Raw genomic sequence first — 142,830 nt, forward strand, 5'->3', positions numbered from 1 at the left:
CAGAATCACCATTTCTGTAGCCTGGTTGATTCACTACAAACTACTAGATAGAAACATTTTCTTTCTTTTTTGTGACATTTCTCAAAATTCACATGATATTTCAATGGAAACGTAGCTTGTAGAACTGTTCTAATATTTTGATTTTGTCATTAAAACTAAATTGCCTTCAAGAATCTTATAGTATCACAGATTACATCAAGTATAGCAATTGAGATTCAGCCCTTTGCTTTATTTACCAACCATACTTTATTTCTGACTTCTCTTCATTAGCAATAATTTTTAGATGCATTTTCTGAATGGAAAGCTCCATTTTAGAGGGACAACGGTTCTACTTTAGCTTAAATTTAAAATCAAGAACACAAGACAATTCAACTAAAAACTTATTTTATGCTATAAATGTCATTTTTTTACATCTGGAAACTGAGAACGCTGAATGAAAACGTTGGACTGTCGACACATTAAAGCTCAGTGCTTAAGAGTCAATCAAATACACACATAAAACTAGAATTAGGCAAAATATGCAATGAGTCAGGCATTAGATACACTGCAAGTACACAAATAAATTCCTGTATTTGCAAGGATTTATTTGTTCATCAGGTTTAACTCTACAATCTGAAAAATCTCCCAATATTTTAAATCTTAACCATCCAAATAACCTGCATTGTTCTCTAATAGTTCTCCTGATGTTATTATTTTTTGCTGTTGTTGCATTTTAAAACCTAAAGTTGACTGAATCACCATTGCAGGTAAAACAGTGAGAGGATTTCACCCTGGGTTCATCAGAAGTTTTGCAAAAATAAGATGGTTTATATTCAAGATCACATTTGAGAAGAAACAGTTCATTTCCTTCAAACAGAGATGAACTTCCTATTGTGAAACTCCGGCGTTATGTGCGTGAGCAGGGGATACCCGTACGCTCTAACACCTGAGTGTCCTCACCTTCCTGTTTCTTTGTCTGCTTCATCTTTTCTGCTCAATGGCAGCAGCCTCCGTCAGACAACTGAAGGCTCCCCTGTTGTTCCTCAGAGCTGAATTTCATAAAAGAGGAGGAAAATAAAAGACTGGGTTAGTAAGAAAATTCGAAAACATCTCCAGGTAGCTACCGGAGGCTGAGCTTCATGTAAAGTTTTCTGCAAAAATTCACTTTGACGCAAAGAAACAGAAACTTTACATTAATTAATCTAGAATTTGCTTTCTACTGCTACCAAAACAACAAAAGAATCCCTTTAATGCCGCTTCTCCCCCTGAACACAGCATCATCACACTGAAACACGGTGGTGGCAGTTTAATGATGTGGGAATGCTTTATTTTTCCAGCAGGGATTTGAAGAAATATGGAGCTGAATCCAGAATACTAAGAAGCTTCAAAAGACAGAAAAAGAGCTCGAGATACGATGGACGGCTTAGATCAGGGGTACCCAAATTGCGGTCCGGGGGCCATTTCTGGCCCTGCGAAGGATTTTCAGTGGCCTCTTTGACTCTGAAATTTTAGCAAATCTGACCTACTGGCACAGTTAATGTAGCTGGACACTTCTTCATCTTTTAGGACAACAATAACTAAGAAATATTAGGTGTAAAATAAAAATTCCCATTTTTAAAAGTTTTTGCGTTGATCTTAATTCAGAGTAAATAGAACCATAAACATTGACCTGTTTTTGCTCACAACCTCAACAAGAAAACAATCAACGCTAAAAACATATAAACTGTGGGTTTATCTTATAATAGACACATATCGCAACAATTTACCGATTTGTTTTATACAAAAATAATTTTACTCTTTTATTAAGTAGATAAAATGAAAATGGGACATGTTCTTCTTAAACCTTTTGAACATGTAATCATACATGTGACTTTAAATTACTTTTAAAAACTTTTGAAAAATACCAGAGAACAAACCGCACCAAAAGAGCAAAAACTAGTTTATAGGTGTAATTTCTGTTTTATTTGGAGTTCACACCGAGTCTGTGTGTAAAACCCCCACAACATGATACCTCCACCACCATACTTCACACTGTACTGAGGAATTAATCTCCTATAATTTGCAGGGAGAGAGGTTTCAGCATTTTGGTTAAAAAAATGAAAGAATAAAAATACAAATTTAAAGAAACTGTCAGTTTAAGTTACAGAGAAAAGATCTGTGACTTTTTTCTCAGTAAAAATATTTTAATTCTTCCAAGAATGAGAACAGAAACCAAACCTGTTTTAAATGTCAGTCTATATCCTAAAACTCCACCATCACAGGCTCAAACTTGTTCATATTGACAATATTTCTGCTTTTTGAGGAGCTAAAAGTTACAAATGAAGCTCAAGATGTCTGTTAAAGTTAGATATAAATGATCCACCCTGATTCTAGTTGATCTGCTGCTGTTGTGTGTTTGTGTCGCTGAGTTAACCCTTCATGCAGACGTTTAACTCTGCAGCTTTCTAAACCGCAGGCCTGCAAAGTTTCACCTGCAGTCCATAGTTTGGTCTTTGTTCTGTTTGCTGGATGTGATCAGTTTACTGTGCATCCAGCCTGCAGACAGCGGCAACAATTACAGAATTACTAAACACAATTAATAAAAAAATATCACAAAGAACACATTTAATTAAGAAAAACTACATTAACCTTTAATTAGTTGTTACAAAGCAACTATTGCAAAATGTTTGATATGCAGGAAATATCTTCAGGTATTTAATTCCATCAATTTGAAGTAAAATGCCAAAAACATAAAACTTTTTTACCAGCTATAAAGTGAAGTTAGTTTATAATGACTATAAATAAGGCAGTTCATTAATCAGGACTTAGTAGAAGAAAGTTACTGCTGAGAGAAAGTCATAAGAAGTCAAGATTTCAGGATACAGAAAACATCAGGATGAAGATTCTCTGCATGAAAAACTTTCTGCAAGCTGGAACATGGTGGTGGCAGCATCATGGTGTGGAAGACGATGGAGCTAAACCTTATTAAAAGGCTGCAGGAAACTTGAGCTCCCACCAGGACAACTGCCAGTTCAGATCAAGGCAGTCGTGTCTTAGAATGGCCTACTCAAAGTCCTGACCTAAATCCAAGAATTAAAATCTGATCTCCACAGACGTTCCGAATCCAATCTGACTGAACTTGTTGTAGTTCTGCAAAGAAGAGGAGATCTGCAGGATTTAACACGTCTATTTTCATGTAATGCAGAAACATAAATGCTAATAAATAAGTTTTGAGTCTCGGCTCGTTTACTATAAGGCTCCTTCTGTGAAGCGCCGACCCTCCTGTGGTTTAATTTCCTGGTTGCAGCTGATGCATCTTGCAACAGGTTGTTTTCTACTCTAAACAGTGACAGCAGCAGTGATGTGATCACAGAACTGCATCTGTTCAATGTTCCAGGTAATTATCTCACTTTATGTGCAGACAGAAAGACGGGCCAGAATCAGAACCGGTTCTGCACAGGACAAATCCTTTAACGCCACCCACAGTGGTTCTGCCTTTTCTCTGAAATGATTCGCTGCAGCAGAAAGGTGGTGATATCGCCTGCTTTTCATTCTATCTTTCCATCATATTATGAGTCACAAACGTTCCTGGTGAAGCTGAACGTCACAACATGAGAGAAAATACTGAAAAATTAAGACAATTATGGAACCATTTAGCATTTTCCTTATAAAAATTCTCATTTCTTATTTTCTTCTTCCTTTATTTTTACACAATGCAAGGCATGAACCTGATCTACTGCAGGTGCATATCAGTGAGTTATATTGGTTATTTCCAATCATTTTGATGCAGATCTCCATTTCAGTAATCAGTTTGGAGTGTGAGAGGAAACTAGAGAAAGAAACCATGCTAACCATGAAAATATGCACTGTGTAGAAGATATTACTAATTCAATTAAACAAGTTATTTATCACACAATATTTGATACACTTCAAATTATTTTTCACCACAAGTTTTTCTTCCACTCAACTTTCCATGGGTATCCTTGCATATAAGATGAACATTACGCTCATCAGAAATCAGTTTCTCCTCATTGTGGAAGATATCAGTGATTATCTGCTGAATTACAATCAAATGTGTCACATTATGAATCAGTTTAACTTTTTCAATAAGCTGCGATGTGGGTAGATAATCGCTGGAGATGAGTCGAGTGAAATTAGCTTTTTCATTTAGACTTAAAACAAGACAAAACTAACTAGTAGCTTTTCAGCAACTTACTTTCTACCTTGATTGAGATTTGGGATCCTGCACAAACAGGTTGTGCAAAAAGCATTTTTATATTTTATGAAGCTTAATTATGTTGTGAAATGTAGAAAAAAATGTTTTTTTTGTTTTTGGAGCATTAATGTCCAGGGTCAGAAATGTTCACAATACACTTCAAAACATCTGTTGTTGATACCAGAGGAAAACAGATTTTTATCCAACTTCATTACACTGCAAAAACTAATGTTACCATGTATTTTTATCAATAAGTCCCGAATATAGATTTTAAAAAAAGTACCAGTTTCATTGGCTGATTTTTTTGGGGGAAAAATTTTAAATCAAGGTGTAATTTGTATCAACAATTAAAACATGCTCCTCTATCTGGCTGAAAAGCTACTTGCAAGTCAGTTTTGTCTTATTTTGAGTAAAATGTGATATTTGTACTAGAAACTAAAAAATACTTAAGATTTAATGTTTTGGCAGTGTAGGTGAATTTTTCACTGGATTGTCAGGAGCAAGACTTTCCTGCAAAAAAATGTTGAAACTCTTTTCCAAATACGACATATTTTCTTCTTGCTTTTACTGTATTTTCTTTAACTGCATAACTTAATGTGATTAGCTAAAACTTATGCATTATTAATTTTGGATCTATCAGGTGCATATGATGGATAAGCTTGATTTAAGTAAATAATTCCTTAATCCTGATGAAAATTTACTATTTATACATGTTATTGACTTAGATCAAGCTCCTATTTGTTGCTGAAAAGTAACTTTTCTGTAAGTTTTCTCTTATTTCAAGTGTACTAAGATATTTGCAGTAGAAATTAGACCAAAGGTTTTTGCAGTGTAGGTTTTTCCTGTCTAAACAGTGTGTAAGTTCAGTACCAAATTGTGCATCACTATTGCCTTAAACTCCAAAATAAAAGATAGATGTAGATGTAGAAAGATGTAGAAAATCTTTCTGCATTCAGAAAGATTTTAGTTATGGAAAAAAATATCTTGCAATAAATAACAGTAGCACTTTTTATTTATATTCAATTATTTACTCAACTTGTGCTTTGCACTAGAAACTAGACCAGAAAGACTTCGAGTTTTTGCAGTGTAGGTCTTAAATTGTACCAAATGTTGCACAATTAGTGCCATACACTCGAAAATAAAAAAAATATTCTGTTGTATTGCATGAAATCCAGCCAAACGGTTTATTCAAAGTGAGATCAGCTGTTTAATTACTCCTCAGATTTCCCAGGAAAACCCTAAACGCACCAGACTGATCACTGTTTGTAAAAGTTTCCATGGGGTTTCTGTTGGATCTAATGTTTTCCGACGCAGGCTGCCGCCTAAACCACATCAACGTTTTCCAGCTGCTTTTGTCTTCTTATGCAGAACATCAGCATCCCTGAACCTTTCTGACCCCCCAGAATGACCAGTTGCACCTTTACTTCCCACCAAATCCAGGGGAGAAAAAGGAAATTATCAGAAACTTAATAAATTGTTGAACTTGCATGAGTCGGAGACCCCTCACCCACTTCTATGAAGTTTGGTGATTTAAAGGAAACTGCACAACCACATTTTTCACACTTAGATCACTGCTGCATCTCTGCATCACTCTCTCTCTCTCTCACTCGGAGGCTGATATAAATAAAAGCTTTCATGACAAGTCAAACAGTTTGAGCCAACTTCAGGGCGAGAAACACGACTGTCGAGTCGCTCCGACAGGGATCGAAAACGACCGGCTATCGCATCGGGATCACTCCGGGAGTCAAACCGACACCTCAGCAGACAGTCAGAGGAGCGGGATGATGATGAAGATGGGCACTGTGATGAGGAAGGTGGTCTGCCTGTTGGCGTGGCTGTCTGTGGGTCAGGTCAGCGGGTCGTACCTCCCTCAGGACATGAACAGAACCCTGCAGGACCTGCTGCAGCACTATGTGAGTACGAACAGCAGCGCCGCAGCCGAGCGGCTCAGTCTGAGTGTGTGGAGGTCTTTGCTGCTTCCTGATGCTCTTGCCACAAACTCTCACACACACATGCGCAAACACGTAGACTTGAGTGGGTTAAAGGCCAACCTGCTGCTTTCATGCACCAACTCTATGCTTCATTTCTCAAGTTTGTTTCAACAAGTAACGCAACAACAAGTGTCCTGTGATCCAGCTACAGTAAAACATATAGAAAGGAAAAAGAATTATGAGACTTTTTAGGACTTTTACATCTGCATTACGGGATTACAAATCTACACTGCAAAAACACAAAATCTTACTCGCGCAAACATGTTTGTGAACTTGGACAAAAAAAACAAAAGTAACATTATTTCACTTGGAACATGGAAAAAATGTCTGATTTTAAATGCAATAATCTGTCAGTGGAACTAGTATTTTTTCTTTAATATTCAGGAATTATTTTCTTAAATTAAGCTCCTGTGTGTTGTTGCAAAGTTACATATGAGTTAGCTTTTTCCAAGCATACTAAAATACTTGCACCAAAAATACTTTTTTGCTGCTAGAGGTTGTTGTGAATGTCTGCAGGAATCATGCTTAATTATCTCATGTAAAATTTTTATCTTATTTTGAAAGCCAAGCACAATGCAAGCTTGAGATTCCCTTTCTAACAGTGAATGCACCATCAAGGCCTTCTTTCAATGCTGGTCTGTTCAAATGTGCAGGAATGTTAATTATTTCTATTGTTATGAAAACAAATATTTGTTTTTGATCTCTTTGCAGAAAATCTCTAAATCGGACATATACGACGGAAAGCACGTGTTCCCCAAAGATGAATTGAAAGGCAAAATGGAGGTAAACGTTCACCATCAAACATCTAAATCAATAACAGCTACAGAAATAAACAATGAAATAGAGTAAAGTCTTTACTTTGGTTATAAATTAAGTAAAGATTTCTAATCTAAAGTGGTTAATGATTAATTTAATTATTGTAATTCTCATAGTTGTGTTGCACCATTGGTGTAGAGCCATTATGTTTAAAGTGCTGTTAGCTTAAAGAACAACAAAATCAAAGTTAGCACTGACATTAATGACTTAAGATCCTTAAGATAAACAAATTATACATAATATTTAGAGAAATTAAAGGCTAATAATCTATCACAAGGCAGACAGTAAATATTTATGAGCTTCAGAAATCCCAGGCTAGCATGTCCTGGTTAGTTGATGCTAAACTAGGTTTACAACTTGAGCTAATATTTATATAGTGAATCTATTTCCACACATTTATGTAAAATTTGGGTTTTTAAGTGTATTTAAGTGACTAAATATTCCCATTGTGTGTATGTATGTGTGTGCGTGCGTGCGTGCGTGTGTGCATGCGTGTGTGTGAGAGTGTGTATTAAGGGCCTGTTGAGTGTCAGAAGCTGTTTTCTCGCTGATGCTACCAAGCTAGCAGTTAGCTGGTGTTTCTGTCTGCCAAAACATTTTCAGACACTTTGAAAAACCTGAATTTATCACACAGGAGTTTATGTTGAGGTTATTGTGGTTTTTCTTTTCTTCAAACTGGAACTTTCACTCTCCCCAAACTGATATAAAGTTTGCATTTTGTTAGTTTCAAGAGCCGATTCTAGGTGATTTCAAACGTTACGCTCTTTGTGACACAAGCTGGCGTTTCTCGTGAAGAATGATGTGGTTTTCATGTGAAGATGAAGATCAGTTTCAGGTTTAGATCAGTAGAGGAACAAATTACAAAACAAATCCTGAACACAAAGGGCTACGTTTATCAGAAAATATAACTTTAGATCATTTCTTCACTATGATTTGGGTAAATATGGGCAAAATACAGATAACAGTGACCATGAGAGCTTATTTTTGTTCTTAGAGCTAAATTTATTTAAAGAATCTGGTGAATGTGTCACAAAGGAAACATAAATAAAGCACAGACTGTCTTGTAGTATATGTCAACATTATTTCACTGGAGTTTTTAGCACAGCTTTAGTGACCAGCTAGCGTGTACAGCCCCCAGGGGGTTTGCCATTCACTTTTTCCTTTGAGCAAAATGTTCCTAAGACCTCTTGTGACTCATTCAAAAAGCAACAATTCAATGTAGTTTTTATCCAGTCTGACACTTTTTTTTCTCACCTCTGACCCTCCTGCTGCACCTGAATATGAATCTATAACCAGATAAAACTGTCGCATCCAGATGAGCAAAACTGGAATGTGACATTCATGTCTAACAGGCAGTGGGTGGCATTCCCCTTTATGGCCCACACTACACTTAGTTTAACTCTTGTGTGGGAAACCACAGAGTTTTTCCACTGTGTGAAAAACCTCTAGCACCTCAAGGCTGGTACATGCTAGTCAACCAAGAGATGAGCAGCTTTTTTTGTTGCATTTAACAGGTTTAATTAACTTATTCGTATCGCAGTAAAAGTAAAAAATGGACAATTAAAACTCTGTAGTAATTTTTTCATCTTTTCAGTCCCAGATGTTGTTTATGGGCGGCGTTTTGGAGGCGTATGAGAAGCTGTTTGGACACATGCTGAAGGAGCTGCCCACTCCAAGCCCCCTGTCGGCCACCAGTAAGGACAAAGCGGACACGCCGGGCCCCAGCACCACCGCGCCGTCAGCTGCCGGCGACATCAGGTCCAACCTGACCAAAGTTTTACAGAAGATCAGGGAACTGAAGCGGCACAGGTATCAGGAGGAAGTCAAGATTCTCCACGGACTGCAGAAACTCAAACACATTGAGGTACGGAAACGGTTCTTCACTTGGTTCTGCTGAAGTCTGGATCTGGAGAAGCGTTTTCTAAAGTTATTTTTTGTGTTTTTACAAGCCAGTACCATGTGTGGCATCTTAAATTGTGTGAATGCTTTTAAATTTGAAGGATTTTCAACAATATTTGAAGTTCTCAAAGTCAAGGTTGATGTTTGGGTTCAAAAAGGCCCAGTTTGGGTTTATTAAAACACCTTGTGAAGTGTTTGAGAAAGTTTCTAAGAGATCTTAAAGACTTTTAAAGAACCTTTGAGAACAATTACCTTATTTTAACTGAAATAATTGAAATAAGAGGCTCAAGTTAGACGTTTTAAGTATTTTCAAGGTCTTAAAATACAATAAATAACCATAATTAACCACTTACAGACGCAGCTTATCACTGGATGAACTTGTTGATATTATTTGGAAACTGACCTGTTTTCCTTCTCTAGATGGACAACATCAAGGTGCAGGGCAAAGCATTGTGGGAGCTGCCGTGGATTTACGAGAAAGCGAACTCGCTGGCTGACAACGTCATGAGGAGGCGGCGGCGACGGCGGCAAACCAGGACCAAGTCTCGCCTGGCAGCCTGAAAGACGACCAAAAGGGCAGCAATAACAGCTACAAAAACACCAGCAAAATAAGGATGTCAGATAACAAAAATTTAAATTAAAGTGCCTATTAAGGATTTAGTAATTAGGAGATTCTATATATTTATTGACTAAACAACAAACTATCAGGCTAAGCTTGATACATCTAATGTTGCAATGTTTTAAATAGGATTTAATGTTTTTTACTTGAAAACAAGATGCTGCAAAGATTAGGATAAATAATTTCACCTGGAAATACTTGATTTATCCTCTTTAAAAACATCAGAGGGTAAAAACTGAGAAGATGAGCTAGATGTAAAACATAACCCTGGATAGAGTGTTGAACTCTGATTGGACAGTGGCAGAGAGGTGGGTGGGGCCTGATGGGGACCTCTGATTGGTCAGACACTTTAACTGAAAGTAAACAGAGTCCAAACCAAGTTTTATTTTCTTTCTTTCTTGAGATTGAGTGAATTTTGTATCAACAAAGTTGTTTTTACTGAAGTGCTTTGGAGAGTTGATGATGTTTACAGTACAAAGTACACCCAAGTTTTTTCATTATGTACTGTAAAGTAATTGTACTTCTCTGCACCTTCAAGCCCAGCACTGATGTACTATTATTACAGCAGAAGAACTACAGTCGTCAGGGATTTCATCGTTTTTGCTGACATGTTCTAGTTTGTTCGTATTTATTTAGTATTTAAGAGTTTTATTTAATAGTGAATCACGCTGTTATGACTGTTGATTATTTATTGTGTATTTATTGATTGGCACAAGTTGACAGGTTTCGCATGAAATAAACACAAAGCACTTCAGTTGAATGTGTCGCCCTTATTTTCTGTGGTTCAGACCAGGATTAGAGTAGTCTTGGTTTGGTTTTAATTTTAATTCAGTGTTTATGAGTTATTAATTAAATACTGGTGAGTTTTAGCTTAGTTTTTATTAGGTGTACTACTAGCTTTAGTTTTTAATACTTTTGTTCATTTTTAGGTGCAAAATTCAAAATGGTTGAAGTATATTGTTATGATTATTTATACATTGGGTTGAGCGTAATTTTCTAATATAAGCTGTTTGAAAGGCTAATAAATAGGTTTATAAACACAAAAATTAACTTTTGTTAGTTTCATAAATATATGATGTTGTTCCAGTTCTTCCCAATTAATAACATTTTATTTATTTATTTCAGTTGACAAAAATAAAATGTTTACTCAATTTTAGATTTTGTCAGTTTTAGTTAACCAAAATAATGATGGCTTTGATCTGAGTCACTGTTTTCGTTCAGACACTCATCAGAATAAATTTTAACATCAGATAAAGAAAAGTAGAATAAATTCAAACAGATTTTATTTATTAAGAAGAAAATCTATCTTATGCACCTGAAAAAGCAAATGTTCTCCTTGTTGCATCATAAATTAACAAAATTAAATCAGCCAGATGTGATTGTTGGCCGACCTGTAGAATAAAATCAACCTGATAGGACCTGTCGGGCAGCAGGAAGTAGGCTACAAGAGCTCAAAAAGCAACGAAGGAACCACAGAAAGACGATGTGTTTGACTTTATCAGTTTCTCCTCCTCTTCTTCCCAACACTGTTTCAGTTCATTAAAGTCTAACTCTCTAAACGTGTAATTTACAGTTCCATCTTTACATTTCTGTGTAAATCTGGCCTCCACATGCAGAGCTGCTTTCAAATGTCACTGTAAAAGTTTTCAATAACTGAAAAAAGTGAGTAAATATAGTGTCACTCACTAAGTTGGCAGTAGTGTTTGTTTCGTCCTGATGAACCCCCCTCCCTCTTCCCCACCCATGGCCACGCCCCCAGGGTCTCTTAGCTCCGCCCACTTTAGTAAAATTCTCATTTAAATTTGTTTAGGGGTGGAGTTTTGCTTTCACAGGGGGGTTAGTTACACTTTAAGGTTTGCAGACACGTCTCAGAAGCTCCCACTACAGGATATATTGATTTCACATTATTATCTGGACTTTGACTAGGCCGTAGCACCATACTGTTCAGCTATTCTGCTGTTTCAAACAATGTTTGTACTAAGCCTCAGATGTCAGACAGACGGCCTCACATTTAGGATTCAGTGGAGTTCATAGTTTGTTTACTCTATCTGTGGAGGCAAAAAGCCCAAAGCATTAACCCTCCACCACCGTGCTTCACATTTGATAGGCTGATTGATTGTAAAATGTTGCATTTAATGAATACACATCTCTAAAGTTCAATTTGTTGATAATATTTTATTTGAGAAAAGAGTCCCTTCCAAATTCTTATTTGTTTCATCTCTTCTGAATTTTCCTGTCATGAACTTTAACCTTTAACCTGCTACCTGGGGTCTGTAAATAGCCTCTGAGAATATGGAAATTATATATCTGTTTATCTAAAGTCATTGCTGATGTATCTTTTCCTCCTGTAAAGCAGCAAGGATGTCTTAAATGACAGTTTTTCCATTTTATCTCTACATTTGTGCAAAAAATTATGTATTTTTTCACCCTGATTTAATTTATTGCTTCTAATTTGAAGCGTTTATCTTCAGATTTATTTTTATGTCCGCTTGAATAAAGATGCAGATTAACTATTGTTAATGTTTTTTCTGTTTTAATTCGGAGATGTTTCCCAGAGCAACCAAAGCTTTCGGCTGCCTCTGCAGGCAACCGAAAGCTGGACGGACCCCAGCCCTCCACCCCACAGCAGCGATGTCACTTCCTGTTACATCACTTCTCATAAACCCGTAGACGGTTCTTACAGTAACTGCTGGCTTACCCACAATGCACTTCAGGCGCTGTGTGTGTTTGTGTGTGAAGCTGTGACTTCTAAGAACCCGAGCTGTGCTTTCCCACCGCTGCAGCGTCTGTTTGTGTGGTCAATGAAAACCCTGAGGCTCCTCTCAGCGCCGCTGGCAGCAAAATTAAAAACATCGAGCTGATTGGGTTTCTCCTTTTTTTAGAGCAAAAACAAGAAGAGTGGAGTTCTGCAAGGCTCAGTCTGGGATCCTCTTTAGTTTTCCGTCCTCCAGCTGCTATAATCTCTCATTGCAATTTGTAGCTATAAACTGAAGCTTTAAACAAAACAAATTCATAAAGAGCACAGCCTGCATTAGTTTCCATCAGGTGTTCATCTCATATATCTAGATCTACATCCATTTATATTCACTTAAGCAGCTACACAATAAAGTGGAGTCTTCTCTACATTTCCAGTCCCAAACATAAATTATAAAAGTACATTTTCTCCAAATTGTATTTATTTTACTAATTCATCCTAACTTACAGTGTCTTAAAAAAGTTTTTATGCAAATATTTGGTTTATCCCAAAGAGAAATTAAACACAACATACACGTACCTTCAGAGTATAGAGAAAGTGCTGCAGAAAGTATAGAGAAATATAAAGAAAGTGCTGCAGAAAGTATAGAGAAATATAGAGAAAGTGCTGCAGAAAGTATAGAGAAATATAAAGAAAGTGCTGCAGAAAGTATAGAGAAATATAAAGAAAGTGCTGCAGAAAGTATAGAGAAATATAGAGAAAGTGCTGCAGAAAGTATAGAGAAATATAGAGAAAGTGCTGCAGAAAGTATAGAGAAATATAGAGAAAGTGCTGCAGAAAGTATAGAGAAATATAGAGAAAGTGCTGCAGAAAGTATAGAGAAATATAGAGAAAGTGCTGCAGAAAGTATAGAGAAATGTAGAGAAAGTGCTGCAGAAAGTATAGAGAAATATAGAGAAAGTGCTGCAGAAAGTATAGAGAAATATAGAGAAAGTGCTGCAGAAAGTATAGAGAAATATAGAGAAAGTGCTGCAGAAAGTGTTGGCCTGGCTTTAAACTCTCCCCGGTTGCCACGATTACCTATGGTAAGTTGTCAATGAGATGCATCAAGTCTCTACAAACAAAACAAATGTGTCCATAATGAGGAAAGGCGCAGGCATAAAACAGTAAAATTTCATTTTAAAAAATCTGATTTCATATGAAATACACTAATTTCTGCCTATTTTGGTCTGAATTGGCATTTTGACTGCAGGGACTTTGGCTCAGTTCTCTAGCTGGGCAAAATAAAAACAGAGGCTAGTTTTCAAAACCTATTGCAGTTTTTAGACACGCTTGCAGAAAAATCCCATGAATTTCACAAATGAATCATGATCAAAATAGTTGCATTACTTCCCGTTTAGGCCATTAAGTGTTAATCACTCAGTTATTAAAGTCAGGCGAGTGGGAGCAGAGGGAAAAAACGCAGAACCAGGGTGAAATATCACTGCGTTTACATCCAGAGGTCACATTTCTCCTATGTTTAGAGGCATCTCTGCTTTATATGTAAAACGATGGCGGTGCACCTCTCCTTACCGCTTTTTCCTTCCACTCAACTTTCTATGAATACTGTATTGAATTTTTCCACAATATTCAAATTTTCAGAGACAGAATTTGAGTTTTTCATTTTCTGCAAGACATATTTCTCAAAATTGCAAGAAATATTTTACTGCACATGAGATGAATCTATATAAGATGAGCTTTGATTTCTGGATAACAGAAACATTGAACTGTTTCACAATATTACAAATTTTGAGCTGTAAAAATAGAAAAATGCAAGTTCTAGTAATTTTTAAGCAATATAAGAAAGCATTTAGAAAACTTGCGCTTTCTTAGTGTAAATATCTACAAAATATGTTACATTTCATTGAATAAATTTATTATTAATTGATTATTATTATATTTTTTATTATAAAACCTCAACAAGCATAACATGGTTCCTTCAAACCTTAAAAATCTAGACAAATTTCCCTTAATAGATATTGTTAAAATTTGTTGTTAGTGTAGGATTAAAGTTGGTTGCCACGACAGTAACTGCTGGCTGGGGGCTCAAAACAAATGCAGGCCACACTTTTCAGATATTTAATTGCCAAGAATTATTTTGCAAGGCACTGGATACGAAAGGGCCTTTTGAAAAGTGCTACACGAAAAAACCTGAGTCAGAGTCGTAAAGCTGAAACTAACCAGAGGCGTTCTGTCATGCATGAAGAGCGAAAAGTTCAGGATAATTTGCTGGCAGTTTGGTTTGGATCCAAACGGCAGGACAGTTGGTGACGCAGGTGCGTTCTCACTTTTATTCACAACGCGTCAAAAGTGGCAGACGAGGCTCTTGAGGTTGCGTTTGTCACACGTATGTGATGTGCAAGAAAATGTTGTTTCGGAATATAAAACAAAAGAGTTGTGATCAGCAGAAACTTTTTTTTTTTTCTGGTAAATGTGCTTTTGGACAAAGTGGAAAGAGGCGTTCTTTTACAGATTTACAGGAAGCAGGATGGAAAATATGTCTGTATGCATAGTCAGTGAATATTTTGTCCAAAAGCAACAAAAGACCTCAAACTCAATACAATCAAAACTTAAAAGAGCCAATTTTATCAGCCTATAGGTCTGATTAGGGATATAAAAATCTCATGTTAACCAGATCTGGACATACAAGCAAAGTTCACCCTGAAAGCAGACTGTAAGATGCTAAAAGAAGTCTTCAAAAACACTCCAAAAAGTTATTTTCATCAGCATCTTGTGCAAGAAGAAATACTTTTTCTGTCGAAGACCTAACTAAAATTTGAGAGGGAGACATTAATAAATCCTGAATGATGTTCTTTGGACAGGTGAGTTTAAAACTGGCAAAAACCAAACACACTGTTCCAGGAAAAGAAACACAGACTAGCTGTGAAGCATGGAGGAGGAAGGGTCATGTCAACTGAAAATAGTCTAACCCAAGAGCCTTTTAAGTTTTACATATGCTGTAATTAAAATGTAAACCAGTTTATTTATCACAATAGCTACTCATTTTACTCAGGCCATCATGGACGGCGACTCTGTGGGCAGGAACAATCTCCAATAGAAGTCAATGTTGCAACGAATCTAAAGAAGCCTCTGACTGAAGTCTGTTGTTGTATGTCAGTTTAACATGCTAACAGCTCAACACCCATGTAAAGGGAGATGATATTGCAGAGTAACAAGTATCCTAAACCTATCAGCTGCTCCCAATTGTAAAAATACAACAATACTTTGTTGCCACAGTTACGCATTCAAATTGCCCTGAAGTAAAAATATTTTAAAAATCCCATTTTTCTTCCTTGTCACTCTTCCATAAAGATCAGATTTCTAGAGTTGGCAACTTCTCTAGGTACTAAAGTAACATCCAGAAATGCAATAAAATATATTAAAATTCATGGTTATGACAATGTGTTGGAGTGATAGAGGTGAGAATACTTTGCAAAGCCACCATAAAGTAATGAGCTATTTGGCATTCTCTCTTTATTTAAACAGGCAGAGATGTGGGCTGCTAAGGAACAGCTAGCTAAATGACAGCAGTTTCGAAGCGTCCCGATCGAAAATAAGTTTATCTGAAACTGAGAATGAGGCAGCATCTTCAGAAAACACTGAGAGGAAATCAGCTCTATCAGGAGATAAAAATAACCTGTGAAGGCGGTAGAAGACGAGAGCTCTGAATGGGTGGTTGGCGATGATTAGGATGGAGGGTCTAAACAGCACTTCAGCAGGGCTTGAAAGGAAACATTGACAACACCGAGAGAAACACTAGGAGTCAACTTTTACCCCCACCTCTGTGTCTGTGGTCGCTGTCAGAGTGTTTGGGTTTCAGGGTGAGTCAGCTTGTTGCAGACGCTGCACGACAGATAAAGACCCATCTATACTGCACAGCAGCAAAGGTTCAACAACCTGATATTAGAGGACAGGAAACCACAAATAAGATGACGCCTGATTGGCAGAACTGCAACAATGATGACGATTTTAGGGCAAAAAGAGAGCTCAAAGAGACATCTTACAACAAAGGGAAGGAAAGAAAAACGAAAGTCATGAACAATTTGGTTTCAAAGCAGCTAAATCAAAGAAGAAATATTGGCAATGTAAACAAACCAGATTTTATTAAAAATGCGCGAGTACTTGTTTTAAACATCAAATACTAAAAATATAAATTGTTAAGAAATTTAAATGTTGTCGTATCCCACGCAGGTGGAGTCCGAGAATCTCAAGATTTGTGAAAAGTTTCAACATGAATGCACATCAGTACATTCGTCTTAAAATGAGTAATCCTATTTTACTAATGCAGAAATCTGTTGAATAATTTCCAACTGGCCCCAACAGTAATGGGCTCTTTGCACCTGCCGCGCTGACGTCACAACCTCATGCGCAAATGCGGGTCTCCTTTTTCCACTTTCAGTTACTATGACTGCTATAAAAGACAAAGTCGTACAAATAAAACAATACTATGCACTTAAAGTTTTCATGGATTTCCAAGCGGTCCTGAATTAAGAAGACGGTGGCTTGTAAATATTCGTCGTTACCAGTTAAAGCTAACGCCACACATCAAAGTTTGCAGCCTTCACTTCACTCTGGATCAGCTTCTTCAGCCTAAAGACGAAGGTAAAGGAGCCGTCCTGTGTTATTTCCATTGAATCGCTTCTGTATTCAGCCTGAAAGAGCGAGTGTTTGGGAACGAGAGAGCAGAGCCGGACAGCCGAGCCACTGATCCGCCTGTAAACACCATCCTACTGAGCCCTTCACAAGAAGCATGCAAAAGTAATAAAACAAAGTAACACAGAGACCTTAAGCAACACGGCCATATTTTTCTAAAAGTAATTACTCTGAACCTGAACAGTCAGCTGAACTAGAACTCAGATACAAGAGCTGCTCTCACTGTTAAGCTCTGGGCTCGTTGTGCTTCGTCAGGCTTCGGAACCGTAATCTGCCCCCCGCCGCGTTTATTGTCGTTAACAATAAACACACGTAATATACTTGAAAATAAGGTACAAACATTGTCCGTTAGAGTAGCTGAGAAATGTTCAGATACTTAAATAGCAGATTTTTACAAGAAAAATCCCTAAGAATATTGCCTATTAGCATAAGCTAAAGCTAATGTTTGCCACAAAGTTTAAAGAAAGTAAAACTCATCTTCATATCTGTGAATATATAACAAGGCGAACATCTTAAAACCTTTCTCCAGTTTATTTGTTGGGGCTTCGGATCGATGTACATTATTAATTGTTACCTTGGAAAAGCCCTCCAGATACCCGGTGTAAAATACCATTTTCAATAGATCGGAAACAATTGAGCCGTTTTTCCTCGAACGCGGAAGCTGAGGTGCAAAGGGCCCATTCAATTGAGTTAAAAAATACTTTATTTAACCACAAAGGGAAACTAAATACAGCTGTAACTCAAATCATCCAAATATCTTCAGAGTTGCTGTTTCTGATGATGCTGTGAGGAGGAAGAATCTCCTGTAACAGTCACTCTGGCAACAAATCTGTAGAGGCGTCTGACTTAAGACTTTCTGTATGAGTCTCATACCAGTCCAGACATGATAATGTGTCCTCTTTACGAGCTCTGCTAATCCACCTCTCTTTCTTTTGCTGCTACTTCTTTAATCTCTGTCTGGTTGGAAAGATGTTGGAATAGGGGACATAAATCTGCTCTCTTCTCCTTCTCAGTAGTTCAGGTGTTACCTGAACTTTTGGGATGCTAATCAGCTTCTTCCAGTTATAAAAATAATAAGTTGCTGCCACAGTAACATAACAAAACAAATGTCCAAAAACAGAAAAGACCTTTAGCTTAGCTTTTTCATGGGTAGAGATGCTAATGTAGCACACTATAAGATCAGCTTTTAAAACTTATTTTGATCAGTAAGACAATCTAAACCGAGCAAACTTGAGTTTATACAGTAGTTTCTAGAAGTAAAAAAGCTCATTTAACCATTTTGGACGAGCTGTTTCATTGGCAACAGCCCCCAGATTAACACACCTTTAGTTTAGCTTTTCTATGTGTGAAGATACTAATTTAGCACAGATGTTAAACTAATTTAACAAACGTCTTGCTCAGGTATTCCTTGAATAGAAAAATTTAGGATCAGCCTATCAAAACGGGGAAAACCCCAGTCTAGCCCACAGCTAGCTTAGCTTTTCCACAAGTAAAAACTGAAATTTTGCACTTTTTCAAATGAAACAAACAGTAAAAAATGTAACTAGAGTCATAATAAATATTGCAATTTGTTTTTGTCATCTGCGCTGAATCTTGAATTGTTTCAAAAGGGAAAAAAGAATATCTGAATGAATTCTGTTGTTATTCACAGGAACCGCCCACACAAACAGACTGCTGAATCAAGCCGCTGATTCCTGATAAGAGAAACAGAAATACATCAGAACACCAGAGGAAGTGATGACAAATCTAACTATTTGATATATATCTGTGTCGCATCTGTATTCCTTTCTGGTATGAGGGAAAGTCTGACTTCCATTCGTAGCAGGTTCTTCTAAAATCAGACAATTTTGTCCACAAACAGGAGCTGAATCACTGATGGTTGAAATAGAAAGGCTGTGTGAAACTACTAGGAAACCATCAGGCTGTGAATGGAGTCAAAAAGAGGAACAAATCAACTGACCACAGGAAAGTCACAGTTATAAATGACATCAGGCCTAAAAAAAACATTAATGAATACATGCCGAACTTCCTAAGATGTAATTTTTAAGCATGTCTACAGCTATTGAAAATTGCTGCATGCACGTATAAAGCATAATGAAAACATATGTGGTCCTGACGCAAGCGTCTTCATAGACTATTTTATGAGGTTTCCTCAGAATGAGAGACAAAACTTCTCAAGGGGAGAATGTCCCCTTGAGAACTGCAAAAAGAAATGTAAAAAAGAAAACCTGCTAAAAACAAAATACAGCAGCAGGACTTTGGTTTACAAAGTAGTAACAAGAACAAACCACAAAACTAGAACAACATTTGGACAAAAGTAACTAAATCAGGGAGAATCTGCAACATTTTACTGCTTATCAGTATATATCTTCTTATGTTAGCCATAAAGCAAAGTGGTGGAGGGTTGGTGATGTGGGCATGCTTTCCAGTTACAGGATCTATCATGATCTCCTCTGTGCACCAAATTATTCTAGTCAAATGTGAGTCCATCAAGCTCATCAAAAGCCTAGTCAAAGTCCAGATCTCCACCTCTTTAAAACCTGAAGGTCAGGCAATAAATCAATAACACTGTACATCATGATCAATATGATCAATATCAAGAGAAAATACGTCTGATAGAATATTCAATAATATCACTGACCTCTGACCCAGAACCGCACCGCCTTAGGGGAAATGTAGGCAGAGGAAAAAGTTTAGCCACTCAACATCTCCCGGCTATTCACACACACACACACACACACACACACACACACACACACACACACACACACACACACACACACACACACACACACTTTTTTAGTATACATAAATTACATAAACTACTTTATTACTTTATTATCTAGCTACTTGTTTTTTTAAATATGGGACCTGAGCCAGAATTTCATACCACAAACAAGAAAAGGTCATATGACTGTAAAAAATCCTTGAATTCAAACTAAGCAATGTTGGTGGAATCAACTAATTCACTGCTCTTTGGTTACCTAGCAACAACAACCAGTTCCAAGTTCCCCCTGTGCGTCGGTTACCTAGCAACAACCTGCTGAGCAACTTACGCAGCAGCAGTTTAAGGTTTCGCCTTACAATTGCTCAAAAAGAAAAAACAATGGCGTGAAGTGAAAACTGAATAAAACAGTAAAGATTTTAGATATTTAAAACAAAAAAACTAATATTTATTGACATCGTCTGACATAAAACAATTATATTGTGATATATTCTTCAGCCGTATCGTCCTTTGTCTGCAAATTGAAACGCCATTATGTTTCAAAATATTAAAGCTGATGAAGTGTGTAGATGAAACTTGGATTTTTTTTTTCAGTGTGCACAAAAAAAAGCTGACTCAGGTCGGCGAAGCTTGTTTTTAACAACGGCTCTTCCCAAAGAGTTTGATGGGTTCAGCGAAAACGCTGACTGATGAAAGCAGGTAACACCTTGGTGTCTTTGAACATGCATGAATGCTCTCACTCTCAGCACTCATTAACATATGCGAAACACACTGTGGCATTTCCATGAAGTTGTGTGTTGTTTCCTCTTGCAAAGGAAGCTCTGAGCAGGTTCACTGCAACCACACACACACTGAGAGAGCTGCGCTCTCTGCCATGCAATCAATACACTGACTGCAAGAGAGCTGGAAAAGGAAAACTCATTAAAATGCTTTCTGCAACTTTGTGTTGTCCAAAATTCCCAAAACACTCACTTTTAATGTGCAACTTTATTTCGAGCATCTGTGGCAATATTCCTGCTGGATTCACACCACTCTATTTATTATCTCAATTAATTAATTGAACTGCTTCCATTGATGAACTCTAGACGTTGGCTTATTTCTGCTGATTATCAGCAGGATTCATGTTTAAAATATTAATTTTTCTGCTCCAACTGCTGCAGTTTATTTAGCTTCAAACCAAATGTCACTGCAAGACAACTCTGACTGAAAAATAAAAATATGAACATTTCAATGAAGTGAACATCTTTAAGTGGTTCTGAATTGGCATGTTGCAAAAAGCAATAAATCAATAAATCCCATGGTAATTTAAAACAATATCAATAACTTTCACTTTTCTCTCTTTTCAACAAAAACTGGATGATAAAAGTCTTTAGTCTGGTGTTTTACACTGAACCTTTTTTGGAGGGAAAATTTTTGTCGCTTTATTTGTTGTTTTGTTTATTTATTTTAGATGTTTAAAATCTCTTCCAGTTCCAGAGTTAAATGTTCATTACAATTTAAAGTTTTGATAATGTGTTCTTATATTATTATGCCATTACTTTCAAACTATTTGAAAAAGTTCTGAAAACAACAATATTACTGTTTATCACAGTGACTTGAGATAATTTATCTTATCATGAAAGTCTTGGTTCTGTGTTTTACTAACTCAAAATTTGATTTGATTCAGATTTTTTGTTCTCAAAACAACCGTTCATAATAATTTCTGCTTTAGTCTATAAGTGTCCAAAGGATCTTTATGATCTACTTTAGCCTGCTGACAAATGGAGACGTTAATGTGTCTTTTTCACATTAATTTTTAAATATCAATCCATGTTTACATAAAATTATTCCCTCACTGCATCATCCAGCTTGTTTTTCGTCTGCAGACAGTCTCCTCCATGGTTAAAGTATTGTAAAAAAATGTACATAATTTCTCACCGTGCCAGATAAACATTTTGTATTTGTGTCAACTGAGAACAAGATAACTCATCATCTCGTATCCCAAATACTTCAAATGTTGGAATTAAAACAGGCTATTTTAGGATGATAAGGGAAATATCAATAAGGTCCCACCTATTCTGTCTAAAATCCACTCACTTTTATTCCCCTCTCATCATGAAACTACTGGTTTTAATGTAATGGGAGAACTTCAGATATAATTTGTTCTAACATGTTCTAATTCTGACCTCTAGTGGACAGAAACAGCAACAGCAACTGGATGAATTGGTTGAAGTCGAGCGTCACTCAAGAGCAGTAACTTTAAGTGGGTAAAGAATGTTACCCTTAAATAAAATCTAATCCAACCAACTGCTATTAAAGTTTTTAATTAGCAACTCTGAATACACAAAATTGAAACAGCAAAGAGGAGAAAAAAATATTAAAATTTCAAGGCGTCCAGGATTATGTGTATCACACATTTTAACACCCACATTTTTCTGAGTGAGGTCTCTGAATTTTTGCTAAAAAACTTCCCTTCCAGTCTGGTTTCTCTATATTGCGGTGCTGATTATTATGCCGTAAGATTTGAGCCACCAATCTGAGCACTCAGTGAGACTGATATGACCTCATATAACTATGTGAACGAACAATAATTTGAAATATAACTGCTTAAATCTGTGTGTATTAACTAGATTAATCATTTAGAAGTCAGTATTGCCTTTGGAGGCGTTAATTATGTAAAACGAAATCTGTAAAACTAAGATGTTAAATGCAATTTGGTTAAAAAAAACATTTAGTGAGCTCCTTTTTGTGCACCAGTGGAAACAATTTGTTTTGGGAAAAGATGTAATTTGATAAAGATTAAAAATAGAAATGCAAATTTGATTGCATTGAAAGTATCACTGCCAACCAATTTATTTTTAGTTGAACTTCACCACTTAGCACTGCTTTGTGCGAGTCTGTCACATAAAAAAGTAATAATAATACATACAAGTTTGTGACTGAACCACGACAAAATGTGGAAAAAGTTAAAAGGTGCGAAGACTTTCGTGAGGCGCTGATTAAAATTATTTGCTTTGACGTATTACAATAATATTTAGGCTAGCGAGTTAGCAACATTTTTAACAGTGGTTAATTGTTTGAAGCTAAATGCTAACACTAGCATAGCCGCGCTAACAATTAGCTAAACTGAATTCAAAATGTTAGCATTGACCTTGAAACATTTCAACGCCTAAACATAAAAAATATTTAATAGAATATAAAAATATCACAAACCTAAACTTTTTAACTTACATTTAGTTTTGTTTGACCGGGAAAAACGTCTTCCTCCAGGAGCTAACGTCAGGGGCAGCAGCTAGCTGGGACTCGGCTCCGTCCACATCAAATACTTCGTTTTTTTCATTCTGAAATATGTAAATTGTTAGATAAATGTTTAACTGACAGTTAACACATCCTTTGTATCCACTATGGACACACTATACCTCTTTTAGACGGATATAAAAGCCAAACTCCCTCTTATTAGTGCCAGTTCTGGAAGCTTCGCTATTTCTTAAGTCACTCTGACTATGACGTCATACCAAATTGACATAAAGTCGAAATGACAAGAGACATGTTTTAAAAATAAAAGAAACATCGAAAAGTATGATAAAAGTACAAATTCTAAGAAAAATTGTAAAATAACACGATTAACACAATACATACTGTAGGAGGTATTACTCCACACACACACACACACACACACACACACACACACACACACACACACACACCCCCCCCCCCCCCCACACACACACACACACACACACACACACACACACACATTATCAAATTAAATAAAATAAAAACTTCTGAGCTTCAAAAATCGAAAATTTGCAAGAAAAAGTAATTTCAGAGATTTTTCCAGTAATTTATTATGACTCTTCAAATTCAGAATTTCCACCCCCAAAAAACTAAGACAATTTCTTACATTAATTTAAAAATAATTATTTTTCCTCACAAGTTTTCAACTTTTCAAATTGAGAAATACGTTGTTGTTTTTTTTAGAAAAAAAACATATTTCTGTTATTTTGTTTGTTTGTTTGTTTTGTTTTTCTTTTTACTTAGTTGGAGTATTTTGACGTATTAAGACCAAATTCAAATAAAAGTAATTGCCCAATTTCAATGACAACTTTTAAGCACTAGATGGCAGCAGAGTCTCTGCATTTTTTACTTTTACTAAACATCTCTCTTTCTGTCAGAGAGACGTTGAGATGCGTCCAGGACATTTGCATTGAAGGAGCATCGGGGATTGTTGCAAACTTCTGTGAATCCAACAGGGAGTTCCGGACGGACAGACCGGACCCAGCCTGCCTGTGCATGAGGCGTTCGGGTGATGAAGACAGACTCTGGAAATAAACTGACCTCTGGCCTGACAAATCTGACACCCTCTGAGTTTTCCATGAACCCAGAGACCCCCGCAGCAGATCGGTGTGTGCCTGCCGGGGGCCGCATTCGGCTGCAGGCAGACAGATGGACACACAGGCAGGTACAGACTCTTTCCATGACTGGGTTATATTTAGGGTTAGAGGAAGGTGAAATGCTCAGATGATACTTGAAAAGCTGCTGGAGTTGTTCTGACTGGCTAAACTGGGAGGTAGTGGGTCAGACCTGATGATTTAATGCTGGTTGAACACTGAGAATGTGTTGGAAAAATTTGATTTAATTAGGTTTGGTTTTGAGTTGTTGTTATTCCCAGACCAATTAGTAGCTAAAGTTGCACAGATTAGCACTGAATTATTCACACCTTGTGTTGAAGGTTTCTAGGAGCCACATGAAGTTTCTCCGGATCTCAGATGTTTCAATCATCAGCACATACACACACGAAGTAAAACACAGTGCTGTTTCCATACATATCAATGGAAAGATAAGCGGAAGAAAAAAGGATGGAAGAGAAGAAATGCACAAACTTTACTGCATTGACAGACCATCTCCAAGTTATTAGCTAAATAATTGGCTAAAAACAAAATATTTGGTTTTCTAAGCATATAGTTAGTTTGGATCTAAACATAGCTAACTCAGTAATTAGTTTTAAACTAAATATCAAGCTTGCTAAATAAATAGTTTGAAATTAAATATTTAGTTGCTGAACTAAATATTTAGTTTGCTAAATATGTTTGTTGCAAATTATTTAGTTTGCCAAATCAAATATTTAGTTTGTCAACAAATGTATCTAAATATTTAGTTGATGAATGGAATATATAGCTTGCTAACCAAATATTTAGTTTGTATCCACCTAAATATTTAGTTTGCAGCTGTGTAGTGAGCACACGGTTTATTTCCGTGTGCTGGAGGTACAAATTACATTTTTATCTCCAAACAAAATGTTCAGTTTTAAAATAAAATTTCTAGCCTACTCGCTAAATAGCTCGTTGGTAAGCTAAACATTTAGCTTGCTAACTGAATATTTAGTTTAAATGTTGTAACACTTATAATGTGTGAATACCATGATCTGACTAAAAACATGTTTTTTCCCTAATGAGAGGCAAATTAAACTAAATATTTGCTGTTAGTTTTTCACCGTGTGATTTTACATAATAAATAAATTGCGGTGTGTGTAACGAGGTGACGTCGGTCTTCGTTTTCACATCAGAGATGCATCACGGTGTAACGACACCCGCAGCCCCGATACGGTCAGCACGTTCCCATAGCAACGCAAACACGACACCGCCTCGCTGCGCGCGGCACCTGTTGCTGCTGCGCTCCGTTTTCTCCTCGTCGTTTTCACAAATTCAGCTCTGAAACCTTCTGACAAACGGCTCACCTGCTCAGGTGTCACCCCAGTGCATGCCGGGAGATCTGCACACCTCTGCTCCACTCCTGCAGTGGAACTTGAGTCAGGAAACAGATTCCTCTGGGAAGAGGAAACTTTTACTGTTCCCCTTTTCCAGTTATAGTGGCTCATTATGTTCATTTGTGTCCTTTGGTTGCATTTTTGGCTCTACTCAGATTTTATTTCTTCTATCAATAATCAATATTAATATTGATCAATAGTTTGTCTCTGAATGTGGTTTTTTGGCTGTTTTTCATGGATGACCCGAGTTTCATCATCCTCCTCTGGTTATGAGTCTGTTTGGTTTTTCTTCTGAATTTTCTGGGTTTAATTATATGTTAGTTTAATGTGCAGCATTTTTCATGTTTCTCCTTTCTTTGTTTTCCCTTCTTTATTTTTTCTCTTTTATTTTTCCTCCTTTTTCTCTTTTTTCTTTTTTAATCATTTTCCTCCTTTAAATTATTTTTCCCTTTTCCGTTCTTTTCTTTTTTTGCTTTGTTCCTTTTCTTTTCTCTCCTCCCTTTTCTTCTTCTAAATAACTTTAGCTCTGTGCAGCTTCCTCAGCTCCTCAGATTTTGCTGATAAAGTTGAATCCACGTTTATTCAGACAGTAAAATTAGTTTTCTGTTGCAGTGAAGACGCTGCTGCATTACAAACTCTCAAGTCCATGTGACATTTAGGCTGTGAGTGGATATTAATTTAGGCCCATAATTTCTGCAGCGAGTTGCACTCGATCGGGTTACAGCGTCCTGCTGAGCTCTGAACTGCATCCAGTTTAAAATAGACCTTCTCACAGGTTTATTTCCGTGTGCTGGAGGTAAATCTTCATCTGTCCTCAGATCTGCAGCCCATCAGAGTCCTGATTCATCTTCTTCTCCACTTCAACACATCCGAGGTTTTCCAGCGACATGTTCACTCAGGATGATGCATTAAACTGCTGTGTGTTTAGCAGCATGAACCATTTCTTTACATGTGAACCATATGTGGGCTACTTGAAGCTCACAGATGATGTTGCTTTGAAAGAAAATGAGAATAAAAATGAGTATTTTATTTTCTGAACTAGAAAAGGACAGAAATGATCACAAATATGATCAATAACAACTAATAAGGGTTTAGATTCAGCTGCGTTTCTCTTCCTGATCTTCCATAAAGTCCAGATTTGTGGCGCTAATAGTTCCTAGTGATCCTGTAAATCTCTGCAGCTCCTCCAGAGCTGCCATGACTCTCATGGGACGCATAAATAAACCTTCAATATAACAATTTGAGGGAACCAATCATGTAAAATTTATTTTTTCCATGTTTTTATGCTTCCATTTGGGTCTCAACTGATTTTAAAATCAGAGAAGTACTTAAAAAAGCACACAACTGCTTTTTTAAATTATTTTTTGGGCAATAAGTTAATGTTTTTTTTTCCATCTGGAAAATGATTTGTCTCAAAAGTGACACATGCAGGGCTCTGCCCCGTCACCTAGCAACCCAAGCTGAGATCCAGCAGGTTGGGTCAGCTGGTTTTACAATGGCTGCTGGAAAAGGCAGGGGATTTACTTATCTTCCAGAAACCATTTGCTGGATCCTTGTTGGTTGTGCAGGAGGCTCCACTTCTGCTTTTCAAAGATGTACAGTTGTATATTTATACATGTGTTTGCAGGCGTTTTCATGTGTGAGTGCTGATGTTGACTTTTGGGGCGCGGCTGCCAGAGGGTTACAAATTGAAAGTAAAATTCTGGAGGGATTGATGAGTGAAAATATGTTGATTATCATTTAATCTATTAACTTTTGGCTGCAAAAATGGGTTAAAGAAATGTTTCTGAATCCTCAGGTAAAATTAAATTTGACATTTTTAAATCAAACGTTGTTGGAATAATTATGTAGCTACACCTTAAGATGTTTTTCTGTCATGAATTAGCAGTAACTAGATGTTTGAGGCTGTATTTCCTGGATGGCATGACCTGGAATGACCCAGTTCTGTTGTTCAGTCCTTTTCTTTTCCATCAGTCAGCAGATGAACCTCCTGACTCACCCTGATTGGCTGACCCAACCAGCAGAGCGAGGTCTGAGTGGTTGAATCTTTCCCTCATCCCTGAGATCTGTTTGGACCACGTTCTCCAGGATCCAATATTTAGAAGTGGGAACATGTTCTTCTAAGGAAACCAGCCTGGACCGAAGCTGCTGCCATCTGCCCTTGAGCCAGGCAGCAGCTGCGCCAAGCTGGCTAACCCTGGCAGCCTGTTGCTCTATAATTAGGAGCTGTGTCCTTCCTGCTAATCTCCTCCACCACTGCTCCAATCATATGGCTGGCCCTGGTTGCCATGGTGAACTAATTAACTCGTCAATGACCGACAGGAAGTGGCAAGAAGGAAGAAACCAGAAGTTTCTTCCTTCTTGAAGGTATTATCTCACCTTCATTTACCCAACTTTATGAAACAGATGCAGCAAAATCTGATCCCAGGTGAAAACGACTGGATGTTTGCAGCCAGATTAAATAATTAAATAAAAGTTGAGTACTTTGTTTGGAATGACAGTGGATTAATCGGTTATTAAACTAATTGTCTATCAGGCTGTGCTGTGGTGGCGCAGGGGATAATAAACACAACCCATAAATTGAGGCCTTAGTCTTCGCCGCAGCTGTCGCAGGTTTGATTCCCGTCTTCCCCTTCTCTCATGACTCAACTAAAGGTCAAAAAAATCTTTAAGAAAAGTCTATTTGTTGAAAGAACAATACACTCAGACCAGTATTTAAGACAAAACTATATAAAAACACATTTATTTTGCATCTAAATAGCATCTTTAAATGCAAAATTGAAAGATGGGTAAATATGTTTAACCCAGGGCCTTTTTCTGTCTAATTATCAATCGATTAATTGAAAAAATACTGAATAGATTAGCCCTACACTGTGTTGACGTTAAGTCAAGCAGAAAAGGCTGAACTTTGACATGTTGATGTTTTTAAGCTGCAGATGAAAACTTTGCTGTAAATGATCAAGCATATATTAAAATAATGCTAAATGTTTGATTTAGCATTTAGAATGAGTTTAATTATTTGTTTTTGCATCTTTTGACATATTTGTAATATATAAGAAGGGGAAATTTTAAAGAGACAAACTTGAAACTTTAAATTCAGCCAAAGCTGCAAGAAACCTTTTATTTTATTACATTTTATTATTTTTGCACTATTTTTACATAAAATGCCATTGAAATACAAAACAATTTGAGGTTTGACAACATGTCAATGTGAGAGTAACATCATAACATTGAAATAAACCGTGAAGCTGCATGATATCAAAGAGTTAATAGAAATATGTCAACCTCTTTATGGAAGTCATTATAGTTTCAGTGAAACATGTTGTGATCTGCTTTCACTTTGCTGACTTCATTTCTCTCTCCAGATGTAAAAAATGTTGAGGTTATTTTTAAAGTGGTGCCTTCACTTCCCGCGTGTCGTTTCCAGCGCCGTCTGTTGCGATAATCTAAGCAGCGCTATCAACAGTCAGCGCCGGTTTTCATGATGTCAGATCCCCTCCCTGCCATCTCTGCATTTATTACCACCTAGAGAGCCTGAGTTGACATGGAAACCCAGTGTAATCACTCAGCATCCCTGGATTACTGTAAAGTTTCTTCACAATTTGTTTGGTACTGCTTTTTAAAGAACAGTTTTCTCTGTGAGGCTTAAGAAAGTGAGACTAGAAAAGAATATTTTTTAAAAAATCTCTAAATATTCACCTATAGAGGCCAGTAATTACATCATGTAAAGTAGTAGATTTGTCAACAATTGCCTTTATGTATTTATAACCAGCAATATGAAATTGTCATTAATGGAGAACAAATTGATTTCTTAATCAGCCCAATAAACCTCGTTAATATGCCATATATTGCCATATGCTGGCAAACTTTTCAAGTCGTAATGAAACGTTAAAACATCTTTAGATGCACAAGAAAATAATAAAATAAAAAATTAAGAATACAAAATAGCATTAAAACTAAAATTTCAAAACGCTGAAATCAACTTTCCAGCACAAAAGAAGGAATCTCAGTTTAAAAATGAACCAGGATATAACAATTTTAGTCAATATCAGTGTTAATATCAGTGTTAATATTTCTGTTGTCAGTCCAGATTCACTGATCAAATTGATACTGATGTCATAGCTGACATATCGTTCAACATGATTGAATAGGCTTGCTGGAGTAAAGGCTTGATAAATTAAAGTGGACGTTTTTCTCAGTTTGTCTTTAATAACAATTATTCTTGAACTTTCTTCATCCATGTATAAAATGGCTCAAAAGTTTATAGGTTATCATGCCTCATGTAGAGATCGGGTTATTATTTCATAAGTTTTAGAAATGAATATGGGAAAAAAACCCACAGATTTTCCATCAAATTATTAACACAAGAAATTGACAATAAAAGTATTTTTATTAATAATTTTTCCACCACAATAAAATTGAACAAAGGCTCACTAGAAAAGTGTCAATTTCTGTGTTCTGTACAGCAGATACAGTACAAAATAAAACTGGCCGTGCAGTGGCACCACAGCCCATCGAAATCCCCCGACCCAAAATGTTTTATTCAAACACTTTGCACAATATTTACAACTTTAAAAAATCAACAATAAAACTCAAACGTTATAGAAACCTTTCACTAATGTCTGGCTGCGAAGACTTCTCGAGAGAAGCCAAATGGCTAATGAGCTAATTGGCTAACAGGCTAAAGCCGCTTTCACATGAACAAAAACATGTTATCAGAGTGCTACCAAGAGGTAAGTTAAAACATTTTTTCATGTTACAGGAAACAATTGTCTCTTTATTGTATTTTTGAGAGAAGCCAAATGGCTAATGAGCTAATTGACTGACATTAGCTCATTAGCCATTTGAGCTAATGAGCTAGAATGGCTAATGTTACAGGAAACAATTGTCTCTTTTTTGTATTTTTGCTTGTTTCTTACTTTCTGACTGCCTGTATTTGTCTGCTGGAGTAGCTAGCATTTAGCTACTTTTGTAAAGGAATGCACTTTGGTAGATTAAACCAAATGCCCTGCATGTTAGTCATATAAATGACAACAGTAATGCAATCTGAGGTACAAACATCAAAAACAACCACATTAATACTAACACCTTGGTTGAGAACTTTGTTGAATAGCTCAACGTAGCTGCAGAGCGCAAGAAAACCCTTTGCTGTTTGCTACTAGCATTCAGTTAGCAGTAGGCTAGTGGTAGCTTCAATAGGTAAAACCAAAGTCAGTGCAGCAAACGGCTAGTGTTAGGTTCGCCCTGTCGTTGGCAAACGACAGTTGGCTGATATGTGTCTGTACATTGTGCTGCCATGACTAAAACTTCTCCCTCTGTTCCAACACACACAAACACGACATGCTAACGAGCAGCTTAAAGCTACGATCTGTGGTTTGGCTGTTGGTCTCTTCTGCTGGATCTGTAAACATTGCAGGGGCCCACAGGTTTAGCAAGATGTCAGTGATGGCATTATGACAACTGTTCTATTGGCTAGCGCTAACGGTGTTTTAATTGCAGTCAAAAGTCTAAATTTATAGTTTATGATTGTTCGTTTTTGTCTCGGAAGTTGGAGCTCGCTTTTGGGAATGACGTGAGATGCGAGTTGAGAACGTTCAACGGAAACGGCAGCCATAGCGAACCGGAAGCTTGAAAATTGGATTTACCCTGAATAAGTTTAGAACTACAAATAACCACCCCTCTGTTTTTAAAGTCACAATACTAGTAGAAACAGCTGAACGGAGACACTCCAACTGTTACACGTTGACTGTTATAATTTCCTGTTTAATTTAAAAAATGTGAGTAATGGTAAAATCTAACTTTGTTGTAATCTAAATTAGATATTGATCTCAGTGATCACAGAAGAACTGAATGCATCAAACTCTCAAACTCATAAAGGTCTGCAATTTGTTGAGGCTTTAATTTATTGGGAAATGTGTTTAATTTTCGTTTAGGATAAATAAAGTATTTTTTATAGTATTTTGAATTTCAAGGGAAAATGTTGGCGACGGTATTTAAAGAAGAAATAAACACACATGAAGGCAATCAGCTCACTGCTGCTGGCGAACAGCATCCAGGTCTGGATGAAACAGGATTTTACAATTTTTTTCACCTCAGCTTGAACCCAACTGGAATCTATGTTTAAAGCACTACAAAAACTACACATATAAAAACTTGCATTGCATCTTTATCTTAAATTGGTAACGGTTTCACTTTGACTGTGGACTTCAGGAGCATCAAAATTCTTAAATCTCTAAATTTGGCATCCAAGTTCAAAGTACACAGTTTTTAGTTTGAGACTTTTCGTCAACCCCATTCTTAAAATCCAAGATGTCTGAAAGACATACACCGCATCTTTAATTTATTGTCCATCACGTTTCTTGTTGCTGCTGTATTTTTTAAAAAACTTTTCTGTAAATAAGTAGTAATTCTTTCATTTTTAAAATGTTTTTTATTGTTCCATTTGAGACATCACTAGGTAAAGTCAAACTTTGTACAAATACTTTTTACTCAGTGAAAAGTGGAACTAGAAATGTTTTTTTAAAATGTCATTCCCAAATTCTTCAGAGGCAAACAAAAGGCAACTAATGGCAGCGAAGTAGTTTTGAAGCTAAACAGTAACAAATATGTTAAACATGAGGAATCAACATTTATATTGGATTGTTTTTCCAAATTAAGACAAAAATAAAAAATTAGACTGCAGTTTGTTTTTAATTACCAATTAGCATTTTTTAGTCATTTCACTAGCATGTAATGTTGGCTTGAAAATACAGGTTACACCGCATGGAGAATGGAAAATGAGATATTGTTGGTATTTTTGCATTAGCCAATCAGGCAGAATAATAAATGAATGACATCATGTTTGTGTGCGTTGGGAGGCGTGGCATGGCGTCGAGATACTGAAGGCACAAAGTTACGACTCAGCACTCCGTCTCACAAAGAAAACGTTAAAAAAACTAAACTAAACATACAATCAACTCAATTTATCAAAACAAAACAGAATCAACTCCACGTTTTCTACTTTTCCCTCCTGCACCAAGAGGGGGCGGAGCTTCCCCTGAGATGGGCGGAGCTTTTAGCATCTGTGGTTCCTCCTGTGCATCTTGTCATTGTCCTTCACTTCCTGTGTGCTACATTACGTCAACGGACACCGATTTGCCAATCCCAGAAACCTTGTCCTCCTCCTCCTCCTCATCTTCATCCTCCACCTCCTTGTGTGACTTTATTTTCAGACTGCGTTCAGATTTTGTTTGTGTATTAATATCGTGTGTAAGGGAACAAGTTTGAAGAGAACTTTTTAATATTGCACACACGCGTCCTGCAACAAACACACACACACATTCAAGTATACAGTAATTACTGCACATCACTGAACATACATAGATTAAACTTTTAAATATTAAAATGTGACAAATAAATTAAATCTAACATGCTTTACTCGTCGTCGCCCCTCCCTGATGGTTAGCAACACTGATTTAAAAGGATCAGGATCAAAGTTTGATCTTTGCTCTGTTGTTCACCTAAACCAAACCACCAACGGATCGCAGTGAGATCTGGAACATCGGTTCCTTCATAAGCTGATAAAAATCCAGGCGGAGCCAGAAACGAGCTAAGAACCAGAGAGAACCTGGTGTTTTTAATATTCTGTGTTTAAATGTAAAACAAAAAAAACAATTAAGAAACCAAATCTGGGCTGGCGATGAATCGATTTAAAGATTTAATTTTTGGATAATCTGAATTTCTTTTTTTAACATTTTGTTTGACTAGAGTGTTTTACAGTTTCTGTTTGTTTGGACTTTATATTTCTGACAAAATATAAGCTTTTTTTAAAATAGAAGAACAAAGTTCTAATATTAGAAAAATGAAGAAGTAATTAATTATCCAAGCTTTCTTCACATTAAAATGACTTTTTGTAATTTCAAGACATTCTTCTGTTGATGTTGTGACTATATTCTCGTAATTTATGAAAATTGTTGTATCCTAATATTGTCAAACAACAGAAGAAATCACTAAAATAGATTCCACTTTTTGAAAATGTTTTGTCATTTGTAATTTATATCTTAGAAAACAAAATTGAGATTGGAAATTGGATCTGCAAAATATAAAAATAATCTGAGATTAAATCTTTACGCCATATTGCCCAGCTCCAAAATACACTGTACTTAATAAAAATGTAAGTTCTTTGAGCAGCATTTCTCATCTTTCCTCAGTGAAAGGGACTTTTTTAAATGCAGCTTTTGTTTTAAAGTCTAATTCATTTTTATATTACTTTTTGGGTCATATGTTTGTATGTCCCTTTAACAAATCTGTCTCAACAAAAAATAAAGCTTGTTAGGCTTCCTTTGAAGCTGATTTTAAAGGCATATCATATATATTTTAAAGGAACTTCTTCCAAATATCCTCATCCAGATTTAACGCTGCTGTATTTTTATTCTGGGACGTCACTAAAGTATTTCCACAGATTGAAAAACAATCTTCATCTAAACCTTAATACAGTGTATTCAATCCTTCTCAAAATATTTTAGTTTCTTTTTCATTAAGGCTTCCATTTTGCTCTGTTTGGTGAATTTTGACAACAATCTGCACTTTTGAGTTCTTCCAATTGTAATTGATCTTCACAGTTGACAAAATCAAATGAAATAAAAACAAATGTTTTTAACCTTATTATGTATGAAAAGTATGTATTTCTACTTGTTTTTGATTATTAATGTATTTACATGTTTAATAATAAATAACTGAATTCTGTATTTACTCATGTTGTTTTTGTCTGATATAAATTTGTTTAATCATTTTTCCATTTAAGATGGAAAAAAATAAGAAATCTGATGAGTCAAATTACAACAGGTCCCCAATTAATATCCACATAAACTTAAGTACTGCAGACAATATTTATATTTTCCCAATGTGCATTTTTCAGCATTCACAGTAAAACAGATATTAAAAATTTGAGTTATTTTATAAATTTGTAGTAAAACATGTCTATTTTACTCCTTCATCAGCCTGGTCAAGTCCCAGAAATTCACTTTCGGTATCAAACTTGTACTCATAACAGAACCACTGTTTCTGTCCTCAACTGTCTCGCCTGCTTTACAACCTGAAAAAAAAAATTAAAATCATAGAAAGTAGAAATATGTTGTTGTTCTGTCTGAGAATGATAAGGCCGGGCAGTGGAGAGCTGACATGCTATGGCTATAACGGCTAATGCTAGCCAAATGACTGATATACAAGGCAAACACTGAGTCAGCTACAAATAGCCAACTCTTTTCTGTGTGCTAGGCTAACTGCTATCTAGTTACATTGAAAATAGGTAGCAGTATTGCAGCTAAACATGAATATATAGCTTAATACCAACTCAGTTCGTGCTAGTTAGCAGTTAGCCAGCTAACAGGCACTACGCTAGCATGCTAACATGGCTAGCTAGTTGATATAATATAAAACTGGCTAACTAATTCTGTTAGCCAGCTCTCAGGTAGCTGTTTAAAATCAGGGTTATAACGCTGTGATTTGGATCGTTGCCAACAGAACCACAAAAATGAAATGAACCAAAAACCAGACGGAGCTTTAGGGTTCAGAGACACACGCTACAATCAGTTCATGAGATAAAACTGAAGGTGAAACCCTAAAACTGTAGATAAAAACTTGTAAGACTGAAGTCACTCAAAATTTTTGGTGTTAAACTGATTTCATGACTCAGCTGAAAAGATTGTTATAAAATATTTTAAAAAGCCTTGTTCCCTCCATCAGCACCATGTTTCTGATGTGTTTTTGTGAGTTTGGAGCTACAGAGCAGTGTTGTGATGTGTTCCGATTGTCTGAACCGCCCCACAACGTGTCGTCACTTTACCGTCCTTTTGCCCAAACTTAAAAACATCTCATCCGCTTCAGATGATTTCAATTTGAGGTTTCCGAACGCACCCAGAGTTCCTTAGTTTCGGCTGCATCCCAGCTTGGTAACTTCTTTAACAATTCAACGTCAGGACTCCATTTCACTTTAATGCACCCAGCAACGCAATAAATAATCAAATGTGCTTCACAACTGGATATACCAGTTTTATTCAGGTCTCGCTGGTTACTTTTGAACTCAGCCTTTATTCCCCACCGCAGGGAATGGGGGGTATTCAGTCTCAGCTAACTAGTTTGGGCAGCACCGTCCTTGGCTGAATGTTTCCGTTAGCGTCTGTAATGGCAGCCAAATTAGTCCTGGATTTGGAAGCGGTGGATCCGGAGGTGGAGGCAAGTTTGGAGATGCAGGAGATGGAACTGTCGCTGTTGCTGACGGAGCGTTTGGTTGGGGCGACTTTCTCTCCGGTGGTTCCGGACGGAGGTTTGGGAAGCCGCCTCCTGAGCCAGGGGTGGCGCAGCGCCTGGCTCGGCGTCATCCTGAGTGCCGGGTCCCATTCAAGACATTGCTTGAGGAAGTCCAGGAAGAGCGGGTCATCGCAACCCTTCAACGCAGCGCTCCAGTCCTTGCTGCCCGGGGGACCGCGTGTTTTCCCCCGTCGGGAGCGTCCTCCGTTCAGGACCACCGAGCCGTCCGGCATGGTGGTGACGGTGCAGTACCGCGGGAAGCCTTTGGACGACACAAAGTTCTTTGCTCGCTTGGAGACTTCTAGGAGCTTTGGATTGGGCATGCCCAATAGTTCAATGATGCAGGCCAGCTGGTCAGATTCGTCTTCGCCTGGTAACAGTGGGTAACCGGTCAGCAGTTCAGCCAGGATGCAGCCCAGGGACCACATGTCGATGGGCATCCCATATCTGGAGCCTGGAGAACAAAGTCCAGCAGGTCGTTATCTTTCAGGAAAAAACTGGTTTTAAGACATTTCTGCAACTCAACAAGCAGTTTATCCAATACAATGATAACTGCCATCTAGTTTCCACGTCTTTCTATTGAAAAAGCTGTTTTAGAGGATTTGGGGTGATAATCGATTGGGGACTCAAAACGCAACATTTGTTACATTTTCAGCTGCTGCAGTTCTTTCATACTGAACAGCATCAAACCAACAAAACCCTTTGAAAAACCTGTCCCCTTCCTCACCTGTGAGGGCGCTGCTCCAAGAACCACTGAATGAAACGACAAAAACCTTTGAAGACACTGAGCGCAGCTTCCTTCTTCACCAAATGTTAACAATAATGGAGTCAGATTTTAGCGGTTGGAGGATTTCTCTTTCGTCTTTGGTAAAGACATTTCTCCTGCTGGTGCTAGGCTAATGTGTTTGTTTTGGTTGCATTTACCCACAATTCCCTGCACTGTAGTCCGCTTCCTGTTTTTGGAGAGGGTTCTGGTCCGCTTGGTGTTCACTTCAAGTAAACCAAGACCAAGGTTTTAGATGGACCAGTTTGCTTTTTTGGTTCGATTACGCATTCACACATCCCTAAACAAACCACTTTAGTCCACTTTAGTTTGACTAAAGTGGACTAAACAGGAGTGGTGGGAGTATACCCTCAATTTAGTTTCTGACATGATTTCAGAAGACCTTTCATCTCTCGAGGTTCAACTAATATTCTTCTGGTCAAACAAAGAAATCAACTGTTTGAAACATCTGTAACTGGCTAATAAAACAGTTTGTATCACACATTTAAATGCGTCTTATTGTGCTGGATTGTTGAAGCTACTGCAGCTTGGAGCGTTCCTTACCTAGAATCACCTCTGGCGCTCTGTAGAACCTGGACTGGATGTAGGTGTAAACCCTTTGATGTTCATAGCAGCTGGAGCCAAAGTCTATGACCTGCAGAAGAACAAAGTTCTGTAATTCGCTGCAAAAACACAAAATCTCACTAATTTGTTTGTTTTTGGTCTAATGTCTGGAGCCAATATTTTAGTAGATTCGACAAAAGGACAGAAGTAATTTATAAGCAGAGGTAGTTACTCGAGTGTTTTACTCAAGTAAGAGTAAAAAAGTATTCAAAGTCTTCTGAAGTACTGAGTAAATGAATCACAAAGTAACAGAACGTTTTGGTTTCACTCCGTAAACACTGATGAACCTTTACCTTGATGCCGCTGCGGCCTTGCTGCTTGAGGAGAATATTCTCTGGTTTGAGGTCGCAGTGGATGATGCGGTTCTTGTGCAGCGCATCCAGACACTGGAGGATGGAGTGGGCGAACTTCCTGACCAGCGGGAGGCTGAAGCCCTGGAACTTGTTCTTCTTGATGAGCTCGTAGAGGTTCATGCTGAGCAGCTCGAAGGTCATGCAGATGTGGTTGCGGAAGGTGAAGTGCTCCATCATGTGGATGACGTTCATGCTCGAGTCCTTGTCCTGCTTCTTCAGGTGCTCCAGGATGCGGATCTCCTCCGCGGCCTGCCGGTGGAAGCGCTTCTCGTTGCGGACCATCTTCAGAGCCACGTGGGTCTGGGTTTTATGGTCGAAGGCCTTCACCACCTGCAGGACGGGAAACGCGACACGCTGATTAATGTTTAATCTGTCAGAGCAGGTGGCGTTCACATCATCTAAAGCTGACCAGAACAGAACAGAGACAAGCTTTAGGTGGAAACACAACAAACATTTAAAACCAGAATATTAAGATACAAAAGCTGCAAAAAGCACAAAAACCAAGATTGAGAAATTAAAAACAAAACACAATTTAAATTATAGCAAAAATAAAATGGGGTCGAAAAGATAAATCGGATTAATTGTGATTAATCACTTCTTGAATTAACTGTCTACTTGTTTAGTAATTGACGACCAACAAGCGTTTCAAGAGGAAACATGAGTGATTTAAATCCAAATCCAACCACAACAAACATTTAAAATACTAAATGTAACAGCCAGATTGAGAAATTAGAAACAAAATAAAAATGTAATTATATCAAAAATAAAGTAGGGTTGAACCAACTAATTGGATGAATTGTGATTAATTGATTGTTGAATTAATAGTCAGCTAATTTAGTAATGGATTAAACTGGAGTGGACAGACCCCAAAGTGATTAACATGTTCAGAGCAGTAATTAAGGTAAAACTGTACATTTTGCACACAAGATACAAATGTCTGTGTTTTTTTTAGCTGAAGATGCATAATTTGCTACAAATGATGTTTATTTGCATCCATTAATGCATTTCTACAATTGTATTTAAAAAGCTTATGTGGATAAGTAAAAAATCTCCAGGATGTTGCTTGTTTAAATCAGATTAATTAATTCCTTAGAATAATCAATAACTAGCACTTTTGTTACTTGCAGTCCTGAAATAAAGATGGACAAAAAATTGTTTAAAAAAATTAAATCAGCACAAGAAAGAGTGACTTAAAGCAACAAAAACAGTAAAACATGGAAAAAATAAACAAATTATTTCCAAACAACGAAGCCACGAGACAAAACTGAGCAAACAAAAAGACAAAACAATACAAACACTTTAAACTCCAGCAAAGACACTAAAAATCCAACACAGGAGCAAAAACTATGGAAACTAACAGCAACAAGTTGCCAAACCACAGGAGGGAGGTTCCAGATAATAACAGAAGCAGAAGAAACACGGGAACAGAAACCAGAACCGAGACCAAAACAGCTCAAACAGCCGCAGTGAAGTAAAACAGGGTAAAAACAGCAAATAACAGCAAGAGCAGCGAAAACAAAGTCTGAACAACAAACTGCTGGAAGATAAAACTCATTCAATACAAGCAAATAACACAAGATATCACAATATTGTGGTATTTATTAGGAATAGTGATTTATAATCCACTGCTGTCTTTATTTGCACAAATACTGCTCTGCTAATGGATTTAGCTTCATTATGGATTTTTGTTGCTGCTGTCATGGAGAAAACAGTTGAACAACATAATTAAAGTCATAATCCTAATGATACTTTTAGATTTGGGGGTTTTTAATGGTTCGATAATAAACCATCGCGGCGACAGGAAAGGAAGAGTCATAACCATCAATGATACATTAAACGATGCAACCACAGGAAGGCATAACATGAGCAAAAATAATCTTAACTAGGGTTGATACAATTAATGAGGTCAGTCATTTAAAAATAGTCAACTAATTTAATAATCAATTAATTGTTAACTGGAGCATACAGACAAAACAAAGGATCTTTTCTGAAAAACATGATATTCAAAGCAGTAATTAAGCTAAAATTGTATAAAAAATTTAGCATTTAAAATAAAAACACTTTTGTTTGCAAATATGTTTTAGCCAAATGTGGCAGTTAGCTTCAATTTTGCTAACTGAGTGTTTAAGTTATTGCAGCTTAAGCAGTGAAAAGTAAAAAATGAAAGGTACTGTTGGATTCGCTGCTTCAGGTTTCATTCATACCAGCCCTGTTGAGTCCAAAAGCAGGAAGTGGACTAGACAGCAGGGCATTCTGGGTAAACACAGCCAAAACAAAATCGTTAGCCCAGCGCTAATGAAAGAAATAGCTTGTAGGTTTTTACCAATATCAAAAAAATAAATCCTTTAACCACTAAAATCTGACACCACTGCATTTTTGTCTACATCTTGTGAAGAAGGAAGTTGCGCTGAGTGACTGTCAGTTTTCGTTTCCTTCAGTGGTTCTTGGTGCAGTGCCCCCACAGGCCAGGAGGGGAACTGGCTTTGCAAATTGTAAAATTTGACAGTGCATTGAGAAAGAACTGCAGCAGCTGAAAATGAAACAAATGTTGCAACTTTGGTCCCAATCAAACTAAATTTACCAGACAATCAGCTACACTAGCATGTAAATTAGCTTTGAGCTAACGCATGTTTTCTGTTGAATATTTTAGGTTTACTCCACAGAAAAATCTAAAATATCAGAGCGCCGGAGTGCTCAGATAACTGACCAATGAAACGTGAAGCCAGTGTGTTCGTACCTGTCCGAAGCTGCCCTTTCCGATCACCTTCAGAACCTCGTAGCGGTAAGCGATTTGGTCATGTGGCACCTGGATGTAGGACCCCTGTTCATCGTCATAGCCGCCATTGTTGGCTGCACCCAGAATGCCGTTGCGTTTCTTTGCGTTCTGGCCGATGAAATACACTGGAACAACAGAAACGAACCAAATCAGACGACGTTCCCACCACACAACCAACCCCGGTCGGCGCTCCCGGTCGAAACGGATCACCTTCAGGGTAGCTGAACACCTCGTGGTGTTCGAAGGACGACAGCTTGGACATGTACTGCTTCATGGCCAGGTCGGGCGACATGGGGCAGGGCTTTGGCTTGGCGTCTCCCTGCTTGTTGGTGATGGTGCTGCTGTGGCGGCCATGATGGATGGAGTCGGTGGCTGAACCCTGCCGGTCCGGGGGCACCACACTCGTCCGGCTGCAGCTGAGCGGGGTGAGGCCGTTGGGATGCGTGCTGAGGACCGAACGCCTGTTGGAGTTCTCCTCAAACAGCTGGGTGATGTGGACCTGCGACTGCTGCGACGAGACCTGGATGTTGTCTGACATGGTGGGCATAGAACCTCCCTGGAGAAGAAAACAGAAGAACGCCATCAGCATAAAGGAGAAGACACAAACATTTCACACTGAACATTACATAAAATAAATAGAAAACTTTTCTTCTCATAGTCCTTCTGTCTTTAGGATGTTGGGTTCTTTATTTTTCGTTACTTTCTTTGCTTTTTGAGTCCATTCCTCCCACTTTTCTGTGGACTTGATACTTGGTCTGGGCTCCTTTTGCATGAATTCCTGCATTAGTGCGGCGTGACACGGAGGTGATTAAGCACAGAAACAACATGATTATTGGACCAGATTTTGGTTCAATTGACAGTGTGGGTCGGTGTTTATTCCTGATGCTGGTTCACATTTTCCTTACCACACAAAATTGTACATTTTTAAAGAAGTGGTTGTATTTTTCTAATTTATTTTTATGATCCAATATTTTATTCTTTTATTTTCCAATATTTAAAACAAATGTTATTTCATCTCACTTTATTTAAAATCCCAAAGATGATGATTGTCATCTGAATATTTCATTTAAAAACAAAGAGATCATCCGATAATCCCAACTTTTTGCTGGTTTTCTGATCACAGTTGATGAAAACTGAAGGTTTCTTGTTCATCAACTCCATAAACGATGCATGACAACATCCTGTTGCTGCGTTTTAAAACGAAATATTTCTTTAGGAGAATAAAGAGAAACATTAACCTAGAAAAATAAACAAACACAAACATGATGAACACAGAATGAACGTGTGAATGCCGACAGCCTGATTACACTTGCACTTATTAATGGATTCCAGTTGCCCCCCGTCGCCCTGGCAACCAGCACACCTGGTTCCTTTCAGACGAATTCACACACACACACACACACACAGACACACACACACACACAGACACACACACACACAGACACACACACACACACAGACACACACACACACACACACACACACACAGACACACACACACACAGACACACACAGACACGGTGGGGCAGCTCGGTTCAAAGAGCTGTGTGTGTGTGTGTGTGTGTGTGTGTGTGTGTGTGTGTGTGTGTGTGTGTGTGTGTGTGAGAGAGAGAGAAACACGACATCAAACCGTCCCTCTGAAATCAGGTCGGTGTGTTTCTGCTGTCAGATGTGACAAACGGCCGACTGTGAAGTCGTGGCTCCGCCCACACCTGAAAACAATATGGCTGCTTCGCTGATGAATCATCATAGGAAGGGCCGACAGGTCAGGGGTCGTGAAGCGTCTGAGTCGAAACCAGTTCAGAATCGGCCAGTTGGAGCTGAAATCGTTACTTACAGATTCAACCAGAGGAAAGAGAAAAACGTGATCAAAAGATTTCAGGTCCAAATCAAAATGCATCTGTTCCAAGTTCTGCTGAGCGACAGACAAACATGGAGTCTTTCTCTGGACCCAGGATGAAAAGCAGAGAAAAAACAGATTCTGCAAGTTTTCACAGAAATCTCAGAGTTTTCACGACGAATTTAGAGTTTCAGATGGACGGATGAATGGACTGAGAAACATAAACAAGTGGAAATGAAATTTCTTCTCCAGGTCTTCGTTGCGTTCAGACCTCTAGTGGCGCCACCTGCAGGAGAATCTGAGCAGGGCAGGAACCCTGGTGATTGTTCCCAAACATTAAAGCTGGTTGAAGTCAGGAGGAACATCAGCGATGCTGCAGCTGTGAAAACACCCTGAAGAACAGGCCGCTGAGTGTGTGTGTGTGTGTGTGTGTGTGTGGGTGTGTGTGTGTGTGTGTGTGTGTGTACCGTCAGGGGGTTGTGGTTGTTGTTGCGCAGTGGCGGCAGGGTGACGGGCGATGTTGTCTGAGAGCCGCTGTGACCAGGAGAGCAGACCGGCTCGCCCGATTTGCCTGAAGGACGCAGAGAGAGAGAGAGAACGTGAGGAATTTCTGAAATATCTCCAGGTTTTTATTTCCCACTGCAGAATATTCATCCGCTTGCTTCTGCGCTTCGTTTCCACATTTAAATATTTTAGAACAAACTTTTATTTAACCAACAAAGGACAACCTGAAAAAAATACACATCATCATTTTATTCATTAAGGGAGAAATTTCCAAACTTGTAAAGTGGAGAGCACATGAAGCCACAAGAATATTTAAAAACAATTTAAAACAAAAATCTTTTGTTATGTTTCTGCTCAATCATAAACAGATAGAATATTCTGTAGAATATATCTGGTAAATGTGCTTCGGTCGTTCCTCCATTAAGGGAAATGAATGAAAAGGAAGTGATTACACTTCCTTTTGTGAAAGTCAGTTTCACAATCCTGACAGATTTGGAAAATCAAGGAATCACCTGAGAAGAGCCAGTCGGACTACAGGAAGTAGGCGTAAATTTCCCATAATGCAACATGTCACAATGTAGAGAAAAATAAATCACATGATTTCACTGAATCTGGCTGTTTATCAAATGCTTGTAAGATTTTTCAAAATGTTTTTAAAAAATTTTTCCAAAATGTTAATATTTTTATTATTTTATGTTTATAGGCATTTTTAATTTATCCTTTAGTAAAAAAAATTTAATTATTTTTATATGTTTATGCATTTTGTAAAGTTTGATTCTTAAGAAGTATTTATTTCCGGAGGTAAATCTGACCTTAAATCAGCCATTCAGAAAGTCTAAATAATTCTGGAATCAGTCGCTCCTCCTCAGCTCAGAGTTTCTATCTTATTGACTCCAGAGCCTTTAGAGGAGCAGGGAATGTGCGGATTGCCCCTTTAAATCCAGACGGGACTGAAATGTTTCCTCCTCTCCGTCTTGCTCAGGCCGTTTTGGAGCAGCTTTGCTCTGGACTCAATCGGTCAGCAGATTGACTCGGCCTAAAGACGGATGAAGGTTTTATTTTAGCGCGGTAATCCCTCAACTCTCCTGCAGCTTCACCTCCTTTAGTGGAGACGTGACGACAGCACGCAGAGGTCAGAGGTCACGCTGGATGAGCCACAGCAGAGGTTCTAGGAAAACTTTTCCTCCTTCAGTTTTATCTGCTTCACGTCTTCCTCGTCTCACAGATCCAGTCGGGTCAAAAACGCCTCGGATCGTCTCCGACCAGCAGGACGAAAAGATTTCGCTCCATCTGGTCGATTTTAGAGGAGACAAAATGTTTCTGCCACAATCAGGCAAAAATAAAAATTAAACCAAAAACAATCCAATAAACCAAAAGGTTCAATTTGCATTTTGTCCTTCCAATCAGCAAAAACAAAAACATAACCAGAGTGTCAGTTTTACTGTAATGATAATAAAAAATAGAAATTTTTACCAACTGAATTTACAATAAATTTAAAGTCTTTCTAATTTACACATCGGGAAAACAGAGATACCAATAATTCAGATCAATGCTGAAGAAGAAGAGAAGTGAGATGTGTTGCAGGTTATGTGATACAGTTTTATTTTCCAGATGTTTTTATAATTACTTGTATTTATATTTTGTAATTACATTTCTACTTTTTAAGAGTTATTTATATTTTTCATGTAATTTTAATTTATTTTTTAGAGATTTTTTTGTAACTTTTTTAAAGAGTTAATCATTTTGATTAAAATAAAAGATCACCTCCACCTGCACCTGTTCATGCAGTCATGTGACCGTCCGATAGCCAATCAGAGTGAATCCAGGGGAAACTGGTGGATTCTGATTGGATCTGCTTTAACCCTGGAATATTTTCCACATAAACCTGATTTCTTTTTAAAATATTAGTTTTAATAATATTAAAATGTTTTTGCAGTTTAATTTCAACATATTAAAACTTAAAATCAGATCAAGGAATAGTTGTGTATTTTTACTGAATATTTTTCTGATCAGAGACACAGCGGGGTTTAATCTATATTTCCAAAACCGTCTGAGGCTTCCGGTCGGAGCATGCAGATTGTTTCTGCTCTGTAATCTGGACGCTCGCTGTAATCCTGCTAATGAGGAATGATGGGTGGCCATGACGGGTCCTAGATAAAGTCTGTTTGCTCAACCTGAACCCAGCCAGAGAGGATTTCCCCATCGGACTCGTTTCAGTCCGGTTCCTGCTGCTGGCCGGTCAACTCCATGACCTCCTGCCTGTAATGGCTGCATCATCGTTAAATATTAAACTTTTGTTACTTTCACTTCCACCAGCGTCTCAGATGTGAGACGGTTTGTTCTGAAGAGGAGAACTACAATCGGACATGTTCAAAGAAGAACTTAATGTTGAAATTATCCTGGAAAAGAATAGTTTTAATAAAAAGCGGAATTAAAAAAGAAAATTCCAAATTCAAATATTTCAGGTTAAAACTTACGGAGGCCCTGAGGTGCAAAACACTTCAGCAAATTCAAAAACACAACATTAACAAAACGGGAAGGGAACGTCCCAGGGGGACGTTGCCTCTTGTCCAATCAGATCGCTGATTGGACAAGAGGCATTCATCCGTATCTGGCGTGGAGACCTGCTGCCTTCACCTCCCACTGTAAGAATTAAACCTGATGACGGAAATTTACAAGCAGAATTTCTTGACTTTGTGGCTTTTAGTGGTGAAACAAACTTTAAACAACCGAGAAATATTTCCTTTCTAACTAAATTGGCCCAGTTAACTACTCTGATTATTTCTTAGCTTAGTTAACTTTATTTTATACTGTGTTGTTTTTCTAAAGAGGGAGAAACAACGAGAAACGGCGCTTTGCCGTTTGTTTACTGCTGCCCTGTACACCCAGAGCTGACCAGTCGCTGTTTGTGGTCAGACATGGAGACTTTAAGGTACGTCTGTGAGATGTTCCTTATAATTTATGTAGATGAAAAATAATTAGTTTGATATACCAGAGAACCTGAAGTATATTAATGTGCAATATTTATATTAATATGTGATATGTAATATTACATATTAATATAAATATTAATATGTAATATTACACTGTAATTACACAAATATTACATAGTATGTAATACTACACTGTAATTACACTGATATTACAGTGTAATACGTAATACTACACTTTGTGTCGCTGCCCACGGTGGGACGTCGCTTCTTGACACGACATTGTGGGCAGCGACGCTAAAGTTTGACAACTATAATCAAAGTTTGTCATTACAATAAAATGCCTAAAAATTTTTATGAAGCTATGATTTTTTATTCACATCTTGAAATAGCAAATGCACATTCAATTATGGAATTGTGTTAATATGCTCATGAATTCACCACTGTAAAGGTGTATGTTTAAACGTTTATCAGAATCAGCTGTATCAAATGTAATTGTTCCCCAAAAACAATTAAATAATCACATCAAAAAGTTTGATGTGATTATATATTATTTTGTGTATATATATATATTATTATATATAATTATAATAATTAATAATATTTTTATTGTTATTCCTATATATAATAGTGAGCGAGCGATTGTGTCAATAACATTCATTAACTTTAAATACTTTGCAGAACGCCAGTCTGCCGACAGCATCCCCACCCCAAGGCTCCTGGACCCCAAAATGTCTCCCTCAAAGATCATTCAGAAGTTAACATATCCACGATGGCACCCAGTATCTTAATGTTGCGGGATTGTACATATTAACAAAAGTTTTCCCAATTCTCCGGAGGATTGTTGGTTCTTCTTCTTCTTTGTCTCTTCCTTGGTCTGCTGTCTCCTCTCTTGGCGGGACAGCCTCTGATTTTGCCCTCGCATTAATCATTTGAAGTTTATCCTTCAAAGTAAAAATGTTTTATTTTAAACTTCATTCGCAGATGCACTGTAAAACGACTGAGTTTCAAGAAACAGCAAAAGCCAAGGAACTTCAGTTCCCAACATTCAAAGCCGTACAGCTTTTAATTTTTTTAATAGCTGTTTTTTGTCAGTCTTTGATAGTCTGAATATAAAATTTAACTTCACTGTAAAATGCAGGAAGGCATGGCTTTCCCGACCTGGAACAATGAATATAATATTTAGCTACTAACAATAAAGGATTTATGAGAAACTCAGAATTGTTCAGCCTGCTTTTAATTTATTTTTCTAAATCCCATTTCCATAATTTTACGGTCAAAGGAAACGCAGCTAGTTTAACCTTTCTGTGGATTCAGTAAGTAAGTGTCTTTTGGTTTTTGTGGTGAAAACTGCTGCAGTTTGAGGAGTTATCCTTGTTTTGGGAAATTTTCACACTAGTAAACAAATGTTCTGGAAAAATGAGTTCTTATGGAAAGATGTGCTGAATCTCATAATTGGAAAAAGTCGTTGCAAAAGTAATTTCTCACAATTTGTAGCATTTCTAGCAGAAAGTCTGAGAACAATTTCCAAACTCTTACAAACTTAAATGAAGAAAATTAAAAAATATTTTTTTTGTCTTCAGACAGAAGCAAGATGCAGGAAACCATCAGAATCTGATTTGCTTCCAAGAGAGCCAATCAGGAGCCTTTAGGGTACTTCAAAGAGACTGCCTTGACCAATCAGGTGATAGAGTTTTCTTCCAAAACATTTCTGTCTGCTCAGGTCCAAAACAGAATATCAACTGTTCAAAGTTTCTTCTGAAAAAATAAAACATTAAAAGCAGTTTCAGGTGTGGTTCTGCTGGGATCAATTGATCAATTCTAATAATATCAATAATAATTGATCCATTATCTCAGGCGTTATGGGTTAGGTTTACTCTCTGCGTCACCAGAGAGTAGAGCGGCTCTGGTTCTAGATTCAGGTTCTGATGGAGTTTGGATCGATGACGGAGAGGATTTGATTTCATCTGCAGGATCTCGTCTGACTTTCATCAGAACTGACCCACGAATCTCCGACTGGGTCCTCTACTGGGAAGCACATTCTGTTTCCTCTGCCCAACACCTGACAGATGCACGCCACCAGAGCGGAGAGGCGGTTCTGAACGCGAACCCGACACCGGGCTGGAAATGCCGGAGCGCCTGACATGCTGGGGAGAAGAGCAGCGAAGTGACGCCCAAGTGGGCCGCAAAAGTTCGCAAAGTGACCGGGAAATTACGGCGCCGCTCGACTGATTCGGTCTGAAACGATTAATCGACTTTTGTAATAATCGTCACCAAGTTTTATAAACCATTAATCGTTAACTGGAGCAGAAAAAAAGGCCATTTGCTTAAAGAACAGCAGCTTCGCAAAATCTGTATTTCAGGTAAAAATAAACTTTTTCCACCAGAACCATGTTGTTTAAACGATAATTGAAATAATTGTTAACTAATTTACTTATTGATTAATCGTCATACAGACTTCATACAAAGACAATTTGATGAAAACAACAACATATTCAGCAGAGTAATTAAGCCAAAACTGTACTATATATACTATAATCATTTTACTGATTATTCCTTTTTAATCAGTAAAATTTTAAGGAATGCAGTCGTTTTACATCTTAATTTAATTTGTAATATGTATATAAAAAGAAACTTAAAAAAGATTGTACCAATTTTTTTTATCCAATAATCAGCTAATTGTCAGAATGACCAATTAATTGTATGAATGATCAGTAGATTAATCTATTATTGATCATCATTAATTTCAGCCTTTTTGATGTGAACACAGTGAACGCAGCAAACTTTACAGCAACAAGAGGAAACCGGTTTCTTCTCATCTGGACCAGAACCGATGAAAGATCTTACTGAATCAAAACAACCCACAGGTCATGCATTTCTGACTTTTTCAGATGGTTCCAACTCAAAACAACTCAAAAGCCGTTTCCACGCAGAGAAACTGATTGATATCCAACTCCAGTCAGGTGGAAGCAGAGAAGAAACCGTTTCTCCAGAGCCGGTTCGACTGGTATTCGTCACTGGGCCAAACTCCAAACAATCTCCCTGCAGGGGCCATTCTCTCCAAAAGTCTGTTTGTGTAAAAACTGAAGGTGTGACACCAGAGTGGAACAGAACCAGAACACAACCCACAGTGGTACAACGTGTCCCCCGCTCCACCCAAACACCAAGCCAAGATCCGAACCTGTAAACAACTGGTGGCAAAGTGCAGAGTTTCCAGACAGAGACGTGTTGGGTCTGAAAACCAAAACCACGCCGAGCCGAGCTTCGGTATTTAAGCTCACGTAACCTGAAACGGGACCAGACGGAGATGACAACCCAGTTACAGCAACGATCTGTGATGCAACATCCAAACGACAGGAAAGACGCCGACAGAGTTTATCGGCCTGGTCCAGTCTGATTCAACGTCAACCTTCCAGTTCTTCCAGAAGTTTACAGTTAAAATCGTTGAGGAAAATATGTTGAAGACAAAAAAACAAACACATGCAGCGTTGCAGAAGAAAGCCGACAGTCTGGTTCCACCGCAAGATTTTAAAATTGTCGGCCGATTTCCAAAACACAGGAACCGATTTCACTCGCCGACATTTGGAAAATCTCGTAGAATCTCTGGAGACCAAACGTGAATTCAGCAATAGCAAGAGCTTTCTGATTGAATTTAGCAGAGAAAAAGCAAAACAAAGCGTCTGCAACATCCATCGCACTTTCTGCTGCGTCATGGCGGTTTTCTTGGCTTCTGTGTATTTTCGGTGTTGCGTTTCGGTTACTTTGGAAACTCAAAGCTGGATTTAACGTCAAACCCGTCACACCCTGTTGTTTGGAATAGTGCTTATAAACATCATTTTAAGCTTTACTTCCAATTAGTAAATGTCACGTTTAATTTGTCCAGCTTAGAGTCTCAGGCGATGCATGCGACTCTGATTCTAGGCACTTTCGGATCTGGCTTGTGAAGTTCAGGTGTTCCCACCGCCGCTCGTTATCGTTAATGCGAGGAGCGGCAAATTGAATCACGAAGTCAGACTTCCTAACACGGGCTACTCGGAGTTGCTCCAGTTTCCCAGTGGAAAATCTGACAGGGAAGCTGGAATTTCCTATTTTTAAATTTAACTGGAACGCAGCATTTGTTTCCATCGCCTCAACGGCCAAGACGATCCGCCATGTTGAATCCTGCATCCTTCAGATCTAAATTGTGTTTTTTGACATTAGCAGAATATTGACAAATAGTTTTAACAAAATTCATGACAATATTTTGTAACTGGAACGCAGATCCTCAAGCGTCTCTGGAAAAGCTCGTGTTTGTTGCTCTGCTGGATAGAAAGAAGTGCACATTTCCACAAATTAAGTCACATCCTGAGATCGATTTAGAAACTTTTCTGGAAAACTTGTTTGACTTCACAAGCTCAGAATTCCCCTTTTATTCCCCTGTAATGTGTTAAATTAAGTTACTTTGGTTTGTTTGGTTACTAATGATCTTTTCTGTATACCAAAACATTCTGGAGACAAATGTGAGGTCATCGGTCCAACAGGACCAAACTGGGTCATGCCAGCAGTGACGCAACGTCACAGGAAGACGACTGAGCCAAAACGTCTCCACTACAATCAGAGGAACTGCAGAGGTGAGACAGAAAGAGACTTTTTACCTTCAGTCCCACCGAACCTGACAAAGAGCAGACATTTTAATGTGATTCAAACCTTTGGCACATTTTAGATTTAAGATAATCTTTAGTTCAACCAGCATGTTTATAGCCTGAGCCACAGTCCAGATGTGAATCTGATAAAGAATCTGAGGAAGGACTAAAACATTAGGGTGATGGAATGGATGCTGTCCAACGTAAAAGACTTGGAGCTCATCACCAGAGGAAACTTGTAAAAAAAAACAATCTGTCATAAAATCAAGAATACCCCTTTAAGAAACATAATTTTTGGTTAATTAAATAAAAACATTTAAAAATAAATCCAACAAGCACCGCAGTAGCCATAGAGAACATCAAAAACCTTCATCCCGTCCTCCGGAACCAACCTGAGTCGTCTCACAACTCACCGTCTGTCATGCTGACACTCTGTTTTGCCAAAACATTTCCCCTGGATTCCCTTTGCCCAGATAGTTTTCTACAAGCAGCTAAAAATACACGCGGCCCAGTGGATTAGCTTAGCGTTGGAGGCGAGGAAACTGCAGGTGTTCGTTTTATATTAACGTGTGACCCCGGCACTCACATGCTGCCATGTTGGAGTCATGTAGCTTTCTGCAAGAAAGTCCTGAGCTTGTGATTCCAACACAAGATGTGAACTGATAGTCAAGCACGACAGAATAATGGTGGATTTTTGCTTTCAACAAGTTTACAGCTCATGGGAGAATATTCCTGTATAAATATCAACAGCACCTGCCGCTGTGTGTCTACCGCTTAGCACAGTAATAAAGTTTGTTTTATTATCGAGTAAGGTCCAAAATGCTTCTGTTTGGGCTCTAAAGTCCATGAATAGTCTGGAGTTTGTCAGTTAGAAATGCAGCACTTCTTTTGTTAATGCTAACATCAGCAAACATTCTAGCATTAGCATGTAGCCATCGCTCTAAGAAATTAGTTCTGGATAAGTTACAAAACGTCTCGTTTGGAAACAGTAGCAAAAATTCAATGGAAACATGCCAATTTGAAAGGAAAAGTTCACCAGAAAATAAAGTTTTTGCTAGAATGAGGTGATTTTTCAGCTGTATCAGATTTTGTGCATTTTGCAAAACTGAAAAGGAAATGTGGCGGTCAAGTTTACATTTATTGCTGCCATGACTTTAATGACTTATTGTGTGAATAAGCTTATTCAAGCATGATTTTATTTGTATTTATTTATTGGAAAAACCAAACATCAAAAAAAATTTGCACACATTAGTCATGAAAACGGAGCTGTCTATTAATCTACAGGCGTCTGTTAAAATGCTAACAGCAGCCAAGATGCTAATTTTAGCATCTCACCAACACCAGCATGTTAGCTGTGAATGCTATGCTAAGAGGACATTGTGTTTCTGTCATTAGCGATCTGAAGCTAGCACTGTGTGCAATGCTAACTGTAGCTTTTATAACATGAGCAAACAGGCTAATCTTAACATGCTTGCTAACACTATTAGCCTCGATGAACTTATTTATCAATATTTTGATAATAATAAGAATTTGTTCATTTTTTAATTATTATTATTATTTTATTATTATTATTCATACTTTGCTGACTTTTAAGACGGTAATAAACTGTTTGTTTTTTGAAACCTGCAAATAAAATGCCTGTCAGAGTCCAAACAGAAATCTTTATCTCTGATGTTTTCAGTTGATTTAATTTAAAAAACAACATATTTTTGACATGATAAACAAGTTAATCTAATGTAAATCAGAAAAAAAACATTACATTTCCTTTAATGTTCCTGCATGAAAATGAATGGCAATAGTCTCCTCAATCATAACTGAAGTGGAAAGAAACCCAAATCTAACTGAGTCCACTTCACTTCACTTCAGTTGAATGAACAGAAATGGAAACAAAACGACATACATTAGTCTAATGCCATTAAACTGTGAATAATGGATAAATAATAGTGAACTTTGAAGGCAAAGATAGAAGATTTTTTAGGTTTGGATGACACTATACTTCATTAAAGCTGGTTTAAGGTGTGCTAGCGATCGGCTAGCATGTTTGTTTTGGTTGCATTTACTCAAAATGCCCTGCGCTGTGGCCACTTCCTTCTTTTGGTCTGCTTGAATTACAACTTGAATAAGGTGGACAGATAATCTGCTTCCAACTAATTCAATTATGACTGGATTAAACGGGAATGCACCAAACGATACAGAGTAAGATTTCAATTTGAACATGGTTGCAACTTCATAACTAGGATCATATTTTTAAGAGTTAAATCGTCACCTAACTGAATGATACACATGATTATTTAAAAATCAAAAGCCACTTTTAGCTGAATGTTTACAAAAAAAATGCAATCACACTTCTTTAAAAATATAAATTGGGTTTTTACTTTTAGATGTTAATAACCATTCTGCTTCAGATTGACTGGTGGCTAAATAAGAACAGTTCTGAAAGATAAATAACAATTATCTACATTTGTTTTTGTTTTTTTTCTGGTGGTTTTTGTGCAAAACTTCAAAAACAATTCATTCCAAGAGAAAATTAAATGCATTAAACTCATTATCCAAGATTGTGCAAAAGTTTGTTTATGTATGTTAATTAGCAAGAGCCAACAGAACCTTTTAATTTGTGCCCAACAGGAAGTATCTCTGTATCATTTGAAAAGTATTTCAATGCTCCATTAAATCAAACAAAAAAAATTTGCTTCGATTTATCTGTTAGGACATTTTAATAAGATAATTACTGTAAAACAACACGTGATATTTTTACCGAGTCGCCCATCCCTAATCTCAGAGCAGACAGCAGGTTTAATGGAAGCACAAAGCAGCTTCACAACTTCAACATTATGAAACATTTAGCAGCTCAGAGTCACTTTAAATCGGAACATATGAGTAATAAAAGAGATTTGAACAACAACTGACCTGATCCAGATCTGAAAAGGAAGCAGTCTTCCTGCCAACCAGCCTGAAGGCCAAAAATCACCAGGCAACTGGAAAACACGCGCAGAATACCCCGAACACCAAATCCAGCGTTACACCCCCCGAACCGAACCCCACAGAGAGCCGTCCGTCCGGGCGGCGCAGCACCGCCCGGGAAAGCGCCACAAAGGAGCCGCAAACAGGCTCACAGAGCCGCGGAAGGCAGCAGAAAAAGCCGCTTCTCCTGCCGCTGTCAGCTCCCATCTGCGGGCTAAAAATAAACCTGACAGGCAGGCAGGCAGGCAGGCAGCGAAGGAGGCGCCGGAGCTTCGCCCGGTTCAGCTGCTGCGGGGCGGTCAGCCCTCCGAGCGCCTCCTCCCCGGCGTCCACTTCAGCAGATTACGGACAAATTAAGGAGCTGGAGCCCAGGCTGAGCAGACCGCGGCGGCCAGGTAAGCTAGCAGAGCTTCCAGCCCTGGCTGGGGGGAGCTTCCTCTTTCCTGACCCCGGAGCCGGGATCGAACCGAGGCGGACGGAAAGTCCCGAGGCAGCCGCGATCAGAGGCCGCGACACCGGGAACAGAAGCTATGCTTACCCGCCGGGAGGACCGAGGCTCCGGGCTTCTTGGTTAACATGGCGGCCGCTCCTCTCCTCTGGTCTCCACTGAGCAGGACACCTCCTCTTCCTCCATCTTCAGCTCCTCCTCTTCCTCCTCCTCTGTCTCCTCTGTCTCCTCCTCCTCTTTAACTCGCCCTTTCCTTCCAGGGGCGCAGCCAAAAGGTGGCCAGATGGGCCCCACTCAGACTCTTAGTGGAAAGCCATCACTATAATTTATTTATAATACAGTTTGATTATGTCACTACAGTAATAGATGTGTTATTCATTTGTTTGAGGAGTTTTATTTTTTTTTTATGGTGGGATTATGTTAAATGACAGAGCATTAAGTTATGCTAAAAATAATTTTAAAGTAAAATTCTGAAAGTAAAGTCATAATGACATACTAATATTCTGACTTTATTCTTGTAATTTTATGTTTTATATTTAATTAATATGACTCGGACACTTTGTTGTAATTATATAATAGATGTTAGCAACATTTTAATTTCTCCAGCTGAAAAATGTCTTCTGGGATGTCAATGAAATCCTTTCAAGTTACGCAAACAACTTTTCTGCATTTTTAGTTTTTATTATTCTTTTTAATAACAGAAACAGAAAAATAAATTGAATCTGTGGGTAATTTTCACATAAATCATAAAAAGACACAGTTTCAGACTTTTAGTTCTTTAGTTGGACTGAAGCTTTTTTGTACATACAATTTTTCGCTCTGGTTTTAAACTTTGTGCAGTTTTTTGCTCCTACTTTTCTTTTACTTTTAGACAGTTAATATGACATGCAACCATGACAACAAGCCATTTCTTGCAACTGAGAGCAGCTAAAAAACATCTCTAAAGCTGAATCAGTTTCCTGGTTTCATTAGTCAACTTTTCTTGGACTTCTTAAAGTACATGACTTGTGTGCAATAAATATAATACATGGGTTTCACTTTTTGAATTGATTTACTGAAATAAATTAACTTTTTAATTCTATTTCAATTTTTTTTTTAATCCAGTAATGGAACGAAATCAAATCACGGTACTTTATGGGCATAAATCAGGTTTTCTATAACTCTTTGTCTTAAATTTCTTCCTTTGTGAAATTTTAAAAACATGGACCTACTGTGTCTTTTTTTTCCCCAACACTGCGTTGTGAGAAAGCGCAGCCTCTGTAAACACACAGTGAATGTTTTGTGGTTCAGTTGTGTCTCTGATATTGGAAACCATCATTTTTGACAGATTCCTCTCTGAATAATCAGGTTTGGATAATAAAAGAGCTGCAGCTTTGTTAATCCACCTCCAGGCCTGAAAGAATCTCCATTTGCTCTGTGTTTTGTATCACTTCCTCATTGCTCTCATTTTCTCTGTTTGCTATTTGTTTTGCATTTATTAATAAATTCTCTCTCTCATCCCCCTCGTGGTTCAGACTCCTGGTTTGTCATAATTTGAAGTTTGTCGTCGTTTTCTCTCTTACACACATGAAATGGCGCCACCGTGTAAATCGTAATCTCTTATCATTTATATTTAACTAACCTGAAATGACCCTGCCGGTAAGTGGGAGACTGCTGGCATCATAAATGCAGACTTTGTCCTAAATCAATAAATCTCCCGTTTTATATTTTTTTTAAATTAAAAACATAAACTACAGATAATTTAGCAGTTTGTTGCATAAACTCCTGTTATTGTTTGTCAATTTGGGGGAACTTTTAACCTCTCTTGCTTCAGTCCGATGTTCCTGTCACTACTTTAGAATCAGACTGAGGTCTGGACTTTGACTAGGCCGTTGCAGCAGCTTGGTTTTTTCCAGCCTTTGTGTTATTGTTTTTTCTGTAGATTTAGCATGTTTAGGTGAAAATAAAGAGACACTCACCACGTGTCTCCGTGGATCTCCGGTTTTCTCCGCTCCGATTCCCAGGAGACTCCGAAAGTGTGTGGTGTCTGAAATCTTCCATATGAGGGCATCGTCCCGTTACGCAGCGTTCTGTTGTTTATGGAGCTGCCTGGAGACCAATAACATGTTGACATCACAGACAAAGACTCGGCGCTTCACGTAACAAGAGTGTGTGTGTAAGTGTGTAATCTCAGGTTTCTCAGCTTTTAGTTAAATTACAAAGAGAAGCAAACACACACACACACACACACACACACACACACACACACACACACACCCACCCACCCACCCACACACACACACACACACACACACACACACACACACACACACACAGACATTGTTCTTCATAAAGGAAGTCAATTTAAGCTCTCATTTGTTCTAATTTCCATCTGAGAATTTGGTAGAAGCAGTTAAATTTTTCTTGCTGCTGTGGTTCTCTTTCTCACTTTATTCAGTCAACCTGTTCCCCTCCTCACCTGCGGGGGCGCTGCAACCAATTAATTTAAATGACACAAAACATCTGAAGAAGACACTGAGCGCAACTTCATTCTTCACTAAATGAATTGTTAATAGAACGGACTCCAGAGACATTTAAACCCTGCTGCTAATTAAACACTACTAGAGTAGTCAACGTAAAGCTTTATTTCTGTCAGGGTTTTGTTACAAACACAAGAAAACGCCAATCAAGAGTATTTTTGAATTTGAATTTTAGTTAATTAGAAGGCATACATGTATTAAAATACTAACACTTTATATTAAAATATCTTAAACTATTTTTTATTCCATTGTGTGTTCAGGTGTGATTTAGAAACATCTCTGCTGCCATCTAGCGGATGATCCGGTTACTGCGCTCTGCTAACAGGCAGCCTTGGAGATCCGCGGTAATGGCGGCGGGACGAGGCGAGTTTTTTCGAAGCTTTTTGGAGGGTTTGCAGCGGCAGCCTTCCCAACGGGTTCCGGAGACGGGACAGCCGAACCGCGGCAGAGGAAGGCCGCGACCCGGAGGAAGTTTCTCCGGCCAGGGGAGAGGATTTTCAGGCCAGAGGAGGAAGGAGCGACAGAGGAAAGTTGCAGCTCGAAGCTCCGGTGGCGAGACTGAAGCTAGGTGTCGGTTCTTTATGGCTCCTTCAATGTCTTAATTTATGCGAATTTTGAAAAATGTATTTGAATTGCTTTGTTTTTCAGTTCCCGAACTGGACCGCCAAAAGAAGGCTCCCATAGAAAACCACCTCCATGCAAGCTAAACCTACTGGAAAGGTGAGCTAATTAAACGGACCACAATATCCGCTGCACTCAAGCAAACTCTTCTCTGATTGGTCCTAATGTTGAGAACGAGCCCTGTCATTGGTTGGTTTGTGAAGTGAAGACTCCTCTGATTTGCTGAGTTATTGATGGAGTTTTAAGTACTGATAAAGCTTTTGACGACTCGAATTAGCCTAAACATGTTAATAAAAACGCTATTAAATAAAAATTAAAAGAAAAAACATTATCAGCAGTTATTATTGTTTATGTTTTTCATAGAAGGATATGGGACTTCAATGTTTAGTACAGGGGATTTGTAAGGATATAGGCTAATAAAAATACAGAAGAGGATTAAAAGTAACTAAAAAAAAATCTCACCTTAATCCCGGAATTCTGAATAAAGGTGTTAATTCTGAGATTAAAATCATAATTTTGAGACTGAAATCAAAAGAAAAGTTAGAATTTTAAAATTAAAATCAGAAATTTGAGATTAAAGTCACTATCCAGAGATGAAAATCAAAAATCTTGGATAAGACAGAATTTTCAGATTTAAATAAAACATTTTTCTTTCAGTGGCCCTAATCCTATTCTGTGAAAAAGGCTGATGGTTGCTAATACAGGATGATGATGATGTAGCATGTGAAGGCTAATAGCTTCCAACAAAAATAAAGATGAAAGAATCGATTAAGTGATTAACAATAGTATATAGAGCATGGAGTTGTCCCTAAAGTTACCTTTCTTAGAAAAAGTTTCCATTTTCTCCAGTCTTCCCTCGGAGATCCTGGTGAAGATCCTGTCCTACCTGGACCCGTCCTCGCTGTTCTGCCTCAGCCACGTGAGCAGACTCCTCCATCAGCTCTCCAATGATGAGTGAGTCCAAGCAATTCTGCAGCTGCTCCAGGTTCATGACCCAACAGAGTCTGAAACTCTCTCTCCCTCTGGATTTTTGTCATCGCAGCGTCTTGTGGCAGAGGATTTACGCGTTGGAGTTCGGCAGTCGAAACTGGAAGCTGAAGACATCGGAGAAGTGCGTGGAGGGGGAGGATGGTTTGACGAGCCGCTGGAAGAGGTTATACTTTAAATCGATGGCCGGCCAGGAGATGAACAAGTGGAGGAAACCCCTGAAAGACATCAATCCGTACACCGGCCTGCCCCGGCAGACCGAGTGGGCCCTCAGGTCAGGGAGGATGATGGGAAAACGTCAGGACTTCTTAGAATTTTTGTAGAATATATTTATGCCACACTTTTCAGATATCGTAAACGTAAACAGCCAAGTGTAATTTTTCTTGCTCTGCTTTATTCTGATTTGTCTTGTGACAAAATGCGATGTATTTTGCAGAGTCAGTATTGTTTAGACAAACATGTTCATGATTTCCATGTTTGGTGAGAAGAACTCGATGAGAGAAGTTGTTTCCGTTTAAGTGTTGTATTTATTCCAGCTGTGTGTCTCTCAGGAGCCTGAACGTGAGCTGGGAGCTGACGCTGTGCGAGCATTTGGGTCAGGAGCACACGCTGGAGCAGAGCCAGGCGCACTTCTTTGAGTCGTCTGTGATTGTTCACTGGAGCGATGGAATCCACATAAAGTTCAATCACATCTCCACGATTCAGCTACACGGAGTCCGGAAGGATCCTCAGAGCAGCGTCAGAACCAGGAAGTAAGGTCCAGCGCTGTCCTGCTGTCCTGCTGTCCTGATGCTCAGGAGGAGATGGGAGCGTCCCGTCAGCTCCCCAAACCGCCAAAGAGGGAAAAAACTTTTATTTTTGTTTTATTTAAAACAATAGAAACAATGAATAAAATGAATTATGAACTCAGTAAAAAAAATTATCCTTAAAAAAAGAAAGGAGCCAGTTGAGATCAAAACATCATGGAAACTTTTATCATTCAGTTTTTGTTAGGAAGAGAGAAAAGAGAAACTTAAAAACTCAAGCAAATGGAAATTATTGAGCTTGTCTTAATTTATCCTATGATTAATTAATTTATTGATTATTCCTGCAGCTTCCAGTTTGGTATTAAACACAACTGCAGACATTTTTAATGAAATTCACACAGTTTTAGGAAAAGTCAGGAACCAGCAAGACTTTGACTGTTCAATCAAATGTAAATACAAACATAAACACATAAATTGCCATGGCAGTGGTTGTTCTAGTGTTAAAGGGGGATTATTGATCTATAGTTGTTCAGTTAGTACCATTTGTACCATTTCCACTGTCAGTGGGAGTTTTGTCCTCGAAGTTTCATTCTGTGTTTGAAAAGCCGAACATTTCCTCCTCTTCCTCCTCCAGACCCAACTGGCGCTCCCTGATCTTAAAGCTGGACGCAGGAAGTCAGTTTCTTGTCATCGGCAAAGACAAACTGATCAAGGTGTTGCTTCTGCAGCAGGGGGTCATCGTTGGAGTCTGGAGGGTAAACAGGGCATCGATGGGCCCCATCAGGGCTGAACCTGGATGCTTCAGGTTCTTAACATCTGAATGCTTGCAGGGAAAGAACCAGGTGGCCTTCATCATGATCAGCCTTCACTTCCACAAGCTGGTGGAGAAAAGTCTGCTGGGCTCTCCAGCCTGGTGGGTCTCCTCCTCATTAATGGCTCTCTGCTGGTTTATCCTCACTCAGTTTTCACTGTCAGACAAAGAAAGTAAACTGGATTTATCAGATCAATAACAGTGCATTAGTGATGACTTAATCACTGGATCAACTTTTAAAACCCAGCTGGTTGTTCTGTCAGGTGAACTGACTGCACCATGTTTCTCAACTTCAACATTTTGAACCGATTTTGATCAAAATGAAGTAAGACCGCCATCTGCTGGGCGCAGTGCATCACTGCTGCTGATTGGTGCAAATTATTATTATTAGTCTTTATTTCTGCATAGCTTTAAAAACACTGAAATGTAATCATTTTAGTTTTACGTGTTAAAATATAAATGTCTTAAATTTGTTCATAATGTCATTTGTTTCTCCTTATAGCATTGATTTATTGAAACTGACATGAAAACAGAAACTTTAGCTGATTTCATTTTCAATCTCAACAAAATCGTATTACCTTGCTTTGGTTTTTTAGTAAGTGAAAGGTATTGTATTAAAAATCACAGAGGTGTTTTTGTCCCTTCTTGCAGCCCGTACTCTGAGCCTGTGGAGCTTCCTCCTGTGGACGATGTGGACCCCGAGCTCGGTCTTCACGGCTACAGTTTGCACTTCGTCCTGCACAACACCGGCACTGAGATCATGTCGGGACGCTTCCAGCAGCTGTTTTGCCACAAAGGTGATCAAAATACAGAAGCTGAAAGATTTTCACAATTTTCCGTTCCGTATTTTGTTGACTGAAATGTCAATAAAATCCAGGATTAACATCTTAGATCAGGAAAGTCCAAACTTGTTGCCAGGTGGGCCAGAATTGTAGACTCTTGAAATGATCACAGGCGAAAAAATAACCTAAACTTAGTCGATTAAAGTATCCATATATTTATTGTACATGAAAAACTTGAAAGCAATTTTTCCAACAATGTATTAGGTTTGTTAGAGAAAGAAAAAAATAATTACATTTCTGCAAAAAACTCAAAAGTTTTGTGATTAATCTCTGAAAAAAACTTTCAAATTTAAAAATGTTGTGAACCCCTTTATATTAATCTAAAAATGATATTCTTTCCTTGGAAATTTCTTAGATTTCCTACAATATATTACTTCCTGCTACTTTAATTTAGCATGTTTTCAGTTTCTTTTGGGCTCAATTGAAAACATTTATTTTCAGTAACAGTGAAAGGATTTGGGTCGCTTTTTCTCACAACATTATTTAAGTTTAGCCTAGTTTAAGACAGAATTAAACTGGTTTGGATGCAAAGTTGGCTTTTCAGTGAAAGTCTTTTGGTTTTACCTTTTAATAAAAAGTGGTTATAGAAAGACAAATACTTTGTGTTGTATTTTGCATTTTTCTGTATAAGAAAATCATGTAGCTAACAATTTTTGGACTGATTACAAATTAAAAGTCTCCTTCTGGATCTACGGGACAAATTTATATAATTTTTAAATTGCAGTTGGGGGGCCGCATCCAATCAGTCCAAGGGCCACAAATGGCCCCCGTTCCTCACTTTAGACACCCTCTCTTAGATGTTTGTTAAATGTTTGACTGTTGGTGTGAAAACACCCTAAATGATGTTTTTTTCGTCCCGTTTATCTCGGTTCTGATTGGTGGAGGTCAGCTCAGATTCAGCGTGGCATGGTGGAGCTCCAGGTCATCCAGAGGTCAAATCTGTCTCAGCACAGATCGCTATCTGGCAGCATCAGACTTCCCTGGAGACATGAGGACATGACAGGAGTAGTGGAGGTAAAAACAAAACATTTTTTAAGCAGAAATTCGGCCGCCACTAGGTGGCAGTAATGTGCCATTTTTCACATTTTTGGGTTTTATTTAATTAGAAAAAAATAAATTACATTTTTTCTATTTAATTAGAAAAAAATAAATAAAATTTTGAGTAATTTAACATGATTCCTGTCACAACTCTGTTGCTTCACATATGTGCTGTTTGTTTTTGACTCACAGCTACTTTATTGCATCTCTGGCAGATTAAACTCTTCTAGGAAGGTTTAGGAGTTTATTGCCCAGACGTTCATTTGTGAGGTCAGACACTGATGTTGGAGGAGAAGGTATTTTCTCAGTCTCAGCCCACTGTGAGGTCACTTCCTTCCACACCAAACCTGACCATCCATGTCTTTATGGAGCGATGTCAATTTCCACCAACATCCTTCAAATCTAACCAGAATGGTGTTGATGGTCTCTCAAACTTTTAATGCCTTTTGAATGAAGAGAGTTCCTGGATTTGATGAGCCTGTGGATGTTAGTGAATATTTTTGACATTGGAGTCCAGTCTTTATGTGGACTGCTGCTGGTCCGTCGGCGCCCCCTACCTGTCTGTGAGGTTCTGTGAGCTCAAAGTGTGACGCTACAGTTAGCTTACCAAAGGATTGTGTTTAAAAATAATAATGTGAAGGCTGGCTGAAGTCACTAAAACGAAAACCTGAACATACCGGTGGAAAGTTTCTCAGGGTGAATTGCAGAACTTTTGTTTTTAAACGATATTAATATCCATATCAAGACACGCAGACCTCGATCTGCTGGTGACGAGGCAGTAAACACCGCTGCGCCCCCCGCCGACTTACTGCATCTTAATACTTACAATAAGATTATTGTAAGTATTAAGATGTCGATTGGCTGAAAGAAAATATTTGCTTAAGTCAAAGCAACTCAAGTCTGTTTTCCTTTTTTAATGTTTTTACATTATAAATAGCCCTAAAACTTTATTAATTCACCCAACACTTGTAGTAAAGAAATGTTTTTATTTCCATGTGTTTTCCATCATTGGAAAGCTTCGGCTAAGTTCTCTCATGAACCTCAAAACGCCTCCAGTTGTCGTAGTTTATGGTCACAGTAAGAGGAACAAAGACTGAGTTAAGACACTAATATTTTCATTTCAGGTGGTTTATATTAAGTTATTTGGGCCAATTTCAGGTGTAGTGTTAAATGGGGTAAGTTGCTCTCGGCCTGAAGAAGTTTGAGAAATGCTGCTATAGTGGAAGGTTCTGTTCATGGAGTCCAGTTCTGATGTTTCTCTGTTGCTTTTTGTGTAGAACTGCTGCATCATGAGCCTGACTCTGCTGGATGAGTTCCAGAAACCGTTCTGGTGCGTCAGCACGCCCATCCACATCACTATGGCCAAGACGGCCATGTCCTGCGACTACAGCGGCCACGACTTCCAGATGCTGTACAGGAACGCGGACGGTGAGGTGAAGATGCTGCTGGTGTGGCTGGAGGAACAGAAGCAGTTCTTCCTCATCGGCCTCAAAGTCTGCATTCCCGTCACCAAAGTTAACAAGCGATTCAACAGGGAGTACTGAAGCTGGGCATCAGGGCGTTTCGCGCAGAGTTGTTGGTTCCCATCTACAGGTTTGGTTTTTGTTATTATTGTTAGCATAGATGGGCTCGTTTAAAAGCTCGCTTCTGAATTTAATGCAAATTTTTCCAAAGGTTTCAGATTAATTGGTTTTTAGTTTAGAGAAAAAAACATATTTTTTTACTTTCCGATGCCAAAGAGATCCAACATTAAGGTTCCTGTTGGAAATGTGCATGATTGATTTGTATTAACTGTTAATTAATTTAAATAAACTGTTCAATTGACCTGAAACATACTTGCTGAAAAGCTTTTATTACGATCGTCAGAAAATGCTGCATGTAGTTGGTTACAGAAACTAAGCACCACAACAGTGTTTTAGAAAATGAAAGTCATATTTTTACCTGAGGAAACGCTGGTGTGAGTGGTTCTTCAGTCATTCACTGACTGACTGACTTCTGGGATCGATTATTCGGCCTGTTTCTGCATTAATTCACCCAGAATGCGCCAAACCTCAAGAAAGAAGTTCATGTTCAGAAACATCAGCAAAGGGAAGCAGTAAACTGTACTAAATTAATGATTGTGTTTTTGATTTGTGCAATAATGGTTTTCCCTCAAGGTGTCGCCAAAAGAGTTAATAAGCCTGCCTTAGAGTCACTAGAACTGCACACGGTTAGTTTATTGCTGATTTATTTGAACTTTTGCATGAAAAAAGGTGAAGGCCAAAGCTACTCTCTAGCCTACTGGTTCCTAATGTACTAAAATCGCTCATATATTAGCGCTGAAGCAAAGCTTTGTTTTCGTAAAAATGGATTCATCAACATATGCAGACTGGGTTTTGTCAAATATGTCATACTTCCCTTTCAACTTGGAAATAAAACATTCTAGGTGGAAGAAAAAACACAAAGTTCCTGGTTTCTAAGAATTTCATTTTATTATGATTTATCTAAAAATCTTAATCAACATTTCAAACTTCAATGAACTAAGACCTTTAACCGCTGCAGTACTTGGAGCACCAAATGAGCCAGTGCAATGATTTACTCGTCTGTAAACATGACGTTGAGTCACAAACCAGAGCACAGCGCAAAGCAGCAAACACAGGAACTACAGGTGCTGAAAGTGGAAGAAAGTCTCAAGCTGGAAAGAAACAAAATTCATATAAGACCAGGACTGAGAGAATAACGAGGTGTATGAGTCTTTGAACCTTGACCTGGGGTCTTTCTGCATGTAGTCCACATGTTCTCCCTGTATATAGATGGGTTCTCTATGGGCAGTTTGACTTCCTCCCACAGTCCAAACCCCTGCCACTCAAAAAACACTTTACAGGTCTCTATGTTTGTTTCATACCTGATGTGTCTTGTAGAAAATTGCGACATTTGGTAAATTCTTAGCTGTTGTCTTTCCCACTGGAAATGGAGCAAACCTTTTGAGCAACCTGTTGCTCCTTGGCTGTGGTGGAGCTGCACCAAGAGTCACTAAAGGAAACCTGAAGAAGACGCCAAGCGCAACTTCCTTCTTCACACAAAGTAAACAAAAACGGACTGGCAACAGATTTTAGTGGTTGTAGTATTTCTTCTCTGGTAAAAGACCACAAGTCATTTCTCCTTCTGGAAGTAGACGTGTGTTTGTTGTGGTTGTATTTACCCAGAATGCTATAGTTTGCTTTCTGTCTTTGGAGCGGTTTCTGGTCCGCTTGGCGTTCACATGTCCCTTCGAACCATGCCAGATTGTACTTCAACCAATCCAAGACCTTGGTTGGTAGGTGAACCAGAGTTTGCTTTTTTGGTCCAAGTCAGATTTTGATTATGCATTCTCACTGAACTGGACTTTCCATTTTAACGTGGGCTAACCAGGGTTGGTGTGAATGTACCCTCAGTCGACCTCAAGTCTAAGACTGAGCATGGTTGACTGTCCTGTGTGTCTCTGAGATGGACTGGTGATGTTCTCAGGATGTACCGTCACTTGTCGACACAGGCTGTCACTAGCTCTTTCAAATGACGATAAGATTGATCTAATAATCAAAGAGACTGACAGGAGAAATAATCAGAGGAGCAGAATTTGTACCTCCAATATTAGTGCAGGGACTAAAGAAAGGCAAAAGTCTCTCCGCGAAGCAGCAACCAGTAAAGGAGTAGAGAAGATCAGCAGTATCTACGTTATAAAAGGAGACCAGACCTCCTTCATAATCAACAAATACTCCCACCCTCTCTGGATTTAATCTTCTAGTTAATCGGACTATTGGTTTATCAAATGCCTCGTATTCTTCCCCGTTCCTTAGACAAATTGTCCAGAAACCACTTTCTGGTTGGAGTGTGAGTTCTCCCTTCCTTTCAATTGACTCAGTGGCAACTCCTATAGTCCAGTCGGTCTTCCCTTTAACCTGGACCTCGAAGTAGAATCTTTGATGGAAGAAGCTTTTTCCTAATACACTGACATGGTCACTGAATCTCTGTGGATTGTCTGGAATGTCTTTCCTCACGTCTTCATGATGGACCCGTTTCCCATTGTCAGATAAAACTAGTTCCGGATGTGCCGTATCTGGATCCAAAGTCACCTCAAATGCAAACTCCTTGATGCTCCTCAGTGTTGCTTTGTTTATCTTGTCAACTACAGGAGTGATGATCATCGGAGCAGAGTTTCTGCCATTGCAGTTACTACTTGTGTTAATATACAGCAGGAGATTTTTTTTGAAGGAGCATTTTTTGTAGGAATAGATCAGATCTGCTGTATCTACATTATAGAAGGAGACGAGGCCCATGTCATAATCCACAAAGATACCCACCTTCTGAAGACGGGATTTCAGAGGGAGTACGACTGAAGGCTTTGCCAAAGCTTCATAAACCTTGTCCTTTAACCATATGGCCCAGAAGCCATTGTCGGTGCTGAGGCAGATTTTTCCTTTCCGGTTGATGGACTCCCGGGCCACCCCAACAGACCAAGCAGTCTTCCCTTCAACCTGAACCTCAATGTAGAACTTTCCTGAAGAAAATGTCTCTTTTCCTAATACACTGGCACATGTGTCAAATCTCTGTGAGGTCATTGGGAGATCTTTAGTCACGTTAGTGTCGTAAACTTGTTTCCCATCACTGGAGAGGACGAGATCGCGATGCGCCGTATCTGGATCCAAGGTTACGTCCACTGCAAACTCACGGAGTTTTTCCAACTCGGCTTCCTTTTCTCCAATGCCTTCTGTCACAAAACGTAGATGCCGAGGTCTGAGATCTGAAATGAAACAAGGCATCCATGAAGTAGCTCTTCTATCTGGACAAACAGGGCTAGATTTTACATATCAGAATTAGTGCTGAAATATATTGCAACTTTGAAACATCCAACAAAATGGCCAAAACTTAAACGACAGAGACTAACCATACCATCACTCTTTACTGAAAATGTTGTTTTGAGACCTCATCGAACAAGATAAAGCATCACAATATTTTTTGTTGAGGTGACTTCTATCTCATGTGCATTAGCCAGTTGCCATCGTTGTGACCTAACCCTCGGTCTTAGTGTGACGCTCAGGAGGATCGCACCAGATGCCACGGTCGGACTGAGGGAAACCAGGTGATTGTCCAGGTTAAATTGTGCGTCCGTCAGTCTGAGCACAGGAGTTCCACTAGGTTGTGTGTTTGGTATCTTACTATTCCATTCACACGACTGTGCTGTCAAATTTACACAAATGTGAGACTGAAAGTCAAAACATTTAATATACATGGCCCCACATTTCCATTGTCAGAATTGTTTTATTTTCTCTTACCTTGTTCTTCGCAGAATCTTTTTAACTGACCCGCCAGTTTGTTCTGTCCAATCGCCTCTAAAATATTGATTGCCACCTGCTTCGCTCCAGGGCCTTTGTATTGGCGTAGCATCAGATCAACCGTCTCCCATCTTTCTGCCCCCTCCAGCTCATCTGCTGGGATGCCCTTTTGACCTTTCAACATGTCATCCTGCTTCAAAAACCATTTAAATTGTTCAAAGTCATCCTGCTTCAGGTTCTTGAGAGTATTCAGGAGCTCCACAGAAAGTTTTTCCATGCTGTCACTTTTAGGGAACTTCTGGAAATATGGAAACAGCAAAAATATTTAGTTCAAATAAATGTCTTTAAACAAAACCCAACAAATATACTCCAAACAAGATTGAGTTTACTTCTGCAAATCAGGGTTGATTTGTACAGAATAAACCTTGTGCTTCCATGTCCTCTGCAAAGACATAACTCTAATTCTCAACACCAAACTTTGAGAAAACGTGAGAAAGTTTCCATTTTGCTTTGTTGACTGAATTCATGTCTCCAAATCATTGCAACTGATTGATATATTATTGTCACTTTGTTTTACTGACTTACCTTCATAGAAGTATTAGTTTAAAACTCTTTATTCTGTAAATGTTTCTTGTTCTATAATTAGCCCAACTTTGTTTTAGGTGCTTTAGTCTCAGAGGCAGAACGAACGGCTTCGGATTGAGACAAAAATAAATTTTTTAATCCTGTAAACTGTTTTTGAAGTGCTTCTAAGAGCCTGAAACATCTCTGTGCTATTTTTATGGAGAGGCGTTTATCAACCAGATAGCAAACCTCGTTCTTAGCTTTGCTGAACATGTTAGTTTCTGTTCTTGTACCGAGTATTCCTACATTTCCTGCTGCTGAATCAAGTACAGAAGGAGAACTCACCCATCTCAGTCCAACCAAGTTGTTTAAATACAGCTGAGTGTTTCTGTCTGCTAACGGTATAATGGTTTCTGTCCTGTTTCAGGCTGACTTCCTGTTCACGTCAGCGTCTCTTTTCAGCTGCCCTGCTTGCAGAGGAGGAGCTCTTCAAACTGAAAGCAGCTTCAGCAAAGACAGTAAAACAGTAACAGGTTTCTTTTTGACATGTTAGGATATTTCCATCCTGTTACAGGTAGAGATATCCTTTCTTTAACAGGATGTCTCTGCCAAAAAGATATCTTTGTTACAGGATAGCTCTTTAATAAACTCTTATGACGTGTTTACTAAAGCGATTTTCATGTTGATTTGAAGACCCGACCTCTCGTATGCAGTAGCTTACATGCATGCAGTAGTAAGTCCAGCCAGCCAATCGGTGAGCGCCGTCTTATGAAGGGAAAGAATCTTAACTCTTTTTATTTTTTCCATTTATATTATTAAGTACCATAATACACTATACTGCTATTATAATACACGTTTGTTTATCAATGGAAATGAGTGAATAAATCCTGTTCATAGAATCTACGTAGTTGTGCTGCTTATCACATGAACTTTGACCCCTATTGAACTTTATGACCACTGACTGGCTAACTTTGTGTTAGCCAGTCAGTTTCAGTCTGACTGGCTAACACAAGTGTAGTTACTTTGGGGTATTAATTAAGATGTCATATCACTATATATTGCAGATGCATATTGTCACTTTGATTTCATTTATACATTTACACTCTGAACTTTATTTAACTCAGAGTAAAAACAGCACAACAGTTTTTATTTATTACTCTTCATATCAATGACATCAATTCAACACAATTTACACACATTGTGCAAAGAAAAACAACATTGTTTAGATCCCACCTCCTATTTGATAATAGATTTTTATTGGGATGATCAGGATGGATGGGATTACAAATAAACAGCTTGGAGAGGAAAGATACGGTTTGGAAATGTTCTTACAAAAAGAGATGGATAGGATGAGATTCAGAAAACTCAGAAGGAAAACAGCAAAGTAAAGAGCGCATATTGCCATCTGGTGGCAAAAAGATGGTACTACAAAAAAACCTATGTTCCTTTCTCAAATGTTTTGCAGAAAAATAATTAAAATAGCTGAATTAAAATTATGTTTATAATTTAACTATTTGCAGGCCTTACTGGTTTTAAGCTCTTAATTTAAACACATGTATCATCTGTGGGACAGTCGCTGAAATTTATGTGTTTTTGACCTAAAAATATATATTTTCAAACTTTCAAAAATACATGGCTAGTAAATATTTGTGAAAATATTATTGACAGACTTATATCTAGAAAAAGACCTGACCCAGTGATATCCAAAATGAAAAAAAATAACAACAAACCCTTATTTATTCATGATGGTAACAATAACAGAGAAACTTAATGTTATTTATAAACAAAAAGGTCTGGATTTTATTACAACATGAGCATCTTGTCTACATAATTCCTCTTTTTACCTGAAAATGATTTATCTCGTCTCCTGTTAACATCTAGAAAACAATCATAACAATTACAGCTCAAATTGGTTTAAAAAGTTAAATTATTGTATTTGAGAGATGACCAGAGGTTTGGCGTTGGAGCCGCCTTGATGAACGCCGGGACTGAAGAACGGATAAAGTTCCTCCGTGAAGGAGCAGTCTGAGAATCGGTGGATCTGTTCTGCAGAATCAATGTCATAGAAAATGACGGAGCCCTCTTTGTAATCCACAAAAACACCGACTTTGTTCAATTGAGATTTTACATTCAGGTTCAAACCGGCCGCCTTGATCGTATCGCCGCTTCGTAATCCGACGGCCCAGTAGCCGCTGCCGGGGATTGATGAGATCGACCCCTTCCTGCCAATCGACCCGTAGACGACGCCGACGTCCCAGGCCGTTTTTTCTCTCACCTCAGCCTCAAAGTAAACTCTTCCAGAGGAGAAACTCTGGCTGCCCAAAACGTTGGCCGCAGTGTCGAACCGCTGCGGATTATCGGGGAGATTCTGCTTCACGCCGCCACAGTGGACCCGCTTCCTGTCTGGAGATAAAACCAGGTTGGGATGCGCCGTGTCCGGATCCAGAGTCACATCGACCTCAAACTGCTGCATTCGGATCAGCTTGGCCTTGCTGAGGAACCTCTCCATCTCTCTGTCAAGCATTTCTTTCAGCTTGTCCATGGAAGCCATGACAGTTTTGCCGTAGGACGGCTGAGGAGCGGAGAACTCTGTGAGGTCGGAGGTTTTTACGTCCTGGAGGGACTGCAGGTTGGTATCCGTAAGGAGAAGACGATCCAGCTCCGCCTCGCTTTTCGTCAGCTCTGAGATTTCCTCCTCCAGCTCTCTGATGAGCTTCTCCGCTTGGTTTTGGAAAGTCTTCTGCTTCTCCTCGACGGCTTTGGTGAGATGGGATAGACTTTCCTCGACCGACTGGATTAAAACCCTGAATGTCTGCTGACTCTCTGCTGTCTGTCGCTCGGCAGACTTCCTGCTCAGCTCTGCTGAACGCCGGATCTCACAGATCTTCATCTCTCTCTCTTTTATTTTCAGCCTCGTTTCCAACTTCATTTCCCTCAGTCTGGACTTCTGTCTTTCACATCGAGAAGGAGCAGCAGTCAGGCCTGGATTGGAGCAAAACCAGAGTCAGTTTCACCACACAGATATTCCTGAGGTTAAATGCTGGCTTACAAACTTAAATTGTAACATTAAGAATTCTGATAGGAAAGTCAAATTTCTCACATTAAAGTCAGAAATCTAAGATAAAATGACTCCTTGCAAACCTAAATTCTCAGATTAAAGTCAGAATTTTGATACTTAATGATGATATACAAATTTAAATTATGAGATTAGGGTCAGAAATCTAAAATTGTCAGAATTTAGGGACATTATAACAACAATAACTGATCAGTTTTCATATTTACCTCTTTGCGCCGATCTTGTGTTTGACAGACGTTGTACCAGATCATTCCTGCCAATTTTCGCTAAAACCTGCAACGATCTCCTCAGCGCCTCGGCCTCGTCGTACTGTTGGAGCATCAGGTCCACCGTGTCCGGCCGGTCCGCCTTCTCCAGCCGGGACACCGGGATCCCTCCGGAGTCATTCCCATCATCCTCAAGCAGCCACTTGAACTTTTTGAACTGGTCGATTGTCAGGTTCTCCAGGATCTTCCACAGGTCCTCTTTAGCAGTCGCCATTGTTGTTTAGGCACCAGCTGAGACCCTGAAAACACAAAACGTACACAAAATACTAAATTACTGAAGCATTGATTTATTTTTTTAGAACTATCGTAATCAAACAAATTTTCACCATAAAAAGCGAATTTGGTTTGGTTTAATCTGACGGCACCCAATACCCGATGAATGTAGAACATTTGGATTGACTGGTCAGTTTATTGACGTTTGGGACCAAAGTCACAACATTTGTTCCACCTCCAGCCTGTTCCCCTCCTGCCCTAAGGGGGCACTGCACTAAGAACCACTGAAAGAAACAACACAAAAACCTCTGAACACACTGAGGCAACTTCTTTCTTCATCAAATGGAAACAAAAATGGATTTTAGTGGTTCCAGATTTCACTTTTGTCTTTGGCTAAAGACCATGAGCCATTTCTCCTGCTAATGCTAAGTTTGTTTTAGTTGTATTTACCCAGAATGCTCTGCACTACTGATCAATTCCTGATTTTGGATCAGACTGCTGCGCCCCAAGGGAGCATTCCCACCAACCCTGTTTAAACCCTGCTTTAATCCAAGTCCAGTCCAATTACCGAGAAGGTCTGGTTCATTTGGAGAGGTGTGAATGCTAATCGAACTTTAATACAAACCAAAATAGCAACAACATATTTCACTTTGTATAACTGCAATCTAATCTAATCTAATCTAATCAGTTACTGTGTAACTGAACTGATCTCTGGGCCTCAAGTTACAGAAAACGACAAAAACTCTTCAGCCAGCATTTACCAGATTTTTTGTCTATGTCAAACTGCTGGACGAGTCAATAAACTCGTCCAGCAGAGTGAAAACAAAACCAAACCTTTGGACAGGAACTGAGCTGCATTCTGACTGATTCATCCCATCAGGACGGTTTTTATCTCCACTGGATTCAGAAGTTATCACATCTGGACCAGAAATTATCCCAGAAATTATTGCAGAAATGATACTGCTGTCATTTTGAAACCATTTTCCAGCTCATAAATAATAATAATGGCATATTATTGCAAGTACACCAACTAAAAGATCGATAAACTTTCACTTTTAAAGAATATTTAACACTGGAAGACGTTTCAAATATCCAAAATAAGTGAAAATAAAATGGATTTTGAAGTGTCAACAAAACAAGATTGCCCTTTTGTTTGAAGAAAAGTTTGGACTTTTCTAAAAGAATAAATAAAAGTGCAAACTAACTACTGTGTATTTATAAAGTTTTTCTTTAAATAAGAGGTTGTTACGTTCTGTTGGATAGGATTGTTTTAATACATTAATATGAAACAGTTTTTTTCTCTTTGTTTAAAATGAAATGTGTGTGAAGCATTTATGTGACAAAGAAGCAGAAGTAGAAAATAATGTAAACAAAGCATTTCACTAAATCGTCTGTTACATTTCAATAACATACAAAACTTCTCTCTAATAAAACAGAAACATATATTTATGTCAACTCTGAAACTGATTTTTTCTAAAATTTAGCAATTTATCATGGAAACATGTTAAACATTTCTATTCATCCTGAACGTTTCCCTTCACATTTCTATGACACGTTTACGCGTTTTTTTTTTTTTTTTTTTCTTGTTTTACACTGAGGATCAGAAAACAAACAGCCGCTGTGAAATTCACCAGAAAGTTCATCAGCAGGAATTCTGGGATTATTCCTGCAGCCCAATAAAGCAGAATAACATAAATATTCACTTACTAAACCGGGTGTTGCGCCTCGGTTCGTCCTCACATGTGCTTCCCCTTTCCTTCCTGTTGCTTTATGGGAGGGACAGAAAAACCCGACTGGCTGCAGTTCTGCAAAGCTGCCACTAGATGGCGATGAAGTCTCATTTCTACAGGAATTACTAAGACGAGTAACTGGAAATATTTGACTTTTAGGAGGATTTTTACTATGTTGTGCTTTTTACTTTTTGTTAGCAGAATCAGTTTTCGGCACAGCGATCAACGTGACATCAAGAAACTCGCACCGTTTTGGCTTTAGTGTTGTGCTCCCTTTGTTTGGAGGACACACCCTTTTATTGTACAGAGTGTGTTCAATTAGACAGGTCACGTGATGTGACACACAATAATTCAATAATGAGGAAAAAAACAACAAATGAGAGCACAAAAACATTCATAATGTCAACACCCCCACTTGCTCACATTTGGGTAACTTCCTCTGACTCTTAATATTTCAACCAAAATACATTCATGATTCACCAAACAAACATTTCATACTTCCTCAACTTAATCTTTGTTGCTGGTTTAGTTAGTACATCTGCAACCATTTCATTAGTTGGACAGTACTCTAGAAATACGTTTCCTTCATTTACAACTGTTCTGACAAAATGATATTTAATATCAATATGTTTACATCTTTGTCTATTCACAGGATTTTTGGCTAAGGATATGGTACCCTGATTGTCCTCATGAATCTTAGCTAAATAATCCAGACCATCCATGTTGAACAACAGTTGTTTCAAGTATAAGCATTCCTGTATAGTAGCAGCTAGTGCCATGTGCACTCTGCTTCACATGTAGATAGAGCTACTGTAGGCTGTCTTTTGGTCTTCCATGAGACTAACGGACCATCTTTATTTAGACTCATACAGTAACCTGTTGTACTCTTTCGATCGGATACATCACCTGCCCAATCAGCATCACTGTATGCATATATAAGGTTATCACAGGCACCCCTTTTAAAACATAGTTCTTTATCTTGTGTGCCTCTTAGATACCTAAAAACATGCTTTACAGTATTCCACTGCTCTGTGGTTGGGTTTGCAAAGTACTGTGTCAGTTTACTTACTACATAGCTTAAATCTGGTCTTGTACATGTTGACAAATAGATTAAGCTTCCTACTGCCTCCCTGTATTTTCTGACATCACTCATTACTTCAGCATTATCATCATAAAGTTTCTGCTCACAAGGAGTAGTTCGTGGCTTACAGTTCTGCATGTCAAACTTTTCCAGTATTTTCTTCACATACTTCGACTGTGACATTTTAACACTGTCAGCCTCTTTTTCAAAGTCAATGCCAAGAAAATGTTCAACTTTCCTAAGTCCTTCATCTTAAATTTGGATGCAAGTTTCTCTTTTACATCTTTAAGGATATTCGTATCACTGGCAGCAATAATCAAATCATCAACCCATATAATGATATGCACAGTTTCAGTATCATTAATCTTTGTGTAAACACAATTATCAGCAGGGTTTTGAACAAACTTGATTTCACATAGGTAGTCATGCAACATTTTGTTCCAGTTTCTGCCTGACTGTTTGAGTCCATAAAGAGATTTTTGCAGTTTATACACCAGTCTTTCATTTTCTTGAGATTCCTTCTTGTAGCCCTCTGGTTGTTCAATATAAAGTTCATATTCGATTGGAGCATGTAAATATGCTGTCTTTACATCCATCTGGTGAACAAACATGTTCTCCTGTGCTACCTTTTGCATCAACACTGATGCTTGTCATGCTAGCAGTTGGTGAAAAGGTTTCATCATAGTTCACTCCTTTCTTTTGACTGAATCCCTTAGCAACATATCTAGCCTTATATTTATCTGATCCATCATTATTCTTTTTGATTGTATACACCCATTTACCCCCCACTACAGCTTTACCCTCAGGTAAGTTGGTCAGGGAAAAAGTAACATTGTCCTGTAATGACTGCATTTCCTCATCCATTGCTGTAACCCACTCTTTTGCATTCAGACGTTACAGCTTCTTTGTAGGTTTGAGGTACTCCACTTATCAGTCTGTAACAATAATCAATGTTAGCTATTTGCTCTTCATCAATGCTACATACAGTCATCTAAATAATCTGGTTTCTTTCTTTCTCTGACAGGGTATCGCCTCTCAGGTTTTCATGTTTTGTTGTGTGACTGGTACTCGCCATTGGTTCTTTTTCTATGCTCAGGTCCTGATTTACTGGAACAGCATCTGAAGTTTTGGTTGCTTTGGGACTAATTCTAATCATATCATCATCATCCAAAGTTACATCCGTCTCATTTTTCTCTCTGGATACAATTTCCACAAGCCTGTGTTTCTGGATTTTCCTGCTGTTTGGATAGTAGACCATATAGCTGGGCTATTCTTGTCATACCCTATAAAAATGCCTTTTTCACACCTTGAATCCAGCTTCCCTTTCTCTCGTTTGTAAGTGTAACAAACGCATCCAAACTTGTGCATCCTAGAAATGTTAGGCTGTCTGCCTGTCAACATGAAGTAAGGGTTTGTTTTGTCCGATTATTAAAACATCTGTTTCGCACTACACAGCAGCTGTCTGAATGCATATGGCCATAAATTTTTGGTAACTCACCATCGATTAACATACATCTAGCCATGTCAAATAAAGTTCTCCAGTTTCGTTCTGCCTACCATTTTGATGTGGAGAATAAGGTGCGGAGGTCTCGTGTCTGATACTATTTCTGCTCAGTAATGCCTGATACTCTTTTCCTGTGAATTCTGTACCATTATCTGACCTCATACATTTAATCTTTCCATGTGGGGTCATGTCAGCAATAAACTTTTCAGTAGCTTGTACTGTATCACTCTTGTTTTTAAAAAAACTATACAAAGACTGCACTGGAATAATCATCTGTGAAGGATAATGCATATCTGTGACCATCTTTTGACATTGGATCTATAGGTCCTGCTAAATCTGTGTGGACCATTGCTAGAGGTTCTTTAGCTCTTGCATCTGGCTCCTTGTTCCTAGTTTGAACAAATTTTCCTTTTGTGCAAACTTCACAATATGGCATTGGTTCACCTCTCCCTTTAATTTCCATGCCATGAACAACATTTTCTAGCTTCAGTACATCTCTGTAATTGCAATGTCCAAGAATCTCATGCCAACCTTGTAAGTCATAACATTTTTTACACTGATCACCACATTCATTGTCCGTCGTTTGCAAATAATACAATTTGTTACATGGGAAACTTGGTATCGTCTCTGAGAAGAACGTTCTTTCCTTCTTTGAAGATCACCGTTGCTCCGCTGGATGTTGCAGCTTTCACTGAGAAGATGTCCTGCGGATATGAAGGGATGTACAATTTGTTCCTCAGCACCGTTTTAAGACGTCGACCTAACGCGTCTCCTCGTTGCTTAGCAACCCCAAAACACCTGGATCCATCAGCCAATTCCACGCAGTGCGTCTCGGCCTGGAAACTTTCATCAAGCTTCCGAAACTTCCCGATGTCGGTGATTATATGCGATGTTGCACCAGCGTCCACCATCAGACCTCTCCTGATGTCCATTCGCGTGTCAGCGTCGCTCACCCGAAATGCAAACTCTTTGTCGCCGCCCGTCTCTTCGGCTACTTTCCGTGCGTTGTCCCGTTGTTTTCTCCGTCTGCAGGTTGCGTTGCTGTGACTGTTATTCTTACAGTAACTGCACCACTGCTTCCGCTGGCAGGTTCTGCTTGTGTGGCCTTTCATCCCACATTTAAAACACAGTCTCAGAACTTCCTGCTCCAGGTTCATTTGCGCCTCTTGGTGTGCATTTCGTGCCAGAATGTGCTTTAGCTTTCATCACATTGTCCTCAGATACTGTAGCACGCATAATCTCAATGTCTTCAAAACTTCTGAGTTTAGTCCTAAACTCTGCAAAAATCAATTTATCACCATCTTCGCTTTGCGTGATATAAACAGCAAATTGCTTCAATGTCCCTGGAAGTCCATCGCTCAGCTCCTCACCTGCATTCCTTAAAGCGGTGATCGCGGTCTCAGCTCTGATGATGTACTCCGTAACCGATTCACTGGGTGATTTCTACAGTGAAGTCAGTTCAGTGTACAAGTTAATCACTCTGGGCTTTCCTTTACCGGCGTAATGGGCCCGCAGGATTCCAAGTGCCGCACGTCCGTCGTCTGCCGCGTCATGCATGATAAGTGATAGACTCTTGTCATCCAAAAACTGAATGAGCTCGGCATAAGCTTCAGCATTTTTCTTCGAGTCTTCCTTTTCATCGTCATCATCGGAGGGACTTGTCAAAATTGTCTGTTTCAACCCTTGCAGTCGAAGATGTCCTAAAAACTTTGTTTCCCATAGTTCATAATTTTTCTCATCTCCATCAAAAAGAAAGAAGTCTTGACCAGCGGCTGTGTGCCATGTCTTTTTCTCTTCTGTTCATTTTCCTTGTTTACTTACACAGCAGGTGTTCACGGTCTGTCGAGGCATTCACCCGTTTCTTCATTGATTCTGGGCCCATAACCTGTTAGCAGAATCAGTTTTCGGCACAGCGATCAACGTGACATCAAGAAACTCGCACCGTTTTGGCTTTAGTGTTGTGCTCCCTTTGTTTGGAGGACACACCCTTTTATTGTACAGAGTGTGTTCAATTAGACGGTCACGTGATGTGACACACAATAATTCAATAATGAGGAAAAAAATAACAACAAATGAGAGCACAAAAACATTCATAATGTCAACACTTTTACTTCAGTAAAAGTTTCGGCTCCACAGTGGTTCTCAATAATTTTGTGTCCATTTCATATGTTGAAAATAAGAAATGTGTTCAAAATTTATCAATTAAATTAATATGTTCAGATTTGGGAATAGTTCAAAATAAGGAATCAGATTAGCATCTTGGAATTTGTTCAAATATAAATTTTGGATTCAGTTCAGAGTCTAGAACTGGATTAAACTTCTGAATCTGTTTAAAATTCAAATTTAGAAACAATTTATTGATCCCAAATAATGAATATTTTCAAAATAGTGAATCTGTTCAAACTAAGGAATCAGTTCAGCATCTATAACGAGATCAAACTCAGTAATCAAAGTCATGACTTTCTTTAAAAAACTCATTTGTTTTTAGTGTCTGGGAATCAGAACTTCACGGATTGATAGTTTCTTCTCTGACGTCATTACTGATATTTTTTCTCTGCTTTTATTGTGGAGGACATAATCTGACAGGAAGACAAACTTTAATTCCCACATGAAAACAACTTAATCTGATCCACAACAAAGTTTAATTAATTACCAAAATGACACAGATTGTGCATAAATGCAGAAGAGGAAGGAAAACTCTCTACTCTTGTGCATGTATCAGTTGCTAAATTGTCTTCATATAACATGCTGCGACATGCAGATGAGCTGGAACTGCCAAAAATAGAAACATTTTTCCCACCGTCTGCAGCCTCTGCTCTCCGATCCTTCCTCACACATGTCAGAGGAATGTTTCATGTTTTCACTGCAGGCTCAGTGAGACCATCAGACAAACTGAGAAATAAACTCCTTTCACACCGATCCGGCCGTTTAACAAACTGGGAGGTTTTTCTGTCTTTAAAGCATCTTTCTGAGGTTTCTGCTGTTCAATTTCACTGATTATAAGATCAGATTTTTGTGTTACTGTCCAGCTTCTGGTGAAAATATTGTAGGGGGAGGAGCCAGTAGGGGGAGGAGCCAGAAGGGGACGGTAGAAAATCCAGGGGGGGAAAGAGCATCCAGGTGACACCAGCTCTGCTCTGATATCTGCTGCTGTCAGGATCCTCGGAGAGAAACCATGGCGGTTAATAAGTGTGTCAAGAATCTGCTCTTCCTCTTCAACCTGCTGTTTTGGGTGAGTCTGACCCATAAAAATCATCTGTTAGTTTAAAGTCAGGTTCTCTGTTTTAGTTTTCTGCTCTGAGGTGGTGTTTGGTATTTAATCTGTCTTTCTGTTCTCATCCTGATCACTTGTCATTTTTTTATATATTAACTTTTATAGAACGGGTCTTATCTATTTATTTTTGGCCTCGCCCTCAAACACAACCAGCCGAGTTTCAGGGTGTGACCAGGTTCTCTCACAAACACCGGAGTCCATTTCGGGTGGTTCCTATTTCTGCAGAACCAATTCGTCTCTCTGATTCAGCTGCATTTCCTTCCATCTGGACACTAATGGACCAGGCAGGAGGTTCTGCCACTAAATGAGCTGATGCTCAGCAGAACACGGTCTCATGCTACTTAACCACTTCCTGGAATGTTTCATTTCTCCCTCCTCCATGCAGAGATGCACTTTTTAAATGCTTGTTTCCTTCTAATAGCTGCACAAAACATCATCACTTTCTATTGCCTTGTTGCTGAAAATGTGTTGTTGAAATGAAATTACCTTTACTTAAGAACGAATGTGGCAAACCAGACCTGAAAGCGACGCTTCAAATCCACAACTTTACCAGATGTGTTTGGTCCAGTTTCTTGAGCAAACGTGTTGGAAAAGTGAAAAGAACCAGACAGAATTACAAGTAACATTTCAACAAGACAGGAGCTTGTTTTAAATCAAAATGTTGTATTTAGCTTTCTGGAAAGTTACTTTTATCTTATTTTGAATGTGCCGAGATATTCACTCTAAAACAGAGCTAAGATTTGCAGTGCAGATGTTTGGATTTCCTTCTGAATTTGATTTAAACTTCACATTTCTTGACAATTAAATGATAGAAATGAAACAACTCGTTCAAAAAGACTTGACGTTTGTTAAAAAGTGAAAATTTTAGCCTTTTATTTTGAGTCTTCAGCCTGTTTCAGTTGAAGCTCGTAAACTGGGCGTGGTGGTTCAGTTTTGGTGCTCAGGGGGTAAAGGTGAATTGCAACCAGTTCTAAACTGGTTGAACTGGTTCTGCAGAAGCTTCCTCTTCGCTGTCGCCCTCCGGCAGATTTTGTCATGAAGTTTACACCCTGGCAGGCGCGTCTGGCTGCTTCCGGTGGACAAAACGTTTTAAGTTTTAACATCTCTAGATGTTCAAACTGGTTTTGACTTCACTTTGCTCCAGTTTGAGTCGCTGCAACAGAACAAACAGTGAAATTAAAGTCAAATTTATTCAAATGACTCATGATCAACTTGTTACTAAATATATTTGGAACTAAAGTTTAGACACAAAAAGAAATATTTTTATGCATAAAAATAAAGCACAAGTCCAGTTTTATTGCTCTGACCTTTGACCTCAGGAAGAAAGTTTTGATCGTAACTATTGAAGCAAATTTACTTTGGTTTGCAAATGTTGCACTTGCATTTTTCACCAGTTAATGCAACTTTTGTGGCTTTTGATCACCAACATTTTCTCTTATTTTCTTCAATCTTCTAATTTAACTTCCTGTTTCCTGTTTTTGTTATTTTAGATATTTTGTCGGATTTGCTTCTGCTGTTCATTTTAACTTGAACAACTAACATGAAACTAATACAAGAATAATGAAATATAATCACATTTCTGCCAATGCAAAGAACATAAAGTCTAGGTGGAAACTTTTATTGTACACAAGATCATAAATAATGTATAGATGTGTGTGTGTGTGTGTGTGTGTGTGTGTGTGTGTGTGTGTGTGTGTGTGTGTGTGTGTGTGTGTGTGTATTTGTGTTTTTTTTAAGTGAAAAGATGCTTGAGTTTTAACACTTTTTTTAAAAAAATGGTTTACAATTTAAACATTTAAAATTTTAAACATTAATTCTTGAAATCTCTTATGTTTGTTGTCGGTTCTGATATTGAACTCATTTTGTCGCTGCAGCTTTTATCTCTGGTTATTTCTGTCGGTTCTCCTGAAACGCCTCCAGATCGATGCTAACTGGATCTGGAGCCATTCGGCCATGTTGGACGTCATGGTTTCACACGATGATGGAAATGTTGAGGCGGTTCCTTTATTTACTCTGAAACCAGTTTGATTTAATCTGGCTGAACTGGATCCGCGTCTGTTTTTCTCCTCTGAGTTGATCAGAAATCCCGGTTCTGTTCTGATCCAGTTCAGCCGTTTTGCCGTCCTGAACATAAAAACATTTGGAATCAGACGGGAGACACGTTTTTTTTTTCCTGCGTCGACGTTTTACAGCAATGAAACTGAAATGATTTTGATCTGCAGTCAGGAGAAGAAACAAACAAAAACCTCTTTATTGCAAACAGCTGAGAGCCTGAAAACTCTGCAAAGTTTCCACTTCGGCTTCACGTCGCCTTCAACAAACATGAGATTTTATTTCTACACATGATTCAATCTTAGAAGAAAATTAAAATACAGCAGCTGTCAAGCTGAGTGACTTCTGATGACCTGAATGTTTTAAACATTTTAATATTCCTATGAATAGAAAACTCCCTCATTTCCCAGTAAATCAGTTTTCTAAAGATTCAAATCTGAAAGTTTACCAGAATATCATCCATTTTAATGTAAATGTGATAAACTCGCATTAATGGATTAAAAATGACTTCAAATATGAATAAATATTTGAATATAAAGGGAAAAATGTATATTAGAGATGCAATTTGGTCTAATTTATCAAGTTAGATTTTTTTTTTCCCTCCAGGTTTTTAATATAACAATAAAATGTTTTGCAGAAGTAAAGAGCTTCTAAGAAATGTTAAATCCAAAATAACACGGTGGATTAAATGCTATAATTTTTAAGTATAAAGACTAAAAATATTAACTAGGTTCTTATGTATGAACAATTAAAATATTACTTCCACTGACACTTTTCCATTTATTCCAACATATTTCTTGTGAAAAAAATAAGATTTCCTTTTAAATAACAGATATTTGCTCAATAAACTGGACTTTTTTGCAGCTTTTCCTGATTTAGTTTAAACCTTAATTTTCTTTTTTGGCAGATTTGCTGAGACTTTATTGTGGTCTTAATTTGATCCTTATATTTCACCATTTTCTTGTTTAATTTGTGAAAAACCTTCAGGAAACTGAATATCTTGACCAACCTGTGGGGCAAAGGCTCAGATTTCTCCAACAGTTTTTGGGTTTGACTTGTGAAACTGACATGGATCCAGATTCGGCGGAACGATCACGAGAACGTGACTTAACATGATCAGAAATGTGTTGTGAAAGGCGACAGCCTGTGAGTCACTGCGGAGGGACGAAGACGCCCACGCAGCGAAACGCCGGGTTATGAATGAGCGCTTCTATTTCAGATGAGATTAAGGGATGAAAAGATCCAGAGGAGAAAGGAGCCTGAAACAAGAGAACATAAAACCAAAACACAACTAGGAATCCACTTTAATCAGAAAATAATCCAGATTCTCAGGATGTTTTCCTTGAGATTTAATCTGGTCTTTTCATCTGAAAGTAGAATTCATGTTTAAAAGATTTGTAGATCATAATATGGATTAGTTTAAGATGTAATCTAATGCTCATGTCATGACAGGGCCACCAGTTGATTTAGAATTTTAATAAATGATTGTGATAATCTTTCACTGGATTCTGGATCTTAATTTGCTGTTTTACTGAATCTGGGATTTGAAACATTCATTGTTTTGTGTCCCAAGTGTAATCCAGGTAATTCTTGTCTTTTGGTACTGAATTATGTTCTTAGTGGTGAACTAATAATCCAGATATTATCCTGGGCAGCAAACAAATCCATTCAGATTATGCTCTAAATACACTTAATCCAGATTTACTCCTGAAGCTTCATATCGGAAATATTTTGGGTTTGTTTATGGGCAAAATTTGACTTTTACACTGCTAATCTGGATTAATTGCAACATTTCTTAATTCGAGTGGAACATTCATGTTTTATAAATAGCCTAATTTAGTAGAATTTCTCTGGAGACATTTTGTTTTTCCTGTGTTAGTGTTGTGACTCAGAGAGGTTGCTATGTCGTTTGGTCGTTTCTGTGTTTGCGTCACGGTAATCCGGCCGAGTTTTCTAGAAAGATCTCTGAAACAAAGACGTGAACATGCAGAGTAAACATCTGCTGCTTTGCTTCTTCTGTCCAGTAAAAAAGCTTCAGCTGAAACAAAACATCCTTTTACAGATTCTGGTGTTTGCTGATGAACTGGGATCTGCATGTTTCCACAAACAGGTTTTTCTCTCTGCTGTCGACCAGCAGCTCCTCCTGTTGGAAAAAAACTGATCTGGTTCATCCACTACTAAAACTCAGCATTTAGTTTTTCCCACTTCAAAAAAAATGAAAAATTACTGGGGGAAATTCAGATGAATGTTTTTAATTGTTCTTAAATGTTTTTTTTTTGCTTCTTTTATCTGTTAACTGGATTACAATGCAGGATTAATGACTCAACTGTAACTGATGGAAAATCCTCCTTGGATGACATTTCACCTTCAGAACCGGTTTGCTGAATTGGGCTTTTTATCTGCAGGGATTTCCTGCTATAAAGCAGAAAAAATTTTTCTTTATCTTCAACAAAGAAATGTTGTTTTTGTTTTTAAATGAAGATAAAGAGGCACCCTGCTGCTGCTTTATCTAATGTTGTTGCAATTTTATTCAGTAAAAGTTTTTCTTTGCGTTCTGCATGGATGGCCTGAAGACTAGCAAAAACTGAACAAAACTAATTTTAATGTAATGATATAAATGCATTTTTACTTTTAAATACTAAAGTATTTAATTTATTTTAAAAATGCAGTGATTTTCTCCATATTGTTTTTTTATTCTGCAAGGTACAACACAGTGTCGTCTGCATAACGAATGTTTCAAATAAATAGGGAGGTTTTTGTGGGATTTAAGTCAAAATGTTTATATGTAAAATTGGAAATGTTCATTAAAACCCTTTTAATTCTGATGAGAATAAAGTTTTAACAGCTCATTGTACTTTTAGTACTTCATCATTGAATTTTGTCATAGAGTTCGGTTCCACTTCTAATAGATTATTTTTTTACTGTATTTGGCCAGCAGTTTGTGATGGTTGTACTGGATCTACTGGTTAATTGTACGCCGCAGAGTGTGGGAAGGCTTGGGTGAGGCGCTGCTGTTTTTAAAGCTAATAATGGTTCATGTCTTCCTATTTCTGTTCATCTATTCAGAGGTTTGAACTATTTATAAATTAACAATAACCTTTTAAAAATAACACTTTCAAGGATTTATTATAATGAAGAGAAAATTGAGTTATTACAAATGTATAAGAATCTTATTTTTACCATTTTAAGACCCGCTGCCTGCAGTAACTGGTGGGCTAAAGGGGTTTTTTCTGTTTTTCCAGGCGTCTTCATCAGTCAGACTGGCTGCCCGGTCTGTTTTTCCCCACTCGTCTTCAGATTAAATATTTATGATGTAAAATCACTCGCAGCACCATGTTTATGGTGTGAGAGCTGAATAATGCATGTTGGCGTCACACCCACTGAAACGCTCTGTGACCCCAGAGGTTTGGATTTCAAACGGGTCGAGTTTCATTCGGGGTCCGACCCAACAAATAACCCATTGGCTTAATTTCTTTATTCATAGCTAAAGGATTCAAATTTCAACATGGCTGCCTTCCAAATAAAACTTTGCTAGTGCAGGAAAAAAATCAAATGTTTCGCACATTGATCTGTACAACCTCTGAGAATCTGACTGGAACATAATGTGAAGTGCATTAGCTTGAGTTGCTAACAGCAGTTTGCATAATTGTTGGCACAGGAAGTTCTTAACGTTTCACCTGATTGACATTCCAGATGTATGGAAGCATTTAACTGCCAGACTTTGAGTAGACGTTTTTGTCTTAACGATGAATCTCATTTGTTTTGCATCTCGTTTCCCAGCTGAACGTTGGTAGTTTGTTCATGTTTTGGGTCGGTGACTGATCTGATGTTCCACCTATTGACCCTTTGCAACTTCGTCACTGAATCATTCAAGACGCCATGATGGACGTTGGCAGTAAATGGTGCAACGGAAATTTTCCAAAGTTGTTTTTGCCAGTTTATTAATGGCTTTTACTAAAGTTTGAAAGGGCTAGCTCAGAAAACGACCTGCAATTTGATTTGTTGATCAAATTACAAACTTTGACTAAATTCACACCACAGGATTTTTATAATTGTGAAATAAACTGCTTTTCCCCTTACACCAGAGCAGCATTAACGACGTACTAAAGACCAGATGCTAACCAGTTTTTTTCATACCTGCTAGGCTACATGACGGTGTAGCACTGGTTACCAATAGTTAGACTCTTACCTTCGCCTTAATGTAATATTTAATATCTTTCTAATTATACCTACTTCTAATGTTTATCAAAGTTAATATTTTTGTAAAACGTGTTTGCTGTAAAGCTGTGATCACACTGAGAGCTGCTGGTCATTATGATTATCGTCGCCATCTTTCCTGGTTAAAATGATCAAATGACACGTTTGATTTGCATCCCTGTCCTCTGCAGGTCTGTGGCTGCGTCATCCTTGGAGTTGGGATTTACCTGAAGGTCACCAAAGGTGGAAACAAGGTGAGACCCCGTTTATATTGAGAATCAATGCATCATGTTCATCTCTGGGGGAAATAAACATTACAAGTCATTTTCATTCAACTGAGTCTTTATTATTCTACATGACTCGACCAGTTCTGAAGCTGCTGGATCAAATCTCCATGTCCGATTAATTCCCACCTCCTGCTTTCCAGATTACAGATCAATATCTTCCGAGTTTCGACCTCATGATCGCCATTGGGGTGATCATCATGGTGATCGGCTTCCTGGGCTGCTGCGGCGCCTACAAAGAGAGCCGCTGCATGCTGCTGGTGGTAAGAATCTTTTAACGTCGACTTCATGCAACGACGGGTTGATTTGGAGGAAACTGCAGGTCAATAACTGATCTGAGACTTTTTTGCCTCATTAGATCTTGTCAAAACATCACCAGACCAACAAATTTCTAGAGAACAGCAACTTTTTTTTTTTAATTGGGAGTTGTAGTCAATTGAGTTGAGTTGCAAGAAAGGAAAAACAAAGTACTTACCTGAAATGTAGGTGGACCAAGAATACTAAATATCTGACACGACAGTCAACCTTCAAACCTCAGGAAGTTTTGCATATTTTGATGTAACTGGGGTAAAAACATTTTTACTGATAAGGAATCATCATAAAAACATTCACCAGTTATGAAATGAGTGATAAACATACATTTTGTTAAATACCATCAAGCGAGTATCAAATGTTGACAAATGTCCCAGTTACTGGAACATTTATAATAAAAATCAGGAGAGTTTTTGCTTCCACTTAAAGGAACTCTGTTTTTCTGCAGTTTTATGGATGTTGTTCTGGATTTGTGGCGCATAGAAGTTCATGAGTATTTAACTAAAGAAAATGGATTTTATGCCAAATTGGGACTGGCAGTAATCCCTCAATCGGCGCCACCTGTTAAACCTGCCTGCTGTTTGCACATTGAAATGTGAAACTACTACTCCAGTTTTAATTTCATTATGAAAGCGGTGCATCGGATGATGTGCTGAGACTGTCGAAACACTAATGGACATTTTGGATCCTGATGAAGAAATGAACTGCATCCATTTTGTTCCAGTTCTTCATCTTCCTGCTCCTCATCTTCGTCCTGCTGCTGACAGCTGGCATCGTGGCAGCAGTCGGGGAGGGCAAAGTAAGATCCATCGTCTCCTGATCCTTCATCATCTTATTTTGGGAGTTTGGAGGACTGAACTCTGTTTCTGTGCAGGTGAAGGACTGGTTGAAGGAGAAACTGGAAAAATTCACCCCAATTTCAAGCCAGGAGCCGGACGTGATTGCCGACATGGAGAAACTGCAGCGTGAGGTATTGATGCAACTAACTTTATAAATTGGATGTCTAAAAGACCAAAGTTTTATCTCACTTTAACATTCATGGCTTATTTCTTTAAAACAGGCTGTTGCGTCACCACTAGTCTCTTCACCAGCTGACTAAAAACTGTTTTTCTTTAATAAGAGGATTATATTTGGCTCTTTCTCACTTTGACTCGCCTGAGTTTATCAGCTGCTTCCATGTGGCGATGGCTGCGTCACTAAGTTAAATGTTAAACTAATTCTTGCTTTCTTTGTTTGCAGCTCATGTGTTGTGGACTCATGAAGGGACCATCAGACTGGACAAAAGTCCCAGATTCCTGCAAGTGCAACGCCACTGCTCCAGCTGAAGTGTGCAACGGTGGAGTCTATAAGGACGTAAGATGACGAGATGTGAAGAATCGATGCACTAATCTTTAAAAACAGTTTAATTTTAAGAGCTTTCTCAGCTCGTGTTGTGACGAATGTGCCTCGTCCTGCAGCCCTGCTACGACAAACTCATCAGCTACATGAAGGACAATATGGTGGTGGCGTTGGGAATCGCTTTCGCAGTCGCCGCCATTCTGGTAAAGATGCACACACTGAGCTCTGAAGATGTCAGACTCTTAATCTCACTTAAACCCTAAATATCTAACAGCAGTTATTCACACCACCTGCTGGTGATGCTTGGTACTGCCTCACTTGGTCAACTAGACAGAATCAGGTGATCTCTCAGAATTTGGTCTAAATTTTGAAAGCAAAATTATTTTTGCTTTCAAAATTATTATTATTTATAATTATTAAATAATAAATTATTATTTATCCTATGTTATTATTTCTATGTTAGTTAAAAATATTATTATTATTTTTAGACAGAATTCTGAGATTTTCTTGGATTTGATCTCAAAATTCTGAGATTAGTCAGATTATTTTTGTCAGGGGCTCTAAGTCTTATGCTGACAATATCAGCGTTTCGTCCTGATATTTTAAATTGAAAATAAAATTTTACATAGTTTTTTGCTGATAAGCTGTTTAAAATAGTTTATTGGCTTAAAAAAAAACATTCAGAACAGTAATTAAGCCAAAACTGTAAAAAATATTTATTCATTTTGAATTAAAGATAAAATGTTCTCCTCAGAACTCCTTCAGTTTATCTGCTGATGTATTTAATCCAACAAAATGTTTTTCTTATTGAACAAAAGACCTGAATTGCTCATTTGCACATTTTAAAGGTTCGTGTGGTTTAATGATAAATCTATAGTATGTAATTTTTTTATTAATCAATTAATTACTAAAACAGTGGTTAGTGTCTCAAACTCTGCTGGAAGCCAGAAAGGCTCTGAAAGCAAATCTCTCTTTTACCAGTTTTTGTATTTTATTCTTTTGCTGTCAGTGAAGAAAAACTGACATTATGTCCTCATTAGAGGAGAAATGTGCCTGTGTGTCACATTATTTTTGAACCCCAGAAAAATTTTATCTTAAATTATTTAAAATTTCTTAGATACTCGGCGCAACTTAAGAATTGAGTATAAATTGCAAAGACATTTTTATTATTAAGATCCTCAGGGTTCTATATTTATGTTTCAATGTGAATTTTCACATTTTTGTTTAGTTTGCTATTATGTTCCCTAAATCCGTGTGTTGGCCTCCTTCTGTCCAACGACTCTTGGGGAGTGGAATCGGATTGATACGAAAATAAGATTATTATAATTTTTTTTATGCTTCTGGATGCCTACAGGCCTAAAAAACATCTCTAGCTCGTCTATTTAAGTATTTCTGTTAGTTAAATTACGTTTTCTCTTCAGGTCTTCGGCATGGCCTTCTCCATGATGCTCTTCTGTCAGATTGGGAGGAAAAATGCAGCCGACACCGCCTGAGTCGCCGCCAATCAGCTGCACTTTCCTCATAACTCCCACAACACAACTAATGCAGTTTATTCTAAGCTTTTATTGTGAAGGAGCATGTTACTATATCTGCCAGTATACATATTGTGAGACGTTAATGGGGCAGGAAAGATAATTTAAATAAATAAATAAATAAGTAAATGGTTGTTTGTTCTGCTCAAATCTGTTTTTTTTTTTTTTTTTTTGTTTGTTTTTTGGTGAGAATAATCTCTTATGTGAAATTTTTCAAAAGTATAGAACAGTTTTTATTTAAATAGCTGCCTCAACTTTTTTTTATTGCTAACACTGAAGCAAAACCAAAGTTAATTGGATTTCAAACTTTTTTTCTTTGTATTTTTTTTATCAAAACCCCTCATCCTCAGCTGGTTAAATTTTTATTGCATTTTAACTTTTTTTTTTTTTTTTACTGGGCAGTACAAGGCTTCCGTATATTATTTCTCAGGAACTTGTACAGGTCTGTACTTTAAAATCTACACTGGCTTGTTTTTGATTGAATGATTTTATCCATCCAGCTATGTAACATAAAATGTCTGTTTTCTATTGAAGATAAATAAAGATACATACAAATAAAGCCAGACTGGATGCGTTTGATTTGGGTTGTATTGGTCATTGAGATGTAATTGAGAAACTGTAGAATTGGGTGAAACAGAGAGATGTTGAAACTGAAATGCTTTTTCTCTATTGGAATTATTTCTTGACAGGAATTGACTTCAGCTTATTAAATACAGGTGAGTTGATTGAAATTTTTCATTTGACATCAGCCGTGTAGTGTCATAAATTAAATGTAACTTTCAGAATGTGTAGTCCAGATTTTTTTAATTTTACAGAACTAAATGTTTTAGAATGAGCCTTTAATGTCTTTTTGGTTTTACATTCTTTATACAGTTTTTGTTTAACTTTTTTTTATTTTATACCTGGCTTTAAAATTGCCCAATTGTTTTAAAAGCTAAATCAGACTTGGTGCTTATTGACTCGGTACTTAAAGATTTTTCCTCTTTTTATTTCTTGTTTCTTTGCATTGAGCTGCTTCTCGTCAGAGCCTCTCAAATTAAGATCTTAGTAATTGAAACAGACCCCCCATGTTTGTAGCAACCGGAAGTACATCTGCAGTAAACCGGAAGTCTGTTTCTGCACCTCGTGAAGAACCACAAAATGGAAGCAGTCACCTTGGAAACCAGGATAGGATCATTGTGTCCGATTAGCCGAAGCTAACATCCGTTTGCAGTCACTTCTCGGGTATCTTTGCTAAATCCCAGAAGAAAAACATCCACAGGGATCCAAACGACTGACCGGAAGTGTTTGGTCCGTCATGGCGCTGCTGGACAAGGAGGACTCTGTGACGTCATGCTGCCGGTAAGCTAACGGCTAACAACTGTCATAAAAAACACGGAGATTTTATTCACAATTTTGGATTACGAGGAATTGAAATAAGGACATTTGTTTAAAAAATAAAACATTTGAAATGGCTAAAAAAAAAATAATTCAAACGGAAATTATTTCGAAACTGAAAAGAAAAATCTGAAATAATTTAACATTTCAAAACTTTTTTTTTTTCGGTTTCAAAATAATTTCTTATTTTTTTTTTTTCAATTCAAACATTATGGCCCCAATTCAACTCCACAGTTACACAAATTTGTATGGAGGGTGAAGAGTGCCAAATTGGTTTTCATGTTGGGGTCTGTTGCATTTTCTTAAATAAATTTACTAGATATTAAAATATAGTAGTTATTATTAGTACAATTAATGGAGGCTTTAAAATGTTAATTCCATTGTCCATATATTTTTATACTTTAGTTTTCTGTCTTTTGTTGATTCAAATGGATTTTTTTTTATACAGAAATTTACACATTACATTTGTTGATTTTTACCAGTTTTTGTATTTTATTCTTTTGCTGTCAGTGAAGAAAAACTGACATTATGTCCTCATTAGAGGAGAAATGTGCCTGTGTGTCACATTATTTTTGAACCCCAGAAAAATTTTATCTTAAATAATTTAAAATTTCTTAGATACTTGGCGCAACATAAGAATTGAGTATAAATTGCAAAAACGTTTTTGTTATTAAATAAGTCACATCAAAGTAAAGGAAAGATTTTAAGTGTTATTTATAGGGAGGTGAAATTAGTCACTTAAATTTGGGGTTTATATATATTTTTTTGAGTCTATTCTCTTGAACAATTAAAAGCCTAAATTTCAGAAATCCACTAGTTTTCCTCCCAGAACTCCGAATATTCATCTGAATATAAGCGTGTATGAGTTTAACTTAATACAAGCAGAGCCAGTATTTGCATTATACCTCTGCTGATATTTGATAAGCTGTGTGCATTGTAATGCAATGAGTTCATTATAAGCTACTAGTATTTTTTTTTTCTGTATGGATATAAAATGTTTGTTTCAGTAGATGTAGTGACAAAATGTGACCAGCAGGGGGAGCGCTAGTAAAGCACGGCGCTCCTAAATGCCTGAAGAAAAAAGTAGCCCATTTATTTATGGAATATTCTCCTTTTTCTGAGTTTTAAAAGCAACATATTTATCTGTTCAGCTCATCAGAAAATGGAGCCGAGACTGGATTAATTTCCAGACTGAAGCCACAAAGTCTGAAGGACACATTTGAGAATTTGGAGAACTTTAACATGACTTTATAAGGATTTTATTCCTTATAAATAAACTTCTGTGGCTTGGCTTCATTCGTTTTCTTTCATTTCAGGTTGCTGTGCACCAAAGAATGATCTAAACTCAAAAACAGAGCTTTTATTGTGAAATCCCCAATTTTTAGAACTTTATTAAAAATAATGATAAAGTTATGTTTAGACTTTAAAGGCTTCCACATGTTGTGTACAGTTGATCTTTCATTCATTTACTTTTTAATATTTTTGCTAGATTTGGTTAAATATTGTCATCAGCCTGCACAACTTGATTCAATCTCATTTTCATTTAAGAGACATAAAATTAGTCATCATGACTTTTTTGCCTTATTTCAACTTTATTCTCCTCTGACTTCTTGTTATCCAGTTTTTAAAAATCTTCTCTTCTTGTAATTTTGGGCTTTATTCTGGTTACTTTTTAAGCTCATTTTAGTATAAAATGTACAAATGAAGCAACTCCTCATAATAAACTTTATTCTTGTTTGACTTCTCATGAAGTTGAAATATTACCAGAATAAAGTCGTAATATGGGAGTCAATATTCCAAGAATAAACATTTTATTTCTGTATTATTTCAACTTTATTTTCATACTATTTCTGGTAATATTACGAGTTTTTTCTTATGACTCCTCATAAAGTTGAAATATCACAGGAATAAATTCGTAAGATGTGAAAAAGGTCAATATTATAATAACAGTCATATTATTCTTGTATGACTTAATCTTTCATAAAAAGTTTCTCAGTAGCCTATGTATTATTCTGAGAATTAAGTCCTAGGTACACAACTGATCGTATTATTTAAACTTTATTCTAATAACACTATAATTTTATTCTTGCAATTGTTCTTTTCTTTAGTTTTTAGCGTGGATGCAATACTTTGTCGTAGTTTGTCTCCCCCTAGTGGCTGAAATAGTTTTTTCCTGTAGTGTTTATTTGAGCGTTTCATTTTAAACATTCTCAGTCACAGTTTGTGTTTTGCTTTAAAACGTCAAACGGTCAGGACGCTGCTGGTGCTGACATTCGCAGGCTGGACCTGAAGTGGAGCAGCTGTGATGGTGTTTACATCTCACACGATGGATGGACGCGCTTTGCTTTACCATTTGGAACAGCTGACGTGTGTGTGTGTGTGTGTGTGTGTGTGTGTGTGTGTGTGTGTGTGTGTGTGTGTGTGTGTGTGTGTGTGTGTGTGTGTGTGTGTGTGAGAGAGAGAGCTTTGGAAACAAGCAGCAACATTAATGTCTGCAACACGCAGTCAGCCTCTCCCCCTCTGGTTATTTTTAGTCTAAAGTCAACACAGCTCGGCTCTTAATGACCGCAGGATTCCTCTCTGCTGCTTTGCTACATTATTCACCCTAAAAACAAACTGATTATTGGTGTATTTGGTCATAAAGTTAAACAAAACTGCACCACTAGCAGAGTTTTCAGCTTTCAACATTAGCTAGGCGTGGGGTTGTTGAATTGCCCTCCTTCGATTTGGATCGCTGCTATTCTTTGTCATAAAACCATAAAAATGGGTGTCAGGTCCTTCCAAACAAGGGTTTTGTTTCTGCAGACAGACCCCACTGCTGTATTTTATTTATAGCAACCTGCGCAACCTCTGGAGTAAAGGGGACGTCTGGTTTTTCTCTCAGACACACTTAAACCGAGGAGATGGGAACCATTACCTGGAAAACCAGGAGCCGGATCGTTGAATGTGTCAGATTAGCTTAACGCAAAAATCCATCCATGCTTGATTCCCGGATAAACCGGCAAAATGTCAGGGCTTAAGGTGTTTGGACCGTCACGAGATGGAGAAATCTAGGCTTTAGAGCTGAATACCTTGTCCAGAATAGACGACGTTCCTCAAAAACGTTTCAAAACTAACTAAGATTAAAAGTTCAGCGTGTGAAAAAGAAAATGGAGGGCTTGGGGAGTTTGATGTTGGAGGCAGATTTAGATTGTGTGGCGGTTTAATCTGGGTTCTGGATGTCTGATTTTCAATGGAGCAACTGAATCCAAAGCTTTTTGGCAGGCAGAGGGAAGTTGTGCCGTCAGCTCTTTATACACCAAGGATTGGGCGAAAACAGCGAGCAGATGGTCTGAAAACGCAGCATCATCAGCATAGTTACGTTCTGCCCACATCACACATTTCTTCACTCCAAAAACACAGATTAGCGTTTCGTCCATTTGTGGAACTAAATCAGATCCATTGCATTTTATGCGACTTTTACGCCACTGATGTGAAACATGCGTTGTAATTCTGCACCAGAAGAAGATGAATGCAATAAATCTGGACAAAAACAATGGCTGAAATTTATAAATATTAGAATTCTGAACTTTAGCATATCACTCTTAGTCTTGACTGCGAGATGTGCTAGCTATAGCCGTGACCAGAAACTCCACAACACAGGTGTCCTCTAAAGGTTAGTTGTTTCTCGGCACATTTGGCAGTGAGCAAATGAGGTTGATTGACAGCACTAAGCCCCGCCTCCTGACTCGGTTTGGCTATTTTTGGTGCATGTCTTCAGACAGAAATAGTAGGAGGAGCTCGGTTTTTCTTTTCCCGGATTATCTGACTCACTACATGGCGACGGTAAATAAATACATAAACATATTTTTGTAAAGGTCACATCCTGCAGCTTTAATGTTTTGTGTTTCGGACACAAACACAATAGCAGGAAAGCGGCTAATTGGTGAGAACAACAGCAAGATTAGCATCATGACTGGTGATAATGATCCTGCTGCAGTTTCAGATTTTTCAGGAGTCCAGCTGTTGTTGATATGTTTAAGATAATCAGATCTATTGTCGTCATTTAGAGCCACCATCTTTAATCACTTCTGTTAATTAACCTCCTTCTTTCTTTCCTCCGCTCAGCTGGTATTCCAAACTTGGTCATGTTCTTTCTGCAGCCAAACACTCCTGAGCTTTAAACAACACACACACACACACACACACACACACACACCCACACACACACACACACACACACACACACCACACACACACACACACACACACACACACACACACACACACACACAGTCGCTCTCTCTCTTTTCCACACACACTCGGCCCTTTGCTCTTTCCGCTCAGCTCGGCTCTCAGACGGCCGTCATCATGGCTCGCTGCTGGAGTTACTTAAGAGGACTCTCCATCTGTGTGACCGTGCTGCTGCTGGTAAGCTACATGCTAACGGCTAACCACTCCATGTAAAGTTTTCATCTGTAATGTCAGATTAACCAATCAAAAAAATCTAAAAACTAATTTTGGTGAATATCTAATTATCGTCCTAAAACGCTTCTCATCATCAGAGTAGACATTACATTGTTTTCCTTTTAGCTTATACAGCTTTAAATGCATTATTAATTATTAGGTCATTTTTTGTATGCATGTTTGCAATTCAGATTTTCATGTTTATTTAAGTGTGTATTTTTTTAAATGAAGAAATGAAACAACACATTTAATCTGCTTTCACCAATTTACTTTATTGAACTTAGAAGCGATAAAATTGAGCCACATTTTTATTAGAATAAACAATGTAGAAGCGAAAAACTGAAAAATTTAAGGAAAATATTGTCAGGCTTTTGATATTCTGCTTTATATTCACACAGTTCCTTTCAAAATTAATTACAATATGTAATATTTTTTCTCGTTACAACCCCAAAGTTTAAGATTTTGTGACAAAACAAAATAGTTGTTAATTATATTGTTTACAGAAGGTTTTTGACCAATTTTCATTGAAAAGTAACATTTTGAATATTGTTGAACTAGGGTTGAGACTTCGACTAGACCAACATCCACCCCAGCATTTAACAGGTTTTCTTCCAGAATTTTCCTGAATTGATCTCCATCCAACTTTTACCAGCGTCCTCATTAAACCCCACAGCATAATGGGGCCAACACCATGTTTTACCATGAAGAAACGTGTGTAAGCTGGTGTATAGTGTTAGTTTTGGGTGTAAACTGGTACATGCGTGGATTGGTAGAAAACAAAGAAGAGTTTGCATTGATATGTCATGTTAAATTCTTTCTTTACCATAACAGAACAAATTCCTCTTCTTGTTCATCCCTCACAAATTTAATAACATCTAATGCACAGTATTATAGTTTCTATATTTTTGCTGGTTTTTAACTTCATCTATGGGTGTTTTTATTTATATAACAGCTCTTTAAGTAGATTTTTTTATCTCATGAAATACTTGCTTCTCTTGGTTGTTAAATTCTGGAGTTCCTCAGGGAATGATTTTAGGACCTCCTACTATCTAAATAGTTTTTGTAGAAACTGGCAAATATGTATTTAAAGCTAAACTATTTAAATTGTTTTTAAAAAGTTGATAAGAAAAAATTCAGATGTATTTAATATCAGGACTTTGATCAATAAAGAAACAGGAAAATCACCAGTTTTGCAGACGATACTGTGTTTTTTAAAAAATGTTTTCAGTCTTTTCCTGCAGAAATTAAAACTCTGTTAAGTGTCACAGTAAAACCTTCATGTTAATTGTATTTTGTCTTATTTTTACCTGACATTTTTGATGTCATTAAATCAGCCGATCTCATGCAAGAGGATCCAAAGTTTACCAGCTCCATGTTGGTTGGAGTAGAAATTTTGGAAATCTGTTCTAAATAAAACATAAATAAAATGAAATAAAAAATGTATCCATGTTTACAGCTGTGTTTATTCAGATAAATCTAATATATTTTTACTGTTATGGTTGTGAAAGTGCTGGTATGTCTGAATATGTTGGTGTAATAAGCTGGCTGTTAGTTTTTGCTCATTTCCTCTTATCGTCGTTCTGTTTCCTCATTTCTTTCATTTCCCAGAAAATTCTCACCTTTTTGTTTCCACTTCATATATTTTCCGACATTTCTTCACTTTTATCTCAGCATATTATCGAAGCTCGGCTGGAACACCGTGTGCGATTACATTGGCTTCTGCGGTTATTTTTATTTTAATTTCTATCGTTTGGAGTCACTTTTTCCTGCTTCCTGTTCCTGTTGCTGAGCTGCTTATCGGCTGATTGCAGTGATTATGTTGAATGTTCCTTTTCAACTTGACTGTAAAGCTCATGAGACTTTCACTCCCAGGCTTAGGATTTTACTGCTGAGGCTCATTTTCTGATTAGGTTCAGGTTAACATAACCACCTTGTTTCATTTTTCATGTTTTCATTTGGTTTCTAACTGGATTTGAAGAGCTGTTGGTGTTTGTATCACATTGTGTTTACCTCTATTGTCTTTATATCTATTTTAAGTTTGTTGTTGCCAAAGCAGTGAGGAATGAACCTGCAGGGACTCATTCAGTCATCCATGTTTAAAACCAAATGTAGCTGAAACATTTATCTAACTCAACTTTTAAAATTATTTCCATTTGCTGAAATGTTTCTAAATCCAAACTCGGTGTTTTAGGTTTCCTTTGAAAGCTTTTCACAATACTTTGCTGGAATTGTGTTTTCCAGGCGTTGGCCAAACCAATTACTTTTTATGTCCTTCAGCTGCTTTGTGACCAACTTCATGGTCTTCTGGGAGTTAGTGTCCATTTTTGTCCCCAAGCTTTGACTTCCTGGTTGATGTTTTTAAATGTTGCTTCAACTTTCCAAAATAAAGGTCTTTCTAATAATGTCTGTGTAAAGTGCACCAAACCCTGCAGGTGGGTTCAGTCAGTCCCTAAAGTTGTACTTGTGTAAAAATATCATCACAACATATTTTTATAGCCGTCCAAGAAATTACTCCAGTAAGAATAAGAAGTATTCAAGTACTGAGTCGCTGATCAAAGCATCAAATGTTTAAAAATTGCATCAACAAATGGAACAAAGTATGAAGTTCAATTCAGAATTTCGGTATTCTAAATAGCAAAATTTCAGAGCTAAATTTTTTTTCAGATTTTATACTATTGTCTCAAAATTTAAATTTTTCTCTCTCAGAATTCAGATTTTTTCCCCTCAAAGGATAAAAGTCAAAATTCTGAAATTAAATTCAGGATTTCTTCTGTTTCTATGGTTTTATGATGGTTGGTGGTTCTAATCCTCTTCTGTAGATTTTTCTGGCGTTTACAGAAACATGGAAGTTTCTTTGTCTGTCTGAAACGGTTTGATAAGCCATCAGCTGGGAGCCGCTGAGCCTCCAGTTCTCCCAGCTGATGGGGCTCCGGGTCCGGGTCCGGCTCCTTTAGGCTCCGCCCCCTTGGCCCTGACTCCTCTCTCTGGCTCTGCAGGTGTCTGGTGTTGTGATGATCGGTGTTGGATTCTCATCAATTGAAGGAAACATACCTGTTGCTCAGGTAACCATGCTGACACTTACCCCACCTGGCTTTTTTTTTTTTTTTTTTGCGATATTTGTGAATTTTATTGACTATTTTATATAAATCTCACCTCAGTTGATCAAATGAAAGAATGAAGTTTAGCTTTTGACTTTCACCTGGGTTTGTTTTGAAAACATTAGAGCTAAAATTTGTTTATTTTAATGTTTTTCTGGGCAAAATCAGAAAAAATTACTTGCTGATCTGAAAACAAGATATTCAGTGTTTTGTTTTTCCGTGTTAAGCCCTGCTTCTTTTTTCCTTCCACTCAACTTTTCATTAATATGCTTTAATACATCCAATCTCTGACACGTTTAATTTGGAGTCTCTATTATTGGGGCCATGATTGAACATTTCTGTTTTTAAAATTATTTTTACGTGTTTTACATCATAATTTTCTAACTTTTATATTTTTAATATTCTGAAGCCAAAATCATCAAAGTCAACTGGTTACATAAATCTCTCTTATGAAGCTAACATTTCCTGTATAGTTAATTCTGCCAGTGACTGTTTTTCTTTTTTCATCTGTTCCAGTTGTTCGATCAGTTATCAATCAGCGACGGATTATTGGCTCTGCAGGTGTTCGGCCCGATCACAGTGGTTCTGTCTGTTCTGGGCGTCAGTGCTGCGGTTTCAAACTACAAACCTTTGCTGCTGCTGGTAACTTTAAATATATAGTTTTAATTGTTCTTTTTCAGATTGTTTGGGTTATTTTTCAATTTTGGTCTCAAATTTGAGATCCAGCTGTTTTTAATGATATTTTCTTAACATTTCTTTCATCAAAACTGGTAAATAATTATTTTAATGAAATAATCTGGTCTTCTACAGTTTTCTGCCCTGATTTTTGTGGAGTTTGTGGCTCTGATGGTCGTCGCCTCTCCGTTGGTTCACGTTGAAGCCGAGGTGCTGCTGCCCCCTGCAGGGCTGCAGGGTTCATGACATTCGTTTAATTTAAAACTGTATTTTAACTAAATAATCTGTTTCATATTGAATATGTGTTCTTGTTTAGCAGATTTTTGCAGTTTCTTATCATTTTGTTCAGATTAATCTGGCGTTGAGGTTTCTCGCTTTGACCCGGTGTTTGGTTCTGGTTCTGGTTCTGGTTCTGCAGGTGAACGCCGCTGTGGAGGACATTTTCCTGAACGTTACTCCTCTCCACAGCGCTGAGATCTTCATCCAGACGGAGCTGCAGAAACTCCAGACCTCAGTGAGCCTCATTGTTAACCGTAACTTTTCTTTTTAAAGTTTGTTTTATTTATTTAATTTTTTACTTTTATTTAATTTACTTTTTTATTTTTCAATTATTTTTTTCATTATTATAATTTTTTAAGTATTTTATTTTTTAATCAGTTAATATTTCGTTTTAAAATTTTAATGTATATTTTTTAAACTATTTTTAAATGTTTTTTTTTTTTCATTTTTATCTTCAATACTGTTTGAACTATTTTAAATGGTAAATGGTTCTGAATTTATATATACACAATTCATACACCGATACGCAGACCGGTAGGCAATTTGGGGTTAAGTGCCTTGCCCAGAGGCACATCGACATGTGGCAGAGGGAAGCTGGAATCGAACCTATAGAAATTCAATTGCTCGTTAGCATTCCTCCTGCAACTTTTCTTTTCTGATTGTGATTACCAATAAAATAAATTTCTCTGCGTGAATATCTATTTCCCAGGATTCCTGCTGCGGGTTGAGAAGTTTTGAGGATTGGGGAAATCACCTTCCTGACTCTTGCTCATGCACGCCCCCTGCTGGTCCGGGGTTAGTTCAGCTGCAGCAATAAATTGTGTGGCAAATTTAAGTTTTTGGAGGAAGTTTTAAATTAATTTATTCCTTAGACAATATAAATGAAATGCAGTTCATGGCATTTTGTGTATTTTTTTCTCTTGCTCATATAGTTTTAATACTGATTATGATGCATGAAAATAGAAATTGAAACTGAAGTGGTACAATGCATTTTTATTTGAAACCTTATTTAGTTTAACAGAGAAGCAAAAGGAAAAACCTTCCAGCAACCTGACTTTATGATGTTTGCATGGAAGCAGAAAGTTTTGTAAAATGTCCAGGAACTCAGGAAAGTTTTGGTGAAACAGAAAATGAGACATAAATGCAGCAGAAGTTAGAAATGTATGTTTTACTTTGCTTTTCTTTTTTAATGGTCTCATAGAGACAGAAATAATCAACAGTTTTAATTAGAAGGTTAAATTCAAAGCACAAGTTTATAATGTGAGTAAATGCTGCCCCCTGCAGGCTACAGGCTGAACAGGCACTTAGTGCAGAACCAGGAAGGTTTCTCTCAAGACAATTAGGACCAAACCATGGAAAACATGTGTGTGTGTGTATATATATATATATATATATATATATATATATATATATATATATATATATATATATATATATATATATATAACACTGAGACAATAATATTGTATTAGAATAAAGTGGAAATACTAAGAGGATGACATCTGAATATTTCCAGAAGAATACATTTTGAATTTTAAGATGATAAACTCATAACATTATGTCGTCTCGTAGATACATATTTTATTTTCTTAACTCACTCACTGTTTCTTCTCCGTTGCTCAGCTCTCAGACCAGTAACTCCAGCTCACTGGGATCCTGTGTGATGCCTGGAAAAAATCCTCATCCTTCAGACAAACACTGGGTTCACTCTGAGGTATCGCCGCGTCATTTACTCAGACTGTTGATGTTCTGTCCCCTCTGGAGCCGCTTTGTTCTGATATTTCTGTCACTCAGCCCTGTGGTCCCATCCTGAAGAGCTACCTGGGATTCCCCATCAAACTCCGGATCGGAATAATCTCCGCCTTTGCCACCATCACGGTAAACCAGCAGCTTCTGGTTTCTTCCTATTATTATTTTCACCGCCTTATGGAGCCAAAACGCTGAAAATATTACATTCAAAATTCCACAAAGTGAAAATGGATTCTGTCTGATGTTTTTGTACATCTAGATATCCACTTTTGTGTGTGTGTGTGTGTGTGTGTGTGTGTGTGTGTGTGTGTGTGTGTGTGTGTGTGTGTGTGTGTGTGTGTGTGTGTGTGTTGCAGATAACCGCCATCGTTCTTTGCCTGGTTCTGGGTCTGGAGGAAAGCTGGAAGAAACCTCCGGTCGAGACGACGGTCGACGACTTCAACAGAGTCAAATACCAACCCAAACCTTCCCTCTCCTGACCTCTGACCCCTGAGCCACACAGAACGGACACTGGTGCAAGAGAGAACAACACAGGAAGTGCTGTGAGGTTATTGATTCAGAACCAGAAATGGGTCATTTGGTTTCCTCCATCATGGCTTGTAATTTTAGTTTTTCACAGATTTATTTGTTTAAACACACAACTGAGAGCACAGGGTGAAGTCTCTCTGATAGTCCAGTTGATTCGGTTCGCGTTTGGGACCAAAGTTGCAACATTTGTTAAGTTTTTAGCTGCTGTTTCTCTTTTACAAACCAACCAAAGCCTTTGAAAAACCTGTTCCCCTCCTCGCCTGTAGGGGCACTGCAACAAGAACCATTGAAGGAAACGACATAAAATCCTCAACGCTCAACTTCCTTCTTCACAAAATGAAAACAAAACTGGAGTAGTGTCAGATTTTAACGGTTGTAGAATTTTTCTTTAGTCTTTTACAAAAGACAATGAGACATTTCTTTCACTAGCGCTAAGCTAGCATGTCTGTTTCGGTGTATTTACCCAGAATTCCCTGCACTGTCGTCCACTTCCTGCTTTTGGAGCGGTCTCCACTCTGCTTCACGTTCCCATTTGCATTCAAAAAAGTTCAATTTTTTGTTCAATTTCCCTTTCACTTCTCTCCAAACCAACTAAACTTTATGGGACCTTTAATTTCTCTTCTACTTCGAAGAACCGGACGAGTTCATTCAAATCATTTAGTCTCTAGATATTTGGTTACCAAAATTCCCCTTGATCTACTCTTAACGGGTAGTTCATACGTTTCTGATAACTGCACTGCAAAACCACCAAATGTTATAGAGTTTTTGTCTAGTTTTTTGTGGCCAAATTAAAAAACATAAAGTTCTAATTAGAACAATTTGCACAAAAGCTTCATTTTATTTAATGGCAGAAATTTCTGTTGTTTTTGTTGTTGTTTTCTTGTGAAATCTGGTCCTACAGGAGCTGAAGAGGATCAGGATTCCTGCTTTTAATGATGATTATTTTATAAATGGAAGCCAGTGTTGAAAAACTGCGTAACCTTAAAATGTTTCTATGTTTTAAAATTTAATATATAAAAAAAGATGGTGTGTTGTGTTCTGAAGTGTGCTTTGTAAATAAAATGAGTTTACTTGAAAGTTACATCAGTGATTTTTCTGCAGTTACATCGAAATGCCACAAGGTGGCAGCGGCGACTGATAAATGGCAACTTTTCAAATCTGAACTTTTTTTCCTTAATTTTAGTGATTAAATGAAAAAGAAATGAAACGTATGCAAAAGTATATCTATAGTAATAATTAACTCCTAACATTCAGTCAGTTTTGATCAAATGAAGGGAGACAAAACTACGTTGCTTCAATCCCAACGAAAGTTTTATGTCCAGACAACAAAAACATGAAAACATCTTCGTCAGTGATGTTTAACTCTGAACAGGTTGGTGTTTGTTTGTCGCCTTCTCAGAGCACCTGTGTTTGCGGCTGAGTGGCGCTTTTCTCTTGTTGATGAATTTCCCCTTCAGCTGCCACTAAATGGGGTCACTGGGTTTGTTACCATCATGACTTTCAGAAATAATCTGACTTCATCAGCAGCAGAAATAATTTTCAGCCAGTCGATCTCTCTTCATAGCAGATTTAGCTTTCTTTGGTTGCTGGTGTGAAAACCACAGTCAGACAGACGTGAACATTTATCGTCCTCTTTAAACAGCTTAGCTCTGTTGTAGTCTAGTCAAAGTAAGACAGAAAGTATGGAAAAGAATAATTGCTGTCTGAAGAATGGTTTTATATTTTTCTATTATGTTTTTGGGGTAAGTAAAAATCCTTTAATTTAATTTAACTGATTATTTTTGCTAACATTCTTCACATAAAGTTCATTAACAGGAAACACTTTGAGACCAGCAGGTAAAAATAATCAGAATTTTTCTTTTCATGGCAAAAATGTTAGAAAGAAGAGGCAGAAATAAAAATAGCAAAATATTCATTTACAATTAGTTTGATATCTACGTACTAATATTTGATATTTATGTTTCTTTGAATTAATTTGAGTCCTGACCTTTCTGTCTTTGTTTAGTGTCAGGATTTATTTAAACTATCCTTAGTAAATATATATAATCTTTCAATATCAGCAGTTTTATCCAGATTTTGTAGGTTTTTGAATCACTTATTTTTTATATAAATGTTTTTAAGTCCAGCATTGTTTAGTCTGCCTCCCTCTAATGTTTAATGCAGAAATTAGAAATGTGACAACAAGCAGAAGAAATCACCATTTTTAAATTGATTTATTTAAAAATCTGCCTCATGTGGATCAAATGACTCGCCAACTGAAAATATGACGTTCTGAAATATTGAATTATGTCTGACACATGATGTTTTCTTTAATATTCACAATTTTATGTTTGGAAATCTGATTTTTTAAATATATAATTTATTTTATGTTCCTTGTTTTTATTGACTAAATCTATGCATAACTTCTTTAGGTTTTTGGGATTCTCTTCATTTGCCTGCTATGCAGCCCTGGAACTGGGAAAGTGGTAAAACTCAACAAGCTTCACTGTTAAATCTTCATATTTAAAGTCATAAAACTGTTTCAGAAGAATATTTACTACTTGAGGAGATCATTCTTATTTTTAAATTATATCCTGTGAGTCTTTGTGTTCACTATATAACCTGCTGTCCATAAACCTTTATATCATATCTACACATTTGTTCAGAACAATTAAATTGTCTCACTGTGGTTCAGTCTTTCTCAAACTGCGAACTTTAATAGAGCAGAAGAGGATTTTTTGTTTCTGTCGCAGCAACTCAAGTCGATTTTTTTCTTTAATTGTGCTTCTAAATTACTGATCGCCCTAAAATGTTATTAAGGGAAACACTTATAGTACAGAGCAACTTCTTTTTTATTTCCATGTGTTTGACATCATGGAAAAGCTTAGAAAAAACCCAGAATTCCCCAGGAGACTCTTAATGACAATAAGTGAGTTAAGAGACCAAGTTCACTTTAGGTTGTATATATTGACATGTTGTGTTATAGTGGGGAAACTACATGAGTGTTTGTGAAATGGGTTGAGCTATTGGGCTGCTTTGGTCCAGTGACTTAAAGTTTCTCTGATGAACTATAAAATCCAATAGTTTTTGTTGCAGTTTAAACTTTTACTCAATCATACCAAGATCAACTGATGGTAAGATGCTGACTTCTAATCTGGCGCCACATGACCTGGTTTCAGAATGAGATGGATGGATGTCGATGGTTTTATTTTCAGCTGGACGTTTTGTGTTTTTGCTCACTGGTCAGATGAACAAACTGGACGCCCCCATCATGAGGACGCTCTGGGTGTTTGCCATCAGCCTGGTTGTAATCTTCATTTTTGGCAGATGCACAACGTGGACCAAGAGTAAATACTGCCTCTTAGCTGTATGTACACCAGTTCAGGCACTTCATTTAAATAAAACATGAATAAAAATGCATTTTGCTCAATTATCTGCGATGTTTTCTGTGCAGTTTGCAGTCGTCAACGGCATCGGAATGGTCGTCATAATCAGCTTTGGGATCAATGTTGCCGTTTTTAAAAGCCAGGTAATTCACTGCATGCTTTGTTTGGTGCAGAAAAAATAAAGTTATTGTAGCAGATCAGACTGGGAGTCTGGCATTGAGCTGAAACCAGGAGTTTATGTACAATTAATAAGTTATTAAAATATTACATCAAGAAGAGTTTTAAATGTTAAAGTCTAAACAACAAGGCATGAAATGAATAAACAACTCCCCATGATTCCAGGTAATGAATCTGTTCTGGATTTTCTGATTTATGTTTGTGTGAATTTTCCTTTCACATAAAGAAAATTGTCTAAAATGATTGTATCCATCTTTTCTGTTTAGCACATGGAAAGAGCTCAATGTGCTGAATTTACCAAAGAGATCCTGAAAGACGATGAAAGGAAGAATCTTGAAAACCTACAAGGACATGTAAGACCAAACAGCTCCCCCTGGCGGTGCTGATAAAACCTTTATTAATCAGACAATTTGCACACTAATTCTGGACAAATTATTATATAAAAGTGAAAGCATCTTTCAGGGTTCTGTTTCAGAGTATAAAATCCTCATTTTAAGTTCATAACGTTCCCCCACTTTCTCTTCTACAGTCGTGTGGGAAAATCAAAGGAGCTGATGTTGAACATCTGGCAAACATTGTTCTCGGCATCTATTTTGGATTTGCTATTGCTGCTGTAAGTTTTGCTCATATTCTCTTTTTTAAACTGTTTTTTAAACGAGTCAAAAGTAAAATATGACCAGATAAAAAAAAAATATCACAACCACTGGAAAATATGTTCATAAAAATGGAGGCAGAGCAGGAGTTCATCTGACGGATTGGACTGTGGAAATAAAGTCAGACCATCAGGATCTGAGAATATCGTCATCTGTTTGATTCCCCTAGATTACAAAATAAAAGACTTTCAGAACAAAGTTCTATAGATGTCTCCATATTGTATGAAAATACTTAAGTACAACTACTGATTTCCTGAAACAGTCTGTATTACAGCAAATTTGAAGAAGCTTCTGTCTGAAGACATTCTGTTTTAAAGGAGAAGTTCAGGGTTTTCCATAATTTTCTTGATTTTATATAAAATCCTTCTTTGGACCATCGTCTCCAGAGGTTCCACAGTCGCTCCCAGAACAGAACCAGCCTCCCTTATCAGGTTGCTGAGCCTCTTTTAGTCCCTGGTTCTGCTGCTGTCGATGGATGATGGCAGAAGAGATGACATTCAACAGCAGACTTGGAGAAGATGTAGCTCCATGTGGCTGGCAGAGAGCGATCCGATCAGTAACTCAGCCTGTGGCCACTTTCTCAGTCTTTTCTTCATAGGTTGACTCTGAACAAGAGCTACAAGTTACAAGCAGCGGAAAACACAGTTAATAGCATATTGTTGTCTGTATACCAATGTTAAAAACTTGGGTTTTTAACAGGTATGAAGCCTGAATGTACGTTTCATCAGTGGCTTTTTGAGGCGGAAACGTGAAAATCAAGAACAGAAAACATCTTTGTTTAGCACTTCATAGTGGGAGAATATAAACCTCCTGATCTCTTGTCTATTTTCTCTTTCAGATGATGTGTTTGATCATCGCCATCAAAATGATTAAGGAGATCAGTCGTCATGAAAACGGCGGAGAGCCAGATATTGAAATGAGGGAAAGTCAAAGTTAATATTTTGGAGGGTTTTGTGCCAGGATGCAAGAATATTATTCTCACTTTTCCTTTGTTTTAGTAAAAACTTTGACATGAAAATGCTTTGTAAACCCCAAATGTCAATGTATTTTATTCTGATTTAATTTAATAATTTCATGTTTGTGTTGGAATAACGACTCTACTTTAAAATGTTTCTGAATATTTAAAAAACGTTTTACATTCAATATAATGAAAGATACTGTTGTCTTAACATTTTATGATCAAAAAGAATTTATTTTAAACCTTAAATCTGTTTTTCTGTATTCCAGCTTTGCTCTCAAAATATTATGATTTTATTCTTGTTATATTAGTGTAACCACCGGACTTTGGTTGGCCGTTTTGGTGGAAAACCGGCTTAAAAAGTGCAACAACTTATCTGTGCATTAGCGCCAAGGGACAGCGGACAGACGGAGGAAGGAGCAGCTGGATGCTGCAGGCCTGAACTGGAGCCTGTGGACAGGAGACCAGCTGCACCTGCGCTGGGCTGTTTGGATCTGGCTGCGGTTTCTGCAGCCTTTACTGAGAAAAACACGGATCAACCGAAGGTTGCATTTGTACACGCAGGCCTTAACAAAGAAGGCACATCAAGTCTATCTGGAACCGACTCTTCATTGTGCTCTCCAGTTGCTGCCATCTGGATGTAGATTTAAAGTCCCAATGGCAAGGAAGAATGGCTACAACGATCATTTGTTCCATCAGCTGTGGATATTCTAAATAAAAATCTGACTACATTAACTGAGAATAGATAAGTTTATGTGTCCTCTAAGTCTGCTAGTTGTATTCCACTGATTTTAAATTTCACACAGTAACACAGTGCATTGTGACTCAGTGTAGACTCTGTGTGCTCTCTTCGCAGTAGAATAGTAAACTTTAAGTGGTTTTTAATATTTAACTGAATGACATGAGAAGAGTGGTATGATTTGATTTCATTCTACAGATCTTGTTTGTTCGTTGTGGATGCAGTTTTGTGGCGACTGTGATGTGTGTTGTGTTGTGTGTTTTTTGTGCCATTGCCAAAGATACATTTCCATTTTATGCAAGTTTAATGAACAATAAAGGGGTCTAAAGTCTCAAGACTCCTTGAGACTTGTTATCTGGAGAGACGAGTCGTCAGGACCTCATGAAAACCCGTCACTGTGGATTGAAGACCAGAGGTGAGTGTCGTCAGTATCGGGCCTGCAGGGGGACTTATTGACTGTTTTGCAGGCTTTCATTTGTTTTATTTTTTGGTGGGCCCACTAATTAAAAAGTGTCTATTATTTTATGTTATTGTGTTAAGACTAAAGGACTGTTCAAAATAACTTAATTTAGAACTCCAAAAGGAAAGTCCCTATAAACCAGGGGCTGAGAAAGCCTGTTGTATTTTTATTTGTTTTTATATTTCCTGGCTATTTGACGTTTAAAAACCAACAAAAGGATAATACCTGTGTTGTTTAAGTTCTATTTGTTTAGCCAGACATAATGTCTGCTGGTGACCATATTCAGTGTGAGGATTTAATTTCACATGTGCTCTATTTTACTTTTCATTCTGAAGTTTGGTAAATTAATACTTTGTCTTTATAAAGTCTCATTCTTTATGGGTCAGACATAGACAGTTCAACTAAGTTTCATTCTTTATAACAAATCAGTAACTGGTGGTTCATGGGAAATGTAGTGAAACCAGTTTCTATGGTGTAACATTAAATGGTTAGCACCCAGAGCGCTAAATCTAGCCTTAGATACCAGAAAGCACTACATTAGGGCTACTCTTCTAATTTTATCACTTTATTCTCATGTTTTTTTATATATATATATATTTTTTGTAATACTCCATAGTAGCTTAAAAACACTAAAATATGAGGCAAACCACATATTTTATATGCATCCAAAGTGAAAACTGTGGAAAGTTCTATTTCAATTCATTACTGAGGATTTTTCCAGAGCAGCAAAGAATCCAAGTTTCATTTATCTGACATCCTGCAGCTGTCAGATAAAGAATGGCAGGATTTCCTGGCAATCTGGATGACATTTTCCCTCGAACTTGACATGTTCGCTTGAACCAGGAAAACACAGTAAGGTTGGTGTTCAGAGACTTTTCTTACAGACTGCATTTATAGATCATATCTAAAGGTGTTGCAACGTTTCCTGTAGCTGCCCACTCTAGATTAGTTCATGCAGTGCTAATCTAGCGTGGGCGTTGCAGATCTGGAGGTTTGCATGTTTGTTTGAATTTCGGATGGAGGCCTGTGAAGGCCAGCTGTAACCCAGGACCAGGACCGTTACCGTCTCGGTCCACAGACAGTAACTGTCTCTGTCACTGGAAGTCCAACCATGTTTCCCTCGTCTGAAAGGCACTTTGAGTTCAAACTGTTTCAGCTTTAAGGTGAAACCTGCTGTGCTGTCAGAAGTTCTTGGTTTATGATGCTCAATTCTGTTCAAACTTTCTGTAAAATACCACAAACATTCAAGGCCTGGACTTTGACTTTATCAGCCATTCTGTTGTGGATTTACTGCTTTGGAAGATTGACCAGGTCAGTAGAGGGTAGCACTGCCTAAAAGGTTAGCTGTCATAACCTCAGAGTGTTTTTCCTCCTGATAGTTCAGTAGATTTGACTCCATTGGGACCAAAACTACAACATCTGTTCCATCTCCAGCTGCTCTGACTCTTCCTCACTGCAGTCAAACCAACTAAACCCTTTGGAGCACCTGTTCCCCTCCTGTCCTGTGGGGGCGCTGCACCAAGAACCACTGAAGAAAAAGACATGAATCAACTCAAAGCGCAGCTTCCTGTCTTTATAAAATGTAAACAAAAATGGAATGGTGGCAGATTTCTCCTGCTAACACTAGGCTAGCACATTTACCCAGAGTTCCCTGGACTGTAGTCCACTTCCTGTCTTTGGCTCAGTCTCTGGTCCTCTTGGCGTTCACATATGAATTCACTCCAGAGTTCACTTCAAAACCAAGACAGGTTTGTCATTTGCTGCGTCGCAATAATGGTGGAGATGGATTAACAGGAAATGGAAATGCTGCGTAAAGAATCTTCACTTGCTTCAAAATAAGAGCGTGAATATAAACATCAAGAATGTATATATTTTCTGAGTCTTTGACTTTTGGCCAAACCTGTCAGGACTTCCAGTCTGATCAGGAACAAAACAGATTCTGTATTTTTTTCAATGCTTTTTTGCTCATATTACTGCAAAACCTGGTTGTAAAGTATTTGGTTCATATACGTTCTTGAGTTTTACATCTACAGTTTCTGAACATTTGAGGAATGCTTAATGTTAAAGTATATATTTTTCTGCAGCTATTTTCCATCTCACCACATTTACTTTTCATGCTGAATGAGTTAAACCACAGATTAACTTCCCTCCCACACATAAACAAAAGGGAAACGTCTTTGCACGCCACCGTGAGAACATTTCCAGACATGCATGAATGTTTACTTTGTTCTGTTTAATCCCAAAAAATCACAACATTCCAGCCCCTGTTTCTGCCTGTCGCACATAAAAACTCTTCAAATGCAGCAAATCTGTGACCAGTTAGAACAGCAATCATTACAGCAGATTTTGTTAATGCACCGTCATTAACTGTCCGTTGGTTGATTTGATCTTCTCACACATTTTAGGGTGTGGCTGTGAAAGAAACAATGAAGTGAAACGTCAGAAACTTTGAATTCCCCACAACCAGAGGAAGGAAGATTAACCAAAGAATTTACTTAAGAAGTATCCATTCAATAAAATACTCAAATAAGAATAAATAAGTATTTAGTAAAATTGCTACTAAAGTAACAAATACATTTTGAATGGTTTTTTAAAATGCCACGAAAAAAAAAAATATTCATGGACAGGTTTTGAGCTAATCAACCAGGCTTTCAAAAGCTTCATTAAATCAGATGTTGACGCTTCGCGTGGCTGCAGTAAACAGGAAGTAGAAGCTACAAACTAGCATGAAATACACATCTCACAGTAATAGACAGGCGTGCCTCTGGTAAGGCACAGATCCACCAGTGGATGGGAGGATTTTCTACTTATTCTGGAAATGTTTCCATCTCCCCTTTACTGCATTATTTCTTTTTAAGAAAACAAAGATCTACAGTATCTGATTTCAAATTACTTACTATTACTTGGCGTGAGACACACCAGCCTATTATTTTTGAAAAGCATTAGTTGCGCTTCCTGCACAACCAAGTGGTTTCTGGATGGTAAGTCAACAAAAACAACACGTCTTTTCCAGCAGCCATTGTACAGCACATACAGCAGTAAAACCAGCCGACCAAATGTGCTGGAGCTCAGCTTGGGTTTCTCGGTAACAGACGGAACGGTGCTGAGGTTGCTAGCAGAGTTAGCGTGCTAGCAGAGTTAGCGTGACTCAACGATCAGGACGTTTTTGAAATCACTCATTTTCCAGACACCAAAAAACATCTTGGGTTGTTTACAGAAGCAGCAGAAACACAAATGGAAAAATGTGCAAAAATTTTGAACACTGGATTCCCTTTCAGCAGCTTTAAAATCCTGCAAATTGGGACTGACTGTTGGCTGTTCACCTGCTTGTAATGAGTTGTTGCTTATTATCCTTCACTGTTTTTTACAAGAGTCACAGTTTCCCAGAATGCCCTGCAGGTGTTGCCAATGGATCCCCACTGTAAAAATGGAGGCAACATTTCCGTTGGGTTTTTGATCATCTGAGGCATGGGAGGATATTTGTGTAAACTCTTTGTACATGAGTCTTTCTCCTTCTCTCCCTTTACGCTCTTTTCCACATCACTGTTTTGTTTTATGTGTTTTGATGGTTTTACATCAAAGCTCTGAAGTTCTTTTGTTACCAACCAAGGATTTTTTCCTTTCCTACCTCTTGTTAGTTCCTGTAACATATCTTCTTAAAAAGTCTGATTTCATTGTTTGGACTGGGTTCTATTGTGTAACAGCGTTGGAGGGTTGGTGCATTACATACCCATACACTCTGGAGAGCATCCAAGAGCCAGAACCTGGTTTCTGGTTTCATGTCTTGCAGCAGCTGGATTCAGTTTAAATCATCTGCAATCATACAAAGATTTCATTTCCTCACGCTCTGCTCTCCTCTCCTCAGTAATCTACCAACAATAGAAACAGCTTGCAACAGGAGGAAGTAAAAAGAAAAACAAACAAAACCTGGAAGCCATTTTGTTTGGAGAAACTAACGTCAGAGGTTGAGGTCGACTCCTCTTGTGATGAACTGAATCTCAAGTCAAAACGAAACCTAAGCCACCACAGACAGTTATGTTTCTGTTTGCTGTGAAAAGGTTGTCGGTTGGTTGGTGGGTGTGGGAAGGTCTTAAATATCAGAGATTAGATTATGGAGGAGGGGAAATCCAGGAAAATTCACTTTGAATGTATCACATTGGCTGCAGCTCTGAGCTGGAGGCTGGAGGCCAAACGTCAGTGGAGTTCTGTCTAAATGAAGCCAAAATGTGCAGGCAGGCATTTCTGGTTCTTCACTATTTTGATTCAATCACTTTGTTTAGCTTTACGGGCCCCAAAAAGGCCTCATCTGGATTCAGTTTGGTTTGTTCTGTTGAAACGCTACAGAAAAGCTGCTTTCTCACACAGCTGCATCGCGCAGCAGAACAGAATCCTTCTTCTTACTGGACAAACATATTCATAGAAATAAAAGCAAATTAAAAAGTTTTAGCTCTTTGATATTTTAATCTTTTCACAACTGAAAACATTTTTAAATCTTTGTCCATCAATTTCACTGGAAAAACATCAAATCTTACTGAGTGATTTTGTTCAGTGCAAATATCTGAGCACATGTGAAAAAAGACAAAACTAACTTACAAGTAACTCTGGAGCCAGGCTGCAGGGGGCAGGGGGGCACGACGGCCGGGCTCAGCCCAGAGAGGAGGCACAGGGCCCCCATGGACCCACCATGGGGGCCAAAGGTCAGGTGTGATGTGAGCTGGGTGATGGCGAGGGAGGGGGACCTGGCGGTCCGGCCCTCGGTTGCAGAGGATCGGACCTCTTGGGAGGCGGAACGCCACGTCTCTGGGGGGGAAGAGCCAGAGCCGGTTCCACTGTCAGATTATTCAATTCATAATATGGTAAAAACGTCTCATTATAAGCGAAATAATCTGCCTTTTCTTGACAATAAAAAGGACTTATTGACTTATTGTGTTTAAAAGTTACTTGTAAGTTATTTTCTTATTTCAAGGTGAACTAAAATACTTGTGCTAAAAAACTGGATCACAAAGGCTGAGAAAAACTTTGTTTTTTGACAAATTGTGTGATTTTATAATAATGACACAATTGTTTTTATGCACTTTCATTTAAAAACTGGTTATGATCTGTAGATGTTTGGATTTTTAATTTGATTTATGTTTTGTTTATTTCTTCACTGATCATTTCTCTTGCTCTCCCAGTTTATTCCTTGTCACTTCAGTTCGTTTATTTGTGTTTTAGTTTATTTAATGTCTCTTTCTGTTTACTCTTTTTATTCCCTCTTCTCTCTAAAACTGTAATATCAATATAATCACATTTGTTTATGGGCTGAGGTTGACAGTCCGAGTCCCTTTGTGTGTGTGCAGCTGCGACTCGCTCCTGTTGCCAAGGAGATGATGGTATCAGAGAAAACAGGAAGTTGTGGTTTCTGACTTTATTTTTCGCCAGGCTCTGATGCAGACAGAGTCCTGGGTAGTGCTGATGTCTCTCCTCTGCTTTTTATGGCTTTAGAGTCAGAAAGTCAGAAACTATCATGTCCCTTTGGGGTTGCTAGGTAACAGACAAAGTTCTGCTCTGGTTGCCAGGTGACGGACAGAGTTCCGTTGGGGTTGCTAGGTAACAGGCGAAGTTCTGCTCTGGTTGCCAGGTGACGGACAGAGTTCCGTTGGGGTTGCTAGGTAACAGACGAAGTTCTGCTCTGGTTGCCAGGTGACGGACAGAGTTCCGTTGGGGTTGCTAGGTAACAGGCGAAGTTCTGCTCTGGTTGCCAGGTGACGGACAGAGTTCCGTTGGGGTTGCTAGGTAACAGACCAAGTTCTGCTCTGGTTGCCAGGTGACGGACAGAGTTCCGTTGGGGTTGCTAGGTAACAGGCGAAGTTCTGCTCTGGTTGCCAGGTGACGGACAGAGTTCCGTTGGGTTGCTAGGTAACAGGCGAAGTTCTGCTCTGGTTGCCAGGTGACGGACAGAGTTCTGTTGGGGTTGCTAGGTAACAGGCAGTGCTTGTTGATTTGTGACTGTAGGTTTTTGAAATGACTCATTTTCCAAACACCAAAAAACATAATATATATATATATTTTATCAATAACTGTATTGCTGATTATTTTATTGTTTTTACAAACAGTAAAATCCCACATGAAGATTTTCCAGCCTTTTTTTCTGCACTGGTTTACAATATTTAGAGTCTGTGATATTTTGACATTTGCAAACAAATTTTTTAATTCAGCTTAGTTTCAAGCTATTCAGATGCTAAAAACCATGAAAATAAAACTTTGTGCGCTGTCCTGTTTCATTTCATGCTGTCTTGATGAGTCTTGACGTGTCAGAATGTAAACCTTGGGGCCGCTCGTGCTGATTGGCTGCTGTATTTCCACTCAGACTCTCTGCAAGATCTCTTGAACGTCACAGCCAAACTGCATCCTGATCGACGCTCTGCTTCTCCTCTCCTGTGGCCAACTGAGAAGAAAAGATGGGAAAAATAAACGGATGCCTCAAGTGCCTTTTTATCTTCTTCAATGTGCTGTTTCTAGTAAGTACAAGTTATTCTCTAAAACTTTTTCAGGTTTCAAAATCTCTAAAATGTTAATATTTAGTAGTAGTTACGTTTTCTAAAAACGTAACTACTACTAAATATTAACATTTTAGAGATTCTTGATTCTTGATGAACAAGAATCAAGTTTTTAATTACACAAAATGACAAAAAAATAGAAAAGAATGTTTGCTTTTTTATTATTTTGGAGTTTTAGACTTCTTTGAACATTTGCTGTATTACTTGTATCATCAGTCATTTTATATCAATTATTTTGCATTGGAAAAATATTAAAGACTTTAGTTTTTTGGAGTTTGGAAAATGTAAAAATTTTTCTTAATCTACTTTTAAAACTATTATGTTTCTGAAAAACGTGTAATTTGTATAGATTTTAGTGGCAATGTAATTATTATGGTTTAAAGTTACATAAGATAAACAGAGAACATGATGTTCTGAGTTGTAACTTGTCCAGCTTGAGTCCAATGAGCCACAACTTCCAGTAACAGAAGCTGTGCGTGTGTGTGTGTGTGTGTGTGTGTGTGTGTGTGTGTGTGTGGTGTGTGTGTGTGTGTGTGTGTGTGTGTGTGTGTGGGTGGGTGAGGGTCCTGTTACTCTCCGCCCATTGGACCCTCCTGTAGTTTTCTTTCTTTTTTTTCTTTTTTTTTTTTAATCATTTCAATCTGGAGAGACTCACACAGAGAAGAAAATAGCAGTTAGAAGATTTAATGATAGAAATTCTTTGGCGCTCGGGCCGGCAGGAGACTGTGAGTCGCGGATCACCGCAGGCAGGACATCAGCTCGGCTGAGCTCGGCTGAGCTCGGAGAGTCTGAATCTGGGTGCGGAAGGTCCTGCAGGGCAACCATCAGGACAGAGGTGGTCGACCCCGCGGCTTTCGAAGACATTCCTGGATGACGATTGGCTGAAGCGGTGTGTTGCTCCAGACCTGATTGGCTGGTGATTGAGAGACGAGTCTCCCAGCTTGAATTTTCGCCTAAGCTCCATATTTCAGTGTTGAAGACATTTTGTTCTTTCAGTTTCCTGTCCGACAAAACGGACAAAAAAAGAGAGAAAGAAATAAGAAAATTTGGAGTTTGACAAATCTTGGAGAAATCTTGGAGAAGTTTCAAAAAGTTTTTTGGTGCAAGAATGAAACACAAAGGTTTAAAAAGTGAATTTATAAAGTTTTTTGAAACTGTTTTTGTTTCTTTAATTAATTAAATAACAGAAAGCTGTTTCTCCCCCGCGTCTTTTTGTCTTTTTTTTGCATCCTTCCTTCCCGCATTTTTCTGAAGCTGCGTCATTTCAGACAGGAGGCCATTTTCTGCTCTCTGCCGCCCTCTGGTGTCCTGCAGCTGAAATTACAGACAAACTAAACTATTAATCCCCTAAAACCATCCAGGATTCTTATTGTTTGTTCTAATTATTTATTAATAAAACAAATAAAAAGATGGAAATTATGTTTTATTTATGATTTTGTCATCAATTTTTTTGGCTCCTTTCATATGAGCAACTTTTTTGTGAATTTCAGATGAAGCAAATATAGTTTGATTTGTTCAATTCAGTTTTTCTTTCTGTTCCAGGTCGTCGGATGTGTGATGATATACGTGGCAGTGCAGGCCACTGCTTCTTCAATCAAGGTAAACTATGAAAATATCATTCAATTTAAATTATTTGGGTAAAAGTCTGAAATATATACTTTCTGTTTAGATAAGATAAAAAAACCAAAAACAAGTAGTTGCGTCTAATCCTGTGCATTAATGCAATGACAAACAACCTGAAGCTAGACTCCAAACCAACAGGGGGCGCTGCAGAGCACAATGTGTTTCACACAATGACAATTGACAAATAGTTTTGTCATTTCACAAAAATAAAGTAGCAATAATACAGAGCAAAGTTGTAGTATTACAATAATAAACCAACATTTGTGACTTTATTCTTCTTATCAAAAATCTCCTGTAGCAGTCTGTGTTACAGTAAATCTGAAGAAGCCTCTTACTGGAGAAGCCTCTGCAGTGTTTTATTTTTTACAGCGTTTCATATCTTTTTTAATCCAGTGTTTTATTTTTAAATTTCTTTGACTCCAACTGGACTGGATACATTGAAGAAAATGGAATGGATCATTTGAAGCTTTGCTGTGACTCGTTTTTTGCTTTCCAATTGATCAGATGTCGACATTCGGAGGCCCGAGCATTGGCTGGATCTGGGTCATCACCCTCGGCATCTTCGGCATCTCTGCTCTGGGAATCTTCGCCGCCTGCTCAGAGAAGGAGCTTTTCCTCAAAATAGTACGTAGAAACGTCTGAATCCTACAGAAGCATGACATCAGCAAACACCAGCTGAACTTGTTTTGTGCAGTTTGCAGGTTTCATGGTGATTGGGATGATCATCATGCTGATCTTTGGGACGGTTGTGGCTGTTTTGAGAAACTCGGTAACCTGCTATAAACACCAACAGCATCACCAACTTCAGTTTGGTTTTATGCTAACAGAGTTTTGTTTTTTATCTCTTAGCTGAAACAAAGCTTTGAGAGTAAATCCAAAGAGTTTGTCGAGCCCATCATGAACGATGAAGAGTCGCGGCAAATGCTGGAGGCCTTCCAAAGCTCAGTAAGACTAAATCTGAGTCCTTCAGACTGAATGTTCCCAGATTTGTCTCCAGTAAGGCGTGTGTGTTTGCAGGTCAAGTGCTGTGGCCTGGTCAGCGCGGACGACTGGGGCAAAGAAATCCCAGCGTCCTGTGAATGCAAAGACACCAACGGACTGTTTGGAAGGACAACCTGTAAATCCAAACCTGTGGTACGAATTCAGGGTCATACAGAGGGACTTTTATTTCATTTTAATATTTTATCAGCTTTATTTTTATTTATCATTTTATATTATTACAATTATTTTAAATTTATCATATATTTTTAACATTTTTAATTGAATTTTATTTATTGATTTTTAATTTTAATTTATTAATTTATGACAGTTTTTTTGTAGAATTCTCAAATCTGTATTTCATGGTATTTTTGGTTTCTTCTCTACATCCTGGTTACAATATTGTGTTGTTTTGCTGCAGGGATCCACCGGACCGGCTCAGATCTACGCCGAGGTATTAATTCAGATTATCAACATTCTGCTCTCAACAGAAATTTTCCAAACCTAAAACTCTCAGAAGTTTTCTAGAAAAAAAATTCTGAGTTTGAAATGCTGATAATTTGATAGATAAAAATCTGACAATTCCTATAAAGAACTTGTAATTTTTCTAGGAAAAAGTGGAAATTTTGATTTTTTTTTAAAAGTTGGCTTTTTTTAGAAAAAAATTGGAAAACTTCCGTTTCAAAATTGCACATATTTGTTTTACAAAAAACTTGGAATTTTTAATTTTCTAGAAAACACTTGGAAATATTCTTAAAAAGATTTAAATATTAAAAATTTTCTTTAAAAAAATTCAGAAATGGGAAATTCTTTCCTAGGAGAAAATTTCCCACAAATTCTTTCCAGAAAAGAATTTTCTAGAAAGAATTTTGAGAAATTGCAAATTTGCTAGAAAAACAGAACATTTCTAGAATAGAACTTGAAAATTCTCAAGACAAGGCGATTTCTGAGTTTCAAAAGTTGTAAACTTCTGAAACCAAAATTCTTTTCTGAAAAGAATTCTGAGATTAATCAGATTTTTTTTCTATCCATTTTTTTTTACTTTTCAAACTGAGACATTTTCTTGTTTCTTCTAATAGTATAAAATGTTCAACTTTCCAAAATTTCCACCTTTTCAAACTGAAGAATTTTCTTGTTTTTCCTAAATAATTTCAGAGGTTTTATTTTTTTCTACCTGAACGGCCCTGATAACCTGTCGAATGTTTCTCTCCTCTGCAGTCCTGCAGTAGCAGCATCTTTTATATCGTGGACATCATATTCAAGATCTCCCTGGGCTTCCTGTTTGGTTTCGCTGTCACTGCAGTAAGTCCAAATGATATTTTAACTGATCAAATTATTTCTTCCCAGCATGTGGTTGTGCAGCAGAAACTATGAAGCAACTTTTAATAACGCCTGGATTTGGCATTTCAAGGCTGCAGCTACAGTTTTCTGCCAACAGGTGGCAGAGTTTCACAATTTATTGTGATTTAAACAAGTTTTTAAAAAGATCAATGGAGTTTTAGTACTTGGGCAAGAAAGACAAATAAATATTTAAAATTAAGAGAATACAGTCATAAAATGATGAGAAAGTCGTGATATTACCAAAATAATGGCATCATACTATTTTGAGAAAAAGTTTCTGGTAAAAAAAGAAAGAAAATATTTAATCTGTTAACATATCTGTGTCCTGATCGCTGATGATTTCAGCCACAATTGTTTTTGTCTAATAATTGTTATTAAAATCGCTAATTTTGTTGGACTAAGTTGGAAATATCTGCCAGGAGTTTCATGATGTGAATTGCTCAGCATGAAGGAAAATCATTCTCAGATTATATTATCTGGTAACAAGGTCATAATATAATGTCTGATAATAACATTTCCACCAGATACATTTTATGTTAATGAGATGTAACATAAAACGGTGAATAAAAACAATCTCAAAGTTGATGTTTCTACATATTTGAGGTCAATATGCATTGGGGGCATTAGAAACTAATTTATTGCTTATTTCTTGATGCTTATTTCTTTTATTTTTATTTATTTATTTTATGTAAAGCACTTTGTATCAGCTGTGGTTGTTTTAAAGTGCTTTATAAATAAAGTTGGTATGGTAAGCTGATCCATGTGAGCTAATTATGGAAGCATGTCTTAATTTTTGAATTTGAATCGTTTCTCTGTGCTTCCAGCTGTTGGGCCTGCTGATCTCCATCCTGATGATCCATCAGATCAGACGTCACGACAGCATGGGAGGACCGTCCATCGCCATGAAGGGTTACTGAGGCTAACCTGACTGTTAGCATCGGAATGTAACCAGCGTCTCTGGTTTTATCACCCAGGGATCCAAATCCTCCTGGACGAGATGTCTTCTTCTCCTTAAGAGTTTATATCACTGATTTTTGTATGAACATTTATTTTTTTACATCGTTATGTTTTTGTTGCTGAATTGTATTAATCTGTGCAACACAGAAAAAATCTGAATATTTCCATAAACCTCAGCTGGGAGGTGAAAAATATTTCCAGACATTAAATTTAGGAAAACTACAATCATGGGATTAATTTCTTATGCATTTTTGGGTCTGAAACTTGCTAACGACTTTTTATAAGTTGGCAAAACAATCATTAAAGCAGATTATATGAAGTTTTCAGTAATTTTAATGGAATAATTTCACAAGAGAATGACTTTAAAAGTACCAGTAACATTTTTACAACTATTTTGTCATTATTTTGTGGGAAATATTGTCTTTTTTATTTTCTTAAATCATTTTCCACAAATTTCTACAAAATCTATCCACCTTTTTGCAAAATTTGTATATTTTCTATATTTTAAAACCTAAAAATGTAAATAAAGTGGTGGTTGTTTAAAATTTCCAACAGTAAAGAAGAAATATTAATTTTATTTTTGAAGCATTTATGGCCTCCTTGGATTATTCCTGCAGACCCGTAATCTGGACATTCGCTGAATAAAACGAGACAAATCTGGGCAAAGTCTGGACTAATTATGTCAATAAATGTTTTAAACTCCATTATGAAAATGATGTTTAAATGAAAAAACAAAACATTTCCATTATATTCTGTAAAAGTATTGCACTTTTTTTAATAAAACAATATTTCCACAGATTTATTTGATATTGTGTTGAATCTAAATATTTATGACTTTTTACATTTACTTTTTGTTTAATATAAATGGATAAACTACATGACTAAAACCCCACAATAATCTAAAATATTTTATGGTTTGTTGCAATTCATTAGTTTTGGGAAGCACGTCTTTATTTTGCATATTTAAAAGTCAAATTCAGTTTATTCATATTTCCAATTTCAATGTAAAACTGAAAACATCAGTTTTTCAAAATTATTGTAGCTTTTATTTAATAGATTCACACAGAGAGAAAATGTTTTAATTGCTGCTCTGAAACTTATTTTCAGATAATATTTCTCTGATTTTTGTGAATAAATATGCATATTATTGCACCTATATGTGAAAAATCAGTAATTAATCAGAGTTGTATTTATTATATTGAGCCAAACAAAAGTAATTTTATTAATTCAGTATTTTTAGCATTTATCTACAAAAAGGCAAGAATATTAAAAAATAATTGGAAAAAATGCATTTATTGATCAAAAATGATACAAAAATTTAAGTTATTTTCCTCCATTATGATTTTCTATTGATTGGCTTCTTGAACCTTTAGTTTTGTAGAAAATGTAACATCTCTGTGCTGAAATGCTCCACAAACGATGTGGAAAGAGTCAATGCTGAACGTCTGAGGATCATAAAAATGACTCAATAATTAAATCTAATCTTCCTGATTATTCAAACAAAACAGATTCAGTCAAACTAAGGAGTACATTTTTGATTCACACTGAGTAAATTAGTCAGTTATTGCTGTATTTTGATCCATGAAAATGGAAATAATGCACATTATTCCTGCTAATAGCTGAAAAAGGAACAGAGAAAATATGTATTAATCCACTTGTAGAGCAAAATATACAGAATAGAAAAACATTTTACTAAACTTTACTTCCTCTCTTTCTCTGAGGGTTTCTTAATATTGTCACTCATCACCTCAACTTAATTTAATATATACAACACACAGGTCACTAATTATATAACAATGTGTTTTATTCAAACAGATGTAAGAAAAAGATATGAGGACGTAGATCTTTTGTCTTGAATTACAACACAATGTTTCTTCAAATAATAAAACTCAAGTGAAAGCTGCTGTAACTTTCTCTCAATTAGTTCCTTCAGAAAATGAATCTGGTGACGTTTTCTCTGCGTTTGATCGTCTCTGTTTGCAGCAGCAACATTTCATTCGGGCTCCATGTTGCACTGCTGTACTTTCACTTTCTCTTCTCTTCTCTTGTACATTTTGGTTTTGGGTTTAGATGAAATTGTGTGAAACTTTGAAACACAAACAGGTGTCAAACACAACCTCAGCAAACTGTGACGATAACAAAAAATAAAACAAACAATCTTTAAAATAAAAGTTACACAGTGCAGCGTTCAGTCCCCAGCTTTGCCATAAATGAAACGATGGACTTGAAGAAGCTGATCAGTTCTGTTGTTTTTGTTGTGATTTATTGACTCCGCCCATTTTTGTTGACTCCACCCATTTTCTGTCTCCTCTGCTTTGCTCATTTGACCAACATGAGGTTTTAGTCAGTCTTAAAAAGTCCAGAAAAATTATAAACTGTTAGAATCACGTAGGAACTTGTTCCACTAACCAGAAAGTCACATTGTAAATAACTATTAAATGGTAAAATTATCCTTCTTGTTCATTGGTCCAACAGTGACACCTAGTGGTTGATTTGTGCTTTTATTTTGAAGAACAGCAGATTTCTTCTTCGTGTATTCCTGTTTTCGCTAACCACGATGAGTGAGCGTTGGAGCCTGAAGGAAACCAAAGAACATCTGAAATTAGCGCCCTGGGGAAGCAGAAGGAGGTCTGGACATGCGCAGTTGTGATTTGTGATCAGACATTTTTATTTAAAAGCAGCTGAACGTCAGTTGTTTATTGTTTAGAAACAAAACTGTATACGCTGACGAACCCTAACCCTAAATAAACATAAATGTTCACACAAAATGCGTTTTGTGTGAACATTTATGTTTATTGATACAAGAGTTAAGCATGCCCAACAGTTATGTATCTTTTATTTCACGCTACAGTTTTCACGGTGTCTGACAGGAAAAGTCCAGATTAAACTGCAGCGTTTGGAGCGACTGGCTGTTTAATGGAAGAGGCCGCGACCCTAACCCTAACCCTGACCCTAACCCTAACCCTACCCTATAAAGGTGAGGATTTTATGAACACCCACAAATTACATATAAAAGTATTTTTCAAAGAGACAGACACTCATGTACTTTTATACAAAAAGTAGTTTTCACCCACAACATACATTCAGAGGCCTAGTAAAATCACAATTAATGAGATTCAAAAGAATTTGTACGAGAGAGGAAGATTTTATGATTGCAGTTAAAATACTTTTTAAATCATTAAAGACCAGGGGTTACTCTAGGACATTTTTAAGGTCCTGTTTAAAAACATTTCATGAAAAGGGATGCAAAACACAAAAACAAATCATTCCAATTATAACACAATATGCAACAACCAAACAGATAAATCACATTCTGAAAAATAATTACAGACGACTCATTGAAGGACGAGAATTATTAAAAAACTTTAATGTTATTTCGGCATATAGAAGAAGTAGGAATTTAAAAGACATTTTAGTAAGAGCAAAGCTACAAGACATTCATGAAAAAAGAGGCCATTATTACAAAACATATTTAAAAATATAAATTTTGTAAAAAATCAAACAAATGGAGAAATATTTAGAGTAAATCAAAGTTTTGATCCGCAATCAAGAAATTGCATATACATTATTATTTGCTCAAAATGTGGAAAACAATATGTTGGGGAAACAAAAAATACTTTAGCAACACGGATTTGGCAACATAAGTATAATATTATAAGAAAAAAGAGACAGAGACGGAACTGGTTCAACATTTTATTAATCATAGTTGGAACTCTTTAACAATTTCAGGACTTCAGAGTAATATATTATGGACAGACATGGAAAGAAAAAAATGGGAAAGGAGATGGATTTATAAATTAAACACAAAGAGCCCATATGGATTAAACAAAAAATAAACAAATGAACATAATTGGATATTAACACCAAAATTTCTTAAAACAATTTTTTTAACCCCTACCTTTGGCTGTTTCTAATCTTAACCTTTGACCTTTTTCTAATCCTAACCCTTTAACCTTTCATAAACCTTACCACACCTCTTTAACCTTTGACCTTCTCCTGATCCTAACCCCTTAACCTTTCCCTAAACCTAACCACACCTCTCTCCTCTTTCTTTTTTCCACCTTTACTTTGACCTTGACCTCCTCCTAATCCTAACCCCTTAACCTTTCCCTAAACCTAACACACCTCTTTAACCTTTGACTCCTCCTGATCCTAACCCCTTAACTTTTCCCTAAACCTAACCACACCTCTTTAACCTTGACCTCTTCCTGATCCTAACCCCTTAACCTTTCCCTAAACCTAACCACACATCTCTTCTTTTTCTTTTCCATCTTTATCTTAACTTTAACCTTTTACCTTTCCCTAAACCTAACCTCTTTTCCATCTTTACTTGAACTTTTCTGATAACAACCCCTTGATTTTTCCCTAAACCTAAACCCTTGACCTTTTGACCTTTAACCCCTAGTCTCATTTCTAACCTCAAAATTCTTTCTCTAACTTCTTTTTCTCATTTCCTTATTTCTTTGTTTACTTTTTTATTTATCATTTTTTTAATTTTATTTTTTATAAAAACATTTTTTTAAAATATGGACAATCAATTAAATTCATTTTTCATTGAGTTAAAATCTTAATTTATACTAAAAACAGTTTAAAAATGGAAATTCATACAATACACAGAAAAAGGAAAGACAACGAAGACCAACGTAGGGGGAGGAGCCTCCAGGAGGAGGAGATTATATATAGGAGAGCAGTGCTCATTGCTCCACTCATTGCTGAGTAGCCAGAGGAGCCACAACATTTGGACCGAGCCTTATTTAGTGTGCCTTGCCTGAAGAAGACCTACTGAGGTCGAAACGTCGCTTTTGGCACACGTTAGTTCATTGAATTAAAAAAAATACAGACAAAACAATTTTTTTCAAACAATTATTTTTGGATTCATTTTTTTATTTCATTTTTTCACTTTTATTTCATCCTTCTAAAAAATATAAAAAGAATAAAAAAATTCATAAAACAAATAAATCACTAAAAAATTAAAAAATCTTTCAAAAACACAATAACAACCTAGTAGATAATAATAATACATAAACATATATATATAAACATAACACATATATTTCATATTTTATTGTCTAAGTAATAAAGCCTAGTGGGCTACGGTCTTTAAAAAAATAAAAACATAAAACACAAATGATGTGGCCAGGAGATGACTGGCAGGTGGTCCGGTACGGGAGGAGACGCAGGGAGCGTCCACCTGCCGAACCACGATTCAGTGGGACGTGGGGAAGGAAGGAGCGTGCACCTCCTGTCTTCAGTAGAGGACAGGCTCAATCCTTTGTTCCTAACCCTGGCCCTAACCCTGACCCTGACCCTGACCCCAACCCATAGCAGATTTATCTTTAACTCAGAACTTAACCAGTTTACAGGTTTGTTTGTTTCTCATGAGCATTTTTCTGTGAAACTGACTTTTTTACTTCTTCCCTGGAAGCTACCATAAGACCAGGATACTGGTTTTGTTATGATCATGACTAAGTGCAGAAATAATGTGACTGCATGACATTATTTTCCATTTTCCATCCAGAGCAGTCGATGTCTTTGTCTCCAAATGTTTGCATATTTTGATGCTGGTGTGAAACCACATTCAGAGCCTCACACTTTATTAATTTTGCTCTTTACAGCTTTAAACTCTGTGAGAAAACATTTAGAAGCAGCACATAATACATTTGATCAAATTTTAGAACTAAATACAAAAGAGGTTCATTTGGAGAACAAATGTTTAAAATCAAGTTGCTCTGACAACAAACAACCGTTTTGCATCTTCCTGTATTTGGTCAGTCCTCCACATCCCAATCACATCAATTGTTCTGTGAACTGACCTTTGAACTTCAACTTTTATTCTTATGAAGTCTCTTTGCCCTGCTGTCCATAGCAAAAGGCCACCTATGCTTCTTCTTGATGCTATTTAGCTAAACATCAGCTAAATCTTTATGAAGATGAAGATTGTAATTGAAAAACCAAACCAGCAAATGGTTAAACCGCAGAGAGATATAGAAAATAGTTTCTGGCTCTTTGTTGACACTTCCTCACTGAGTGGCTGCAGATTTGCTTCATCTGCTGAAACGTTTCTGTCACTGATCAAATTCTCTGCAGACGGTTCAACGAGAAGCTCAACCTCAGCACACGTCTCTGCATTTCAACTGCCTAGTCAAAGTAAGACAGAAAATATGGGGGAAATTAACCAATGCCTGAAAATTGTCTTCATCGTCTTCAATTCTTTGTTTACAGTAAGTAAAATAATTTTATAAGTTAAAATAATTTTTAAAATGATTGAAAAATCAGCATTTTGAAATAAAATTTTTATCAATAAATTGTTACTTTAATCCTGACTGCAGTTATAGGTGATGGACTTAATTTGACATTAATTAATTAATGCTAAATTTAATGAATTTTCCATTAACCCTAACCCTGTAATTAATTTAACATTAATTAAATCTTTTTAAGTCCAGAATTCTTTAGTTGAGGTTCAAGTTTTATTTTGCTCTTTAGTGTTTAATGCAGAAATTACAAATATGTGAGAAAACGGCCATTTTAAAAATATTTATCCAAGAATCTACCATAAAATGTTACATTTATGTAAAATCAGGTTATTTGGACTAATGTGGTTCAAATGCATCCTGTGTTCAATCAGTGCTGTTTCTGATAATCCAGCCAGGAAAGACTATTATGATCTTTATACATTTTTCAGTGTTTTTATGATATAAATAATAATAATTGTTCTTTCCTTTTCTTGTTCTCCAGTGTTTAGGGGCCTGGATGATATACCATTTTTTACGTGCCACCATCGATGAGTCCGAGGTAAAATAGAAAAACAATTCAGTTTAACAAACGATCAGAGGAGGAAAGGGAACCATCTCTTCACGCAGACCTGAATAGCTGCGGGTCACGTTCAGCCTGCTGTAACGTTTTTGCTCTTTTGGATCAGATGAGAGGAACGCTGGACCTGACCATGATCGGGGGTTGGATTTTTGCCGTTGGCATCTTTGGGATCTCCTTGCTTGGGAGCCACGCTGCATTCACTGAGAATAAATGCTGCCTCACAGCCGTGAGTACAACATCATTCAGACAAATGAAGACTAAATTAAAATGAATGATTAAAAATTAAGTTGATGGACACTTTGACAATGTATATTGTTTTCTGTGCAGTTTGCAGTTTTCATGGGGATTGGATTGGTCATCATGCTAATCTTTGGAGTTGTTGGCATTGTTTTGAAAAAACAGGTAATTCTAAAAAGTTGATGTGGTTCAGGAAAATTAACAGAGTTCAGAAAATAGGGAAAAACTGGGATTCTGCAGGCGCAGGGATTCCTGACGGCCGTTAAACCACAGAGTTCGGCGCATCCAGTCACTCGATGACAATAAAATTAACCTGTTCATTTCTGTCAAGTGTCAGAAATATTCAGAATATTCAACACAAAACGCTGAATATTCAGAACACCCAGATGTCTCTGGAATGACAACAGCGCTTGCTTTCCGTCCACACCAACAGCCTGCAACCCATAACCTAATAATCTAATAACCTAATAGCCTAATTATTATTAATAACCTAATAACTTAGTAACTTAATAACCCACCTTCTCTTCTTCAGTATTGCAGAGAAACTGAGAAGGAATGCCTTTTCTTCGACATTGGCATTGGGGTCAATTTCGGATTTGCTTTTGTTGCTGTAAGTTTTGGTCGTATTATTTTACCTTCATCTTTTTGTTCTCCTGTCTCTTCTGACCTGTTTTTCCTCTTGTTCTTCCAGATGATGGGCTTGATCATTTCCACTAACATGATTAATCAAATTAATCGTTACGACAACGGCGAACAGCCAGCTATTGCAATGACCAATCAAGAAGCTCAGAGACTTGACATGTTTATGAATATCATTTCAAATTTTAGTTGAACTCCATGTTTGTTGTTGATTCGCTTCCTTCTCAGGTTTTCTGGTCTTTTTTCAGCCTTAGATTTGACTCACCTGAGAAATGAAAGTAGGCCAAGGATGGAGCCTTGAGGAACCTCACACATAAAATCCAGAAGAATTTCATGCTTGTCAAATAAATTGGTAAAACCAAGAAGGATGTTTTTAGTCCATCTTTGACTTGAACATATGAGAGGAACTCTTCCTGTTTCAGTGTCTTTGAAACGTTACATGGTTCACTAACAGCTCAAAATACTTTTATTCAAGGGTCAGACTTTAAGATCTGCCCAGCTGAACCACAAATACAGACATATAAAAAAGTTTGGGCCTGTTGATAGATTTAGTTTTTGATGTTGCTGTAAAAACCACATTCAGAAAAAAAAATAGGTCAAGTCGCCGTAGAACAGAAGTCAGAGTTAATCTTTTCTGTTTACAGCTTTTAACTCTGAGAAAACATTTGGAGACAGTACTACATATTTTATTGACATTTAGTACCTCTTTTCTTGCCAAGTCTTTAAAAAAAAACAGTTTTTCTTGAATATATATTACAGTACCATTTATATATGAGACACCAAAATTATTTAAACTCAGTCTTTTCATGTTTGTTTAAAATATTCTAATCAAATTGGTAATGAGATGATTTAATTGTTTGAAAGAGTCTGTCACTGATTTATCAATTAAACACTAAATAATACATAGTTAATAGTTAATGGGCAGCAGCTAGTTACCCATCATTACCGTCTGAAATATGTTTCATTCTAACTGATATTTGCACACATCTGGTTTGATATCTGGCAACTTTTTTAACTTGGTTTGTTAAAAGATCAGAGCCTGATAATATACATGTCATGTAAAAAACACATCTGATGTATATTGCAACATCTTTTCTCATATCTTTTCAGCACCAGAAGGTTCCGGACACATGGACAACGTAAACTTTTGCTCCAGTTTCAGAGACTAAGTTCGTTCTTGGCCTGTTTGCTTTAACTGAACTCCAGTCAGTTTGCCTAGTGGTTCATTGGTGGAGAAGTAAATTAACTCTGAAAGAACTCTGGTCAGTTGCAGTGAACTCTGAATATGTGAACGCCAAACGAACTGGAGATCACTGCAAAAGCAGGAAGTGGCATTCTGGGTAAATGCAACCAAAACAAACATGATATTTAAGCACAGAGTGGAAAAAATGTCTCGTGGTCTTTAGCCAAAGACTGAGGAGAAATCCTCCAACTGTTCAACTCTGATGCTGCTCCAATGTTCTTTACATTTTGTGTCATTTCCTCCAGTGGTTCTTGGTGCAGCGCCCCCACAGGTGAGGACTGAAAGTTAGAATATGTTAGAATTTTTAAAGCGTTTTCTTGATTTGAAAGAGAATCACAGCAGCTGGAAATAAAGCATGTAGCAACTTTGGAGCCCAATCAAACAGAGTCTACTGGATTATCAGGTGTGAAAACATCCAAGCACCAACAGGCAGAAGGCCTTTAAAAAGGAGTTTCTGCAGCAGGACATCGTCACATGTCCTGCAGCCGTGCAGGACATGATCTCTATCGCCAAAATTCCTCCTCAGCTCCTACTTCTTGACTTTTTGCAGATTTTTGGATTACAGGCAGATCTTTTAGCTGAAGAACTTCTCAGCCAATCTGACCTTGATCTTGTGGTTTGGTTGTTTTTACTCACAGATCTCAATGTGTGGAAACCAACGTGTGTTATTCAAGCCAGCTGCTCCTGTCTTCTGGTTTACCACAGTCGTTTCTGTCTCCTTTACGACTCATTTTACGTTCCGTTGACTATCGCACTGACTGCACCATCTAACAAGCATTTTGAATTAACATGATTGACTCTGAATCTGGGTCGGCTGTGGATGAGTTGGTTTTGGTCTGATGACATGTTTTACAGTCCAAAGTCCCGGAAGTTCTTTCATTTTCCTCAGAATCCTTAGAATTTTACAACAAAAGAAAAACTCTGACAAGAGAAATTAGCAGGTTGAACAAAATGTGGAATATGATCACGACAATACTGACATTAATAACTATGTGTTTATATCTGCTTTGTTTACTGTTCTGTTCAATGTTTCTTCAGTTCCTTTACTCTGCTGTTTTCTGTTGTTATTTCTTGTTTCTGAGTTTTATTTTCAACCACAGCTTTCATAAGCTGAATTCTGTGCAGAGGTTTAGTTTCTCCTCTGCTCTCATTGCTGCTCAGCCGATCCTTCATATTCTAACATATTCTAACTTTCAGTCTTAGAAAGTATCTTTCCTATCCTAATCCCAGCAAAAAGCCAGATAATTCCTTGTTCTCTCCATTAAGATACTATTTAGCTAAAGATTAGGGTGATGGCAAAGAGGCCTTTCATCCTGAAAGGCTCAGAGTTCTTTATCAAAGATAAAATGTCCAAATACCAAAAACATGAAAAAAACTACTCAGTAATAATAAGACAGGTTTTATTGCTTTAAAGAAAATTCAAGTATTGTTTGGTAAGAACATTTTGGAAATTGAAATTTGTTGTAAAACATAAATTAGAAAAAAAATGTCAAACACAAAACAAAAAGTTGGGAAAAGTTTAAAAACTGTTTTTTCTTTAACTCTTCATTGTCCTTCAGTTTGTATGAAACAAAGCAGATTTTTGATTTCTGGTAAAACTGAAGTTTAAAAGCAGGAACCAAAAAACAAACAACTGAAGTCAAACCGTGATACTTCCTCGTTCTGGTCGTTGACAGTTTTGCTGACTGGCTGCAGATTTTCCCTCTGAGTTGAAACGGTTCCCCTCATTGATCAGATTGTCTGCAGGCACAGCAGCATAATCACCTTCGTCTCTGTACAGTTCAGTTCTTTCTGTCCCTCAACTGTCTAGTCAAAGTAAAACAGACAACATGGGGAAAATTGATGGATGTCTGAAGGCTGTTTTCTTTGGATTTTATAAGTAATTTTTTATTTATGTGGAAGATTCAGATAATGTTCTTTTCAAACAAATCAAATATAAAATAATTAATGAGACCAGCAGGGAAAAAATGACGACATATTTAGATTTTTACTTCTTAATTTTTCAAAACTACAAAAAATAAAGAGTGAAACAGAAATAAAAATGACAAAAATATTCACTTCCTGTTATTTTTGTGTGGTTTATAGTGACATATTTGTGCTTCGTAGATTTTATTATTCAAAACTTTCCTTCCCAATTTTCTGATGCCTAAAAGATAAATTCCACTAAATTTGTGTTTTTCTTTGCATTACGGTGACAATTTATTTAGTTATAAGAAATTTATTTGCTTTTTATGTCAGTTCATTTTAAATTGAGTGGATTGTAGGAGTCACTGCATATCCTCGATAAAAATTAATCATTTATCAAAGAAACAGTTTTTTCCAGACATTAAAATGTCACTCTCATCTTGACTGTAGTTTAAATATTTGGATTATTTTTCTAATATCAAATATTTTCATGTCCAGTTGAATCAGTTTAATTTTTAGCTCTGCATCGCCCTCTAGTGTTTTAATGTAGAAATGTGACAAGTAGAGAAAACTAATATTTTTAATTTATTGAAAAATGTACCATGAAATGTTAACTGAGTAATGAAATGTGAAATGCATCACCTGCATGGTGCAAATCCACACTGTCACATTTCACTGATGCTGATATTGCAAGTTGAAAAGATTATTATCAATAATAGATATTGTGTTTCCTCTATTTTTTTTGCAAATCTGAAGGAGAAGAAAATGTTTCTTTCTGTTTTTTCTTGTTTTTATTGACCTGTGCATTCCTGTTTTCAGTGTTTTGGAGGCATGTTGATCTACGGACTGATTAAGCTCAGTTCCAGCAACTATGAGGTAAAACACAAAACCAATAGTTTACTGTGCTTTATTTGGACTAATGTTTCATTACATCCTGGAGACGTAAACTGTTAACGAGGAGTTAAACTGCAACCATCCTAATAATTCATACAATGGAGGGAAAACAAATAAACTGGATTGATAAGCCTCGTGTTTTTGCTCTATGATCAGATGGAAGGGATTGACACCCCGAGCATCATCTGGGTCTGGGTGTTTGCCATCTGCACTGTCCTGATCTCCTTGCTGGGGGCCCACGCTGCGCGCACCGAAAGCAAATGTGGCCTCAAACTTGTATGTACAGGAATCACAACATTTACACAAATTCTAATTCTAAGTTGATCAATAATAATTATTGTTTCTTTGCAGTTTGCAGCTTTGATGGGGATAGCAATGCTCCTCATGCTATTCTTTGGAATTGCTGGCATTGTTTTAAAAAACAAGGTAATTATTAAAAAGTTAATGTGATGCAGGAAAATGGACAGATGTAAGAAAACATGTGAGTCTGTGGCGCTGCAGGCGCAGCGATGACTGTCTGACGTTAACAGTCATCCAGTCGCTGAAAGAGCAACCAGGTCACACACAGTTACAATGAAATCAGCCTTTTTATTTCACCTCTGGTTCGGACCAATAGCAGGACCTCTTCCTGTATGGGGACGTCACTGGGTTACTGCTATGCAACCCATTTCCTGGTGTTGGTCAGAAAATGAAATCAGCCATCAGTTTTCTGGGTCTATTTTATCAAATCTCTTGTGGAAATGCTTTTACACTTTCAGCCTGTTGTGGTCCAGCAAGGTGCTGATCTCACCTGTGGAAAAACAACGGCTTCTTTGACGTTCCACTGTAAATCCATAAAGGGAAGCTGGTTGTTCATAGATCACATTTTCTGCTGCTTGATTCTTATTCATTTTCTTTTTTATAAGTTACGTTTAATTATCCTAAGTGGAGAAGCAGCAGCTCCTCCTCATGTCTCTTGTTCACATCACAGCTGAACTCAAATATCACCAAACTGACACAATTATAAAAATGAGGCAGAAAATGAGCAGGCGGTCTCCACTGATACTGATCATTACAATATCCCAATGACAAAAAAATCACATCTTTAAGTGTTTTGTCTGGTTTTATGTAATTGTGTTTTCTCTTGATGTTCAGGAGATGGAAAAGTTTCGAGACCCTGAAACTGCCAAGGAGTTATTGAAAGACAATGAAAAAAAAAAGTTGCTGGAAACCCTGCAAGGACATGTAAGACTAACTGGCTCCCTCTGGTGGTGGTTCAGAGGAAGCACAGACAAACCTTTTTAACAAAAACAGTGATGAAAAATGATCACATTAAAATGAAAGCATCTGCAATTCTTTTGTTTCAGGATGTATATTGTATTGTGGAAATATATAAAATCCCAACAACTCTCCTAATTTTAAAGTCTGGTGTTTCAGCTTCACTGTTGTGGATGGAGTGGAGTGGAGGATTGGGGTCCAGACGTCCCTTCATCATGTCGCTGCACATCTTCCTATGGAGCAGGATGTACATCCAGCCCACAGGTGAGATCACAAAGGTTTAGTAATTATTCTTCTGTTAGAAAAAACACTGATTATCACCAAATCTTGTTGTCGTTTCCTCACAGGGATCATCTGTCTACTCCAAGGTATTCAGTCAAGCAGATTTCGCTTCATTTTGTCAGATCTCAAGGGTTTGACCCATAACTTACTCTCAGCTTTCTGTTTTCAGTCCTGTGGTGAAATTGTTGGGGATTATGTTGAATATTTCATGAAGATTGGTTTATGCATCTTTTTTGGATTCGCTTTCGTTGCTGTAAGTTCCCATCATTTCATCATCTAAACAATCATCACTGCACAGCAACACGAATCCTTCCAGACTGAAAGACTTGAGAACCGAGACAAAAATGTTTTGCTCCTAAATTTCTTCACTTTCATTGTGAAAACTTAAATTGCATCTCTGTCAACAATAACTATCGTATTTTTTCGTCGGCTGAAACGTTTAGGAGAAATCCAACAGTAGAAAAACGTTTCTGCTCAGCAAACCCAACAGTAAGACCAGAACCTTCCTTCTGTTCTGACCGACCGTTTGTCCATTTGTTCTTCCAGATGATGGGATTGATCATCTCCGCCAACATGATTAATCAGATCAGTCGTCACGACAGAGCAGGAACTCCAGCTTTTGCAATGGGAACTTATTGACACCCTGATGGGTTTTATGTCGCTCAGATTCTTTCTTTTTGATCTTTATTTTTGCAAAAATGTTGCCAAATAAAATGTTTTGCAAACATTTCCACACTTTGTGATGGATCACTTCTCTAACACACCTGAACCACATAAACATACTCGGGTGAACTTTGCACTTCCATGAACCGGACTCTCCGGACGGTCGGGTTAATTTATATAGATATACTTTATACTTTATTAATGTAGGTTTTAAGAATAATCCAGGAATATTTCTTCACGGACAGTACATCTGGAACAGGCTGGGTAGAATATATATAAAACCTTGTAATTTGGTTGTATATAAATGAATTAAAATGAAAGTTTATTTTCTTTAAATTGACATTTTGAGCTGCACTAGATATCAGAAGGTTATGGAAACCAGAAGTTTATCGGATGAACTGATTCTATGTTTTAGTCAATGCAGACGTTCATTTAAAACAATGCGGATTTGTTTTTTCATTTTTGCCATCGAGCTTTTAAAAATGAGTCAAACTTTGTGCTGTGGTGGCGCAGGTGGGGTAATTAGGGGATCAGGTGGGGTAATTAGGGGATCAGGTGGGGTAATTAGGGGATCAGGTGGGGTAATTAGGGGATCAGGTGGGGTAATTAGGGGATCAGGTGGGGTAATTAGGGGATCAGGTGTTCCCGTCGGGTCAGGAGATCCTGAATGACTCAGCAGGAACAGGGAGTTTCTGGAAACCAAGCCTCATAATGTGGGTAAACCGTTTAAAGCCTGCCTCTCTGTTTTTGTTATTTTCAGCACTTTTGATCTCAAACTGTGGCTGATTGTTTGCTCTCAGTGCTAAAGGGAGTTTTTTGCTGTGTGGTGAAATGTGATTGTTTCTGTTGAGTTGAATTATGTATCTTTAGATCTTCTGCGTTTCAGGCAGATTTTCCCTGTTTTCCTGATTTCTGCTTTACTCGGAGTCGGTTTGGGAGCAGTTGGTCTCCTAGAGGTGAAGTTGGGCTGTGAATGAGACTGTTTTGGTTTTGTTTGCCTCTTGGCTGTTTGGGCTCCGGTTCTGCCCGGTTTGGCCCGGTTCGACCCGCCAGCTTTTCTCCACAGGTGGGCTCAAAGTTTCTGCTGCAGGTTGTTTCCATGTCTCTGTGGAGCTGCTGTTGCTGCTGCTTATCAAAAATACTGCTAACTGAATATTGAATATTACTTTGCTTGATGCATCAATGATGAGCTTTAAAAGGAAACAATAACACATCAGCTGTTATAAACGTGGGCAAAACTTTGACAATATTCCTCTAATCTCTGAAAAACACAGTTTCGCGATGTTTACATTAAATAAGAGGCAATAAAATCACATGTAAATATGTATGTTAACACCACAAAGTTATTAAAAAACAAGGCTTGCCATCAGACCACTTCCTGTTGTCGTCTTCTTAGTGGTTTGCTCCAGTAGTAACTTCCGGTTTTTGATCATGTGACTCGTGTGACGAGAAAGTATTTCCTTTGCAGTTTTGTGAAATAAACAGACAAAAAGCCGCCTTATCCTCACACACCGCGACTTTAATCTGGTGTTAAAGTCGTAACGATACGACTTTATTCTTCTACTTCTCATCATATTGACTTCATTTTGCTTTTCTTTTTTTCCTATAGACTTAAAACTCTGTCAACACAAAATACCAAATTGCAGTTGGCAAATTCACACAGAGACAAAAACCCTCATTTCTGGAGACAAAACTCAGAGTATTAGGAGTTTTGATCAGGATTGGAAATCTCCAATTCTGAGCGAAAGTGAAATTTCTGAATTAAAAATATTACTAGAAGATTTTGAATTTTTAAAATTTGTAAAAAAAGAAAAGGCTGAGATCCGATAATAAACCGAACCGTCGGGTTTGACTCGTTTGGTTTCTCTGATTTTGTATTTTATGAACATGTGCAGCTCAAACTGAGGGAGGATCAGTTTGATTTAAAACATTTTTCTGTTTTTGTTTTGTCACTGTTGGGTTTTTTCTAGAATTGGCAAAAAAATATTTCATATAAAGAATATTTTATATCAGTAAAAAGCATGAAGCATTACATTTAAATAAAATATTTAAAAAAATCAAATTCCCTCCAAAATCTAAATTTAACATGTTTCAATCTAAAATAAAAGGTGGTGAGCGACTCTCCATGACCGACCGCTAGATGGCAGTAAAAGCCAGAAAAACAGCTGAAACCTGAATGGAGGACGTTTGTTTCTAAGTGTCAGATTTAACTGAGTGTGTTTTAAGTTGATCACTCTGTGATGTGATGGACGATCTGAACGCGGCGCCTCATCCTCTCCTCTTTCTCATCCTCTCTTCTTTATCATCTCCTCCTCATCCTCATCCTCTCCTCCTCTCCTCCTCTTCCTCCTCATCTCCTTTTCCCCATCCTCTCTTCTTTATCCTCTCCTCCTCCTCCTCCTCCTCTCCTCATCCTCCTCTTCATCCTCCTCTTCATCCTCTCCTCCTCATCCTCTCCTCTCCCCGCTGCCGTCAGCTCAGCTGCTGCTCAGTGAATCCGTCTTTGTTTGGGTTTTGTGCTTCTCAAACCTGATCAGACTCAGTGGCAGGGAGGCCTGGACTCCCTGCTGATCCATCTGCTCCACAAACAGTTTCAACAATTAACAGCAATTATCTGGACTTTGCTAGAATATTAAATTTAAGAAATGGGGAAAAAAGTCAAATTAACTTTTAAAACCAAATTGTCTTTAAGAAAAAGATTTCTGAGGCTCCTTTTCTTGCAAATTTTTTACTTTTGGACATTTCTGAGTTCAAAATTAGAATTTTTTTTTTCCTGTTTGATTCATCATCGTCGATTTGTGGCTTTCTCTTTGAGCTGCAGCCTGTTTGTATTTCTGCACATTCAGAGGAAATGAAGACTTGAGCAGCAATGGCTCCCGTGTCTTCGCTGTTTGATGGGTAAAGAATCTCCTGATGATTCAACAAATACCTGGAAAAAAATCTCATTTCATCACCAGCAGAACCAGAGCCATGTAATGGAGCCAACAGGCATGATTAGTATTAATGAATCCTCAAGCATATGGAGTCAAAATGTCTGCCAGGAAAAGATGCCAACCATCAAGAATGCATGAAATTTCATTGCCAGTTTGGGTCAGACGTTGATTAATCCCTGGCGTTCCGGTAATAAACGTGGATCTGAATTTCAGGAGCAGCAGAAATTTGAAGACATTTTCTGTTCTCAGGTCAGATTGAACGGCCATTAACCTGCCTGCTAATGGTGAGCATTAACAAGGAGGAGGATGATCTGCACTCATTTAAATTAATTTCATGCCGTCTCCAGCAGTGAAGCGCAGAACCGTGGAAATGTTTTTGATATTTCTTTCCTTGGAGCAGATCTTGATGGTTTTGGAGAGTTGGCCAGAAACTTAAATCACTTTCTGTCTTTCTTTCCAGGCAAATGATTTCAGTTGTTCAGAATAAAGAGGGTTTCAAAGTTTTTCTTGAGATTTTGGATTTTTTCTCGCCACACATGGATGCAACGTCTCCCAGGAAAATCATCCAGGTAAACGAGGCGCCTTGAGATTCTCAGGAGGAAATTGGGACAAAAATGGCAGAAAAATCTCAGTTTTCCTGCGAGATGTGAAGTTATTCACCGTTACTGCATGGACAGTTATGGAGCAAAAATGGTAAAGTTTTTATGTAGCTTCAATATTTTCCCAGATTTAAATTAGAATGTTTTTTACTCCCTGGTATTCATGGAGTTTCTTTCATTATAACTTTTTCTGGATGAGAAATTATCCCAGAAATTATTGCGATAAACTGTAATATAGTTATTATAACTTAATAATGCAAGAACATATTATTGCAGATCAAATTCTCATGAGCATTTAAGCCTGGAAGACATTTTAAAAATCCCAAATCAACAAAATTTATTATGAAGCCATTATAAACAAAATTGTCACATTAAAATTACAAATATATTTCATTGGAAATGGATGTGAAACTTGATTCAAAACATTTTTACTGGTTAAAAAGTGAAACTAGAACGGCCCAGTCAAAGTCCAGACCTAAATGTGATCACTGCTGTCTAATTGTTCTCCATCTGATCTGGGCAAAAGTTTTGCACCAGACGTGCGAAGCTGGAATTAAAACACATTTATTGTCACGACTTCCAGATTCCAGCAAATATATAGAATTAATTGTATAAGTTAAAATAATTTCCATTTGCATGATTTATTGTTTTTCTTTCTACTAAAAAATTGGATGATTAAAACTCTTCAGTTTGGTGTCTTGGTCTCAGCTAAACTTCATAATTAATTTTACTTATTATTTATTATGGATATTTAAAGTATTTTCCATTATCAGTGTGAAATATTCAGTAAAATTGAAAGTTTAAGTATCTGGTTTTGTTTTTCCAGCATCGTTGCTTTACTTTAACAATATTATAATTGATCACAATAACTTTTGAGACTATTTATCGTCCAGCCAAATGTGTCGTGACAGAGAAAATGTTTTCTCTGGTTAGCAGCAAAAGCAGATTGAGTTTCCAGAAACAACAAACTTGGCCTCCGCTGTTGTTTCATGTTCTGTCATCATTACTGATAATCATCAGCCAGGCGGAGAGAAAACAGCCGTCTGTCTGCTTCTCCCATTTAAACCGTCGCATGCACAAACTAAATGACAAAAAGGCCGTCGCTAATATTCAAGGTGTCGATGCCGTTATAAATTCACAACATTAGTGCAGTCGTTAAGAAATCTGGGTCAGCACACAGAATAGCTGGAGGGTTATTAATGTCATGAGGGAGTCCAACCAGGCGGGATGACTGAACCCGGCGCTGTTGGTAATGGATGGACTCAGGTGAGTCCAGACCCGCCCACTCGCTCTGCAGCCACAGATTAACAACAGAAACGAGGCGGCGCAGCATCGGTCGCCATGCGAGTCCGCCGCTCAGCGGCACTGTGACTGGAGGAGACCGTCCTCAGCCCGACTCGTTTCAACTGGTCCAACAAACGTCAAATCCTCCCGTTTATCAGCCAATAAATCAATTAATACTCAACAAATGATCTTTATTCTTGTCTCTTTTTCACACATCACAACATGGCTGCTCTACTAACCATCTTAAAGAGGCTAAATTATGTAAAATCTACTTTTTTGAGCTTTAGGTTATTCCCTTTTTGAAACATCCCTGCTGTTGCTTTGAGACGTTCCTGAATCTCCATGGGAGCCATCAGGTGTGTAAAACACCTGGGTGGACCAAGCCCCGCCTCTGAGGCGCAGCTCCTCCTCCAGGCCAGCAATTAGCAAACACATCTGTTGGCCTCGTTATAGGAGCTACTTCTCCATGAAATGCTAGTAAAATGTTTTTAAAGGGTTAATAGAGGAGCCATGTTGGGATGACTTCCTTCAGAATGAACAGAAGCTTCTTAAAAAGACAGACGCCCAATTTCAAAGCGTTAAATTACAACTGAAATTTTCTAAGTTATATTAAATATATGTAGTATTATTTTATCAATTGAAGCTAACACAATCACCTGATTGTGTTGTAAAATGGAACTGTGACTAGAAAACCCATGCTGCCCCTTCGAAGGGGAGTTTTTCTCTCCACTGTCACCTCATGCATGCTCGGTTCCAGGGTTTGCTGTAAAGTAAACTACAAAACACAAGTGATCTTTCTGCTGTTGCTGCATCCAGGAAAATCTAATCCTGCAAGTCAGTGACTCTGCAACCTGCTGGGACGTTTCACCAGTTGGCTGCATGGTTTCTCTACTGGGATCAGACTGGAATCCGTCGGTGAGACTGGATTAAATGGCCTGTAGATCGACGGGAACCAATCAGCTTCCAGACTCGTTGTAAATAAACTGATTTGGATTTCAGTCAGTCTTTGTGAAGCCAGGAATTTTCCTCCTGTGAATCTGAGCTTCATACATAAACGCCACTGAATAAATGTTTGATGAGGGAGATTTTCCAGTTTAATCTGATTCTGGCTGGGCCAACATTGAGCTGCTGGTTCTGGTTGGAACCAGCAGACTCTGGCTGTTTGGACTCCGGCTGTTTAGACTCCGGCATGTGGGTCAGAACCAGGTGGGATTACTGTTATTTTCACGCAGATCCTGCTGTTTGTGTGAAATTTGAGTTAATTTAATGTTTCTTTGAGTTTTGGATTTTATTTGGGTTAAATGATATTATTTTATTGTATGCAATGATAATGAAATAGTTTGTTTTAGATAACTTGGCCTGCTAAGTTATCAATTTATTGTGATTTTTGTAAAATTAGAGGAACGTTTAGCATACAGGCCTAACCAGATAAAAACTTATTTTATTGACTAAAATATGTTTTTAAATAGTAAATTTGATGATATAAATATTTGATAAATGCTTAAAATGGGTAATTTATTGGTAATCATCCTTTAAAGATGGGAACTGAAAACATGCATTAAATGTCATGATGAATCAAACGATTCTGGATTTCCTTTTCAACCTGCTGGTGTTTCATGTTTTAAGATCATTTAATAAAATGATGGAATGGAAGAAACAATGAATCCCCATTGAAAACGATGCAGAGGTTGTTTCAGAATAAAAATAGCAGCTCTTCTTGTGGATAATGCCGTTATGTACTCTGAACATGTTTTGTAGAATGACCGAGTTTATTTTTATTTCTCCTTCTGCTTTTTAACATTAAAGCCCACTGAGCAAGCTGGGAGCGTGAGCAGAGACATGACAGGATGTACTTTCTTCTCCTTTCTAGTCTGCTGACAGCAGAATTATGCTTCTTTAAGTCCATATTCTTCTGCGGTTGGGTTTGATTTTTCTGCGAATAGCGCAGCCTTTAATGTCAAACAGAAGCTCCCGTTTCATGAAGCGGCGCGTGGGCGACGGACGTCCTCAGTAGGTTGTCTGACAGCCTTTGATTTCTTCCCATTGTTTGTTTTCTCACATGGACATTTACATGGAGCAAACATGCAATCAAAACCACATATTTGCCTTCACTGAATAAAAACATTTTGCTTCTCCGTCTGAAGTTAAACCAGACCAAACGTTTCTTGTTGTGAAAAATATCAAGAATATTTCCATTTGCCAGAAAAATGGATAACATTTTTATTTTATTTAAACTTTCTTCAGTTTCTAAAGTTTGATATTTGTGACCCTTATTTGTGTCTCGGCTCCAGTACAACAAAACAAAAACACTCGTACTGTATTTGTATTTATTAGAACAAGTGATTAACATAACTTTGTACATTCAGTAACATATAATACCTGTAAATAAAAGGATCTGATTGGACGTTTCCTCCTCTTTGCAACAGGACAAGAGGAGGATACTGTTTGCTATGGTAACCACCAATAGCAATAAATGTCAGGAGAAAATAACTTTTTGACTGAACCAAATTCATTTGAGGAATAAATAAACCAGTTTTGACAAACTACACGTTTGCAATTTTAAAATGAAACTGTTGCGTTTACATTTGGTCTCAGAAGCATTTCTGTCTAAACTCTGATTTGGGTCAAAGCTTTTGGGTTTCCTCCCCCAAACGTCTCACAATATTCTGGCTGGTTCCTCTTAAAACAACTGAAACCCGTCATCAGTTTGTGGAAGGAAGACTCAAAACGTTTGATCATGATTTGCGCTGCTCTCGCCTACCAAGATGGCGCCGATCACTTCCGGTTCCGACTCGCGGAAATCATGGAAACAATTGAAGAAATTGTAACTGAACTCAAAGCAGATGGTTCTGGTTTGCTTTAACTTCAGAGCATGAAGTTTTTACTCGGTGTGTACGGTTTGTGTTGCGGCGTCTCTGGTTGGGTTTTCCGTCTGAGTGAACTGTAGTCACTGCAGGAGCAGCAGACTGGAGAGACCGAACAGATTTCACGGTCGAGAGAAAGACGGAATGAAAAAGGGAATGAGAGGTGAAAGGAGAAGCGACTGAAGGCTGGTGTGTGTGGAGGTAATGAGGCCTGACGTGGTTAATACCTGGAGGCGAGCTTTTGCTTTCAGATGCTAAACACACACACACACACACACACACACACACACACACACACACACACACACACACACACTTCCTCCTCTCTGCAGGTTTGGGTTTATCCACGGCGGTTCATTTCTGAGTCCGTCTGTCGGGCTGATGGATGGAAAGCCTCAGCGCGCGCAGCAGCGGTGGATCCGCTGAGTCAGTATCGCTCCGCGTTACTGACTCCAGGGAGAATCCGACCAATGATCTCCTCCGATGCTGTTGTGCTGCAGGTTCCCATGGAAACTGCATGGAGGCTCCATTCAGCCTCATCAACATGGATTTCTGATCTCTGTGGTTTTCTCCGATCACTGTTCAGTACTGGAGGTGGTTTCACTGGGTCGGTTCTGCAAATCCAATGATCCTTGATGTGGCCTGACGGAGCTTTGCTAACGAAACGCCAATATGTTTCCATTTACAGCCACTGTTTGGTTCTGCTCAGTGGAATTAAAATGGGATTTTACTCCTGGAGAAACAAACCAGGAGTCAAGAGGAAAAACTCTTCCAGGACTTGATCCACTTTGTGAACCACAAGTTGGATATATAATGTACACAAAACTAATATTTGGAAAGTACATATGGAGTAACTTATCAGTTTGATAAAAGTACAATAATTGTCTAAAGTCGATCAACTTCATCCTTTCAGGTGAAACAGAATCCAGTCATCAGCATAAAATCGCTCTGAATGCAGGAAACATCAACAACCCGACCAACCAGTGGTCCGACTGAGCGCTCGGTCGATGGGTTTCCTTTTAGTGTCCGCTTCCTTTCTGCTTTCACTCCAGCTTTAAGAAAACATTTAAGCTCTAAAGACAACTAATCCTAAAATCTCTGACTTTCTCTGCTTGATTTGAGGAACTCTGAGTCCTTGGATTCAATCGATTTGTCCTTCAGGGTGGCAACATTTCCTGTTACAGTTTGTTCCTCACTGCTCTGGTTCAGATCCAACTTTTCCCTTTTACTTACTGTTTCTGTAAGTTTCTTAATTTATTTTGCATTCTTCATTCGAACCCTGAATGCTGGAATGAAGGTTTTTTTTGATGAATTTGAATGTCATTAACAGATTTATTCAGTAATTCAGAAAGTGAAACAAATCAATTTGTTCCATTTTGTGGCTGCAGTCGGAGCAATTTACTAAAAGTAAATCAGAATGAGTTTCAAACTTTCATGTTTATCGTAGCAAAAACAAGCCTGAACACAACAGATCTGATCCCTTTGAGACGCACTAAATAAATTTGGAGGCTTTTATATCTGCAGAGCCGTCGGTTTGCTCAGGTCGTGGTTGTTTACCGCATCGTCCCACTCAGATGAAGTCAAGAGGAAACGAGACTTCTGCTCTGTGCTTCCCCGACTTTTAAGAAATTTTGACATTTCCTTTTTTCTCTGACAGGTGAAGAAATCTCCCAATTTGAAGCAACGTTTTCTAAAGTGTTGATGTAGCAAACAGACCTTCTGGCTTCAGGTTCAAACCTGTTGATGTGGTTTTTCTGACGCCTGTGAAACATAAACACGAGGTCACACATCCTCCCATTTCACTTTGAATAAAATCAGTTTGTGGGATTTTGCAGAATAATTTTAGGGTTTCTTTAAATTTATTCATCCAGGCTTCAAATGGTTTGCTGTGTCCTGTTGGTACTCAAGTCAGGAAACATTTAATTAAAATACGTCTGAAGAAATTGTCCTGTAGCAAAGGGTGCAGAAACATAAATATTTAAAAACTTTTATTTGGTTTCTAGTGAAAATATCTTGGTACACTTAAAAGAGGACAAAACGTTTCTTAATCTGCTAAATCTCCTATAATTTCACTCAATCTAGTATTTTTGCCGACAATATTATGGAATTACAGACCAAAAAGAAACTCATATTTGCTGCTGAAGTTTCTTTTAAGGTTGTTTCTTATTTCAAGTGTACCAAGATATTTTCACCAAAACACTTTAAGATTGAGTTTTTGCAGGTTGAGGGGAAACAAATCAGCTGCTGCAGTTTGTAAGATCAGAAAATAAACTTTTATTTCAGTAAATTTCTCTCCATCCAGTTTGAGAAACGAAAGGTTTGGAAATGAGAAACATTTTCTCTCTCCTGCAAAAACACCAAATCTATTTTTGTCTGGTTCTGAACTCAAACATCGATTTTGTCTTAATTGAAATGTACAAACTTCAAAGTATTTTTTTAAGCAAGGAGCAGAAATTTATTTTAAGTAAATCCTTAATATTGATAACTTAATAGTTCCACTAGCAAATTATTTGGTTTATTGTGAAAAATATGCTATAAGTGGAAAATAATCTGACAAGAATCTGTTTTCACTGCTGAAAACAAGTTCATATATTTTGCTGAAAAGTTTAATGTTGTTTATTTTAAATTTGGTCAAATCAGTAGAAAACGGTTGGATGTTGGAAACAAAATGTTTAACGCAGTGAACAATGCTCTGGATAAACTTATCGTCACATTGTTGGTTTCAGTGTTACAGCCTCCATTACTGTGACAGCCCTTTTGAAACCGCATCTCCTGCTGGTTTCAGGTTTTATGTCGACTCCCGAAGCGCCTGGGCTTCTTCCTCTCTTTATGCTGTGACTGCAAAGTGCTGGAAGTCTAAATATGGTGTTTGATGATCTCTGCCACGGCTACCTGTTCCACTTACCTCTGATCTGCTCGTGGAAAAACGCTCTGCGGGAGCTAAACGCGTCGCTGTGGGGGAGCGCGAACAAAGACGCCTTCCTGCTGTTGCAGATGTAGCTTATAAAACTCGTAATGAATGCGCCGGACTCTCCAGAGCTGCTGCTTGAGACGACATCCACTCAGGAGCTGGAGAGCAATTCACTGTTTTCACGTCTGACGCAACTTTAGACTTTTGCTCTGAAAAACTGAAACTCTTAAAGCTGCCGGGCTCATTTTATTGCTGCCATATTAGAATTATGAATGTTTTCACAGTCGTGGCAAAATGTATTAATGTAATCCATCTTTGTGTTCAATGACTTGTTCAATATCAGTTAAAGCCAAGAACGTCTTTTCACTTTGACGTATTTTTGCAAAATACAGAGGAAAACTTCAGGAGCTCATTTTGGTTTCATGTATTTTATGTATTTTATGTATTAGTGCAAAAAGATGCAGGGATTTGTTGATTTTGGGTGAATTTCCACGATAATTCACAGGAAACTGGCTGAACTGATATAATTCGGCATTAAATGGAAAAAGCTCCATTGATTTGATTGATAATATAATATTTAAGCAAACTTAGAATAGCCCCCAGGGATAAGCAGTTTTCCTG

The 142,830-nt window shown here is 37.6% G+C and overlaps 9 protein-coding genes across 14 annotated transcripts; 6 read left to right on the plus strand and 3 right to left on the minus strand.

Moving 5' to 3' along the window:
- The first annotated feature begins 5,887 nt into the window (after positions 1 to 5,887).
- On the plus strand, positions 5,888 to 10,138 carry LOC129352832 (interferon gamma 1-like). Its single transcript, XM_055022004.1, has 4 exons — positions 5,888 to 6,087; positions 6,877 to 6,948; positions 8,576 to 8,845; positions 9,301 to 10,138. The coding sequence occupies exons 1-4, from the start codon at positions 5,956 to 5,958 to the stop codon at positions 9,439 to 9,441; spliced, it is 615 nt and encodes a 204-aa protein (XP_054877979.1). The 5' UTR covers positions 5,888 to 5,955; the 3' UTR covers positions 9,442 to 10,138.
- Positions 10,139 to 29,728: 19,590 nt separating this feature from the next.
- Positions 29,729 to 55,499, minus strand: dyrk2 (dual-specificity tyrosine-(Y)-phosphorylation regulated kinase 2). Of its 5 annotated transcripts, none has more exons than XM_055021997.1 (8): positions 55,424 to 55,491; positions 53,556 to 53,784; positions 42,468 to 42,571; positions 40,371 to 40,716; positions 40,122 to 40,285; positions 37,325 to 37,714; positions 36,972 to 37,062; positions 29,729 to 36,098 (listed from the first exon to the last, which is right to left on the minus strand). In XM_055021997.1, exons 2-8 carry the CDS (start codon positions 53,593 to 53,595, stop codon positions 35,461 to 35,463), a joined length of 1,773 nt encoding a protein of 590 aa, XP_054877972.1. In that variant the 5' UTR covers positions 53,596 to 53,784; positions 55,424 to 55,491; the 3' UTR covers positions 29,729 to 35,460. The 5 variants fall into 5 exon arrangements, with proteins under 5 accessions (XP_054877972.1, XP_054877973.1, XP_054877974.1 ...); XM_055021998.1 differs by lacking the exon at positions 55,424 to 55,491 and adding an exon at positions 43,602 to 43,794 and having other exon boundaries at positions 53,556 to 53,573; XM_055021999.1 differs by lacking the exons at positions 53,556 to 53,784; positions 55,424 to 55,491 and adding exons at positions 43,602 to 43,794; positions 52,964 to 52,982.
- Positions 55,499 to 62,815, plus strand: zgc:161973 (uncharacterized protein LOC556635 homolog). Its single transcript, XM_055022001.1, has 11 exons — positions 55,499 to 55,620; positions 56,245 to 56,552; positions 56,633 to 56,704; positions 57,455 to 57,559; positions 57,648 to 57,866; positions 58,144 to 58,344; positions 58,973 to 59,093; positions 59,169 to 59,251; positions 59,801 to 59,946; positions 60,881 to 61,005; positions 62,307 to 62,815. Exons 2-11 carry the CDS (start codon positions 56,281 to 56,283, stop codon positions 62,571 to 62,573), a joined length of 1,611 nt encoding a protein of 536 aa, XP_054877976.1. The 5' UTR covers positions 55,499 to 55,620; positions 56,245 to 56,280; the 3' UTR covers positions 62,574 to 62,815.
- A 588-nt stretch (positions 62,816 to 63,403) lies between these two features.
- Positions 63,404 to 67,424, minus strand: LOC129352901 (E3 ubiquitin-protein ligase TRIM21-like). 2 transcript variants are annotated; one of them, XM_055022109.1, is made up of 3 exons: positions 67,230 to 67,424; positions 66,321 to 66,618; positions 63,404 to 65,788 (listed from the first exon to the last, which is right to left on the minus strand). In XM_055022109.1, the coding sequence occupies exons 2-3, from the start codon at positions 66,595 to 66,597 to the stop codon at positions 64,578 to 64,580; spliced, it is 1,488 nt and encodes a 495-aa protein (XP_054878084.1). In that variant the 5' UTR covers positions 66,598 to 66,618; positions 67,230 to 67,424; the 3' UTR covers positions 63,404 to 64,577. The 2 variants fall into 2 exon arrangements, with proteins under 2 accessions (XP_054878084.1, XP_054878085.1); XM_055022110.1 differs by lacking the exon at positions 67,230 to 67,424 and having other exon boundaries at positions 66,321 to 66,669.
- A 622-nt stretch (positions 67,425 to 68,046) lies between these two features.
- Positions 68,047 to 72,184, minus strand: LOC129352902 (pyrin-like). Its single transcript, XM_055022111.1, has 3 exons — positions 72,147 to 72,184; positions 70,167 to 70,465; positions 68,047 to 69,866 (listed from the first exon to the last, which is right to left on the minus strand). Exons 2-3 carry the CDS (start codon positions 70,438 to 70,440, stop codon positions 68,812 to 68,814), a joined length of 1,329 nt encoding a protein of 442 aa, XP_054878086.1. The 5' UTR covers positions 70,441 to 70,465; positions 72,147 to 72,184; the 3' UTR covers positions 68,047 to 68,811.
- A 5,667-nt stretch (positions 72,185 to 77,851) lies between these two features.
- Positions 77,852 to 88,302, plus strand: tspan9b (tetraspanin 9b). Its single transcript, XM_055022101.1, has 8 exons — positions 77,852 to 77,986; positions 84,469 to 84,531; positions 84,705 to 84,824; positions 85,598 to 85,672; positions 85,748 to 85,843; positions 86,113 to 86,226; positions 86,331 to 86,414; positions 87,633 to 88,302. The coding sequence occupies exons 1-8, from the start codon at positions 77,930 to 77,932 to the stop codon at positions 87,702 to 87,704; spliced, it is 681 nt and encodes a 226-aa protein (XP_054878076.1). The 5' UTR covers positions 77,852 to 77,929; the 3' UTR covers positions 87,705 to 88,302.
- A 5,157-nt stretch (positions 88,303 to 93,459) lies between these two features.
- LOC129352844 (uncharacterized) lies at positions 93,460 to 100,966 on the plus strand. Its single transcript, XM_055022017.1, has 9 exons — positions 93,460 to 93,530; positions 96,563 to 96,628; positions 97,181 to 97,306; positions 97,475 to 97,549; positions 97,758 to 97,853; positions 98,328 to 98,413; positions 99,242 to 99,332; positions 99,413 to 99,496; positions 99,724 to 100,966. Exons 1-9 carry the CDS (start codon positions 93,471 to 93,473, stop codon positions 99,844 to 99,846), a joined length of 807 nt encoding a protein of 268 aa, XP_054877992.1. The 5' UTR covers positions 93,460 to 93,470; the 3' UTR covers positions 99,847 to 100,966.
- Positions 100,967 to 112,608: 11,642 nt separating this feature from the next.
- LOC129352896 (23 kDa integral membrane protein-like) lies at positions 112,609 to 118,483 on the plus strand. The gene is made up of 9 exons (XM_055022103.1): positions 112,609 to 112,747; positions 114,329 to 114,385; positions 114,914 to 115,033; positions 115,104 to 115,178; positions 115,259 to 115,354; positions 115,427 to 115,543; positions 115,809 to 115,841; positions 116,606 to 116,689; positions 117,553 to 118,483. The coding sequence occupies exons 1-9, from the start codon at positions 112,688 to 112,690 to the stop codon at positions 117,643 to 117,645; spliced, it is 735 nt and encodes a 244-aa protein (XP_054878078.1). The 5' UTR covers positions 112,609 to 112,687; the 3' UTR covers positions 117,646 to 118,483.
- Positions 118,484 to 123,767: 5,284 nt separating this feature from the next.
- LOC129352875 (23 kDa integral membrane protein-like) lies at positions 123,768 to 131,656 on the plus strand. Its single transcript, XM_055022071.1, has 9 exons — positions 123,768 to 123,906; positions 129,342 to 129,398; positions 129,573 to 129,692; positions 129,768 to 129,842; positions 130,551 to 130,640; positions 130,833 to 130,937; positions 131,021 to 131,041; positions 131,125 to 131,208; positions 131,502 to 131,656. The coding sequence occupies exons 1-9, from the start codon at positions 123,847 to 123,849 to the stop codon at positions 131,592 to 131,594; spliced, it is 705 nt and encodes a 234-aa protein (XP_054878046.1). The 5' UTR covers positions 123,768 to 123,846; the 3' UTR covers positions 131,595 to 131,656.
- The last annotated feature ends 11,174 nt before the right edge of the window (positions 131,657 to 142,830 follow it).

The sequence above is a fragment of the Poeciliopsis prolifica genome, unplaced genomic scaffold (assembly GCF_027474105.1).
Source record: "Poeciliopsis prolifica strain line A6 unplaced genomic scaffold, Auburn_PproV2 SCAFFOLD081, whole genome shotgun sequence".
NCBI classification, from domain to species: domain Eukaryota; kingdom Metazoa; phylum Chordata; class Actinopteri; order Cyprinodontiformes; family Poeciliidae; genus Poeciliopsis; species Poeciliopsis prolifica.

Coding starts and splice junctions, on each gene's coding strand:
- LOC129352832 (XM_055022004.1), top strand. CDS start 5,956: ATGATGATGAAGATGGGCACTGTGATGAGGAAGGTGGTCTGCCTGTTG. Junction 6,088..6,876: donor AGGACCTGCTGCAGCACTAT/GTGAGTACGAAC, acceptor ATCTCTTTGCAG/AAAATCTCTAAATCGGACAT. Junction 8,846..9,300: donor AGAAACTCAAACACATTGAG/GTACGGAAACGG, acceptor TTCCTTCTCTAG/ATGGACAACATCAAGGTGCA.
- dyrk2 (XM_055021997.1), bottom strand. CDS start 53,595: ATGTTAACCAAGAAGCCCGGAGCCTCGGTCCTCCCGGCGG. Junction 37,715..40,121: donor GAAAGGGCAGCTTCGGACAG/GTACGAACACAC, acceptor CCCGTCCTGCAG/GTGGTGAAGGCCTTCGACCA. Junction 36,099..36,971: donor AGCGCCAGAGGTGATTCTAG/GTAAGGAACGCT, acceptor TTTGTTCTCCAG/GCTCCAGATATGGGATGCCC.
- zgc:161973 (XM_055022001.1), top strand. CDS start 56,281: ATGATCCGGTTACTGCGCTCTGCTAACAGGCAGCCTTGGAGATCCGCG. Junction 58,345..58,972: donor AGCAGCGTCAGAACCAGGAA/GTAAGGTCCAGC, acceptor TTCCTCCTCCAG/ACCCAACTGGCGCTCCCTGA. Junction 59,094..59,168: donor TCATCGTTGGAGTCTGGAGG/GTAAACAGGGCA, acceptor GAATGCTTGCAG/GGAAAGAACCAGGTGGCCTT.
- LOC129352901 (XM_055022109.1), bottom strand. CDS start 66,597: ATGGAAAAACTTTCTGTGGAGCTCCTGAATACTCTCAAGAACCTGAAG. Junction 65,789..66,320: donor AAGATTCTGCGAAGAACAAG/GTAAGAGAAAAT, acceptor GTTTCATTTCAG/ATCTCAGACCTCGGCATCTA.
- LOC129352902 (XM_055022111.1), bottom strand. CDS start 70,440: ATGGCGACTGCTAAAGAGGACCTGTGGAAGATCCTGGAGAACCTGACA. Junction 69,867..70,166: donor CACAAGATCGGCGCAAAGAG/GTAAATATGAAA, acceptor GCTCCAATCCAG/GCCTGACTGCTGCTCCTTCT.
- tspan9b (XM_055022101.1), top strand. CDS start 77,930: ATGGCGGTTAATAAGTGTGTCAAGAATCTGCTCTTCCTCTTCAACCTG. Junction 84,825..85,597: donor GCCGCTGCATGCTGCTGGTG/GTAAGAATCTTT, acceptor ATTTTGTTCCAG/TTCTTCATCTTCCTGCTCCT. Junction 86,415..87,632: donor TCGCAGTCGCCGCCATTCTG/GTAAAGATGCAC, acceptor TTTTCTCTTCAG/GTCTTCGGCATGGCCTTCTC.
- LOC129352844 (XM_055022017.1), top strand. CDS start 93,471: ATGGCTCGCTGCTGGAGTTACTTAAGAGGACTCTCCATCTGTGTGACC. Junction 97,307..97,474: donor ACAAACCTTTGCTGCTGCTG/GTAACTTTAAAT, acceptor GGTCTTCTACAG/TTTTCTGCCCTGATTTTTGT. Junction 98,414..99,241: donor ACGCCCCCTGCTGGTCCGGG/GTTAGTTCAGCT, acceptor TCCGTTGCTCAG/CTCTCAGACCAGTAACTCCA.
- LOC129352896 (XM_055022103.1), top strand. CDS start 112,688: ATGGGAAAAATAAACGGATGCCTCAAGTGCCTTTTTATCTTCTTCAAT. Junction 115,355..115,426: donor TGGAGGCCTTCCAAAGCTCA/GTAAGACTAAAT, acceptor GTGTGTTTGCAG/GTCAAGTGCTGTGGCCTGGT. Junction 115,544..115,808: donor CCTGTAAATCCAAACCTGTG/GTACGAATTCAG, acceptor GTTTTGCTGCAG/GGATCCACCGGACCGGCTCA.
- LOC129352875 (XM_055022071.1), top strand. CDS start 123,847: ATGGGGGAAATTAACCAATGCCTGAAAATTGTCTTCATCGTCTTCAAT. Junction 123,907..129,341: donor TCTTCAATTCTTTGTTTACA/GTAAGTAAAATA, acceptor TCCTGTTTTCAG/TGTTTTGGAGGCATGTTGAT. Junction 129,693..129,767: donor GCAAATGTGGCCTCAAACTT/GTATGTACAGGA, acceptor GTTTCTTTGCAG/TTTGCAGCTTTGATGGGGAT.